Raw genomic sequence first — 144,179 nt, forward strand, 5'->3', positions numbered from 1 at the left:
TCTGTGTAAAATTAACATCTTAACAATCATAAAGCAAATGCATCTTTTATTTAGGAGTGACATGCACGTTTTTCAATTAAAGATACTTTGTTGGTGTGCTGAAGCACTAATAAAATCCAAAATATCTATTGATAAGGACACAAGCAATCAAATAGAATTTGTAACAAAGAGAAGAGCCTAGATGACTTTTTGAAACATGCCATAATCCAAAGTTAATTTCTTTGCTAGCTGCAGAAATTACTGTGTGATGCTCTTTGGTTTACATTGCTTACAAAGACACTCAGCAGTATATTTTAACCATAGAAATCTGAATTGCTAGAGATGAACTGGTAAACTTAGAGGCAAAGAAAGAAGCAATGAAAGAAATTCTTACTACATCAAAATACACTAAAACTGAGTCTTTCCAATTGTTTTTTACAATACTTTTGGTAAAATCAGGAAAGCAGCCATTTTTTAAGGTGTTTCTTTTTTTTTTTTTTTAGCTGATCTTATACAGGCATTTGTTAAGAGCCTTTTGTGCTGATTTCAAGATAAAAACACTCTTATTTGAATCTTAGTCATGTGAGCTACAAAAATGCTGTACATTTAGGAAAACCCAAAGCAAATTTTAATTTTCTTTGCCTTTCATTGAGATAATTGCTTTATTAAATCCCAGATAAAAGACTCTACATGTTATAAGTAAGCTTTTATCACTTATGATGATTAAGCTGGGGTGGGGGGGGGATGAGGAATAATGTTCCTATAATATCCTGTTGAGTTTTTCAGTATTGGCAAATTATCAGTGTTCTCTTGTAACAAGCCTTTCCTCCCTTCTCTGTAGCACTCCTGTTATAAAACATGCTCAGTTTAGTGTGAGATAAATAGAGATGCTTGCTCCGTTTCACAGCATTTCCTTAGAGTAGACATTTCTTCAATAGCTCCTTATATGAGGAAGATAAGCAGATGACATTCTACAGAAAACCTGCTGCTGGGTGTTGGCCAAATCTCCACCTATCTTCAAGAAAATGAGAGTCTTATTGGCTGTAGCACGAGCAAACTTCTTTGTCTGGAGGTGAAAGAATGAGCATCCCAGTAATAGAAAACAAAGATCACATCATTGCATATTGAATTTTCTCTGTTGAGGTGCTTGAAATTATAGACTAAAGGGCTTTATCTGAAATTTTAGTCTTACTCATTAATGGGGGAGGATTTGTTTGCAATACAATAAGAAGAATATCCAAAGTTTAAAGTAAGCACTGTGCATAAATCCTCCCCTTTTTAGAGAAATAATATGTCCTATATATGTTAAGCCTTTGTCTAGTTTATTTTTGATGGTCAGGGAGATCATCTGAAGCATCATTAGCCAAAGAGCTAACTAACTCTGCTCTTCAGCTGATTAAAGATACCATGTCTTTTTTCTGGAGAGGAGAAAAATTTGGCTGTTATTTCCTCTAAGCAAAAAACCCTTCTGTTTAACTCCTCATAGGTACAAGATAAATTATTGCCTTGAATAACTCTTCAAAGCCTCAGGCTTTATAAGGCAAAGATGCTGACCTTATGGCTGCTTCTGTCTCTATTCAAAAATCAAGTGGACATATTTAAGACTTACAGGTCACCATGCCTTAGGGTCTAGCTCTATTTCATCCCCAAGCATACAACACATGGGATTCTTGAATCTCTGTAAACCGGAGTAGACATACATCAGATATTTCAGACATTCTGATTGCTTCTGCTACATGCAGTAATATCAAGATTTTTTCCTTTTTCAGTAAGAGCAGGAGTCTCCTTAAGAATAACGATTTAACAAATCCCACCTGCTAAGGCCTGTTACCTCCCTTACCCAGCTCTTACTGCCCATTATCTATTGCTGCTCCTCCAAGGGGCATGTCAACATTGTGTTTACTTCCCTGCCTCTGCTCAGAAGGCTAAGAAGGGCATTTGCAGTCACTGATGTTTAAGGATTAACAGTCAGGAGATTTATGTGGAATAAAGCTAGAACTCATTCAAACTTAATTCCCTTTGCTTCAGAAGCTTTCTCAGAAAACATACTTCCCTCAGAACAGCTTCTTCCTTCCCTCCTACTCTGTGCCTTTTCTAAAAAGCATGCCATAGCAGATGCCAGGCTTTCTGCTAAAGAGTGGAAACTTCATTGTCATGAATCTCTTGCTGCCAGGCATCAAGATTCAGGGTGCAATGGGTAAAGTATGTTGATTACTGAGTAGGAAAGGGAAAACTTTCTGCCCCAGACCATACGGCAGCTTCATTTGCATCCTATACCCTCTTCTTTTGCTGAGGCAGTCCACCTGCCTTCCCCACAGGAAAGGAGGCACATAGCCCAGATTCAGCCCTGGGACTTGTGTTAGATGTAGAGATCCCAAGGCCCCTGTCCTTAGAGGAGTGCTGCCACAGACAAGGGGTTCAAACAGGTGCAAATGTTGCAGTTGGAAAAGGGTTTAGGGGAAGGAAGCCCAGGCACTACACTGTAAGGCTCCTGGCTGCCATGTCCCCAGGTGGGGTGTGAGGAGCTCTGTCCTTTTTGTAGCTCCATCAGCTGATCTCTGAGGATCAGTTCTGACTGGGTAAGGCTGTAGTGCCTGGGAAATGAGATCCCAGGAAGGATGCTGTGTTTGTAGAGACACTTGTCCTCTGCACGGCACTGAAGGCACCCATAGATTGTCTGGAAGGGGCTGTGATGGTGACAACAGCCAAAGCTTTGCATGAACAGCTTGCTATCAGTGAAGCCTCCTTCCTCCAAGGCTGTCATCAGCATTGAGAGCCACTGCATGGTGTACATGGATCCAGCAGTTGAGGAAGAAAGGTGCTACATTTTGCAGTTCACAGGTAATTCCTGTATTGCATTTCACATCTGGGGCTCCACCACTGGCATTCAAAACCCCAAAGCTGCTCTGATAAATGCATAAACTGCAGCAGGTAGAAAGTAATGCCCTTTGCTGCTGCGTTAAGAGACCTCATTAACCAGCACTGGTATAGTCTTAACATACAGAGCCTTTATTTGGGAGAGATCTTACCAATGGAGCAACACTGAAGTGACAGCTTCCCAAGAGGGATGAGGTCACAGCCCTCCAGTGTTCACCCTTCTACACTATGATGGCAGAACACAAGGGTGTAAATGACAATTTTGGAAACTTAGTCTCTGCCCAGGTTACAGGCTCTTCAGGGAAGTGGTCACAGCACCAAACCTGACACCGTTCAAGAAGTGTGTGGACAATGCTCTCAGGCATATGGTGTGATTTTTGATATTGTTCTGTGCAGAGACAGGAGTTGGACTTGATGATACTTGTGAGTCCCTTCCAAGTCAGGATAGTCTGTGATTCTATGACAAACACAGAGAAGATTTTTGACTTAAACATATTTCTCAACTATTGCTTCTGGTTTTTAAGGTCTCCTTGACTTTCTCTTTCTTGTATGCTTGTTTTTTCACATTTAGGTTGTATTCTGTCCTGTGCTCCATTTTCTTTTCTGCAGTAACTCTAAGAATGGACTTTTAAGGTAGTATAATTAGACTGATTTCTGCCAACAAGGCTACCGGCACAACCAGCCTGCTGAAATCATTGGGATTTCATTATACACACCAAATTTAATTCTTTATAGGCCTCCCATAGTTCCTTAATTACATCTTGTTGTCTACAGGTCATTATTCCTTAACCGGCCCAAAATTAAAGACAGTTTAAAAAATATTTAATCACATTCCTTTCTTATTTGTAGTTATTAAACAAAAAATGCCTTAAAATAGCCTTGTATATTTGAGGTATGGAACTGAAAAATTTCTGCTAAGATAATAAAGTCAAATCCTGCTGTGTTCCTGGTCTTAATTTAGTAGAATAATGGCAATGCAAGCCTGGTAAGGACATCTCAGGATCTAATAGTCCTTTTTCCTTTCTGAAGGATTGGGCTATTATACCTAGACCACATCTAATAATTTGTCCAGCCTGATTTTAAAATCCTTCCATAAACACTCTCCTGTGTAGCCTACTTAGGCACTGCACCACAGATAAATTCCCAATACCGCACCATAAAATATCTGTGATGCAAATTCATTGAGTTTATAATGGTCTGTTTTGCAAGAGTCTTTGAGAAAAAATTACCATTAACAAATTTCTCTTTAACAGGCCTTGAATACAGGATTATTATTACATCTTATTTCTAGTCTTTTCTTTTCTATAGCAAACAAAGCAATTTCCTTCAATCTTTTCTCAAAAGTCACGACTTTGGCTCTTGTTTTCTGGCCATACTTTGTCTACCTCCTACCTTTTTCATTTCCCTCTTCTGGACTCCTCCCAGTTTGGCAACACTTGAGAAAGTGTAGTGTCCAAAACTGTTCCATGCCAGTGTCAGCATCCCAGGGTCAAGCAGGAAAGGATAATTACCTTGCATATGTTACCCACAACACTTCTGTCAGTGCCTCACAGCATGAGATTTGCCTAGTTTTGTAACAGTATCATATTATGGCAGTATCATTTGTCATGGCACCATTACACATCTCCATAAGAGCACCTTCGTTCCCTATTTCATAATTTGTGTTTTAATGTCCTTTTCCCAAGCTTAAGCATTTGTATTCAAATACTGAATTTTCCCTTGCTGATTTTGGGCCTTTTGTGTTATTTCTCAATATGGGTCTGAATTTTGATCGAGTGTCTCAAAGAGCTTGTAATCCCTCCTGGCTTCATGTTGTTTGGACACTTGTGTGTTTCATGATTCATGTTGTTGATGAAAATGCTGAGATGATTTCTACAGACCCCTGCATGTAATGCCTTCCCAGTTTAACCTCAAAGCATGAAAGTGTGTACTTGCAGTACTGTAACCCTGGGTGGGCATATGTTTGTTTTGTTTCCTTTAGAGCATATTAGATGGGACTGCACCAAAAGCCTCAGCAGAGTCAAGACATATCTACTACTTTTCCCTTACCATGAGAACAATTATCCTATCAGAGAAGGAAACCATTACTTAGACATGATTTATTCTTGACAAATCTACTCTGTTTTTATTAGCTTACTGTTCTCTACATACAGATCACATGTATCTTTCGGTACAACACAGATAGACTTGTTCTCTCCCTGAATCTTCTTCTTCCTCTTTTGAAGAATGGGTTCTGTGGATTTTCTTCTATTTCCTAGAGAACCTTCTCTTCTTTTGTTACCAATGGGTGTTACTAGTTCAGATATTGCTTCAATTTCTTAGATATTCCAGGGTCACTTTTATCAGGCCACTCTAACTTTAATATATGTAACACATTAAATATTTTCTAACCTCTTCTTTCCCTGCTCTGTGCTCTTGTAAACAACCTAAATGCTTTAGGCATTTGCTAACAATTTATGCCATGCCTGAAGCAAAGATGTCATTAAATATCTCAGCTTTCTCATAAAGGCCTATTATTTGTAATCCTTACCTAATAAGAAATGGGCCAGAAATTTACTTTGCCTTTTTCTGCTGTTTTAGTGTTCATACAATTTTTCCACATTAATTTGTTATCATCCTCAATAGTAGTAAGTCATTGTGTAGTTTATCTATCTGGGTTCCACCATACACTTTGGGTCAATTTTTTTTCTCCCCAACTTTAGCCAAATGTCTTTGTTCCTCGTTCTTAAATAAACAAATACCTTTTAAAACATTTAAGACTTTAAAGAGCTTCTGCTCCAGCTATTCTTTCTTACGCTGATTCCTTTCTCTTTCACAGCATAATAATTTGCTGTTGTGTCTTAAATACAGTTTCTTTCAGTAATTGCTATCTCTCCTGCATTTCTTTATCCTCAAATTATCCCTGCAAAAGAATCCTCTCACAAATTTTACCAACATCTTCTTTACTGAAGCCCATTATCTCTATTTTTTTTTCTCTTATGCTGTCCTTTTCTTAAAATAGTCAATATAATTAATAGTTTTGCAATCATTTCATCCCCCTTAATCCCTGGAATCTATAATTTTTACAGTAGTTGGCCCAGTGTGTTAAGGAGTCCCTGGGCCACAAAGATGCTGTAGGTTTTGGTCAAAAAAATAGATGTGAAAATATAAAGCACGACCTGCTTGATCCTGGATGCAACAATATTTGTATTACTTGAAAACGGCCAACATTACTCCAGAAATGTGCAGAGGTTATCTGTTTAATTCTGATGTGGTATGACAACTGAGTTGCAACACATATATGGAGAAGTAATGTTAATTTAACTACTTAAGTAATTAAGTAGTTAACTGCAGTAAATGCAGTTACCTCAGCAGAATTTAGATTTTCTCTCTCTCATTGTTCAAGCACACATTGTTCTGTATTCTGCAACTTCTTATTATCTTCATAACTGCAGAGGGATACTCAGCCTTATGGTGAAGTACATGCAGTACAACAGTGGTGGAGGGACTAAACAACAATCAAGTCATTCCTCTATTCTGTGACCCAAAATGCTCTTCAAAGCTAGAATATTTGAGGAAAAAAGGGGAGAACATCCCACATAAGTTCCTTATCTGTTCAGGTTAGGAAAAATCTAAATACAGCACTATGTACCCTCTTTTATGTCAGACTGATAGATTTTAAATGGCTTCCAAGATGGTCCTACTTTCATATTTCATCTGTCTTCTTGTTATTGTTAGACCTGGAAGCTCAGTAGCAGATGATGGAAATATTTGTACAGTTAAACAGCAGAAGAGAGCTGAGGAAATAAACACACATGTCAGGAAACTGTCTAAATGGGGAGTTCACTTCAGACAGAAATCTCCCTTCAAGCCATAAAACAGAAGACTGCCTAGATCCATCCTTTTCTAACTTTCTCTTATCTGTCAGACCAGTAATTTGGCTTGTCATTCCCCTGGCGGAATTTGAAACAGGCTTAGATGTCTGATCTCCATCCTCACATAAACACAACATGTGCAGAACTGTTAATGACAATTAGACTTTAAAAGCTTGCTGTGGGAAATCTCACACAGAAGCTTAGTGAATATTACAACCATCTCACTTGCCAATATCCCTCCCTCAGCAGGAATCTATGAAGAAAAAAAACCAACTTGGTTCGCATATTCACTGGCTCCTAGAAGCTGTCACTGTTCAGAAATAAGGAGAAGTTCTTTTGTGTCCCTTGAGACCACTGTACTTCCCCAAGTCACAGAAATATGAGAACCTTGGTTTACTGGCTCACAACAACCACACTATAGCATTTTTTACCCAAGAAGTTTATTGAAGTATTCCCAAAATGCCTCACTGATAGGTTGCTCCAAAATCTTCCTCTTCTGATAGTTAATCACTCGTTTTTTGTTGTTTTTTAGCTTGAATTTCATCATGGGCAACATATAATATTTTTTTCCATTCAAAGTATGGTTCTTAATAATTGTTCACCTCCCTAGTGTAGATACAGCTATATATTTATATATCTCTCTTATTTATGAACAGCAACTATACACCACTCCAGCCTTCATTCTGCTAGATAAGCCAGAATGCACTGAGCTTTCCTCATTAAACAAACTCTCCATTCCCATTTTCAGCATCTGCCTAAATTTTATTGGATTTTTTTTTCTTTTCCGATTACAGCTGACCAGCTCCCCTGCAGGCAGATTGCTATGACCTTGGACTCTGGTCAATACACTGTTACCCCTATTAAAGCTACCAGCCCTTCATTCACAACTGCCCATTTCACTGAGGTCTTATAGTACAGCATTCTAATCATCTGCAAAATTCACTGGGCTTTTTCCTTATTTGCTGTACAAACATTGTTAATACAAATCTGTTAAAAGTACTCCCAAATCCACTCCTTTATTACCTTACTACCAACACTATTACCTTTTCTCTAGCCCCATGCATTCCCTTTGACAATAGCACATTGTTGCCTCCCTTTCATCTAGATCCTCACTTACTTTAAGATAATTGTATTAACCTGCTACGGGGCTACATAGGAAATGGGAAAACACCAGTTACTGCAAATGTACAAAGAGTGACAGCTACAGAATTGCTTTTCTTGCCGAAGAACAGTAGTGAGTTTCTCCACTGTAAATGATATATTACAAACCCACATAATATTTTTTCCATTTATCTCCATCTTTCCTATTAATCTTTTCTTCAACGTCTGTAGTAAACCTTTGCATCCTGCCAAGGTCAACTAATGGCTGGTAATGGAAGGCTTCATGATTCCTCTGTTGGTTAAAGGTCTTATATGTGCTATTTTCCAGCCACACAATACTGGCTAATTTGCTCACTGCATGGATAAACATTACAAGGGGAATTACAGTTTCATTTGCCAACATTTATAATCCCAGTTAAACTGAGTAATAAATAATCTAAGTTTAGTTCTCACCCAAACCCAGAATGTGGTAATTATTTCTCCTTCACTTATTCCCATTACCCTGTTTCACAGCCACATTCTGTAATCTCTCTGGTACTAAATACTGAACAAAAATATTAATTTTGCTTTTCACTAGATTTAGATTACCTTTAGTATTCTTAGCGGTTTTTAGCCTTATCCTTCCCTTAAATAAAACCTCACAGCTCTTTCTTTGCTTTTTGTTACTTAAATAGCTAAAGGGGTTTTACCATTGTTACAGCAGTAGTTGGTTTCTTTTGTAAGATGCTAGTCATCTACATTTTGGAAATTTGACCTTTTTCCTCATGCTCTCTGAAAAAAACATGAGTTTTTTTAAAGATGCAAATCGGAACTTGAAGACCAAGAAGAATTCAAAAGACAAAATCGTCCAGGCACAGGTTTTTGGCCAACACAAACCATTTCAATAACTAATGGAAAAAGTGGGTCTGTTCCTCTTTTTGTCTTTCCTTCCTCCTAGCCTCAAAATTTAGAAATCACGGGAAGAGCAATGCTAATGGTGCCAATGTACACCTCACAGGGGCAGATGAAGCCCTGCACCGACTGGGAGGAGCTGGGATGGATGTGCTGCACAACCTTGTACCCATGGCTCCAGCTTAGAATGTGTGAAAAAGATTGCATTCGGCAATGGTAATAAGTGACTCCCTTGGTCACCACTGTTCTTCGGTAAAAATACACCAGCTCCCCATGCTGTTTCCACAAGGATTAAAATGGGATCTATTATACCTAAAATACAAAAGAGGGAGGGTGGGAAGGAAGCAAAGGGAAAGAGAAGAGTGTTGTTCAGACATGGAGCTCATTTCATACACCTTTCACTATGATCCACATACCAATTCTGTGCTGAGGGCAGCTGCACCTGTGCTAGTTTTGATTCCTTAGCAAGGCAACAGAGGCATGAATAACAGTGTGAACACTTCTCTACGTGGTCTGAAACTGAAGCAGAGGACTTTCAAGTTTGCCACTGGAAATAATTTGATCAAGGGAACAACAGCAGAGATGGCTGCCTGTGGAGGAAACCCTTCTTAGTGGTGTTTTTTAAAACCTGTCAAGCAAACATGTCAGGAACAGCCCTGACCTCTTGCAGCTGAAAGATGGGTGAAAAGCTTGGTGCTGTATTGCTGATAGGCTCCATTAAAAAGCCCTGAAGAAACAGGACTGAGATCACTCAGTGTATCACAGCAACACGTCCATAATTTCTGGTGAATCCTAGGCCTGAGTCTTTCACCTATACTAATCTCAGTGTAGTGACTAGGGCTGCTTTTTAAGCCCCTGACATTGAATCATTCAAAGAATATTAGAAGAAATAAGATGTCCAGCTTGCAACAGCTTCTTTAGGCAAAAGGAATCCTCTTGTCCAACACTTGTTTTGTTGCTCCTTTTTATTGATACTTCCTACTCTGTGTAAAGTCCTTCTGTCTTCATTGGGGCTTTAGGCAAGCAAAGACATTTATCTGATGGAATAGGACCCGTTGAACGCAAAAATAATATACTAAAACATAAACTGAAAATCACAAACAACAACAAGCTGTGGCCAGCCACAGCTATTCTAACAGTACTCATAGTTCATCTCTGTTCCTCACGCTTCAGGAGGATTACATTTGCTTTCTACAAATTGAACTTTTCCCAGACTTACAAACCTGTCAGGGTTGGAAATAACTCCTTTTAGAATTGAACATTAAGCAAATGATTATAAAGGGTACATTTTAATAGCAGTGTGCAGTCTCCATTTTCATCACAGATGGTAAGGGCCTCTAAGAACATTTAGAGGCATCTTTGCATGATTTCAACATTAGTTGTATTGCCCAGGATGTGTAAATCAAAAACCACTGGCAATAAGGGGATAAGGAACATAAACGTTTGATTATAACAAAATCCATTCTTTAAAAACAAGCCAAAGTGCAAGAACTGCTGTTCAGGTTTATCATTTATTAGCAGGCAGTCATCAGAACAGAAATGCAACAGACTTCATGACCCTGTTTCTTCTGCTACAAGACCTAAGACAAGAACAGAAAATAAGAAGACAACTATATTAGAGAAACATTTATTTTGTGGTTGAATAGCAAAGTGTCTTCTCAGATTCACAGGAATCTCTGAGATCTTAAATAGCAAAATTATACAATAATAGAGATCAGTTATTTACAGCAGTCAGAGAAATTTGTTGCTACTGATAACAGTATGATAATAACATCTCACACAGACTAGTTAGCTTTTTTGCTACATTACTGAACATGGGACTGAACTTGGTCCAAAGCCTGCAAGTCCTTTGCAATTAAAATGCAAAACCTGATCCTGTAGATTTTATTTTATAATATCATGCTTATTACAAGCAGCAATCCCCTCCCCCCCACACACCCAATTTATTACACCTAAACAGCTTTAAATAATATATTCTTATACAATGGTGGAGGTAAAAAAGAAACTAGGAAGTGCAGATAAAGGGAGGTGAAGAGGGAATTAGAAAGTCCTTTCTTATAGGCTACTATAGGCCTATGGTAGTGATCAAGGGGTAAAAGGTTTGCTGCAGAGCACAAAGGATATGCCATAGACAGAGTGCAGCCTGAAAAGACAACCAGAGAAAAAGCAAAAGTTTTGCATGAAAATATGAAAGACTTTATTTATGGTCAATAAAAGTATGACCCCTGATTTGGAGCAGGTATAAAATACCCCATCTCCACTGATCTCCTGTACTACTTGACACTACCTGAGAAATTGCCATTTCTTTTTTTCCACACTAAATAAAGCAGTGCACGGCCTTGTTCTCCATTATGCATCACATTAGCAGGGTCCATTCCTGAAGCTCTTGCTTCTCTCAGTTAATTTCATCTGGATCTCTACAATCAGAAATAAAATGAGATTAATGCCAGCTGCCACAATGGCTTCCCAGAATTTAAAAAGCACTTTAGCATGCATGCTGAAGTCATATACTCATCATCCTGTCTCCATGGAGCAAAACATGGATGGGGCTGTTGCTTGCACATATGTTGAGCCACTGTGCATGAAAACAAATGAGAACTATTATACTGTAATAAGAATGATGGCAGATTCTGAAAGAACCATTGAACATGTCACAGCTAGAGCTATGGAGATTCCTGATGGTTGCTCACACTTGCTCCATAAGCCACATCACATTGCTTCATGGTGTAGCTCCCACAGGGTGTAGTAGAAAGGGTAGCTGTGTGCTAGTCCCCAGAGGGTTGACTTTTTCCCACCTTGTTAGTTAGGTTAATTTACAATGCATGCTGAGAATCAAGCAGCAAAATGCATAGGAAAGCACAGCGTCATTAATGGGCTATCTATGGATTCTGATTATTTAGTCCTGACTGAATATGTAACAGATATATTTTATTTTACTATGAAAAAAATTGGCACTAGTCTTGCTAATTGTTCACTAGTTGTGAGCAGAGTATCAGACACTGCAGGATGTGAAGAGCATTGGAGAGAAGGAAAGGCCATAAGAGAAGGGTTTATTCCTCTTGTGTAAAGAATGAATAGCCCAGTGATCTGATAAGAAAAACTTCCATGATTTACATTAAGAAAATGATTTCTAAGTAAGAATCAGGCTTTGTTTAGACATTAGTTGGATTTTACCTACATCACAGAAAGGAAAAGGACAGCTTTCGGGGCTGCACATCTGCCGATGCTGCAGAAGGCAGGTTACAGGAGTGCTTAGCAGGAGTGGTGAAGTAAGGGTGAGAGCTCAGTGCTTTCGGGAGCATTTAGACATTTTCTGAATGAAAGCACAAATGAAATCATGATTTCAGTAGGCAAAGCCTCCTGCTTCATACTGATGGAGATGAGAGATGTGAATTTATTATTGCTTAAAACGTATGTTACAGGTTGACATCTCACTCAGCCTAACATTTTTCCTCCTCCTTCATCCATGATTCTCATTTGGGCTGCGGGAGCTCTGCATGCATCAAGGGTAAAGGAGCAGAAGGAAAAAACACTCCCTGAAAAGAAGCCTGAAAGTCTTTTGAAATCTATCCCACCTGCTAAGAACAAAAGAAGGCCTTGTACGCTCAAAACTAAACATACCCCATTGCAACAAATGTGACGAACAATGAACATGAAAGAAGTGCTCCAGAAAACAGGGTGTTAAACGCAGCAGCATGCAGATAATCAAACAGCGCAATGATGCAAAAGGAAAGAGATGCCAACCCAGCAACTCACAAACCCACAGCCCCAGAAGAAGGGAAGAATCGGTTCTTGCAAGGTGCCAGGGAGCACCTTCTCTCCTGATCTGTTGGCCTTGAGCAGGTACCAATAGTATGATCCTGCTTTTACATTTCCATCATTTTGATTCAAGAAGAGTAGAAGGTGTAAGAAAACAGAAACCACACACACTCATATTAAAGGCTTAACTCTGATCTTCATTATGGGAATGCAGTTACTTGCACTAATGCAGCTGGTCTCCACTAAAGGTAGGAAACTATCCTAGATGAAAACAGGTTATTTGAAATATTTGTTCAGAGAGAAGAGATGTCTTAAAAAGGTTACGCATTTACCTTTTCAGGTACTGCAATACAGGACAAAAGACTTGCCCATGAAAGAATATGTGATGCATAAAGTGATTTTTTAATTATCACAAAAGAGGATATTTTGCAGATTAGTCTAATTTTTAAGTGACTGGTTATATTCACTTCCAGAGCAAATACAAGGTACTTCTTGTCAGACAGGTTGTTTGGAATTTCTGCTTTGTCATCAGTTCAATTTATTAAAAAAAATAAATTAATAAAGTATTAATTCAAACTCATATCCTGTGACAAGGTGACAGACATGTCCCATTTATTCACATGTATATTACTACAAACAACTGTAAACTGAAGCCAGTGCCAGGACAGATGTCATCTTTATTTAATCTTATGCACTGAATACGTATTTTGATAGCAATAAAGTTACCCAAAGCATAAAACTAAAGATCAATAAGTCTGCACAAAGCCCAGTTATTGAATTAATGCTTTATGGTCCGTCTGACTTACAATTACTGGCGAAAAGGAATGGCATAGTTGGGAGTAAATATTTCATGGCATAATGAGGTCTCCTGTGCCTGTATTTTTACACAAAACTGTGAGCAGCGTTTGTGCAGGCTTTGTGCCGGCTGCTCTACAGAACGATATTTCAGTGTGCAGTATCCCTTCCTGAAGGCTGTGACTATACCGACATTTATTTGTGAGTAGAAAAGATTTATCCCCGATGACTGTACAGTGCCCTCTCATCTGGAGCTCTTCTAGCTTAAAGCGGGGGTGTCATTAGACGACGGGCCAAATTTACGGTGACACAGTGCCCTTGTACACAGCCCCCCGCCCCAGGACTGATCCCAGGCACGATCGGGATCCACAGGGGATGCAGAGGCTGCTCCTCCCCAGGCGGGATGCGATCCCTCCCTCCCGTCCAGCCGCCGCCCGCTGAGGGCCTTCCCCACCCATCGCCGCCGGTCCCCTCCGGGGCTGCGAGGCTTCCTGATCTCTTTTAGGGGGGCTCGGGGGTGTGTTTTCTAGTATGTTTTGGCTTGTCGGAGCGGGCTGCCCGTCAGCGCGTCCAGACCCACGTTACAGCCCGGGGGCGGGCCGAGGGCAGGAGACAGCCCCTTCTCCCCGGAGCGGCCTCCTCTCGCCGGCCCAGGGGCGGGAGCCGACACCGCGTCCTCCCTCCCTCCCGCCGGGGCCGGTCCGGGGGCTGCCAGCGGATGAGCGCGGCCGGGCTGGGGCTGCGGATGAGCCGGGCGAAGGGGCTGGTGGCGTACTGCCTGCTGCTGGGGCTGTCGGTGCCCCTCCTGCTGCTGCTGCCGCTCCTCTGAGATGCGCCGGGCGGCGACTCGCCCCCGCCGCGGGGGGACGGGCGGGAGGAGCCGGCGGCAGCCCCGCTCCCCTGCCCGCCGTGCGGCCGGCGGCAGCAGCGGCAGCGGCCCGAGGCACTGACGCCCCGGCGGGGGAGGATGAGGCGGCGGAACGAGCTCTGCGGCGGAGCCACCCAGCCTGCCGGGCCGCCTCTTCCCGCGGGGGGGCCCGGCCGCGGCCCCGGCCGCGCTCTGCCCCTGCCCGGGCTGTGATGTCGCCGCGCTCGCCGCTCCCCCGCCCCGGCTGACGGGGACGCCCAGCACGGCCGCGGCGCCTCGGCTTTCCCTTTCGCCTTCCAAAGTTGGGCTTCGGTGGCTCGGGGTCGGGGCGGCGGCGCTCCTGCCCTGGGGGGGCCCGATGGGCCCGCGGGCTCTGTCACTGCAGCCGCCCTCCTGACCGGCCCAGCCGTAGCCGGGGGCTGCTGTAGCCGGGGGCTGCTCTGCCCGGGGGGCTGCTCTGCCCGGGGGGCTGCTCTGCCCGGGGGCTGCTCTGCCCGGGGCGGCCGCGGCGCTCGCAAAGGTTGCAGCAAAGGCGCCGCTCCGCGGGGCGGAGTGTGTCCCCGCCGGCTCGCCGTGCGGGGAGGCGGGCCGGGGGCCGGCTGAGATGGGAGAGAGCATGTCCAAGAGGCTGAAGCTGCAGCTGGGCGGCGAGGCGGAGATGGAGGAGCGGGCTTTCGCCAACCCCTACCCCGACTACCAGCCCCAGGGAGCCGCGGCAGCGCCCAGCGGGGCGGACGCCCACCGGGACAGGGCGCTGCAGCCGCCGGCCGAGGAGGAGTCGCTCCCCTTCGGCGCCGACGGGAAGGTGAGTCCCGGAGCCCGGGCCCGGCCTCACTCGCGGGTCGCTGCCGGCCGTGGGTTCCGCCCCGGGAGGCTCCGGCGGGGCCTGTGCCCGGCCCTGCTCGGGGCGGCCGCCGCGGCCTCGGGGCGCCCGGGAGAGGGAGAGGGAGGGCGGGGTGAACTGAGGGAAGGAGCGGGAGCTCGGCCCGGCCCCACGGCTCGGAGCCGGCAGCGGCCGCGCTGAATTCGGGCTGTTTGTTTTGCTTCCGTACGGGAGAGAGCGCGGTGCCCCAGGGGGAGGTAATAGAACGCTGTGTAGCAGAACAGCTGTAGCTGCTCTTACCGCGGTGGCTCTGTGTCTCAGAAGACATTGTCAGCACAAGTTGCCCGAGTTTCACCAGAGGAGTGCATAAAGGAATGGAAAAGATGAGCGCCCGTCTAGAAAAGGAGTTTATTCTCAGGTAACAGCAATGCTCAGTCACTAGGCGAAGCCAGACTGTTCTCACGTGTTTATTTACTGACATACCCGCATTTATAGGTTCAGGTGCACATGAGAGGCACCTGGCAGTCGGCTCATGCCCACAGAAGGTCTGCCTGGTAGGACTGCTCACACAAGGTGTGCAGTCCTCCTGCTCTGCTTATCTCCTTCATCCCACGTGCTGCTCTTTGGTATACTATCAGTGTCTTAGGTTTCCAGTAGAGAAGCTGCTCTGGCCTGGCCTGTTACCATGCCGGCTGGATTAGGCTGCAGAAGGAATGCCAGAATATGGACTTCGTGTCATTTAGCCCCTGTGCAGCCTCATCCTTCAATACCGTACAGCTTTGTCATCTTCTGCCTGGAAAACACTGCATGGTGACACTGCTACAAGCACAAATGCATTGAGGGTGGAAAGTTAGCTTCCTAACTCTCTTGATTGTGTGCTGGGCGAGTAAAGGGTGAATAAAGGAAAGCTTTGATATCAGCTCTGTATTTTTTCTTTTTGTGGCAATGTGAAATTACCTTGACTTACTGATAGAGTGAGACAAGGGTGGTGATGCCCAACAGTGGGAGGGACATTCTCTCTGACCATTGTAAGTACCAGCAGGACACCATCAGCTCACCGTCAGTCCAAAGTAATGAAAGGTTTCACTAAGTTGTTTATGACTGAGGTTTATGAAGTTGTATGTGGCTAAGCAGAGTGCACAAAAGAGAATACTTTGAGGCTTCAGTGTCTAACTGCTGCAGTTGATTGCAGCTGTCAAAAGCAGAGCATTTGAGAAGGGTAGGTTCAGAAGTGAAATCTGCTTTATTTTGTGCACAACTCCTTGGTAGTTTGCTGAGTGTTGGTAAAACTATTTTTTTTTACCTTGTGGAAGAGAACTGTTTTTTTCTTTGTTCTTTTGTATGTGGCTTAGTTTGTAAAAATCATCCAAGTTCAAGCATGAGTTCAAGTATAAAGGCAGAGAGGAAATGGCAGAATTGCTGTAGCTATATATTGTTGTTAAATTGGTAAAAAACATACCAAGTCCTTTGTAGGCCACTCATCTTTCTTGTGTGCCTGCTTTAAATGCCACACTTCATGTCCATTTTTTAAAAGAGAAAATAGTCCTTCATTTACTGCTGATCTAGATGGACTAAAGCTTTCTCAAGTGAGATAACCAGAAGAACAGTGAGATATCAAAAGAAGATGAACATCTATAAAAATTACATTTTAGATTATACTAGCTCTATTGCAGAATAGTTCAACTCTAATTTACTTTGGATTTGATTCTCGAGGGAATCTAAATTCAGAGACATTGTTCTGTGGCAGAGCTGAAATTAATTACTCAAGATTTTCTAGCCCTGTGTTTACATTAGGAATGCTTGTTATGGTCTCCTGTGCATGAAAATGGTGTTTTACAGTGGTGTGTTTTTTCCTAGCATCAATGGTGGATGACATTCCTTGTTACGGAGTGGCAGCCAGAAGCTGTTTGTGCAGGTGTGTTCAGGAAATATGTTAGGGCACCTGAGTAGTCATGTATTTGATAAAAGGTGGTATCTGGACTTTGTTCAGGAGGATGAAGTGCCTCTGGAAAAAAACCCATCTGTACTTCCTTAAAACCATGTAGCTACAGCAATTCTGTGCATTTCATAGAAGGCAGAAGCAAGTGTACATGGTCTTCTGGCTTTGCATCTGCAAAATCTCAGGAGTCATCTTACGTATTTCTGGGCTAGAAATATAAATATACTGTGAGTATATTTATATTTATGTCTGTTTATATTCTTTGAAGTATATGCATACTGTCACTCCTAGTATTATCTTTCTGTGAGGTTTTATGATGGGTACTTTTGGGGTGCTTTTATTGTTTGTGATTTTCAGTTTATGTTTTAGTATTTTTTTTGCATTTAATGGCTCCCATTCCATCAGAGAATTATCTTTGCTTGCCTAAAGCCCCAGTGAAGACAGAAGGACTTCACACAGGGTAAGAAGTCTGTTCTGTAAACTTCAGTACACAGCACACAGGTTTCCTAAGAATGAGAGCATCTTTCAGAAGGCCTCAGTGCAGTGCATAATTCCTTCCTCCCATCTGCTGCTGAGCGGAGCGAGGAGCGCTGAGTGACTCACGTCATGACAGCCTGAGGTGTGCAGGGCTCTGCTGTTGTCATGGAAGGCAATGCATTATTAATCCATTTGATTTCTTAGTCTGTCACGATTGCCATCTAAAATTCACCTTGGTTGATAAAAGGACAAGAAGCTATTCAAGGCATTGTCTGAAATGTGAGACAATCAGGATAAAATTCTGCGTATGGAAATGTGTGTGGGTAAAATATTGTTCAGAAATCTTGAAGGTATGGGAATATGAAAAGCAGAATTTGAGGTTGCTGATTTCCTTTCTTATAAATAGTCACAGTAAACACTGCAGCTGTCTGTGTGGGCTCTGCTCATGTAGTTGAAATTCACTGTTTTCATTACTAGATTTCTTCACCATTAAAGTATCATGAATTTAAATTGCTTCTGTAACTTGTCTGAGAAAGCCAGGGTAATAATTCATCAGATAGCATTAATTCTAGATTAATAAGAAACATGATTTTAAATGTAAACTTTTGTTTAATAAGTGATGAATCTTTCAATTAAATATATATCCTGTAACCTTTTTCCTTTTCATGTGGACTCCATAGAGATACTTTAGCCTAAAAAGGTACCTATAGATAGTATCTCAAAGTGGTTGGTCCAAAAGTTTTCAAATGGAAATGTAGATGGTCAGGGGAAACAGAGAAGTGAATAGACTCATAGCAAAGAACACTCCCCAATTCTTAGTTCCCTAGTGTGGTAGAAAGTTACCAAGATCTAAAAGATTTCCTGAGAAGGAAAAGGGTAAGGAGAGCTTGCTGCTGAGGGGTGGTGATAGCTTGGGACCTACAGCCCACTGTCCTCAGAGCTGCCACAGCCCTGTGGCTATATTTATAGTATAGTCAGGTGTGATTTGGGATTCTCCTTCACACTGACTGCAGGCCAGTGATGTGGGAAAAAAAGGCAATCTGATATTATCTGCTCAGCCAGGGAACATGGAAGCCTAGACAAAGATATGAATTTGTTGTGGAATCACAAGATAGAAACAAAATTAGATTCAAACTTCATGGATTGGTCACTAGAATCCCCAAACTTAAACTTCTCTTTTAGGCAAATTCTTTCTTTCTAAGTTTTTTTCTGACTTGCCATGGTGTTCTAAGAATATTAGAAAAAGGTGGTGTGTTCTGAGAAGTGTATGCCATGCTTTATTAGGCTTTGCAGGGAACTCCTTCCAGGGAGCCTGTTTCAAAGATAATGGTCATTGACAAATACAAATTAATGGTGATACAGAATATTTACTCAGATTTATCATTTGGGTGATTTAGTAGTGTTTAGTTTCCTAATGCTTTCTCAATCGCCTCTTACTTCTGATAATTCCTTTACATGGCTTTCAGTCTTCTCCTGTAAAATATATTCTAAAATATATGTATATGGGTTTTTGTCATAGCCCCACTTGTCTTCTCCTTTTGGGTTTTTGTTTTTGTCTGTTTGTTAGGTTGGTTTTTTGTTTGGTGTGCTTGTTGTTTGGTTTTTGTTTGGTTGGGTTTTTGTTTTTTTGTTTGTTTTTTCCTGTTTGGTTTTTTGTTTTGTTTTAAAATTTTTCGGGGGGTTGTCTCACTGGGCACTTTAGTTATCTCACTGGGAGCAGCAAGTTCTTTGTGTTCTGGGACTGACTCAGCAACAACTTATACTAGTGGAATTATACAATTTATTGCACTGGAGGCAAAATGCAATCTCCAAAGCCAGTAAATAATTCTTCCCACTTTCGTCTAGAGATGTGGGATGAAGTAGCTGCATTTCTTGAGCTTGTTACTTTTTTGACTGTTTCCTGGTTCCCCAGCTCATGTACATGCTGTCTTCATAGGAGACCGTGAAACAAACCAGTTTTGCAGTATTCTATGTGATTCTTCAGAGGGAAAGTTTGTTTTGCTTTTTGAGAGTCTTGGTCAAAAGTGGGCCTGAAGATCCGTTTGTTGTACTTCATTCTCTGTCACGGACTCCTGGCAGTTGTATGCAGCCCAAAAGGAAGAACTGCTGCTTCTTTCCTCCAGCACAGATCAGCACTGAACTAAGGTTCCCTGAAAAAAGCTGCTTAGGGTTTTTCTGATGCTTTTGTGGGGAAAGCCTCTCCAGCTATTCAGGAGGTGACCAGAGAGTTAAGCCTGTTTGGTTTAGGCAACCAGTTCTGAATGAAAATACTTTGTAAAATCAAACCCCCAAGTTCTGATTAAATTGTCTCACATCCATCAGTTTCTAGTTTTATATTGCAAACTTGCATGTTAATGAGTTGTTACTCCAGCTCATTGTGTGGGCAAGTGCAATAACATGTACTTGCTTCCTGGTGAAAATAAATTTTATTTGGGTCTAACTGCACTGATCTGCTGTCAACCTCAATATGTGGAATATGTCTGCTCTCTGTGCATTGGAGTAATTTAGACAGAATTGGTAGAGGTTTTAGGCTTTTTTTTGCAACTTGAGGACCACCTAAAAATGTCACAGCTGAGCCAGAGACTTCTGTGTAGTGAGTGACTTTAAATCATTCTGGCAACAGATTTTTATTTTCTCAGCTTTCAAGAAATAGTATGCCAGTGTTAGGCTACCTGGAGGGCCAGCAATTTTCGGTATGGCTCTTTTGCTTTATCAGTCTCTATTTCCCAAAACACAGGATGTCTGCTAATCATGTTTATTTTTGGTACCAATAATCGGGAGCTTTTTGATGATTCTTTGTGATGATCTAGATCTTTAAGCTTTGGGTTTTTGCTGTCTTATAACCAATGAGACATATAACTTCTTTCACAGACAAATGCATTAGAGAGACAGAATTCTTATTTCTCACATGCTTTAGGTAGTTCTTTGAATAACTTGAATGTTTGTCTTTTAATGATGTTTTTCACGCCTTGAGAGAGGGTGATGATTATGTTTAAAGCCTATTCTTAAACTGGCATTTGTAGCAGTGTAGGAATTTGCCTACAGCTATTGATTTCTCTATCTCTTCCTTCCTTCTCCCTTTTTAAACTTTTTTTCCCCGTTATCACATGTATGGCACTAAGTGACAGATCACTGAAAAACTGTGCAATGTGTTCTACAGACAGCAGTGTTTCAAAGCATTTATTAAGCGTGTGGTTTTGCAGAACTGGCATTTTTTTCCCCTGAGGACCTGTCTGAGAAGTATCAGAGAACTGTGAGTGTTTCAGAGGCTGTGTGATGAGCTTCCACAGTATCTGGTATTTTCAGAGAGGAAAGTCTGCTCTTGTGCTGTAGGAGTCTTTTGACTTAGGTAAAAATAAAGTAGAACTTGTTCTTCTCTACAAAAAAGCTGGTCACCTCCTAGCAGACCTTGCTAGATTCTGCTTATGGGATCCTACTGCCATCCCTTCTGGCCTGCTTTTGCGGGAACTTGTGGAGGTGAGCATGAGTGCTCATCCTGCTTCAATAGACCCGTGCTCCAATGCATGGGTGTGAAACCTGGCTCTCTTACAGTCGGTGGCAAAGTTCCCAATGACTTCAGTACAGCCAGGATTCCTCATTTCAGCAGAACTGTGAGTTTTTCCCTATGACATTCTTCCTTGCCAGTGTCTGTCATGTCCTTTCTGTGATCTTCTATGCAAGTTTGGTTTTTGAATGAGTTCTTGCTGCAGTACCAACTTGAGCTGTATTTTCTTCTCTTTGAAACATACTTTGGCTGAAAGACAGCACAGCACCATGTTACGTGTCCTGTTCTACACATCACCAACAGCAAACCAAGGTGAAATACAAGTGTATTCTTTGTTTGGTAGGTAGCAGCACTGTGTGTTTAGGTCATCTCCTTTCTACTTCTGCAGAATCAGTTGCTTACGTCTGCAGTCTGCTTTTGCACGTAGTATCAGTCCCCTGATGAATTAAAATAGGGTTAAGAGCAAGATGGTTGTTTTGGGAGCTGGTGGTGGCAAGAAAGATTGGTACATTGGCAATTTGTGAGAAAGCTGTGAGCTTAGGTCTCCATTGCCCTGCTGTGACTCTGCACAAGTTCTTAGCATAGATGTCATGAGCAAGTAAATGCCAAGAGGTGTTTTTGAACAACACAAGTATCTAAATGTCTTTGACAAATGCAAATGAGATTACTCATCCCGTGTCTGTCAAACCAGAGTGTTACTTTCAGTGACAAAAGGAATGCCATGAGGCCTCAGGATTGCATTGTCAGACTTACATCAGCACTGTGATATTTGGCCCAAATGCGCATGCAAGACTCAAGTTACAGACTTCTCCTACCTAGCAGAAGTCATGATATACAGTACACACATAGCAACTGCTTATTGCTTCCTCTGCTGTTGGTTCTGGTCTGTTTTAACACCATGGCTGTAAAGCTGGATACGGCTGCAATGGTCAGTAAGAATCAATATGTTATTGTAATATTGACTACAAGTGAAATGTTTAGGGGTTTTAGGAGATTTTTATTTGTATCTTGATGTATTTTTTATAATAACAGAATCACACAATATTCTGTGTTGGAATGGACCTATCACAACCATTGAGTCCAATTCTTAAGGGAATGGCCCATATGGAGATCAAACCCATGACCTTGGTGTTATCAGCACTGTGCTCTATTGTAGCTGTGTAGCTCTAGTGCTGAATTTATAGAAGAGTTAAATTCTCTTTAGAAACCCTACAAATGAAAGAAAGCAGAAAAGTGTATTCATTTAAAGCATCATTTAGATATGTTTGTTTAGTGCCAAAAGCAAGTGATGTTACATAAGTATTTATGTTCTTTACATTTTTGTTGGCTTTGGAAGACTTTGTTTCGGGATGGAGCTTTTGCCTGCTGTCTCACTGCAATGGAAAAAGTGATATGGTTCAAATAAATAACAAAACTATTGATTTCCACATCAACAAATTTAGTTTTATCTGCATTACTTTTGTGCTGATAATGAGCCTTTTTAGTTACCATAACCAATATGGCACAAGGCTCTATTTGGTATAATGATGAATGAGCTCTCGTTTTTTGTATTTTGACAATATAAAACTTTAACAGTGTTTGGGATTATAGTGGTTCTTTCCACAGCAGCAGAGGAGTAATGCAGCAGTTGATTCCTGTAGAGAGCCTTTTATAATTAAAGATACTCTTCAGCTCCTGCTGTCACCCAGTGTTTTGTGAACCAAGAGTAAATGTGCTACTGGGTATCAGAGATCAGGCTTCCTGGTTTTTGTTTGTCCCTACAGGAATAACAAGTCACCTGCAGAAAAGGCTGAATGCCAGCTGGAAACATCCTCATGAGATGAATGTGCTTCTGATGAAAATCAGTCTGTGCTCCACACAAGTGTGCCTCTTATGCTCAGTCGTAGTGCTGCCCTAAAATTCCTTGAAGGAAGTTTTAAAATCTTCTAAAGCTACCTTTCAACATTCATTTCTTCATGTAATTAATTTATTCTAGTGCATGTAAGCATCTGTTACAAGCTTATAAGGGAATCCTTTAAAGTGATCAGTGGCAGTGCTTGGTTGTGAAAGCTTCAGAGCAACAGAAGAAAAAGAGAGGCAGTGGTGGAGGAGTAGATAGCTGGGGAAAACTTAGTTGCCCCTTATAACCTATTCACACTGAGATAAGCTTGGGAGTAGCTTTGTTTGGGTTTGCAGATAATTACAAAAATAGTAATAAAACTATCCTTTAATCTGGGCTTTTCCAAGCACTGAACCAAGACAAGTAAATTACAATTCAGATTCTAGAGAGAGGGATTTCCAACCAGAGCTAAATTATTTGTATGGGACTGAACTTCCAATGCAGAACCCAGGCATCCTGGTGTCCTAGTATTCCCTTCCTACCTCTAAGTAATTTAATCTGGTGTTTGATATAAAATACCCTGATTTGGTAACAGCAGGTGTATTGTCAGAACAAAAAGATAACCAGCATGCTTGTGATGTGCAGTAGGTAAATAAATGGGGAGTCTGAAGCCTTAGTTCACTCTTGTCAGATAAGCTGAGCTCTATGCCTGGATGCATCCACGTGAATATCCTCATGCTGTTTCACCATATGCCTTAGCATTGGCATAACTGTCTTTTGAAGGAGAGAAGCCCTGCCCTTGGGGAGGGTTTTCCTTTGTGTTGAGACCTCACTGAACTAGTCAGAAAAGGGAGAGTGGTGGGATGGTGGTAATGTGGATGCATAGTACAGTTCTCTAACAGAAAGGTGCTTAAAACAGCATGTTAAGGCTGAAGAGTAACAGGTTTCAGATGCCTACTGTGTTTGGTTCCTATTTCTAGAGCTATTGGAGGAGGTTAAGATATCTCTAGCTTGTTTCTAGATGATACGTGTTCAGTGTGAGATATAATGGCACAATTTCCTTCTTCCTTCCTATCCTACCACTGATATCCTTAAATGAATTTCAGCTATTGACCCTGGTGATTTCTGGTCTGTCAGAAGCCTTGTGCAATTCTTACAACCTTTCTGATTTCTGAACCTGTTGGGTGGATGTTTGAAATCACTGATTTTTATTTGAAATTCCACTCTAAACAATAGTAAAAATGTGGAAAGTCTTGAGTAATCGGTTGTGTGGTGGCATCCAGGACCTGTAATTTTTCCAAATGCCGCACTTTTGGGATGTGCTGTAGTCAAGTAAGAATTTACCTTACTGCTGTGCTAATCTCCATGTTTCATAGACTTTAAGGAATAATCAGTAACATATCTTCCCTAAAAGTGTGCATGATGGGAGAGAAATGTTGGCAAGAGTAAAATATCCTCTGTTATATTTCATATATTTCATCTATATTAACATTTTTTTGTCAAAAGTGAAAGCAAGCAATGTGTAGAATCCAAGACTTGTTTCTTTGCCTTTATGCCTGAGCTGAAGATGCTGAGCTGCTCCTGCTCATCTTCTTTGGCTTCATTGTCTGGAGTATGCGCATTTCTTTTCCTATAGTGCTACAAAGGCTGTGCAGGGACCTTGTGATGAGAGCAAGTACCTATAACACAAAGTTTGTGCTGTTTGTCCATAACATGGTCTTGGTACCAGGATCCTGATTAGAATTACATGCTGTCACAGTGTCCATAGTTGCTCTTTGTGTGACTTTAAAGAATGCAGAGACAATTTTTGTCTAATGTAGAAACTTGTAGCTTATAAATGTAGTCAGAATGCATTTACATGAGACACACTTAAGATGAACCACCTTGATGCTGCTGGTTGCTGTATGTGCTGTTTATTTCCTAGTTATTTTTTGTTTGATTGGTTTTGTTTTGGTTTGATTTTCTTCTCTTCCCAAACAAGAAAATGGAGCAGGCCCTTCACATTTCTTTTCTGGCTCATTCCCTGTCTCCTGCTTTCAGGTCAATGCTCGGTTCTCAAAACGGATCCAGGCAAAAATCAAGGACCTTCTGCAACAGATGGAGGAGGGGCTGAAGACAGCAGATCCACATGACTGCTCTGCCTATACTGGCTGGACTGGTGAGAAAGCTAGAATTTGAATGAAATGTATTTGTTAAATGATGTAATTGGATTTATTCACAGACGATTCTGATACTTTCATAGGAGTGACAGAAATACTCTGTTACGAGCATTTTTGTGAGTTGGTTTTTCTTTTAACTCTGGAGCTTTGGTCACTACTGTCTGCACCTTGCATTAGCTTCAGCAAAGATACAGAGTGATGATTGACTTTTGTATATTGAGATTGTTGTTTTGCAAAAGGAGTGGCTTTTCTAAGGCTGCTCTTTTTACCTTAACTCTTGTTTCTTTAAAATGCTTTTAAAATTGAGTTATTTTTCACCTTTTTCTGTTCAACAGGCTATTAGTTAGCAGTTTCCTAATGGTAACAGCATCTTCTAATTAGATGGGGGGAATATGTTCTGTGGTCAGGATTTTGGAGCCTTCAAATTGGGAATTTGGCTGTTCCTGGTAGGTCTGGAAAAAAAATGGTAAAATGATTGTGTAAGGAGGGGGAGTGTAGAGAGATGGTTGCAAGACTGTGAAGATCATGAAGAAAATTAGGTGTGTGCAGGTGGTGGTTATTGCTAGGGACCATTTTTCATTTAGCATTGCATCGTTGATGCTGTCCAGATATAAATAAGCCCTTCTAATTGCTGTGATTTAACCCCACCTGACAACTAAGTATCACACAGCCAAGGACTCATACCCTGCCCATCCCACATCCCTCTGCCATAGTTGCAAAAAACTATAAAACCCATGGGCTAAGATAAGAACAGTTTAATAATTGAAATAAAGTAAAGTAAAATAAAATAATAATAATAATAATAGAACCAACAATAATAATTACAATTGTAATGAAAAGGGTAGAGGGATAAAAGGCAAGAGAAATGAGTGATGCAGAATGCCTTTGCTCACCACCTGCTCACCAAAGCCCAGGCTTGCCTGAGCAGTGATTGGTGGCTTCCAGCCAGCTCCTCCCAGTTTATGTGCCCAGCATGATGCCCTGTGGTAGGGGATATCCCTTTGGCCAGTTCCTGTCAGTTGTCCTGGCCATGCTCCCTCCCAGCATCTTGTGGACTTGCTCCCTGGCAGAGCATGGGAAATTGAAAAGTCCTTGACTTAGGGTAAGCACTGCTCAGCAACAACTAAACCGTCAGTGTTCTATCAGTGTTATTCTCTCACTAAACCTGAACCACAGCTCTGTAGCTACAGAGAAGGAAATTAACTATATCCCAGCTGAAACCAGGACACTGATCCTGGAGGCAGAGCCTACCATTTTCATGTCTGATGTAGCCACTGTTCTTCAAGTTGCCAGAACATGTCCATCTAGGCCTGTTAAATGTGACTTTGTTGGATAGAATGGCATATTCTGTTCCTGCTCTTCTAGCTCAAGCTTCAGGCTTAAATTTTTAGCACCATGTGTTTGAAATGTGCCTTGAGGAGATCTGTTATTTTATCTCTGTGTCGTGAGAGGAGAGTAGCTTGGAAAAGCTCTCCAGCCTTCATCCATCCTTAGGTTTAAATCTGGCAATTAAAGGGTAAAATTTCTTGGCTTTCTTCTTGATGTTTCTGTACAGATGGTGCTGTGGGTGGATGGGTGGGGAACTTTTAGACAACTCAGGCTCAAAAGACAGACATGTTTCAGGGTCTGAAAGTGACTGGCTGTTGAGTGCGTGCAGATCTCCAGTGGTGGGCTTTCTCATGCTGACAGTACAGGATGGCTCCCGGGGAGCTGTTCTGACACAGGGACTGACAACTGAAATTATGGCTGATAAACCAGAGCATGCTGAAAATGAGTCATAAGGTAAAAGTAACACAGCCGTCATTAGCTGAAACAGGAATATAGATGAACAAGTGACGTTGTCTAATGAGTGTGGGATTTTTCCATCCTGTAGAAGGATTGCCATCTACATCTATTCCAAGCTGTTAACTTCTTTCAAGGCTCCTGTGGACATGGTTCTGAATAAAAACATTTAAATGATCTGGTTTTTAAAATACTTAATGCAGATACTTTTTCCTCAAACTTTGCTCTTTGCTGCATTTTGCTGGTGTGCAAATCAGAAGGTAAAAGTAGTGCTGTAAACAACTGCCCTGCTTTTTATGTACCAAGTCTAGACAAATCTTACTGACTATGCAATCATGAGCATTGGCTTGTATTTTGTGAAACATCTTTAAAATCTTGGATGTTGGCATGTAGCAATCGTAGGACACACGTAAGAGTCCATCTTACTTAAAAAAGTACCAAATACTTTTTTAACATGCCAGACCTCTTGGAGGAGCCATTTTAAGGGCGTTGCACTAGGAAGGATTAGATGAACTGGACTTCGTGGCTACATTTCTAATCATGCTTTGATCAAGCCAAGATATTTACACATTTGTTGCAGAATAAAAAACGGTTCCACAAATTCTTGTAAATAGCCCACAAGTTCCCATGATGTTCGCTGGGCTACCCAAGATCTGCAGCTTTCTTCATAGATTCACCTAGAGAGGCTTGTTCAGAGCCTGCCCAGGGAACATGTGAGGGTGTAGCAGCATTCTTGTGGTGCTGTTGTTCTTGTACTACTGAGGAAGCCTCTCTGTGAGCTAAGTGGGCCTTGTGTGTTCCTTGTGTGGGCCTTTGGATGAGGCTCAGGAGAGTGCTCTCTCCATTCAGAAATGGGTTTGAGTTACAGTGTGGTCTAGAGATAAGTGATTTGCTTCTGCATGTGTATGCTTGCAATTGGCCAATAGACATCCACTTAGATGGATTTGTTTTACTTCCTTCAGCTTACATTGTTGTTATTTCTAAGGTTTTGGTTTGTATTAATGGAAAGCTATGTAATGAGTTTAATGGAGTGAAGCTTGATAGTACCTCCTGGCATTCTCTGGGCCCTGGTTTGACTTCTGGCTTTTACAAACCAGCTTGACTTGTACTAGCTTGTAATCTTGTTGTGAAATACTTTCAGAGGTTATGAAAAACTAGGCAATTTGAATCCAAAAACTCATTGAAAGATTATTTAACAAATCAAAGAGGAAGTCACTTCTTGCATATTGAGTATTGTACAGTTAGTGTACTCAGTCACACATGTGCTTGTTAGCTCAAATTTTTGAATCTTCAGTGATTTCTTTGTGTAATAGGTTGATGTTGGCTGAATGCAGAGCACCCACAAAGCCTCTCTCTCACTCACAGGGAAGAGAAAAATATAATGAAGGTGTCATGGGTTGAAATAAGGACCAGGAGAAATCACTCACCAAATACCATCATGGGAAAACAGGCTATAATTAAAGATATTAATTGAATTTATTGCTAACAAAATCAGAGCAGGATGAGAAATAAGACCTTCAAAACACATTCCTCTCACAAGTCCCTTCTCCCCAGCTCTACTTCCCAGCTCTGCATCCTCCCTCAGTGGCACAGAGAGACAGGGAATGGTGGTTATGATCACTTCCTCACCTGTGGTTTGACCCGCTGCTCAGTGGGAAGAGTCATTCCCCTGCTCTGCCATGAAGTTCTTCCTACAGGAGACAGTTCTCCATGAATTTCTCCAGTGTGAGTCCATTTCATGAGCAAACGCTCTCTGCAAACTGCTGCAGCATGGGTCATTCCTCCATGGGGTGCAGTCCTTCAACCACAAGCTGTTCTAACGTGGGCTCCTTTCTCCTGAGGGTTTACAGCTTCCTTCCAATAGGTCACAGCTTCCTCTTAGCCATCTACCTGCTTTGGCGTGCTCCATGAGTCTTCTCCATAGGCTGCAGATGGATCTTTGCGTCCCCATGGGCTGCAGGGGCACCATTGACTCATCATGATCTGCACCATGGCCTGCAGAGGAATCTCAACTCCAGTGCCTGGAGCACCTCCTCCCTCTCCTTCTTCACTGACCCTGGTGTCTGCAGATTGTTCCTCTCACATGTTCTCACTCCGCTCGTCTCTGGCTGCAATTACAACTGTAAAATAATGTTTTTGACTCTTCTTCCTAAATCTGTTATCACAGTGGCATTACCACTATTTCTAGTGGGCCCAGCCTTGACCAGTGGCACATTAGCCTTTGGAGCCACCAGGGATTGGCTCTGCCAGACATGGAGGAAGCTTCCAGCAGTTTCTCACAGAAGCCACCCCTGCTACAAAAGCTTGGCTATGCAACCCAATACAGTTTGCCAAGTGTTGAGGCCTGTGTCACAAGTTTTCTTCTTTTGTTTGGAAATTGAGACTCTACCATGGGGCTTCAGTGTAATAATTTTTATTTTTGCCACAATCCAATTGAAATGTCATCTAAATAGTGGCTCAGTGCCTTCACACTGCGTAAGCTAGCACCCTTGACTGACATGTTTTTATTGCAAAAATGCCTGTTCACATTTGAGTTACTGGTTCAGAGGCACCAAAGAGGGGAGTGTGATACACTTAGAAAGAAAAGTAAGTTGAACTCCCTGTTTTTCATGTGTTCGTTTCAGGTATTGCCCTCTTATATCTGCAACTGTACCGCGTCACGAAAAACCAGAGCCATTTGCAGCGATCTCTTGATTACGTGAAGAGAATCCTTCGCAATCTGAATGGCAGAAGAGTTACTTTCCTCTGTGGTGATGCTGGGCCATTGGCAGTGGGTGCAGTGGTTTACCACAAACTGAAAAACAACAGTGAATCTAAGGAATGTGTTGCCAAGTAAGTGGTTGATGGTGGAAAATTGTAGCACCGCGTGGCTACAGTGATCGTGGTGTCCAAGAAGGTACAGGTGCCAGCAGGGAAATGGACAAAACAAGTCTCTGTTTTGTTAAGCATGAGAGTCCATTTTATTTCCGCCCCCCTCCAAGCTGGGGAGGGAGGAGAAGGCGAAAAGGTCCGCAGGGACAGGGTGGTGGGGTTTTATCAGGTATTCCAGGGCAGGAGTCAAGGGTTTGGGTCAAGGGAGGAGATAACATAAGGAGAGTAAGATCAGATTTCAGCTTCTTCAAAATGGGAGGATTCCACAACTCCTCCGTTTATAAATTGGTTAAAAGGTGTGTTGAATAACTTATAATAAGGGGATTCTCAGGAATAGGAAATGTCATGCCCTTCATTTGTAGAAAGCATTGGTTCAGTAACTTTTGCAAGTGAAATTTTAGAGGATAGGATTAAAGAATGGACACTTTCTCCCTGATACGTTTTCAGTACAAGAATACAAAATAGGCTTTATCTTTATTAAAGCTGGCTTGCACTTGATTCGTATTTAGTGGGTTATCTTGAGTCCTCTGTCACTGTTAGGACAGGATGTCCTGGGCATATCTGTAGTGCATGCACATTTTGATTTTGTCACATTGAAGTGACATTTAACAAAAGCCACAGGCTTCTCATCAGCAATATGTCGTGCTTGTGCAGTGTGTGATACTTTCTGTAAAGAGTGGGTCTTAATTGTAGATTCATTACAAAACATGTGCACGGCAGGATCTGGAAGCAGCCAGATGAGATTGTGTATCGGATTGATATGCAACAAAAACTTAATATAACAAAGAGGAATTATTTGCAGGACCAAATTTATAAAGGCAAGGGATTTAATTAGGTCAGAGCATATGAAGAGTGGCCTGAAAAAATTCAAGCCCCTTTTCTAAGTAATCTAAATGGAACAAATGTCTCAAGAAATGCTATTTAGATGTAGCTTCATTAGAGAGCTGACTGTGCCTTTGCTGGTACAGAGTTGATTGCTGTCCCAGCGAGGGCTGGAAACCCTGGAACTCTGTGGGGTTTGCATTCAGCACCACAGTCCACCTTACTAGCTGTCCAGCAGCCTACCTCAGGCTGGCAGAATTTGCAACGAGGCTTATGTCCTCATCTCCATTCTGGTTTGTGTTTGGAAGTGTAATTGGTCTGTTTCTAGTCTAGAATCCTAGTGTGATTAATCTCTGCTGCTGTTCCTGAATAAATATTTCAGATTTGAAGTGAGTGTTAGGTTTGGGGTTTTTTGCTTTTACAACTGGCAGTAAACTTGGGCATGTCATTTTGAATGCAGCCCAGAAAGTAGTGTTGCTGTAAGGCAAGAAGCATGAGTATAGCAAAATAAGATTAGCAGTAAATCTTTTAGTGTTGCCTCTCCTTAGAAAGTCATTTATGTGAGGAGTAGTGAAAAGGAATTTAGTTTGATTATTTGTTTATTTTATAACTTTTTTTGTTTACATATATGTACATGACATCAGCTGAGTGGTACATTATAGATGTCAAAATGTAATCTGTGATTTCACTTCTAACTTTTTACTTTGTCTCGTTGTATGAGTTCAACAATAAAACTTAATAGCGGACAGTTTAGAAGAAAATCATTTAATTCTAAACCCAAAGTGTAGTTCTGAGAAAGGAGATATAAAGCTGTTTTTTGTGAGTAGCTTTTCCCTAGTATTAAGCAGGGACAACATAAACACATGATTGAGGTCAGTGGTTTTGCTATGGCATGATATTAATGCTAACGTTTCTCCTGAGAAATAACAGCTGGGAGAATCTGGGAATTGAATTTTGTCTTAATCCAGATTGTTGTTGCCCCTCCCCCAATTTAAAATGTGATCATCACCATGGTTTCATCTAATCAATGTAATCAAAAAGGATGGGAAGAGACAGGGAGGGAGTGGCCAGAAAACAGATCTCTGGTCCACCTCAGGGCTAATATGGACTGGTAGAGTATTAGCAGAGAGTCATTCTGGAGAAAATGAGTTACCAATTGCCAGCACTTCTTGTTTCTTGTTATTTCATTGCTAAAGGCAAGCAAAACACTTGTGCATTATAGCAGTGTCCTTGTCAAAACTGAGGTGCTAAATGTTTGAGACAATGTGTTTTCTTAGGAGAGGGAATGACTAATGGTGGTATTGGGGTTTTTTGTGTGTTTGTTTTTTTCCCTCTTAAACATGTGCTATTAAGTGTTCCTCACTTTGGTGAAATTTCCAGAGGCTCCAGGAGGTTTCTGTCTTTGCTGGAGTAGCTCTTTGGGCTTCTCCATCTCCTACCCTGCACAAAATCTGTTTCTGTCTGCACAAAAGCCTGACAGTTGTGCTGATAGTGGCCTGGCTCTGGCTTCAGAGTTTCCCATCTCTGAGATGGCAGGTGTGCAGAGCTCCTGTGTGTAAATCCAGCATCCAACTGGACTGGGCTGATAGAAGGGGGCAGGTGAGATTTCACCATTTGTTCTCTTCTAGCTGGATTGATGGCTTGCAGAATGCACAATCCAGTGTGCATTGTACAAGCCATCTTCTACAGAAAATATTCTTCTCTCCCCACCTTCCTTGTCTGATGCAGGTTGTTACAACTCCAAAGGACAGTCATCAGCACGGATTCTGAACTTCCAGATGAGCTGCTGTATGGCAGAGCAGGTTACCTGTATGCCTTGCTGTACCTGAATACTGAAATTGGTCCAGACACTGTCCCACAGTCTGTTATCAAAGAGGTAAGACACTTCTCTCTCTCCAGTATCAGTATCAGTGAGGTTGAACTGGGATCACTCTCATGCATATTTCAAGCAATTTAAGAGAGGGATGTTGGAGAGAAGAGGGACCTAGAGCTGAGAAACAAATCTCATCTGTCCATTCAGCCTCTTCCCGCCTCTCCTGGCTGCTCCGCTGAGGCTGGGACAGGCCAGTCTGGGTGGGTCTGTGTGGAGCCAAGGAAATAGGTCAATATGTAACTAGTTTTGACAATTTGAAATATGGTTACAAAAAACCTTAAGACAGAAGTGTGGAAGTATTTTAACTGAAAAGAAAGGGAATTCAGTGTGCTGAACATGCATGACTGTTTTGCAGATACTAGAACCAGAGAAGCCGGGGAGGGGGGAAAAAGTAATTAGAAATATTGATAGATTAAGTTTCTACTTTTAACATGTAAGTGATTTCATCATTAACGAAAATAACTTTCCTCCCTCAACACTCAAATCCAAATGAATTGAATATTGTTGTTCCTCACTATATTGTGGCTTATTGTTTGTTGTGGGTTTTGTCATGCAGAAGCAAATTTTCTGAATCAAAGTAAGCAGCATACGTGATCAGGGTGTGTTCTTTTTCTTAGGTCATAGATGCTATTATTGAGTCGGGGAAAAACTTTTCAAAGGAGGAGCGGAAAACAGACCGTTGTCCTTTGTTGTACCAGTGGCACAGGAAGCAGTATGTTGGAGCAGCCCATGGAGTGGCTGGGATCTATTACATGCTCATGCAGGTAAAGAGCATCTTCTGTTGGCTGGGGTGAAGTCGCAGTGATTTTTTTGTTTTGCATCAGAGGATCTTATCTTCAGCTTTCATGCATGTGCAGTGTTGTGCTGGATCAGGTCTCACAGTTTGGAGTTAAACTGCAGCACAGAGCTGTGCAGAGGTGCTACCTAGGGCCTTTGATAGCAAAAGAAAACTGTGACTAGGATATCATCACATTAGAATGAATTAACTCTTTAGTTGTGGTTCAGAGCATCAGCTTTTCAGGATCTAGTTTCTTGTCCTCAGCAAAGACAGTGAAGTGCTTTCTCTCATCTTCATACTTACCTCCTCTTGTGCCTGCAGTTAGAACAGCTAAAAACTCACTTACTTGCTATCCATCATTCTTCAGTTTTTGCTATTTTTAAATGATTGCACCGCTAATTCCTCCTGTCCTCAGTGCCCTTCCTCTCTTCTCTAGAGATTTTTTCTCCCCCCTGTCTTGGGGCTTTTGTAAGACTATCCTTAATCACATAGTATACCTCAGTATGCTTTTATTATTTAGGTGTTTTTCTTCTTTGTTAGCTCCCCTATTTCTCACACAAAAGTCTGATATTCTTTAGTGTATTTAAGACCTCTGCTTTCCTCTTTGTATTTTCCTTAGTGAGATTCCTCTCTTCTGTAAACCTCCTCTTTTCCACACTGAAATCAACTCCCCTCTGCCCTGAGATTTGCAATAGGATTATGATGTTTTTTCCAAATAGATCTGTATATTTTATTTCTCTTCTACTGTCTGGGAAAAGAGCCTTAAGATTCATTATAGAAGATTGTCATAGAGCTGCAAAACTTTATTGCACTCTTTCTGGTTTTTGAAGATGCCACTGCCAGTCTGTACGTCTTTGTAAATATCAATTTCCTTGGCAGCTTGTGCAGAATGAATTTTCTTCAGGTAAATGGAAGGACTGTACGTGCTCCCAGTCTGCAGCTGCATACGAATGTTCACTGCAGAAGTGATTGAGCTGGTATTTGGTGCTGCCACTGCTCAGCCATCCCTTGCTTAGAAAAAATGCTGTGTTTCAGATTACCTTACACCACTTCCACCAGCAGTTCTGGTTCAACCAGCTGACTTTGCTATAGAAGTAGCTACTGCTCTACTACCCGGAGCATGTCTTAACCTCACTACACCCATTTTCTGTAGTGACCATCCCACTGAGGCCTCAGGCTGCTCTGACTTACCATGCTTCTGTCTTTACCTACTGCTTTCTTCAACGAGGTTGTCCACCTCCTTCTACTTCCTTCAACCTTCTGGCTTCCATTTTTCTTTCCCTGGTGGTGCTAGATTTTCAGAGAAACATCTAGTCTTCTAAAGAAGGGTCTTTAAAGGCTCTATCCTTCATTTACTATTTAAGGCTCATAGCAGAAATCATTGCACAGTACATTTTGGTTTGAGCAGAAGCTACTCTGTTGACATGTTAACATCCTAGTTATTTTTCCTTTGCATGTAATTGCTGCTTTTAAGAATTACCAGAAAACCATTGTTTATGCAGCATTAGATTACCATCTTTTCACTATATGTTAAATATTGTGAGTCATGCAAAGTTGAGTCATCCACTGCAGAAGATGGCATAGCAGAGTTCCATCCTTTCCTCATCCCTCCCACGCCAAATGGGGTGAATTTTGCTGTATTTTCATCATAGAATTTAAAAGATGATTTCTTGAGTGGTTATTTGATAACAAAAAAAAAGTGTTTAACATCGCACCTGAGATGTGCAGGTTACTGAGGGCAATTCCTGTACAGCACTTACATCATAGAATCACAGAATATGCTGAGTTGGAAAGGACACATCAAGATCATAAAGTCCAACTCCTGGCCCTGCACAGAACACCCCAAGAATTACACCATGTGCCCAGACCATTGTCCAAACACTTCTTAAGCTGGAGGAAATATATTGCTGGAGTTATTTACAGGCTACTGGAAGAATAAGAGCTTAGCCATGTTAAATAACTCATCCAGGAGGCAGAGGGAGAATTCTGAAGTGCTAGTTAGGAAGTCTCTACTCCAAGATCCTTTCACTAACCCTGAAGCAGAAGTGTCTGTTTGCATACTTGCTCTTGGCCAGAAAGTCAGGGTGGCACACCTGTAGGTTACTCTTTAGCTGTTTGAAGTAAGTGCTGGGAACCTCAGCAGCTTGGGCAAAAAACTCACTTGTACTCAAATCTTCTTGGAAGCACAAGGTAAGGAGGTTTGTAAAGAGCTCTGCTCTTCTTGGATTTACCTCCTAGGGATTTCTGAGCTGGGCTGGGCTTGCCTTGCAGAGCTCAAGACTAAAGGCATTTATTGCTGGTGCCCATCCTCTTTGCCTTCTTCTGCAGGAGTGCCATGTGAAATCAAGAGCATCAAGACAAACATTCTTATGAAAGCCTCCCTACCTCACAGGGAGGTTTCTGAGTGAGGGCTGATAAACTTTGGGGTTTTCATGACAAGCTACTCTGTGTTCAGGTGTACTTCTGATAAGCAGCATGAACATTTCTGCTCCACTCAGAAAAGTGCAGAGCTGGAGTCTGCTTGAGGGACCTGGTAGATTAGAAGAAGTCTGGCAGAGGTTTTCTGGCTGAGGAGAAATAGAGGCTTCTGGTTTCTTCAGGCTACTCAAAATATAGCTGTTGAAAGCTTTCCTTTATTTGGCTGTCAGACTTTGAATTGTAGGAATGTGCTCACCTGTTGAATACAAATGGAGCTGGTGCTGGTGGGAAACAGTGGAATTTTATGACATTGAATCAGTAATAAAGACAAGTTATTTTAAAAAATAAGCTCAGTTATTAGGCTGCTATAGGCTCCAGTGCCTGTGGTTGTTCCCACAGCTTGCAGAAATGCCAGAAATCATATAGATTGTGTAAAAAATAAAGAGCTCCACTGTTAAAATGGTGGAAAATGGGCTGGTAGTGGAGGAAATGCCAACCAAGAGCAACTGCAGACACAACAGTTACTTGGCTTCTAAACCTTTAGTTACAAGGAACATGCAGGAGAATTCTCCATTTGACAAGGATGTAAATTAAACAAAAAAATCTAGGAAGAAAATTCCTAAGAGCAATTGAAGGATGAGTTTGTAACACAAAGATGTTTAGATATTTGGTAAGGTAGCTATTGCTTCTGAAATTAGAAATGTAGATTTGTAGCCCATAGTTTCAGGGAGTTTTGTTTATGATGGCAAACTTCAACCTTCATGAATCTCTTGCCAGGTATGCTGCTATATACACTTTCCTTCATTTTTTAGGAAATAGTTCTTTTTAAAACAAAATGTGTATGTTGGAAGTGTGTATTATGAGCACCATATGTACAAAACTGTCTTTCTCCTGTAAGTGTTCTCCCTATTTTAAGTTGCAAAGAGAGATCTGGGAGCCTTCATACTCTGTTCTCAGTTCTTCCATAGTCTTACTGTGTCACCTCCTTTAAGACAGGTAACAATTTGATGCCCCAATTTCTTTGTCTCTGTAATGACTATAAAAATGCTCTTTGCAAGGGTGTAATAAGCAGGCATTAATTAAATCTGTAGGATGTGATTCACAGTATTTAGATCAAGGGCACGTATGTAGGATACTTGAAAACAGATTGTAGAATTAAGTGTTGATACACAATTTGTTACTACTTCTGTTGATGTGTTTAGTGATGTTTATTTTAATGTTTTCTTCAGCCAATTGCAAATGTGGACCAGGAGACCTTGACAGAGCTGGTGAAGCCAAGCATTGACTACGTGCGTCATAAAAAATTCCGATCTGGGAATTACCCATCATCGCTGAGCAATGAGACTGACAGACTGGTTCACTGGTGCCATGGTGCCCCTGGAGTCATCCACATGCTCATGCAAGCTTATAAGGTGAATGATTCTGTGTTCATAGATTTCACAGATCCACAGAATATTCTGGGTTGGAGCGGACCCACAAGAATCATCAAGTCCCACCCTTAAGTGAGTGGGCCATAAGCCTGCTGTTGGCCTTTCTCCATTCTTAACTAGGTTTGCTACCTGTCTTCCTGTGTGCTTCTGATTTACATGACATTTGAAAGTATGCCATTTAATTAAATTTATGCAAATCGATTCTTCCTTTTGACAGCCCTCCTTGGCAGATTCCCTGGTTGGCATCTGGGTGGGCTGATGAAAAGCAGGCTTGGTTTATGGAATAATTACTCATGCTTCTACCTGAAATGTGAATGTAAATTTCTTACAACATTGCTGCATGTAACAACAGTCACAGTTGCTTTTTCTTTGGACTGTGGTAGGAGATTGACTTAACACTTCTCCGCTCTCTCCTCGTCAATGTGATACTTGCCCAAGAACAAAATGTTTTGCAAGAGGTGAGGGGGATAGGAACAAGTTCTGATTAGCAGTGTCCTTTTTGTCCTTTTTGGCCTCTTTCTGTGTTTAAGGTGATGAGACACATGATGCTTTTCTATTATTCTTTATATTCTGCTTTTTGAAGCGCTGAAAGAAAAAACTTGGCCTGTGTTTTGCTGGCTATGCTTTCATGCCAGGCACAGGACTTGTGATAACAGACAGCAGGGTTTGTCCTGGAAATCAAGTGCTGTTGCCAGGCCTTAATTCAAAGTGTTACAGCCGATTAGCTGGCAAACCCTGATTGGAGAGAAGCACTTCCTTTATCAAGCATGTGAATTTTAAGAATCTTGCATGTTAGTTGCTTCTATTATCTCATTAAATAGTTTGACAGGGGATATAATCTCCAAAAGACTAAGTCTACAGTAGTGCATCACATTTGTTTTGTTGGGGTTATTTTGGTAGGGGTTGTTGTTGTTGGTTTGGGGTTTTGCGTGTTTGTTGATCTGTTAAGTGACTTAGGCAAAGGTGAGAAACCAAGTGCCTTTATAAAGGTGGAATTCTGGTGTTAATCAGCTAAACTACTTGCTTTTGTTTGCTTCTTTCTGGGTGAGACCTCTACATTTAAAGTGCATTTCAGTTGCAATAAACTTTGCAGAAGTGTTCCTTTGCTCAAACTGACTACTGCTTCTGAGTATATATGATATAAATATACTAATACAAGTACTCATAAAGGAAATGTAGGGTTCCTGCTTGTATTTGTGACAGAGAAAAGAGTCCTGCGCTATGTAAAGAGATGTTCTTGTGCATTTTTGACATGGAATTGAAGGCAGGTAGTGAGTTATCAGGAAGAATTAGTCATGAAGACCATACCAGCAATTTAGGACCAGATTTGATATCCAGTATTCTGTTTTACATTTCTTGGAGGCAGCATCATATTTCTGTATTTTCAAATTCTGGTTTGAGAATAGAAAATGAAGAAAAAAGGACCACATACTCTTCAAATAAATTATAGGTTTTAGAACCAGAGGCCTTCAACTTGTGGTTTTTCTTTGGGGTCCTAATTTCGGAAACAAAAACCTGAAAAGTTTTTTTGTTTTTTTTTACCATGTGAGGAAAGGAGGAACAACTTAGAGGAGAAAGGCAAGTCTAGGAAGAATGGATTATTGAAATTCAAAATAATTTTTATATGGAAAACCCCCATACAAACAGTAAAACATCTCTCAGGGGCAGCTTCCTTTTGTTTTCATTAGTACTTCAATTGATGTGTGTTTATTCTCTGTTTTATTCCACAGACTTTTAAAGAGGATAAATACTTGAAAGATGCTATGGATTGCAGTGATGTCATCTGGCAGAGAGGTTTATTGAGAAAAGGGTATGGGATCTGCCATGGTACTGCTGGCAATGGCTACTCCTTCTTGTCTCTCTATAACCTAACTCAGGACAGAAAGTACCTCTATCGAGCTTGCAAGGTGAGCTCTGCAGCATGCCAGCAAAATCGCTGTTCCCTTTCACATCCTAGTGCCAATGCAAGGGTAAACTGGAGTGGGAGTGGGCTGATGTGTACTGGGGCTGGCTGGGACATGGTGGGATAACAGGGCCCATCACTTGCTCCACTTTACTCACACTTTGACTGGACGACTTCAACTGTCGGGGCAAGCACTGTCTTAATAAGCAGAGTGAAACACAAAAATGTTCTGTAGAAGGAGAGGGAGTAAATGTATTCAGAAGAAAATAAGAGCCTGAAAATTAGCCTGCCTGAACAATAACAGACTGATGTTATGTGGTGCTAATTATTCCACTGAGAGATCCACTGTCCTCCTCAGGTCCTCAAGCAATACTGTTTGTAGTCTTTTGTAATTATTTGTTTTCAGACTAGTGCCTGTTTGGGGCTTTTAGAGCTCTGAATTGCAGTTATTAAATTGTTAATTCGGAGGTTTTTTTACTAATACAATTGCAGAGAAACACATTCAGAATTTTTCCACAGGAATTGTCTAAGTTCTGTGTAGCTCTTGACTATGCTAGCAGTTACTGAAGGAAAAGGCTTTCTCTGCCTGTTTCCTTACCTTATAAGACTTTGGTTTTGTTTGTTGGAATTTTTTTCCTGTTTAATTCACTGACATGAGGTTTTATATTATGTACACAGCTTTTTAGCTGAGGCCTTTTACAAACCATTGCAAATGAAATTTGATGAGTTGGTTCCTAGGTGCTTTTTTGTGAATATTGGCCATATATAAAATTATTGTATTCATCTCTACAGTTAGCCTGTACTCTGTCAGCACAGCTTTAAAAAGCTGTTGCTTGTCTCACATTTACCAAAGCATCATGCTATGAGAACACCTGTAGTCATACCTGCATCCTAGAGATTGAAATAAAACCCCACTACTCCCACAGCACATATGTGACTTAATTATACATGGAGTCAGCTACTGCTGATGTGTGAGCCACAACACCATGCAGGCATTGCTGGCAGCACTGCTGTCCACTCTCCCTGTCCATCCCCCATGCTAGCACACCTTCTGCAGCATTGGCACCTCCTGTTGGTGCTGCATTACTGGCCCAAGAAAGCCCTGTTGTTCATCCATGCCTAGGCAGAGAAAAGCAAATGTATCTGTCTCAGAGCCAGAAGAAGGAAGACTCAGTTATTTACCTGAAATCCCTTTAAAAAGGAAGTTGTAATGCAGTGGCCACAGACTGCTGGAGGTGCCCACCCTAGTCAGACAGCCACTCTGCCACTCAGCATCTTTGGCATTCCTTTGCAGGGGAAATCTTGAAACAGGCAGAGGAATTTGCTTTTCTGGCATTCTTGAAATCTTTTCTTTCTGAGCCAGAGCATGCAGGGAAGCAGACATGTTATGTTGATACCTAGAGGCATGTAACTGAGAGAATGAGATGGCTCCCCTCCCCGGGGTGCTTCTTCACACAAAAACATCAGGCCCAGGGGAAGGAGTCTTGCCTGTAATCCCTGGTTACCTCATGAAAGCCATGAAACTGTTTCACAAATGAACCACAAGAACTTGAATAGAGGAGACCCCTGTTTTGTGCTTCACACTTTCATCTTCACAGCTTTGCTCTCAGATTATCAGGCAGGCTCCCAGGAGGCTGAAGCTCTCCTAGCTGGCCTGTCTGTAGGAGGAGAGAGGGGCTGTGGCATCCTGGGCTCCAGGTAACAGTGCACTGAGCCCTGTGCTGTTCAGACTTGTGATTGCCACTGTTGGTGGCAGGCATGCCCAGTCTAGGTGACAAATAATGTCAGATGTCTTCCTAAGAGATTTTTTCTTCCCCCCTTGCCCCCCTGTCAGTTAAACAAAGATGCTGTGGCTTACTGGATCTGGGTTGCGCTGAAGCTGTGAACTTGCAAATGATGGTTGTATTTCAGTAGCCTAGGGTGCATTTTTTAAATTTCTGTTGCAGTTCCCAGGCTGGAAGTAATAATAAAGGCTAGCGTGCAATCAGATGTGGATGTTGCAAGAATTGATTGTAGCTTAGAAACATGCCATGAACATGTTTGGTCCTCACATTTAAGACAGGATTACATGGGATAATTAAACCATAGTTTGGAGATTTATACCCAGAGGGTGCCCAGAAATGTTTAATCAGTTCTTAATAATAGTGTTAATCACAATGTTCGTGTTTGTGGTTTTTCCTTGTGTTTCCTAAAGACACACATGCACATACCTCTAGCAAGAGAAGAAAAATTCCTTCTCTGCTAAATATTTAAACAGAACAGAGTGGGGAGGGGAGGAAGAGAGAAGATACCACCCATTTCCTTCTAATGAACAGACCAATGGCTCTGGGATCATGCTTACACCCTGTGGAGCCCCAGCCGTAGAGCTGGGGCACCCTCTAGTTAGGCTGCTGTGTTTGCTAGCAGGTAGGCCAGATGGCAGGGGAAACAGGGAGAGACCTCGTAGTTGTTTGCTTTGCAGGAGTCTGTGCCTGCATTTTGAACAAGCAGTGGTTTGCATCCAAGCACAGAGGGGAACTTGTGCCCCCTAAAGCTCTGGGGAGCTACAAAGGACAAGTAGCTGGTTGTTACAGGTGTGGTTCATAAGTCTTGGGTGTCTAATGTAGCTACTGCAGCAGTGCTGATCAAACATGAGAAAGACACTGTTAATTCTTTCTAATGATAATCCATCTCCTGCAACAAAATATTGATGACCATAATTGTCTAATTGTATTTATAATGATTTTTCATAAGGCTTGGGGAGAACAAATAAATAAAACTAATTAATGACAGCTGAAGATTTAATACTCTAAATTGGTGCACAGAAACGAAAGAAAACCAAAAATGCAATTAAGAGCTATAAGGATTGATTTACAAAGAGCAGATGTCTATCCCACCTATTATTACATTGTTATGAAACTGAAACTCACTCTATGCAAATACATATTTTAAAACCTGATTGTGGTCTTGTCATGGTTGAAGGAGGACAAATTGATCTCAGTGATTGGTGTTGTGTGTCTGCTTACACTGCTTCACATTTTGTACCTATTAATGATATTCAGATGCTCAAGCTTGCATTTAAGAGTCTTGAATAAAAATACATTTTTTAATGTGTTCCCCAGTTTGCTGAATGGTGTTTGGAGTATGGTGCACATGGATGTCGTATTCCTGACCGACCTTATTCCCTCTTTGAAGGTAAGGTGGTGGTGTTACAAATGGTTTTGTACTACAGGAAAGAGGGGCGTCCTTGAAATTTTGGCACGTGTAGGAGTTGGGAAGTCTTTGGTGGTTCCTCCGCTACTAAATCCCCCCCTATACCAACACCTCTGCCTAAAAGAAGAGAGGCTGGCAGGGGGTAGAAAAGAACAAAGAAAAGTCGTTCACTATCACAACTTTCCCTCTGCTTTCATTTCAGCAGTTTGAATGTAAAAGCAGTGCCAGTGTTACTCCAGAATAAAATTCTGCTGTGCTGATGCAGCTTGGTTTAAAGCAAGCAGAAGTTCAGGCAACAGTTTCGTCACAGGTGGTTTTTCAGATGGACTGGGCAGAGGAGCAGCTGTGGGTAGGAGGTCTCAAACTAGTTGCTATCTGTCAGATCTAGGCTTTCTCTGGGTGCCATACTCAACCCAGAAAAAGGTGATTTTAATATGAACCCAAAAAACTTGAACAGGAAAGCAATGTAAGTTCCAAATCTGTAAGTCCTAAGATGTTACCAGAAACTTTCCTAGAGCTTTGTGTATTTTTTTAAATGTAGCTTATTTTCTACTCTCTGTATCATCCTCACGTTACAGAATCAGTAGCAAGGAATTACAGATCCAAGTAGGATTTAAGGTAGCACCTGGCTGCTCCGTCAACAACGAACCTCGTGTGCCACCTGCTGCAGATATTTGAAATTACAACAGCTGAGCAGGGAGATTTGCAAATTAACAACCCAGGGCGTGAGTGAACACAAGAGAGCAGGAGTTTATATGCAGCCCTTCTAAATACAGAGTTCATGTCTTAATGCTTGAAGGAGAAAAGCATAAGTATTCCTATTCCTGAGAGCACCCTTCCATGCTCTTGTAGGAAGGAAAAAAAGCATGTATACAATCTGTTGTATAAAAACACTGAAATTTGTTGAGAAGGTGAAACAGTGCAAACAGCAGGATGATTTGTGCTTTAATGCTGACATACAGGTTTTGTTTTAGTTTTTAATTGTCTGGATTTTTTTAGAAAAATATAGAAATCTCATATTTGAGATGAAAAAAACCTCCTAACTTGGGCCTTTGTTTGTTTTTGTAGCCAAAATAGTGCTTGCAGTCATTCAATTCTGCCTGGACATGCATGCTTTGAACAGAAGTTGCATGTGCATCTTATGGAAATGTCCTAAGTGTTTTGTTTCCATCAGATACTGTAATTCAGAAAGGTTCCTTTATATGTGCATAGCTGTTTGTAAAACAGAATTTTAGCTTGATCATGAAACTGAAATTGTATTTGTATGATTTCCTTGTTGTGCCTCTCTTGTCTGTCACCCTGTTCTGTTGGGTGATGCACTTTGGGCTCTGGATGACCTCTTCATGAATAGTGAGGAAATTAATCTGTACTTCACAAGTTCAATAAAGCTTGGACTTTTTCTTTTAATCAGTGAAATGGCAAGCAAGAGTGGCTCAAACTATGAAGGACAGTCCAAGCTTGGATTAACTTTTTCTTAATTTGAAATAGCATTGAGGTTGCTCAGTTGAGGGGATGTTAGCAGAGACATCTTCGTTCTTGCCTTTGATTTTTTCAAATAAAATTTGGTTTCCTGGGTGAAGTACAGACGAACTTGCCTTTTCATAGGGCCTAAGTTCACCTCTTTAAAAAAATATAGTAGTGAGGGAGGTGTTCAGACAGGTGCTGTTGCCTTTGCTGTCAGCTGTGCTATTTTGATGTGCACAAAGATCTTCTTCTCATTATATTTTAGGCATGGCTGGAGCTATTCACTTCCTCTCAGACATTTCAGTACCGGAGACGTCCCAGTTTCCAGCGTTTGAACTTAGACCTCAAAGGAGAGAAAACAAAGTGGAACAGGACGGCTAAAACCATAATTTTGAAAGGAAACTGATGCCAAAAGAGATGAGACTGTGTAGTGCCTCTGATAGTGAACCAACTTGACGCTGAACCGACAGATGGATAAAGCCCTTTTCTCACCCCTCCTGCCCCAAAGGACCACGAATTCATTACAGCATGGACAGGAGAAGCCACACTTAAGTTCTGTTAAACTGACACCTTCAGATGTAGGAGAGAAGTCAAGTTTTGAACTTTCTCTTTTCTGTTGTATTTGTCTTCTTCAGGTCTTTGCCATGCTCTGCACGTTTATTGGTGTTGTGTGTTGATCCAAGTCTTTTGTTGTTAGCCAAAAGCTGGTCTCCGTGTGAATATCCGTTCTGTACCTTTGTGCATGACTCACAAGAGCAATGGTGCTTTCTGAAGTGTGGTTACCCACAGAGAGAGTTTACTGCAGGACAGTGCCCAGCTTCACTGGTCTGCTGGCAGCTCTAAAAAGAGATGAAAAACGTTTCTGTGTTCACTTCTTTTCTGCCTTTTTTTCCACAGTCCTTACAAGCTAAGCTGGTGTAGATCAGCCTGTTTTGATGAAGAGGCATGAGGCCATTTCCGTTTTCAGAAACTTAGCAGATTGGAAGGGATCTGACTTGTCTCTTGCTGCTGTTGTGGGAGGCTTCTTTGAAAGTCTGAATGAGAAGTTCCCTTTGATACCTGCAGCTGGTTAGTGTGTTAGGTGCTTGTAGAAGGGTGGAGATGCTTCTCCCTACCACTGCAAAGCCCCATCCCTTGCCATGAGCTTAAAATGTAGGTGGAGTCATTCAGACTAACCTTCCTCTGCCACCAGCAGCAGAGCCTGGACAGCATAACTGCTTCTCCTTTCCTAGACCTCGATTTGGAATAAACCTGTCCTGCAGCAGCTCATACAGATGAGCAAGGCAGGGTACCAGGGCAAGCTTCTCATACAGGTAGCTCAGGATCGTTGTTACTTTGGAACCAAAGTGTGATTTGTTCTGGGCCTTCCCCTCCCAGCTAGTAGTACAGAAGTGATAAATACCAGCTGCTTTTGGAGGCGGCAGAGGATTATTGAGCAGGATGAAGCCATTGCTAGTGGCTGTAATTGAAGTATATTTCGTCTTCAGATCCACACAGAAAAAGCTCTCTTCCTGTAGTCTTAACTGCTGCTACTGCTTTGCTTCCCCCTGTGGTGTGGTGGGGTTGTGAAGACCTGACTCCAGGTGCTCCTGAGTATCAGGCCATTGCTTTGGGAGAAGTGGGACATATTCAGAGTACTCATAGAGCAGGCTTTTGTGTCCAGGTAGGACCTAAAGTGTAGCACACTCCAAGTCACTCACACTCTGTGGTCATCCTCCCCCAGGTCTCCTTGTGCTCTGTCATTCCAGGTGCTGATTTTAATTGGTATATTTTGTCAGGTGTGAGTGTGACAGATGGCATAGTTTGACCTTTTGGGCATGCATAGGGATATCTGTGACCTATGGGCCATCTGCTGAGTGCCAGTGTCTGTGGTTGGGCTTGGAGATGCTTTGTTGCTTCTGCATAAATCTGTCTTGATTTGTCACCTTGCAGGTGACTTCCTTGAGCGTGTTCTAGTGTCTATTGCCAAATCTCTTGGGATGTTAATTTCCCCATTCAGTTCTGCTGGACAACAGCAGCAGTGTCGGTGCACAAGCAGCTTAACATCACAGTGTAGCTGCTCCTCTGCTGGTTTGTCAGGTAGGATTAAAACACTGGAGCAGCAGAAGAGACTTTCCTATGCCTCTAGCAAAGGCAGAAGGTGAGGTGGGAGCAACAAAGCCAGCTGCATCTCTACAGCCAGGAATGGGATAAAGTGCTGGAAGGCAGTGGGAGTGGGGAATGCTGCATGGCAAGCAGCTGGATGAAGCAAACAGGAGCAGAGCAGCAGAGTTATTAATGTGAGGGATCAATGAGGAACAGGAAGAGCTGGTCATGGAGGCAATGCACCAGCAGAGACCATCTCAATGAGAGATTCCTCCATGCCACGAATGCCAGGAGCTAACTCTGTTTATTTCTTCAGCCTGTGGATCCCTGATCTCACCCATAGAAAAGTCAGAAAGGAAACTTGCCCAGAAAGTCTCAAAGAAATACTAAAACAGAGGTAGATTCCAGCTCTGATGCTGTTCCACATCACCTCCCACCTCTTTGTTTCTTCCCCTCCACTGTGGCTGCAGAGCATATTAGATGTGTTAATAGAGAAAGGGCTCACCACATTTACAGGAATTGCCTGCAAACACTGGCCACCCTGGCAAATCCCAAGCCTCTGTTGTATGGACTGTTTAACTAGGGGGTCAGCTGGCAAGTTTTTAATTCAATGACTATATGCATATTGGCCTTGGCTACTGTGCTTGCAATGGCTCCTGTGGGAGGTGAGCTTGGCTGGCTGGAGCCTAAAGGGAATTAAAACCTGCTAGTTTTAAAACCATGAAGATATATACACACTCAGAAGAGCTGAATGCTGAGCAGATGCCCAAGATGCTGGTGTGTACCTGTCAAGATAATGAGCAAGTCAGCTACCTGCTCTTGTGTACTACAGCCAGACCTGCCATGGTGGGGCCTGGCACCATCGTTCTCTTCAGAATCTTCTTGGAATTGAGTAAGACTGGAAATGTATCGAGCTGGGAAGTGTCTTGACAGTGCATCTGCCTCATCTTCCTGCCATGACTTTCCCCGTGGCTCCTCCTGTTTGTCACAGCGTTGTGCTATCTAGGTGGCCCCTTAAGGAAAGATACAGTATGAAGGTGAAAAAGTGCATTTCACCAAGGCATTGTCTTCAGAAATGACATCAAACTACAAATGTAGAAAATGTCTTAATATTCCCTGGTTTGCTTTGTCTGTGTGTAATAGTCCACCTGTTGCAAAAAACAGTAGTGTTAAAAAAGGAAATGCTCTTTGGGCAGAAAAAGAGGAAAAAAATGCTGATGTTTTGTTCTTTGGCTTTATTAGTAAAGATTAAGCTATGTGGTGGTTATTTGTGTGAGTCTGTTTTTTTTCTTCCTTGTGGTTGTCCTTCCTTCCCTCCAGCACTGTGGTGATAGCCATCCCACTGATCTGACTGCTGAGCTGCTTCCCTATCTCATAGTCCTGCAGGATGAAACACATGCCATAAAGAGGGCAGATTGCTTTTTTGTAACCTTCACATTTTCCTAGCACTGCAGGTGCCCTTTGTGCTGCTGCTCCCAGGTGATTTTTAGTGTACATTGCTTAGTGCAAAGCTCTGCTTTTCTTTGTGGCCACACAGATCCTGTTGAAGATTTTGCAGCTAAAGCCAGGCTAGGGATGAACTGGTTTTTAAAACGCATGAAATCTCTGTCCCGCTGACTAACAGCCATTTCCCAGTTTTGAGGAAGTTTGAAATGTTCCTCTAGCTAGGCTTTAACAGAAGGAAACATCAAGTATGCTGCAGGCAAGGGGCAGTATCTCTGTTTCACAAAGTCCCTTGTGTCACTCATGGCCATCTTGGCCACCAAGAGAAATTGCTGCTTTTTTTGGATGGAGAGGATCAGTTCTGGTCTGTAGATAATCTGTACTAATTCAGGTCTAGGTGGATGACTCAGTTGGGGCTTTTCTAGCACAGCAGCTCTCTAACATGTAAATAGCACATGAGAGATGCATGGGAAGAAGTATGTGTGCTGTGTGTCACCTCACAACTAGGCACCACTGTGCTGCCTGAGCCCTGCCCAGCAGGGTGTTTGATGCAGCAGCCTTTCCTAGTGAAACTTCACTTTTTCCCTCATATGTTTTCATGTCAATTCACAGTTGTCAGGGCCAGTGTGATTTGTGCACAGGGACCTGACTTTAAACCACTGCTTCTCCTTGACCTCTACAACTGGATTGTGGCTTGTAGCTATTAGGTAAGATAGGGCTAGGCAGCAGGAGAGAAGGAAAGTGGGACAGGTAAAGAGACATCCATCCTTGTGACTTCTGTCACTGCATAAAGCTAAAATAACAGATTTGTGCAGGAATACAGGGCTGCTTAACTTGTCACTGTTCCCTCTGCCTTCTCTGCTGTCCCTTTCACCTTGCAGCACATGGCAGCTTGGAACAGTGGCTGCCAGTTGCACCTCTCATCTTTAATTGCCTTATTATCTAGCAGTTGCTTTGTAAAAGCTGTCTCATGCTGGATCTTGCCCTGCATGGTGTCTCTGTAGTCATTTCCCTGCCAAATGGTACAGACTGTAAGGCAGCTCAGCTCCTGGTGACAGGGCATCATCAGAGGGGAGGGCTTCCACAGCCACAGGGCCTACAAAGGCATCCTGGCTCACCTACTCAATTAGCAACTTTAGATCAGAAAAAGAAGATAGGCATCACCATCTGAAAAAGTGTTGCGGCTTCTTGGCTGACCTGTGCGCCAAAAAGTGATGTTTTGGATATGTGTATATGAAGCTAACCTTTCTGAGGTTTTGGAGTTGGGTTTTTTTAAGCAGAGAAGAAAGAAAACCTCCTTTGCTTCTTCACATGGTCTGAGTACCTTTTTGGAAAATACAGTCCCAACTGTTTGTTGTTACAGCAGTGTAAGCCGTCACAGAGACTCCAAGGGGAAAAAACAAACAAACACCACCCACAAACCATAGCGTTGTCACTACATTATTACTTCCCAAAGTTACGAAACACAGTCCCTCCCTACCAGAGCTACAGGCAAGGTGAACCAAGAGTCCCTGGTGGTGCCTCTTCTCATAAAGCAGTGTAGTTGGAGATTTCAGCAGGACACTGACCCCTTCTCATTCTTCCTGCTGCCATCTCATGGGCAGAGACCTCAAAGGTGTCCTTCCCTGCCTGGTCCCTGCCTCCTCAGAGCTACACACTGGTCCAGTGCCCCTGGGAAGGGGCAGTGGAATGCTCCACATCCCCAGGGCTCTCAGCCATGACAACCAACCTTGTTTTGCAGTCAAAACACCATCCTGCCTCATCACCTCTCTTGTGTTTGAGAGAGGACACAGTAGCTGCACCCAGAGAATCCCAGCAGATAAAGCACCAAACCCCCATGGGGAAGTTCACATTAGCAAAGCTGCAGCAGCTGGCAGCTCCTAGGCCATCACCACTGCCAAGTAAAATCCTGTTGGAATTGCTGAGGCAACTAGAGGAAAGGCATGTAAACAATTTGCAATTAATGCATATGGATGCCCACGCAGGTGGTGTGTTCCCAAGAAAAGACCAAGCAAGCTTGCTACCAGAGAATTCCCTGTGTTGTATGAGGTAGTGTCATCCATCAACACCAGGAAATAAATGAGCCAGACTTCAGGAAAAGTTCACCTGAAGTTGAATTTCACCATACAAAGGCTTCTATACAACGTGTCCAAGACAATGCCAGCTGTCATAGATACATTTCATAATATAAAAGGACTTAACAACATCTATCTATTAACATGAGGTCTGTTGCCTTTTCTATTGCCAGGAAAAGGTGGGAATTGCTTTTAAAAAATTATGTTCTGTAAACACAACCATACTCGGTGACATACATAGCTTTTACACTTCAAGTGCAAGCTAATTTAGAAAATATATACAGTTGTGATATGCAGATAGACCTTGTATTCATCTATAAAATGTACTTTTTTGTTATCTTTAGTGTCCCTCAAGCCTACAACTGCACACACAGAAGTATTTTGCTTTGTCCCTTATTATGATGCACAGTAAGGGAAAGCCTTGGTTGCAATTTCACCAAAGTCTGGTATGCAGGAATGAACTCCTCAAGTGCTAGCTCTGCTCAACTTGGCTACTGACTCCACCAGCAGAAACAGTGCCCCTTACAAGTTTTTCTGTTAGACACTCATATTCACAGCAAAAGGGATGTTTTACAAATCCACCTGGACACTTAGAAACAAATTCTCAGAAGCCACTAGCACAGAACAACAGCACAATAAAGCTTGCGCTCCCTGTGCAACAACAGGTCTACTCCTAACCCTCAGCTATGTTATTTTTGCAGGTCCTTCAGCAGCAGGAGGCAATGGCAGCTTCTTTTTGTCACTGCTCAGTGACATGACTGAATATGCACAAAGGGAGAATTTTTGCTAGACGTGGATGGGTATGAGAGCTCTAACAGGCAAAGAGGCTCTGTGCTTATTTGAAGATGTTCATTTGTTGGTCAGTCAGAGGGTTGGCCATGAGCACTCACGACAAAATGCATGAAGAGTTGAGATATTGAAAGCCAAACCACCTGTGCATCAGGTCAAAGAATACCATTAAGAACCTGTCCCAAAAATTTATTATTTTTCTGACCTAGAGAGGAGAGAAGATTTACAGATCTGTCAATTAAGATGACAGTTTTACTTGGTACTCTTTGTGGCAGCAGTAAGACTACAATGAAAGATACTATTTCTCAGGGATTAAACTCCCATCAATGTCAAAGGGAGTAAATTTGTACCTATGCTCCCATCCCTTCTTACTGTAAATATTTTCCAATTTAGGAGAAAAACTTTATGTATTTCAGCGTTTCTAACTGTTCTGTCAAGAGGCACAAGTAGCTTTGAGGTTGTAATACCTTCCTCTTGTGCCAACATCTTCTGGTCATTGTCTGTTTCACACAATCTCAGTGCTGATGAAACAAGGGGAGTCAAGATGCCAATCACACAGGCAAAGTCCAGGTGATGGACAAGAAACACTCAAGTCCCAGTCCTTAATTTTGGATGCATCATTTAAAGTAACAACTCCCTCTTTCCTAGGGCACTTTTCGGAGCCCCTGCCACAACTCAGCCAATACTGGTAGTCTAGCCACAGTGACTAGAGCATCTAGAGGATCATTTTATCAGTGCATCTTTCTGTTATACATCAGAACTAAACTGTAAAAGAAAATAGTAAAAGCAGAAGATGGTAGTCATAATTTCTGTTAAAATCATTGCCCTGCTGCTTCTACCTTTATCCTCTTTCTCTGTTGTTTCCCTTAGCTGAGGGAATTTCTGCTGTGGGGTCTTAGGAGGCTGCACATCACTCTGGGGTTGCAAGAACTGCTATCAGTAACCTGCCACGACACAATTAAAACCTTGAGTGAAACGAACAATAAATAAAGAGAAAGACATACAGGTTTTAAATATAGGTTTCCATTAAAAGCATTACAAAGACAACTTCTCTCATTTTGAAGACAAAGAAAAAATCCACTTCTACTAAAAAAAAAAAAAAGAAAATAAGAAAAAAATTTTAAAATCACCCCTTTGCAAGTAACTTTAATGAGGAAGGGTGCAGGGAAGGGAAGGAGAGAGGACTTGGAAAACTAGCAAGTGTTCAGAAGGGCAGGTGCCCTCCATCTTGGTCATTTTGCAATTGCACCTTCTTCTCACACAGTCAGGTCAAGAGAGCCAGAGTCCTCACGTGGAGGATTTCACCACCTGCTCATAGGGGGGAGGTGGTGTGTTGCAGTAGGAAGGTGGGGGTGGGTAAACTGGGTTTCCTTGTGGGGAATTGGGCTGGACATGGAAAGCCATAGCCATGGGATTCATCACAGGTCCACCTGGATCTGTGTAATACGGCACTCCAGACTGTTGTGACCCTGAAAGAAAGAAAAGGAGAGAAAAGGTATCAGCAACAGCAGAGGCACCAGGTTATCCCCTCCCAGGGCCTGTGCTCTGCACACTCGGAAAAGGCTTTTCAAAGTGTTCATCAGAGCAAAGACAAGGAGTATTTTTCTCTCTTCCAGAAAAAACCCAGGCTGGCAAGACTGCATTCATCTCTTCAGATACTACTAAAAAGTTTCAGTTTTGCATCCAATGCAAATCACTTAGTGAAACAAAGTGAACAAAGGGCATCACTGCCTCAAGCATCTACCATTTGAACAGGAAAACAGTGAGCCCTGTCCAGTTGCTCTGGCAGAAAAGCTTTTCTGTCTTCAGAGAGGTGTGGGATCCCAGATGGACAAAGGAGTCTCTACCATGGCCCTGACTCAGGTGTCAAGTCTTATAAAAGGACTTCAGAGATTAGTTTGTGGTGTCCTGGATGTGCTGATAAGCCAAAGTGAAGCTCAGATGAATAATTTCCCTCCTAGGCACAATACAGTTTAGAGGCAAACCTGCATGAAGCAAAGAGCCAAGCTGTAGTCAGTTACTGCTGTCTAATACAATGGGATAAGATTGCTCTGCATAGATTAATTTAGGAAGTGACATCAGAGCCTGCGGGGACAAGGAAAGGAAGTGTACAGCCAAACACAAAATTCCTTGGCTATGACACATAAGGAGTAACAGAGATTGGTGCCATAAGAACAAAGCTGGTGTGTAACCCTCCTCAGGCATCACAGTGGGTGGTGGAAGATGACTTGATGCAACTAAAATCACAGACTATCTCAAGATATAACTTAAGTCTTTTCTCTTTCTCTCTGTCTCTTTAAATGAAGATGGACTGGGAAAAAAGTCATGGCTGAGCAACAGGTTTGCTTCTTTTGGTGCCAGTCTGTGTTTCCTATAATGACACAGCTTCTAAGGGATCTTCTCCCTCCATTCTCCCAGTCAGGCTGCCAGGAAAGCATTCCAGATGCTGCTGGAATGGCAGATGATGTTGCTGCTATCTCCACAGGGAAGGAGGGACACAGGCAATGAGCCACATTTTGAGGGCTCCATCTCAACAGTGAATTTGCTACTGGTACCAAACCTAGAAGAGTAACTTGCTTGACTACTTATTCTCATTGCTTTTGCTGTTAAATATTTCTAGAACAGTAGAAAAACTAAAAATATAAAATAAATGGTGGGGTTAGCTCAAAGCTTTTAAGTAACAGTAATGACAGTCTGGAAGCAGGTGCCATAATCAGGTCATCAAAGAGCTTGTGCTTATTTTATATTTGCCCATATTTTATGTTCCACGAAGCATCATGAAAGTGCAAAGCTGTGCTCTAAATTTAAATCTGGTGTTTATCAATCTAGACAAAGACACTCCCTGTTTACATAAATTCAAGGCTATTTTTCAGGCTTAAAAATATTAATCTACTTGGATTGGCTCCTCCCACAGCTGAAAAATACTCTCTGCTCAGTCAAGGAGAAAAACAGACACAGAATGGACAACATTCCTGCAGAATCCTAACAAAAACCTTAGGATTTAAATGAGGAAGGTGAGTAAAGTGTCAGTTTGTGTCTCTAACATCTTTTTAACCATTTAGGCCTCGGAGAATTCCCAACTGGAACTAGCTACCAGAGGGGAAGAAATTACAAACTTAGAAAGCAATTTTGCCAGAGGAGCCCTCACTAGGTAGGTAGGTCCTCCTGATGCTCACAGTTATTAGTTACTAGAGAAACAGCAACCAGACTAACAAGGGGAAAAAGATCACTTTGTCACAGAAAGACTGCAGCATGGAATATTGAATGCAAATCAAAAAAACTTGCAAGATGGCTAGATTGTGGAAGAAAATTCTAGGCTTTCCTTCACCTTTGCCAGATGTTATCAATTGTATTTAAAACTCTTTCTTCCTGTGACTGCTGAATTTGGACACCTATCATTTTGTCTACACTGCAAAGGGAGAGCTTGCGAGCCTCTTCCATGCATGGACACACACCTGTAAAGGTATTAGGACCTAAAATAGAACTGAAAGTTCTGTCAACCTCTGTGTTTCAAAACCACTTCCGTACACTGCAGCTGAATTATGCTGTTGGAAAGGCTGAAGACATCACTCACTGCAGGAGGTGGCTGCATGTTTTAGTGCTGTGCTATCCCTTGTACAAATCGCAGTTTCCAAAAACCAATGAAACAAAAGCTCAAAACCCACCATTTTTTAGTGCTTTGGCCAAAGTAAGAAAGCAGTGAAACTTGTATGAGCAGTCTCTGACCTGATGCAGTGCTGACTGGTTGTCGGGTGTAAGACACGTTAAAAGTAGGTTCTTCTACTAATGGAGGAGGATACATCCGCCTTCGGATAAAGAAACCAGCTCCACAACAGAACAAAACTCCCATCATCAAAAGGAACCTAGGCAAAAAGAAGAGGGAAGTCAAAACATGCACATGCAGGCAGCATTTAAATCAAGACTGTTCACTGACAATATATCAGCCTACAATTTCTAGCAAGGTTTCTTCAATAGGTTGAGAGAAGGTCTGCCATTTGGGATAGCATGCATGGAGCACTTATGGATATATTATGGACATCTTCACTGATTAGTACTATTGTCAATGTTCTCTGGCATGTAACCCAAAAGTAAAACACACTTGAACTTTTCAAAATTCAGGTTCACACCTGAGCTTGGCCACTGGGATGCTAAACTGAAATTCCAGGTCAGTACAGTTTCAAACTGCACATCTTGGATGCATCCTGGATGCAGGCCCCAGTCTTACAGCATCTAGGCTGCTCAGAATGTTGGTGAAGTAGAGAGAGGAATACTATTCTGCATTTGCCATTAAAAGAAGAATCTTAGATATTCTTAAATTAACTCAACATTTTAATTTCATCTCCTATGGGAAATACAGTAGCTGGCACTTAAGCTCAAGCCAGAAGACTAAAGCATTCAGTACTGATGGCAACAAACTTTGCTTTGTGCTTCCTACATGGGATATTACATTCTCCATGAAAAAGACATAATTTATTTACCTACCATTATCCTCCTCTCAGCATCTTTTCCAACCTAACTAAACTATCCTCATCATTTCTTTGCCCTGGTGTGGCAGAAACAGGAACATGCAGCAAGGGCACATCAGATTTTGTTCTTCAGACAGCAGCTTTCACTGCGTTTCCTTGATCAGTTATCAGACACTCCAGTGACTCATGCAAGCTCTTGTAAATAGTAATGGTTCTTCTGCCTGTAATTCCCATCTTGTTTCATGGCCTTTTACTGGAAGATAATGACAACTGTGCTTTTTTGGAAGGGAAAGAAGTTGGCCAGAGGCAAACCTATACACCATGCTTATCTCCTCTGGAGAATTCCCGGGTGGCTGAGAGGAGGAGTGTGGCACAGCATGGCAGAGTTATTTCATGCAAAGGCTCAAAGTCTGTTCTTGTTTCTACATTAGAAATGAGAGCAGAAGGAGGCTCTTTTTCCCTGAGCCAATATTAATACATTCCCCTTTGGCAGTGTTCCTGCAGAGGATTTTTTTTCTGAACAGAAAAACGGAGATTTACGACGTCACCCCAGGGATTGAGATAGAGAGCTCTTCACTTATATCAGTAAGGATTGTACACTGAAATCCCACAGTCAGCTTTGGGAAATCTCTGCATTATAATATACATCAGGCTTCTGTTTTTCACTGTTTATTTGTTTCAGTTTTGAAGGCTTTTTTTTTAATCAGTCTTCAAATTCCACATTAAAATGCCTGAAATCAGGTTTTCTAGGAGAGTCTACTTTCTCTCAACTGAAATGATACGGTTTGATTCAGGTGCTTTCTTAAATTCCACTCCAAAAGGAATTTACCTTATTTTTTCATTTTGCATGTAACAGTGATTAGTTTAAGCTTTATCCAGATTACTGAGCTACTGGTTTCACAAGCTCAATCTTTCTGCCTTCTTTTCCTTTGCTGTCATCTCCAGTGAAATCCTCATAGTCATAAATGTATTTCTCTTCATTTTTAATTGAAGCCTAAATTCATCTGGCAAGAAGAATATATTAAACCCTGCCTAAAAGCACAATCCTGCTTATATGATTCACTTTTAAAACTGAGTGCCCAAAAAAAAAGGAAGAATGTTGCTGCTTGGTAGTAGCTGGGGCAGGCATAAAGAATTCAGCAATTCTGGATAAAAGTGGAACTGCTGCTTGTACAAAGCAGCAGGATGCAGAAGAGGAAAGGTCAGCCTGACATGATTAACCTCCTTTTTCACTGTTTTCTTACTACATCAGGAGAATTTTATAGAAAAAACCCAAATCCATGCATTTCGATGTACACAACATACCTTCCATACATATATGGAATATATATATATGTACCATATATACATATATACCATATATGTATTGGCACCTAGTGTACTTTAAAATACCATGGCTGGCAATATCCTGATTTAAGTCCAACCAACAAGATGAGGACAAACACAAAATGCTCTGGACCTACCAAAAATACCATAGTCGCTGGATAGAGAGAGCTCTTACACAGCATCTTGAGCCACAGCAATCCTCATAGGAGCGACATCTGCAGGGAAATAAAGAGACAGGGCTGTTAGAGGAGTGGTTGTCACTCAGATTAAAATGGCATCCCCAACCCTGACACCATTCACACCCCCATCAAAGAATTATTTTAAGAACAGACTACCCTTAGCTGGGTAAAGCTGTCAATCATATACATGGCACAGCTCTATCCCTATTCAGGAACTTTTTCCATGTTATTGAAACCACCTTCCTATATAGTTAATCTCAAACCACCTCCAAAAGATCAAATATGGTGTTCAATTCTATATATGAAAGGACAAGTTATAAAGAAAAGCAGTATCACTGTGTTTTTCTTTCACAGTAAATGAACACTGCAGACCCCCCAGAGATGTTTGGAGTTTTATTCACTGGAACAGAAAAGAATTGCCAGAACAAAACTGCCAGATCATCCTTTCTTTGAAATCAGCAGCTTCCAAGCAGAGAAACCACTGAGTGCAGAGAAAATTCCAACTGTACCATTATTTGCAAATTTTATGCCCTTTTTTTCTTCTCAGAAGTTGCACTGGACTGCAACTGCCAACAACTCCCATTATTAAAGCAGCCTTTCCTCTAAAAAAACCCACACTTCAAATTAATATTTTGTATGCACAGAACATTTTTAAAGGTATTACAACACCAATCATTGTGAGCACGAGGTACTACTTCATGAAAAGCAAGCACATACATTAAGGGCAACCTCTGAACAATTCCTATGGTAACTCCTATTCCCACACCAATGAAGCCTATTTAGTAAGGAAAACGACCAAGTTAACACAGAATCTATGGTATGTTACAGACTTGGATGAAAATAAGCAGATTAGCATATCCACATACAAAAAGAAAAGAGGAAGTGACCACAACTGGATTGATCTTTTTAAGGCATTCACATCTTCCTGCAGAATGCTCATATTTATTTAAGCATCTGATCTTGGCTAGTTTGCTCAACTGCATGACTGTGCTCTCATATTTGTATGCAGACTAAACCCATGTCAATTGAATAACTGTACAGACAATTACACATTTACATGCTCAATTAACAAGGCTTCACTCAGAAAATACATTGTCACATAGGCTTCAGCCTCTAACTGGGGCCAGAGGAGGCTGCTCTACGGATACATAATCAGTTGTTTTGCAAGTGAAAACAGTTACATGCACTTCTGATGACAAATAAGTAGAATTTATTCAGGCAAGCCAGAGCATCTCACATGATCATTACAGCAAGGTTAATTAACAGACTCAGGCACCCAGTTTGAGACCTAGGCTAAGGGAGTTGCTCATGCCAAAAGAGAAAACAACCACTTTGCTGTCACTGAACCTGAAAGTGACCCATCTGCAATTTTTCTTCTTTTAAAGCTTCCCAAGACCCTGACAACTGCTCATACTCAAAGCTATCAAACCTCACATAACTACTAACAAGACTTAGCAAATCGGCATTAACTTCAGTCCCCTTGGGACCAAGAGATTAATTATTCCTCCATGTTTCCACAGTGGTTCAACCCAACAGGAACGTTCAAGACACATGTTGAAGTCAAGGACATATTCAGGTTCCATCACAATGGGCTGGAAGCTGCTGCCTTCTGTTACACCAGTGCTCATGGTACTTCCCTTCGCTCTTCAACATGCTTTGGTTGGAGCACTTCAACCATGGTGATGGATACTTGCCCCCTTGGCTGATGCTGCACAGCAAGGATTTTGTTAGGCCAGAAAAGCAGAGAAGAAACAGAGCCCATAAATCTAGAAGCCTTTCTTGAGTCCATTAGGACAAAAATAAAAAGAAGGATTTTAGGAATGTAAGCAGTCTATCTCTGCCTCTACACACAGGCTCTGTCAGTCCAGCCACCTGCATCTGACCAGACACAGGATGGGAGTAGAGGCACCATTTCCCAGAGCCTCAAGAGCTTCACCTGTAATAAAACTTAAACAGAGGGGTCACAGAGACTGCACACACACCTCCCACATGCCCACCCTTGCCTTGCTTATTTTGCATCTGTTTTCTCCAATGCCAGAAAAGATGGGAAATGGCTATTTTAAAATATAAAATTATGGTCACTCAATCCAAAATTAAAGGAGCAGCTGTAGAGGAATATAGTACCTCAATCTATTTTTTATCTTCAAGTTACCCCGTCAGCACCATTTTTAAAGTCTCAATGGCTTAGTTTTTACTCCTGCAAAAGAAGGCTACAGCATCAGCTGGAAGGCAGAAAGGCTACACTGCTGAATATTTATGAAGCTCCTGAGACCACTGACTGACAAACAAACAGGCCACCAAAGAGAAGTTTCAGGTGACTGAACTTTCAAATGGTTGAAAACAATGATGCAAAGGATGGAGGAGTCTCATCCTGGCTCCAATTCCTGGCAGCCAGTGAGCTTTCTGATCCAGCTCATCCCAGGCTGAGCACCACATTTGCTGGGTGGATCTGTGAAAGTAAACCAGCATCACAACCCTCACAACCTTTTGAGATCTCAGACTGGTCACTTGTCATTTGGTCACTGGTCATTTGTCACTTTTTATCATAAAACCAAACAGGTGTTTTATTCTGTTTTCTGCCTGTGAGAATGGACACATGCACCCATATGGAGGAGCCTGGAATCAAGGATGATGCCAACCTGCTGTTTGTACTCCCCACCACTTGATAGCAGCACCAAAAAGGACTGGAAGAATGAACATTCCATTTGCTGGTACTGCCATCAGGCTACAGAAAAAGCTCTGCTGATCTCTTGTTCTTGATCAAATGCACTATGGAAAAACAACTCAACTCCTGACAATATCGATCCCAATTACATGACAATTAACTGACTTACAAAAGCCGTATTTATTAGCTGGCAAAAGCCAACAACAAAATTGGCTTATTAATGGAGAAACATGCAAGCTTAAGTATAATCAGTCTTTGATGTACTATCTCTCACTGCCTGACAGCAAATCACAGCAGAATTAAGACCCTGATTCATTAAAAAAAAAAAAAAACATAAATAAGCACAGGCACATATATTTATTGAATTGGTAGGCATTTTCTTTAAATTGAACCCATGCTTTGGCTTTGCTTTACAAGGAAGCACCAGTGTGCCCAATGCCAGCTGAAGCAGAACGAGCCTTACTATCAATTAGAACTGGACTGAATGCATCTCCAGAAGGTTTTTCTAAAGTCAATTTCCCTCTTTCACAGACCAGTGACAATCCCAAGAACTACATTTCCCTAGGGCAATATTCATTTCATTGATCAAAAGTTAACCTATGACACAGGATTAGTTGCTTTGCTAATCTGCAACTTCACCAAGAATACTGTCTCTCTTTCAAAAACTGTCTGCAATGGGATTCCTGATTTAGAAGGTACATTTTTTCATTCATAATTCATTGGAATGAAAGGACTGTATGTGCATGTCCAATGTCTTGAACAGCTGGCACACCAAGGAACTGCTGTGTCACAGATCAAAGTTACACAGCGTGTCAGGTCACAGGGACAAAGTTTTTCTCTGGGTTCACACTTAAATCATGGCACTGAACTTCCTTCCTTTATGGACAAGCAAAGAACAGAGTATTATGTAAAGATACATGGTATGACCCAAACCTTACAAACCAACTCTTTAGTTGCCTGTGTTCTGTGGATAATAGCTGCTCAATGAAATGGTCCAATAGCTCTTCTCCAGCTACCTGCATCTACATAGTTGAACAACTCCCTTCCTAGTAGAGGTGCTGCAGCAAAGAGCTGCATTCCCTACTACCACCACATCTTTGAAATGGAAGCTGTATTATTCTTAGTTTTTTTCTCTAGATGTTTTGCATCATATGGGCCAAAACATGGTTTAATGTTTAAGATGTTTGTAGTAATGTATTTTGGAAGAGTGAAACAAAACATAAATTGTCAACCCACACATAGTGACAAAAACCCTACTGTAGACACAGAGACAGAGGATGAGAGGGTGAAATAAAACCACAACCCCACATCAACAACCAGACAGAGTAAACTGCATCATCTCTAACCTCATCTTGTTGTGAAGACAAGCCTGACATGAATTCCAAAAAAAGGCTGCATACCCATCATAGGTTAAATGATTGCTGCACGTACCTGTAAATTCTATGATACAAATTGGGATTAATTGAAACACAGGAAGCACTGCCAGTCTTGGAGTGGGGGGCAAGAAAACTAAAGGGAGTCAGGGGACTGTGTAAATGAAAATACAGCACCAGACCAAAGCTAAGAACACAAAGGAAAGATTTTGGGGGTTCATGGTAGCATTAGATGAAGCTAAGGAAGTGCCAGATGCAGCCCTAATATTGGCATAGGCATAAGACCAGAAGGAGTCCTCATAAGAACTGTAAGGGATGAACTGCTGAGGCTGTGTCATCTCCAGGTAGATTCAATGCTGAGCCCTCAAGGTCAAAAGGTTCAGGTCTGGTCCCATGGAACAGATTACAGCAGACAGCCAAAGTGTGCATACACATTTACTTGTTATAGGACAAAAAAAGTTTTAAAAATTAAATAATCTCATCTGCTTGCAATGCAGCTGCCAGGATACAATGATGCTGAACAGAGAAAAAACAAATGAGCCTTGAAACAAAAAGTAAAAGCAGCCAATCACCACAAAGTAACTAGCAGAAACAATGCTGATGAAGCTTGGAGTCGTGGCTGTGCTATCAATGAGGAGTGATATCACTGAGATACACTGCCAGAAGACTTGGACCTGACAGACAAGAAATGGGAAAGATCAACTGAAGATGTACCATATAATTGAGAAAGAATTATTTTTTTACCAAGTTTACTTAAACTTTTATGCATTTCAGACATTCTGTAAGTGCATTTCCATCCTTCCATAAAAAGCAGTCTTCAAAGCAAACCCATTGCCTGTACTGCTGTCTAAGGAAAGACACAGACTATTGGCTGCAGATATGGTGCAGCACAATGGAGGGATTATGCCAAGGAATCTGTTTTGTTACAGGTGCCCACAGAACATGGACAAACAAAACAGAAAGTCCAACTCTGCACTCAGGAGTCCCACCTAAGAAACTATTTTTGAGTCCCAAAGCAGTTTAATCTTTCTCCAGAAAGACACTGCAACACAAAGGCCACATCCTTCCACTGGCATTCACTCAAGTGCTTGAGGAGCAGTAAGACAGGCAAAGTCTTTGACTGGTGGAGCAGTCATAGGGAACATGTGCATTACAGCCTTGGTCTTAGGGTTGTTTGCATCTCCTTGGCCTAATTTTCATCAGACATGATTCCACCACAGTCACCTGCAGTTACAGGTTCTCAGCACCCAAAAGCATTTATCTTCTTATAAATAGCTACAGTGATCTCTCAGCATATGCAGTAACAGTACCTTGTAAAACATAGGCCTGATAAGTATGAATAGATAAGTTTATTATAATAAATACAGCTGCTTCATAGATGAATGGAACTGTGACCTCAGTGCACATCTGTACTTGAGAGTAAAACACTGCTACTGGTACCGAGAAGAGCACTAAGAGAGATAGTTATCCAGGTGCTTGGTAAATCACACAGCCCTTAACTACATAAGAAAATGTATGATAAAAGAAAAAGAAAAAGGGCTGTCAGGTATTTTTTTTTCTACAGAGTAGAAACAACTGAGACAGAAACAATATTTGCTCAGATTAGAGTCCTGTCTGTTTTGACACAATAAAATCTCCTACAAGACAAGATACTTGGCTCCTGTCCTTCACACAGACGTGAAAAACAAGAGCAGGCAACAGCTGAAAAGGGGCTTATTTCTCAATTACCCTTTAGGTGAAGAGCCTATAAGCACCATCTCTGTGCAAGAACTCAGCAGAATACAGCAAATCTGCCCCTGCTTCTGATGGGATGAGAAGTATTTGCTCAGGTGCTCCTATCAAAACAATCCTTCTCACCATCTTCTCTTCCCAAAGGTTTACCATAACCCTAGACCTCTCTTCCCAAGAAGAAAGCCACGCTACAGAGGAATATCTTTATTGTCTGTAAAGTACCACTACATGGCTTTCTGGCCATCACATATTCATCTAGAAATTTTCTCTGTTCCCCTTGTGGCAGAACCTAGCAGTGGCTTGGGCTTTAGCAGTATATGGAGCCTTAAACAGCCATTTTTCAACCCAGGCTGCAGGCTTTTCTTTCACAGAACAAAGTAGAGAAACAGCATTGCTTAAGGCTCTGACAGAAGTAAGCCATCGATAATGTGTATGACAAGTTTGAATTTTCTGGAGGTGGAATTGTAAATTTCTAGTATCAACGCGAACAAGGACTTCTAGTTAATCATCAGACCCCTTATTAAATAGATGATTAGTTCTTTGAATCTCAAGTTGCTGTCAGTGGGCAGATCTCATCCCTGTTTTGGGAAATAATACTCAGTTTGCTGGCAGGGGGCGATGGGTATCCAGGAATTTGCTGTCTGCCTCAATTTAAGATACTAATGCATAGTAAACCTTTTTTTTCCTGCACCAAGCCACTGCACAATCAACTGCAGAGAAGGATTGGGCAGTAATGGCCAATTGTGAAGTGCCATCAAGTCTTTCAAAACTTTAATTTAGGATCTCCCTACTTAGAAAGGGTTAGAAATTCAAGATTATTTAGGTGTCAGATGCACTTTGACACTGTCCACTGAAGCTCAAATCAGGTGCAAACCTTCCTGTCCCAATGACAGGAGGCCAGAAAAAAAATGATTCTCAGACTTGCATTAGGGTTCTTGCCTGGGACATGGAATAATTAAGAACTGATGAGTGTTTCAAATCAAACACCCTCCACAGGACAGAATGAGGCTCACTCACAGTAAGTCACAACTGTGGTTATTACATCCTCTGAAAATGACAAGGGGATGGATTCTCTGCTCCACCTCAGCCATGGGTCTGGTCTCAGAGCAGTACCCCACTAGAAGACAGGGGATGCCATCTTTTCATCTTTCCTCACCATTCTCAGAATTAGCTGCCTATACCTGGTCAGCTTCCAACTCCAAAATCATTCAGAGCTTTAAATCTGAAATTAGGTCCATCACCTGTTTGATGGCCTGTGAAGGTTTAAGTATTAAACCCCTCTCCAGGACCCACTCCTAGCAAGTTGAGCTGGGTGTTAATTTGGCAGCCTAACTGATGCCAGATTGCTTTAGATAACTGAGCCATTGAAGGAAATTCCAGTTTGTGGCAAGGCACCTACCTGCTGGGTTACTCTAGTCTCTAATTTGGAGCAAGGAGTAAGACACCTCAACGGCACTGAATTGTGAAGCTGGTTGTGACATATGGCGTTGTTACTGTCTAAGGCCACCCAGGACTGAGCAATGGTGGTGGGTTTCTGTTGCCTTTTATACAGATGGTCTGATAATTACCGCTGTCTTCCTTCACAACACAAACCATGCACTTACGTTCTTGAATTGAACTACATCTGCAACCAGGCCCTCCCTGTGGCTGCTCACTGCAGAAGTGGTGGCCCTGGAGTGAATACAGGTCTCCATTTCTGTACAGTGCCAGCTATTCAAGATGCCTGGAAGTGTGCAAAACTATTGCACTGCCTCCCCTCTCCCTCCTCCCTGCTGGCTTCAATCAAATGGAAGGACAAATCAGCAGCTATATTACTGCCCTAAGCACACACCTGCTGACACTTCATGCAGCTGTAATTGCAATGGAAAGCTAAGTGTACCTTCAGGAAAGCCAACTTAATTAACAGCAGTAAACATAACAGGATGTGGAGCACAGACAATAGCCACCATCATGCAACACACCCAGTGTCTGGTTTGGGGTGGTTTCCCAGCCTCTTGTACACACGTTGATGGAAGAAGTGCCCTCTGAGCTATCTGAGTAACAGCAAGAGAAAACAGCTTTTTTTAATGTTTTCATCTGGGACATTTTGCAGGTTCTTGATAATGCACAGAATTATAATGGACTGATCACAAAGAATATAAGGATTCACATTCAAAACCCAGATGAATATGGCTGTGTGATAAATACAATAAAACTTGATTGGCAAAGAGAAGCATGTGGAAATGAGCAAAAAATTTATTTTAAAGCCCACGAAAACCCACAAACTTAATATAGTCCTCATTCTTCTCTACAATAAAAAAAAAAAAAATAATTATTCTTACCATGCAGGGCAGGAATGTGAAGAATATTAGCAAATATTCAATTTTTTAGGTTTCCATTAGTGTTCTTATACTAATTCTAAATGAAAAATTGAACAGATTATATCAACACAAATGTGTACATGTGCAGTTGTCTGCTGTATGCAGTAAACTGGTTTCTTTGGCTGTATCATATTAGCCTAAAAATACCAGCACTTCCACCTGCTTTCATTAATCCAGGTCCTGCTTTGGATAAGAATTAGAAGACACTACAAGGTGCCAGTCCTCTCTGTTCTGTTCTTCATGTAATTACCAACAGCAATGGTTAACACTTTCTTCCAGAGAAAATATCCATGTTTCTTTCTGGAGGTCTTTCACCTAGTAGCACACCATTGAGAAGTCAAGACCTACTTAAGACAAGGGCAGAATTCAGATGCAAATAGTCAGAATTTAGGAGATAGAAGAAGATACATTTTACCAAGGAGGCATTTAGAAATCATCACATATACAAGTAGGTGTGATGTTAGAAAAGCCAAACCTCACCTACAACTAGTAGCTGGAAGGGACACCAAGCCCAGCAAGAAGAGCCTCTAGCACTACATTGGCAGTGGAAGCCATTTGTGGACAAACCAGAGAGTGGGAGATGTCATTTACCCCAACTTCAGCACAGCTTTCCACAGTCTCCCTCAATATTCTCATAACCAAGTGCAGACCTTACACTCTAGGCAGGCAGGCAGCTAAATGGGTTAAAAAACCCATAAAAACACAAACAGGAACACCATGGTGAGGGCTTGGAGGGTAGGGGATAATGGGACCCCTCCCTGTATGGGTGAGTCCTTCACTGGTGGCCGAGTGACATCAGCCATGGTGTACCTATTGCTGTGGACACATGCCTACCACTGATACTCAAACATTCCAGCTATTTTTTAAATATGCCATGAAGCCTGGCAAGGAGAGGATTAGAAACATGCATCTGGAATTTATCACCTCAGTAAAAGCCCTGGTATGATGGTAGCTAACAACTGAAGCAAAAATAAACAGAAAAGACCTACAGGATTGATCAATCATATCAGGAAATATAATTCACCCTGCACTGAGGGGGACGTTCACAATCATTCCAATCAAATTACTACTCATCAGCAAAACATAAGACAGCCTTTCCTCTCCTATTCATGCCCAATTTAGAAGTGGAAAAACAACTGAAGTATCTTAAGTGCTGCTGGCATCTGCCTACAAGGAAGGTGGTTTTGCAATCTAATGCATTCTCTATGTTACTATTCACATTATTGCCATGGAAGAGAAGTATCTTGACTGTTTCTTCTGCCAACCATCAGCACATCTAAGATAAGGCTGAGCTGGCTTACTTAAGTGAGAGTGGGATGAGGATCCTTGCAGAGCATCAGTTGAGTCTCTTGAGATAGCTTTAAATTATGAATCACTATCTGTGCATCCACACAAGGAGACGTATGATTTAATTCTTTAAGCAAAGTCAGGAACAACTTAGCTCCCTGCTTTTCCAAAAGATAAGAAATAGACTCCAATGACTAATTCCATTCTCTGCTTTATTTTTGCTTACTTATTTTTCTAGGTCATATTAAAAAAAACATTTTGCTGAAGTAGGAGGAAAGTATCTAACTAGCAACAGTCTCTGGTGACTTAGGCAACAAGGACGTGAAGAAACGGTTGGATGGGTTGGGGAAGTAAGTTAAGAGCAGTCTTGGAAGTTGTCTGTATTAATGACAGAAGACCAGCATGCGTCTCTTAAATTCTTGGTAATTCTTGGAATTCCATGTTCATTTCTGGTGTGAAACAAGCTGTACCTTACGCATACAGGAGAGGGAAAAATTTTTGGGAAATTATCAATTCCTCAGTCTAGCCTTAAGAAATGGATTACATTTGGCAGAAACATGCTTGAATTAAACTAAAGCTTACTGATGATATATGAAGGATAGAATAATTATGTTGATTGGTAAAATTATTTTTAAAAATACTAATAGCATTAAATAATTGGCCAGAAAGATGTATCATTAGTTCTGGAACAGCGACCTCCAATCTTTGCCCTATCTGTTAAGACAGAAAGCATAACAGACAAGTTTTAAGAAACTTTTGAACAATATCTCTAACAGATTCTTCCTTTTGAAATTTAATATACTGGAAGGCAGATTGAATTAAAAAAACTAAAAAAACCCTTAAGCTCCAAAAGAGGAATTGCAAGTTTTACCTGCCCAAATCTAGCTGAATTTCCAGAACACTTCTTTTGGCACACTGTTCCTCTGGCTTAGCAGACACATTCTTATCTGTCTTTGGCTGAAGTAGAGCCTTTACAGACAAGAATAACTCAGCTATCTTCCCTTTAAACTTCCGATAAAAGCAAACCACCACTTTATATGACAGTCCACCAGATTTCTATTACTCTGGGTAATTTAAAGAGAGGCAGGCACCTTCTAGGAGGATGTGCCTACCCAGAAGGGGTAAAGCGTGTAGATGGACCAGTTCAGGGATACCTCTGTCCCAGCATGCCACACTGCATTTGTGAATTGACACAGCACTTGGCATTTCTGAGCTGACAAGCCAACCTTTTCATTATAATACCAACTGTCTCCATGAGAGATGTGACATAGTGCCAGCATGGGACTGAAATCACAGGGAAATCATTAAAAGGGATTGCATTGCTGGGTTTCATAAGTCTCCAAAGACAGTCTCGAGACCAAAGGAGAGACTATGTATGTTAACTGGGTAGAAAAACGTTTTTTTTCAGAAAACCAGGGATAGAAACAAATTGATTCTACTGCAAACTCCTTTAAATATAAATCTAAATATATCTGCTTCGTATGGACTGTTGCTACAGAAATTGTAAGATAAAATAAAACTGTTTCACTACAGCCCATCCCAGATCTAGATTTGTACAGAGGAGGCACTCTCAGGACAAAGTTATATATTATGCCTTTAGATGATTTAACATGTAACCATATGCTGATGGAGACGATGCTATTCATGCCTCCTCCCCCACAATATGCAGAATACTCCCTTCCTCCCATTTCACCAGCATTTGCCAAAAACTATACCAAGCTGATTCAACACAGACTCGAATGTGCTAAAATGAACAACTTTCTGTGGGATTAGCAAATTGAATTAACTCAGTGAAGGGTCAAACAAGTGCTGAAGCAATGGGAGTTCTCCCTAAGATATTGAGATTGGAGTTGTGCCTCTCCTCCACCATACAGGTGGGAAAAGACAGCACAGGTAGGAAGCAGCTGAAGACCCTAGACAAATTGCAGAAGTAACAAAGTAGAACAGCCCAGGCACTGCAGACATGCATGACCTTCCTATTGCTTTGATATATTCCCCCTTTAACCCTACTGGGCTCCTGTGCACTCAAATAGCCTCTCCCCACTCCTTTCCCTATTCCTTCACTTGTCACTCATCGCTGTCACACATGTCACTCACATCCTCTGAGCTCTACCATCCCCAAATCCTCCTTATCGTCTGTCCCTGGTGTTTCTTCTTACCCACTTAAACTCATAATCACAACAACCCCATTAGTATTAACATGACACTCATCACCATCAGGAAAATCGCTGAGCACACACAACCCACCCCTTCCCCCTTCCTTTTTCCATTTACTTGCTCTTTTCAGGAGAGTGGCAACCACAACACTTTCATGCAATGACTTGGATAACAGCTGCTGCAGTAACTACTACAAAACACATGATGACTAGTGACAGTCTTCTGATTGACCTGACAGTGTCAATATACAACAGGATTTTTTTGGTAACCCTTGCTTTTGCAGGACTCTGTATGTACACAAAGGTCTGAACCAATACCCAATCTCCAAGCAGCCACTCCTTTGTATTGCCAAGGGAGACAAACACTATCTGTGAAAGCACATGGGCAGAAACGTAAGTAAAACACGAAGGTGATGATGAATTACACACTCTCGAATGCCAAGGTACAGTGAGATTTTCATAATTTTGTAACATCCCAGCTTCCTTCCCACATTGCAGAAAAGCAAAATAAAATGTAGGTGGAACCAAAGTCCTGTTGTTATCAGCATTCAAAGAAAATGACCTTATTTAAATTCCCCCATCTGTTCTGGCCAAAAGAAAACTGAGAATTTAATGAAAAATTCTCAACATTTCAGTCACTTGAAAAAAAGACAGTGAGTCCTAGGCACACACACTCCCTGAATGGTTAATATCTGGGATCACAGATGATTAAATCATGGTGTTCCATTCTTTCTGTAGGCTTTGTTTTGCAACTGGCTTCCTGGCTGCTTTTTGTCTCTAGCATTTCTCTCCTGCTTCTGGCAGATGAAGTGGAGGTGGAAAAGAAAAGGGAGGGAAGTTCTTGGGTAGCATAAGGGTTACAGTAACTTTGAATCCTTCAGCAAGAAAGCTTGCTCAGGGAATAGATAACCTAATGCTCTTCTATCCCACTTTATTTTTTTTTTTTTAACTTATGTTTACAGTTGTTTACAACGATAAAGTTATACAACCCAGGTACAAAGTTTACTACATTTATCTCCTTTCTGCCCAAAAATCCACATGGAATGTACCTCCCATCTACATATTTCCTCCACTTTTTTTCATTGCTGTGGGCAGTATGAAACAGAAAACTGAAATTAGGGAGAAATTTCAGTGTATGACTGAAATGACTCCTCGGTCATACCCTTACAGGTCACTGACATTTGGTTCATACCCAAGCCTGATGTGAATGTAGATGCCACTCATCAAAAGGACAGTTATGCCATGGATAACAAATCACCTCAACTCTCTAACTTAAACATCAGTATTAGCACAGGGACAAAGTTACTTTCAAAGCATTCTTGCTATTCTGTCTGATTACCTGTCCTTGTTCAAAACAAAGGGAGAACTGTCTTCACACTGCTCTACTTATGTTTCCTTTCAGTGCTCTGAAATAAGAGCTGTTCAAGTACTTGAGTTTTGTTTTCATTTGAGAAGGTCATCTGGGGTGTGTGGCAAAATGAATCTGTACAGTTTTTTTAATAAGGAAAAAGGGAAACGGGTTAAAGGGAAGAGGGAAATGAAAGTTTACTCCATCTTCATTTTCAAATTTGCTAAAGTCTCAGAGAAGTTAGAGAAAAAGTATATTTAGTAGAAGAGTAACAGTCAAAGAGCCTACAGAATCTAATTCTCTTTTGAAAAAGAAAAGCAATGACTACTTACATATAATATGTAGGATATAATCCTTCAAAATACCAGCAATGCTTTTTGGCCTCTGTACACTACAAAGAAAGAAAAATATGGTATTAATATTTACATAGGATGATGTACAGTTATAAACACAAGCTCAGAGTATTTATAAATACTGTGACTCCACACAGTTAGGAAACGTTTATATTCCCCAAGATTTCCCAATCCAGATACACACAGCAAGTGGGAAGTCAGTTCACGTAAATGGCAGTGTGTCCTGCCAGGATTCGGACCCCTCACGCAGGGCTTTGTCTGCAGGGCCCCACCAGCTTCCCACAGTTCCCGAACAAAGTCAGCACATTTGGCGCAGACCCAGGATCCAGCTGCATGTGCTCTCTGGAAGAACTGCTGCCTTAAAAGACCATGGAGAACTCAAGAGCCCATGCGTGGTTATAACCCTTTATGTGACTCTCCAAGGCACAAGCAATTTGATGATACTACGCATATGACTACACAGTAAATTCAACAGTTATAGGGAATTATTAATATTTCTGGAAGTGCGTGACATGCAAAGCCAGGCTCAGGAAGGAGCAGAATGGAGAACCATCTATCCCATCTCCTCTTCCTACAGAGCTTGGAAATATCTCAAGTGTTCATTAAAGTAGTGGGGAAAGGAAAACTGCTTTCTGCAGCTCAGGAGTATTGTTCTCTTTTGCACGTTGCTGGTGTATCCCTGTGAAAGGATGGAGACAGGCATTTTCTCAGCCTGTGTGTGCCAGCGATGTGAGAAGTGCTCATCATTACGGGCACAGGCAGCAGCTCAGAACAATAGCAGCCCTAATAAAGAAAACCAGATGTCAAGCTCAAACTCTACACAATGCACAAAATATTTTTGTGTATCCCGCTGACATCACTAGCACAAAATGCCATCTTTGCTGCAGACACGGCTCCAGCAGCTCCCCTGCAAGCTGTATTATCCCATCACACATGGGCAGGGCATTGTGGGACTGTGCAGGGCAGTGAGGAATATCTGGGGTTTTAGCAACAATTCCCTCTGCTGCTCACACCTGACATCGGAAAACCCTTGGCACGCTGCCAGTGTTTGGATCATTCTTCATGTTCACTTGGCAGCTCACCTTTAAATAATAGCGTGTTTAAGTTTATTAGCCCTCCCAAATCCCAGAATACTAAATGAATCCAGTTAAGGCAAAGACAAAGTGGTTTTAGATCCTTGACTCTCACTCTTCATGAATAAAATAGGCTGCAAACTCTTTAATGAGTGTCTGATGAGCTAAATCACAGACAGATCAATTACAGCCTGTGAAGACAAACTGCTATGGATTAAATTGTTAAGAGTGGTACAGGAGATTGGGGGGGGAGGAGGAGATGCTTTTGATGCATGTGATCAGGTCTTCTTCCAGTAACAAAACAGGCTCACACCAGTCTTCGAGATGCACAAACTTTAGCTTATGCTGGAAGGACCAGTCCTCTTTTCCTAGGATAAACACAGCAGAAACCTTGTTCCCCTCTCAAATTGATGCCACAGTCCAGGCAGTATATTCAGGAAGCTTCTGCTGAAGCAAGTGATGTTCAAAGATCCATCTCTGCATTTGCCCTATTCCCTTTCTTCCCCCTCCTTCAAAGCTTCCAACTTTTTAACCCTTCCTTCCAAATATTTTCACCAGCTGGCTGTTTCCTCTTACTCTAAAATTAGAAATATGTCAAGTTTCTCTCCATAACACCATGCAAACCTACATGCATTGAAAAACCCAGCAGGCATGCTGCCAAGCCACGAAAAAAAACATTTTGGCTCTTCACCTTTGAAGGCTGTAGATCAGCAGACATTGGCTAAAATCCCAGTGCCTGCAGGTCAGGCCCCTGGGAAGCTTCATTTCAGAGTACAGCTTGGGGTGTGCACTGCCATTAAATGTTTTTCCTTTCTGCTTCTCAGCCAGTATGAGTCACCATTTACCTCAACAGCCTTGAAGCCTTTTGTCAGTCTCAAGCATTTTAATTGATGTTTTCCCAGAAATGTTTCTGAGCACGTGGAGCCTGCATACCCTTTGTTTGTGCATTTATATTCAGCAGTCACCCCCCATATTTTAATCTGCTTTACAAGTTCTAAAATGAATTGGGAAGATTCCACCTTTCAACATCTCCCTATATGTAGGATTTCTTTTTCTGCCTCTAAATAATTCTCTTTTTCAGGCAGCCAATATGCTTATTGCTGTCACTGTCACAAGAAAGGCTCCAGCCTGGGAAAGTTCCTTCCAGCTTACAGGACTTAAGATACCTGCACTAAACATTCTTTGCTGCCCAGATTTAGTTTTAAATTGGCCCTGGAAAAGCAGGCACCAATCCCAGTTCTGCCTTTTTTAAAATATCATAGTGCTATGAATACTGCATGGCAGTTGTTCAGCTCTCCTACATGGGAATCGGGCAAAAAAAAGCAAGTGGACCTCAACTGTGAGAGCAGAGCCAAATCTGATCAACATGACACGTCAGACAGATTTACACACACAAGGGCAAACCGCCGAGCTCCCTGCTCAGTTAACCTCCCACCCATCTCCATGGCAACTTTACTCCAGTAAAGCCTGACACAAAGCAGGCAGCTACTAACCACCCTCTCTACTGCTGGTTAGCAGACTTTGCAGGAATTTGCTGCTGAGAATAAGTCGAGAATGTCACTGCCTCTAAGGATTTGAGTGCCTTTAGCACTCAGGCACCAGAGAGATGAACGGGGGTCAGGGTACAGATCAGCTTTTCCCACCCCACATACATCCTCTGAAGAAGGCTATGATAATCTGCTGCTTGTCAAGATCCAAATTATTCTTCTGAGTGTACTGGCCTCAATAGCTAAACTGGTGGAGAGCCCATACCAGAGTAAGAGGAGACATATGCCATCACCATCAAGCTCTCAGCCTTTGGAGAGCATTGTCCTTGTAGTTGTTTGAGACTATTAAACCCTCAAGAAACCACAGCTGGCAGGAACTCGCTGCAGCCCACAACCAGATGCAAAGGGAAGATTAGTCATATTGCTGCAATACAATAGGACCTCACACATCAGGATGGGTGCCCACTCTGCCAGCTCCCATACGAAGGCAGGCTGTATCTCAGACTTTCTAACAAGTATTCATTCATGTATTTAAAAAGCCATTTACCCATTCACTAATAGCCAAAACAGTGTGTCTATGGTTTTAAAACTAAGATTAGGTACAGCCTAACTGATACTTCCAGCTTTTCTAGGGAAAGGATTCTGCACATTTCTCTTATAAAATTTCTCCCTTCTGTGCCCTTCAAGAATTTGGCACAGTTATAAAATATAAATATGAGAGTACATTCATTTTTAAAATAAATTATGCAGGTCTAATTGGGTGTGCATATGTAATCTTTAGAGAATTAATGGTATGTGAATTAGCCAGATGCTTGAATACATTCCTTAAGTTTGCAAAGAAAAGGCAAGAAAGAGAAAAAACCACAAGACTTGGTTTTTTGTTTGTCTGATTTTAAATAAATCAGCATTTGTCTTGTAGCCTGTTTTCTCTGCAAGACTGCAGCAATATGAATTGCAAGATGTCCTTTTCTATGGCCTCTAAATTATTTCAGATTTCCTTTAAAAAAGGAAACCTGCTTCCTGCCACAGATTGATATTGCAAATGTTATGGCTGCTAGTAAGAACAATGAGAAATAGGAGTTACTGAAACATTAGCCAAAGACTGGTTTTGATCACACTATAAAAGAGAGAACACAAAATGTACGTGTACACACGTGGTGGGGGTGATGTTAAAGCAGGCAGCCTGCTCACTGAATGTTGCATGGTGCTCCACAGATAGTCTTCGCAGGATTTGCAGAAATACTGTCTCTAGCAGGAATATCCTCCACATTGCACATCATTATCTCTCAGTCCACAGGACAACAAAAAAGAAAACAGATTTGATCAATTAATTACTCTTTGTAATCAAGGGATTCACAGCCAGTGCCTTCAGTGGAGGTTTGGAATTTAATACTCAAAAAGTTAAAGCAAATAAAGCCCCATACGCATATTCCAGTATGAGTATAGTCCATTTTTGTTATGGATACTAATGAAAAAAGCAACTAGCTGTGGACAGCCGTGACTGTGGAGGGCAGATGGAGGGCAATTGCTATCTGTATGCTGAAGGGACATCCAGAATGAGCTTGAGAATCTGCTCAAAACCTGATTCTGTAGGAGGCATGGGGCTGCTATCAGTCACAAGGCCAATGAACACCTATCAGTTACCAGCAACTGAGGGTGAGCCTGTCTTTTCCATTACATATTACAGTAGTAAAGATCCAAGGTAGATTCAGAAAAACAAAAACAGGTATTTAACAGTGACCTGCCATATCGATATGATGGAAATGGCTCCTGGTATTCTGGGATGACCTGTTTAGCAGCTGTAACCTCCCACTTAGCTGGGTATATGCTATATATTAGTAGGGTTCAAGATGATCCACATGCCAGTCTTGTGGCTACAGCCTCTGAGGCTCTGCTCAGATTAATACACAGATGAGCAGGAAGAAAGACCTGAAAGTATCTTTGACATCTTAAACATCTTATTGTTTCTCAGCATCACACAATCTTATTCCAACACAGAGCTAGAACTCTGTCTTCCATACCACTGGATCAAACTAGAAACTGAGAAAATGGGAAGGACAACACCTTTCTCACCATATGGCTCTATAGCATCAGAGAAACCATACCTGCTGCCTCTCTTATAGAAGGCCAATTGCAAAATTCAGCTCTTTCTTGGTTTTATTGGTCACTGCAGCTGGCAAATACTTGATGAAGCCCAGACAAAATGAAGATAAAGTCTACAGTGCAACTCCAGATTAAAAAAGCAGTTCCAGAAGGCACATTATTGGCTACGAATCACAATGTTTTATGGGATCTGACCTTTAAAACTGCATCAGTTTTCAGAACACTATCTCTTTCAGTGACTAGACAAGAGTTGGAAACATTATGAGATAAAAGCTGGGCTGTATCAGAAGGACTTCTGTGTGCTCAAAGTTTGAAAGACTGTAATGCAGACACAGGAATACGAGACATCCTGTTCTTCCATTGCCAACAAAAGGGCAAACTATCCATTGAAGTAAGAGACAACACATCCTGAATCTGGAAAGTCCAGCCTAAGGGTGAAAACAGTTTGCTACAGAAAACACATTTTGTTTTAGCCTTGCCTGAATCCATCAAAATTCATCCCTACTTCTTCCCTGGTGATGCTAACAGCTGAGGGTGGAAGTAGCCCATCTGCAAAGCTATTCTAAGACACTGAGCTCGCAAGCCATGCTACCAGTGATTTCAACATATATCCTTGTTGCAAAAGACAGGAGCAACTTTTACTAAAACTCAGGATTATGTTAAGGTGTTTTTATTGAACGAAGCAATGAGAACACAGCCGGAAGTTCTTGCATAAAAGGATGCCAATCCTTTATCAAGCTTTCCCTCCATTTCACAGTAAACAGAACAAATACTATTTTGTCTATGCAACTCTTTCACTGACACCAAAATGACAAAGTCACATAACTCACAGTATAAATAATGATTTAAACATATTTCACAAGGAAATTAAATGGGTTTGGTTAAAACTTTTTGGTTAATACAATTGGATTTGGTTAGACTTTTTGTCTGTTCTCTAAGAAAGAATGGAATATTTCTGATAATAGGATTCATAAAAGAAACAACTTTTCCACCTTGAATTAATCAGTGTATGTTTTGCAACAGTAAAAAATTTCAGCACAAGCATCTAATTCTTATTACTTTTTGTGCTGTTCAGAGCACACATATTAATTATAATATTTTTATTTAGAATTAATGTGGGTTTAGCATTAGATAGCTTCCCATCACAAAGAATTATATTATATTTAGATATATTAACCTTTCCCACAGAGGAAATACAAATATCCCTTGTGTGCCATTTCACTTCAGGAACCTGACTCATTTATTTGCCTAATTTTTTTTTTTTTCCATTATGCAGCAAATTGCAAATGCACTTCAGTCCGAGAACAATACAATTTCAATTGAATATAATTCCTTCATCCATATCCAAGGGAGGAAAAAAGGAAGGAAAAAAAAGGCAAAGGAAGGCACCCTTATTTTCAGAGCCCACGACAAGGAGGGCGTGGGGCCGGCGCTCAGCACCGCGGACAGCGCCCTCCCTCCCCGCGGTGCCCTGGGGCTGCTACTAGACACACTTACTAATTATCTCTTCACATGTGTGAGCACTAATACGAGAAATTAATAAGCACAACTGCCACAGAATCACAGAATATCACAACTTGGAAGGGCCCCATAAAAATCATTCAGTCCAGGTTCCTGTTCCTCACAGGATTACATCACATTAAACCATATAGCTAAGAGCATCATCCAGATGTTCCTTGAACTCCAGGGAAGTGCCACAACTACTTCCCTGGACAGGCTGTTCCAGTGATCTTCTCAGTGAAGAATCTTTTCCTGATGTCCAATCTGAACTTTGGCCAATGTAGCTTCATTCCATCCTCTTACATGTCTTACTGCTGGTAACCCAAGAGAGATCAGCACCTCTCCATCCATTACCCCTCTTGAGGAAGTTATGGGGTCAATGAGATCACCCCTCAGCCTTCCTTTCTCCACACTCCACAAAATGAGTGATCCCAGTTGCCTCTCATTAAGTCTTGTCCTCAAGATCTTTCACCACCTCAGTCACCCTCCTCCAATTGATTTTATGTTCTTCTAATATTGTGGCACCCAAAACTGCACACAGGACTCCAGGAGGAGCCATACCAATGCAGTGTAGAGCAGGACATTGGACCAGCTGTCAATGTGGTGCTTGATGCATCCAGGATAAAGTTGACCCTTTTGGCTTCTAGGGTATACTGTTGACTCATATCCAACTTCACATCAACTCAAACCACCATCAGACTGCCCTGGAAGGAACAACTGCACTTAATCTTTTTCAGGCTGTTTGGAAAGCATAGTTATGATAGTTGTCATAGTTATGTGAAATAGCCAGTTTAGTTCTACATCAGAATGTCAAACCAGATGCTTACAAAACTGCCAAGAGCTTCAGAGAAGTTTAGGACTCATTTTACCTTGTTTCTTTCCTTTCTACACCCATGAATGTCAATAACTGCACAAGCATAAAAGCTGGGGAGTGGGGGCGTTTAAACCTTCCTGGTGGAATTGACCTTACACTGAAAGTTCAAGTTAGACCTGCAAGAAAGCATGAGCCATGCCACATACTGAAGGCATTTACACCCAAGAAAAGCTAAACAGACTCAACATTCCACTGGAGTCTCTGCAGCTTCAAGGGGGTAATGGCAGACTTTTTTGTTCCAACTGCAAGGAAACAGATGTAACATTTTCCTTATTCCACTTGCAGAGGTTGATCAGTTCCAAATGGTACTGGGCAGGTTCCACAGCTCCAGAACTGAATTTAGCTTCTGCAATTACTCTGTTTCCTTTTATATGTGCACGAGAAATAAAACCAAGGGTAGTATTATTTGCATTCTTTAACTACAGAACAAGTCACATCATAGAACAAGCCATAAAGTTGGGGTCAAGAATTGAAAGGAAGACCATGCTAAGAGTGAGGACATCACTATTTCCACCCTCAGTCTCTTCAAAAATGAAACAAACCTAAATGAAATGTTTCATATAAAATGATTTGGTGATATAATGTTTTTATTTTTATGCCTAATGAACACAGACACTAAACCAGCTTTCCTTTGACTAATTACTGGAAGCTTGGTTCATCCCCAGCCTCGACCCTGAGCAGGCACTTTCTGCTGGCAGGAACTGAGGCTATTTAGGGTACTATTAGGGGCAAAGTCTAGTCTTAGGCTTACCCAGTTTTTATCTAAAACTATGCCAGTCCATGTTGAACTGGCAAATTTGCCTGTTTCCTATATGCACTTCATTATTCCACTTTACCATCCCAAGAATGGAAACAGCCTTTAAATTACCTAGCACTTCAATACTCAGGGGTTGTCTGTCATCTACCAAACTAATAAAACCAAACCAAAGAAAGACTGAGCAAAATATGATGAATTCAGACTCAATTTTCTTAGTCATCTGCAGTGCAGACAAGATTGAGGCACTCAAAAGCACAGCACTATAGATGCTGGTTAGTTAAGTTATGACAGCCCTTCAAAGGCTGCAGGAAAATAGATTTCTTGGATGGTCCCTAGGACATAGGGCAGCTGCTTTGGGAGTTCCCAGGCTCTGTTCTGTTGATGTTATATACCCCCCACGTGCTCATTTGTTCCACAGAGAGAAACAGCGCTAGTTGAGAGGAGAGAGCACAGCTGCATAATCATGGCAACTCTTGCTCCCCTCCCTAATACCCTTATTTTTCATTCTTGACATTTAATCCAGGGATGCACACCGTCTTCAGATCCCTCTTATGAGGAGTTATTGGAAAACAAAACATTTTTTTTTATTGAACTAAGACTCTTATCTTTTCACTTTTCTAAGGTATTTATTCCAAACCTGCAAATACTGGATCAAAATGCTTTGTGCTTAAAAGTCCTGGAAACATCTGTAACACTGAAGATATCAAATCCTCAGTCTCAAAAAAAAAAAAAAAAAAAAGATGCAGAGTCCATGACCAATCACACACCCAGTGGTGCAGGGAACAAAAGAAATCAATAATAATGAAATATTATCTAAGTGCTGTTCCTGTTACCTGGAAGGTAAGAAATGCCGAGATAAGTTCTCACCTTGAAAAGGTTATTCTAGAATCCCATCACGTTTAGTGTTAGATTGTTTTTAGGAGCATCTGTTAATTTTAAATCAGATTACACACGTTGTCTGTCTATTAAATTAGTAAGCATTTGAACACAGTGGAGATCAAAGAGGTTACCTTGGAAACATTCTGATATTTGAAAAGCAGTTTCTAAAAAACCCTGGCAAGTGAGAATCCAGGTATTTCTTTGAGGAGAAGCATCTACTTGAATGGTTTGCTGGGGGAAGCTTCATACTTGGTCAACTCCCACCTGGTTAAGAGTGAAGTCAATTATTACCTACCCACATTAACAGCCATCATTACCGTGTCCTTCACATCCTCACAAGGCCACTCAGTCTCTCAAGGGAAAAGCGCTGATGTATAACTGATGGTCCAGGTCCAATCTGGTTTAATGACCATACTGGGACTGGAGAAAAACTTCTACAGCAAACTTAAGTTCATTCATTCCAGCTACATTAGACTAACCACCTTGAAGTAAATGCTGAAACTCTGAAAGCAAAACAACAAAGGCAGGCATCTTCTGGTCTGCAAGGCTGGCTCACCGAACAGGGCTGTCATACAATCATCTCCATGTCACAGTCCAGAAACCCATTTGCTCTGGGACTCAGTTACTGGAACACTGGGAGGAGTTTACAGGCTTGGGTTTATCCAGGCTAAAACTCACATCTTTCTATTCTTGCACACTCTATTAAAGTTTCTACTAATCCACAGCAAACACATCTCTGTCTCAAGAAAAACTCTCCTCACAGGAAGAAATAGCAGAAGAGTTGACTGAATGTAATTTATATTTGTTTAACAAGTCAATTCAAGCTTTTAGGGAGATGCTGTGTTGTGGCTTTTAGGCAGACACTCACCAGGTAGACTGAAACATCAATGCCTTTTAATTTAAAATAAGAACCTAAAAGGACTCCTATTCAGACAGTCCAATGTACTGCCATAGAAATAGCATATGATTATTAAATTCCAGTGAAACAAATATAACAGCTGTATCTTGGAACTACTTATTTGATCAGGAAGAAATATTAAGCATTTATCCTTGGAGTATTTCCTGTTAAAGGACTAGAATAGCAAATAAATAGACAACCCTTTCAGGCAAGTAACAATACCTACTGATGGCAAAGCATTTTTCCAAATGAAGTAACTTCTACATAAGACCTTAGTATTTGCTTTTCTTTTATTAGGAGCCTGAATGTACCTAAACAATAATCTACAATGTCCTAGACTGTCCAGTTTCAACATAAACCCTCAAGAATGAGACAAATCTCTTCATTTAGACCAAAAGAACACAAGTTTAGGCACTTTTCTAAATGGATCATTTCCTTGCTTTGAGTTATCACCTGAGTTTTATCACACTTAAAATAGCTTTCTGGAAGAAGAAGAAATATATATATATTCCTAAGATGCCTGTTTAGAAAGAGATACTGGATACACATAACCAGACAAATTCACACAACCTCTCTGGTTATGTATAGAAGACACAACTCAGCTAACACTTCCTTTCACCCCTCAAACCACTCACTTCTTAACTTGCTGAAGGACATGCAGGATGTGGGTAGCTTTTTACATGCCTCCTCTCACTGTTAATCAGTGCATGCCCCTTGTTCAAACATCTGTCCATATATACGGATTTTTATGGGACACCATGAAGCTTTCAGCTTCCATTAATAACAGTTAAAATGCAAATGTCCTAGTTATCACTGCTGGACCTCTTGCTACCACCCTTGTGGTCTATGGTTCATGTGATATTTTTCTTTTTTCCAGCTTGCAGATGGTAGATCATATTTGTGTGTTGGGAAGTTACCTGAAAAGACATAAAAAACTTTCAGGACACTGCAGTGAACTCTGCTCTTTCCCTTGACACAGACATCAAAAATCTTCTTACTAAGGTTATTTCCTCCAAGAAATATCTGAGGTTACCTCAGGGATGTTCTGCAACTGAGAAGTGCAAGAGTAAGATGAGGCATAAATGAAACATTCGCTCTTTTTAACACATGGTCTACACGCCAAAAAAGCTCAGGATCCTTGCCTGGAGGTATTGCTATGGATGGATAACAGCATGAAATATGGCCATAAATGCTTAATTTATAAACCTAGCAGCTAGAAAATTATTCAACTAGACTGAAAGTGCTGAGGATTTTAATAGTGCCTGCCCACACTAAGAGATGGAAATAGCACCAAGAGCTCAGAGACGAGCATAGACACACTTACTTGCATATTTTGGTCAGTGTTGATAATGTTGCATAAACTGAACTTTCGGAGAAAATTTAATCCCTGTACATGTAGTGGGAAATTCCAGAGATTTCAAGGGCATTACTTCTGCTTTCATAGGATATAGCTTGGCTTGCTGCCCCTCTCTTCACAGGCCTGCCAGCTGCTCTTCCAAGTGCTGGGTTCATCTCAGAGGGGAAACAGCACTGCAGTACAAAGGCACTAATGCTCCTACATTTCTCCAGGGCAATTCTGCTCAGGCAAAGGACCCTTTATACTGTAACTACAAATGCAAACTCGTGGATGAGAGAAAGAAAAAAAGAATAGGAGCAGCAGGGCAGAGAAGCAAGGAAGACAATGACATGCCCAAGAAAACCAAAAAAATATGCAGTGGAATAAAATCTAGGGCTAACTGGAAAAAATGGCACTGACTCTGAGTCACAGCCAAGCCTTCTTCCCAGCATGTTTCCCGGTAGGGTTCAGAGGATAGAAACCAACAGGATGGCAGCCAAAGAAATCACAGAGGTCATCTCTGAATTACTGGCCACTACAGAGGAACGACAACCTCTTGCAAAGCTACAAAGGTACTGATGAAGGGACAACTCCACTGGCTTTGTCATATTTATATTACAGATATTTGGTGCACCTCTCCTCCGTGCAAGGCAGCAGCTCCAATTTTTCACCTACAACCAAGTTTTGTATCTTGAGCCCTTTCTGACACAAAAGCATAACACCATGAATCAGCTACAGCTCCTCGTGCGAGCCCAGGGCAGAAATCTTTTTATCATCTTCCCACAGTGCAAGGCAAAAAAATAAATCCTTTTCTGTGGTAGTGTGCTTAGCCTCTAATTTGGGAAAGGAAAAGCCTGGCACCTCACCATTGAGAGGCTGCCTGCCTTTGGCTCATGCTTACTATCATTCTTTTTCAATGAGAAGATGAAAACTTCTAATAGCTTAAATGCAAGGATGCTAACCCATGCCAGTAAAGCCATATTCACCTAAAGTAGCAGAAATTTTCACCAGTTTGGAGACTCCCAAGTTGGACACCAGATACTGAATAAAGGCTCAGTCCCTCAAATATGTCAATAGGGCTCCACATACAAAGAAGACTTACTATTCACAGTGCACCCATGTTAGGGGGAACACGTTTAGCTCTCCCTTAAAATTTTAAGTTACTGAATATAAACAGCAAACCATCACCTTTATTCATTTCCACTCAAATCCAGAAATATACCAACACATATTCAACACTTTTAAAGGAATGCCTATAAACTCCCAGTCATATGCAGTTTTCTAAAATGATGTCTAGCCTAATGAAAAGATCTCTGGCCATGAGTTAGGTCACATAACCAGACAAAAGAACTGGACCACCTCTCTCTTCAGTTAAAGGGAAAAAATACATTCTTGCTAAATTGCTTTTCAAATAAAGAAACAATGCACTTATGCCTGGTTCCCACAACTGCTCTAAGGAGAGTCTTCTTGAACTTTCAGAAAGGATAAGGCTCTGCCTTGTCATTCCTGACAAATGATCATGAGACTTACGGGAAGAAATTCAAGCCACTGGACTCTTGAAGGATACTTAAGAAATCCTGTTTAACAATCATCCTCTAAAGCTTTCTTAGCTTGACTTCAGGGCCTCATGCAAAAGACCACCAAAGAGAGTGGCTGTTGGGGATTGAGGCTTATATCTCTGACTAGCAGCATAAAACATAAATAAAATGGAAAATTGTTTGCTGCCAGCAATCTTTACAAAAGGCTAAGACAGATGCTATTAGTAGCAGGGCTTTTAAAGGAGAGGGCTGACTGTGGAAAGTCAATTACCTCACTATGCACTAAGGTGCCACTAAAGTCCTCAGAAATTCATACCAGCAACCACACTAAGGGACCCACACAACACCATGTAAACTCCTAGGCAACCCTTGGTACTATTTGTTTTACAGATGCTTTTGTTAGGCAGGGCCTTTTTTTAATTAAAAACAAAAAATCAGCCTCTTGGGAGATCTATTTTCCTTTCCTCTTCTGACTTCAGCACAAACACACTAGAAAAATTAGAGCCACAGTACAAATAAAAATAGCTGAAAAACTTGCAGCTGTTGTTAATTTCCAAAGTATTCAACATTGCCCGTTTAATGATGGAACAATATGCTCCAGTTTCAGCCCTGGCACAAGGCTATCTGAGCAGCAGGCAGATATTTTAGCTCATGTGAATGCCAAAGGCAAGTCAATGACTACAGCAACTAGAGAAATGGAAAGAGGACAACATGATGTAAGCCACTGGATGTCCACACCAAGCATTTTCTCCAGGTTTTTGCTTCTCATTCAATGCTATTAGTTGACTCCCCAGCTGGAGAGACCAGGCTTGCAGACGTACTAGCATGCTTAGCAGGAAAAAAATATGCCTAATAAAAATTCATGAAGTGGAGAACATTTTTACAGCTGAAGAGCTGATTTTTCTATTTTAAGTATAGGGTGTTTCTGGTGCGAAATGATTTACACAGGGAAGTTTTGCTCACTTATCTCCCTGAATAAACCAACTTGCCTATAGTCTGGATGAGTGGATTTCCCAAATTTCATACAGAACAAAGTAATAAAGTACTTGGTATTTGTAGAAAAAAAAAGAAATGAAACAAAACACACCTCTTAAGCTTGGCAAGGAGAATCTAAATACTAAAACCACTTTTGAAACACTGAAGTCAGATGCAGCAGAAATGCTTTCTTAGTTACACCTCTTGAAGCTCTGCCTTCAGTTGCTAAGCATCTTCTCATGCATACCCACTCACAACCCAGACTGAGCAAAATTAGCAAGGATCCAATGCCTATAAATTCACACACAACAGATATAAGGAGCAATGAAGTACAAAAGAAAAATTAAGACTTTATGTATAGGAGTAAAATTCAAAGGCTCAGAAGTGAGAGGGAAATTGGGAAATGGCTGATTATTCCTGGAAATACAGAGTTTCTGTCTTTGTTGGGCTTCATTTGCCTCATTCCCATGCATAAAGGCACAGTTAGAGATCATCAAGTCAGAGCGTTTAGGAGTTAACATCTAGTGAAAAAAAATTATTCTCCTCTTGTTAAGGAGACACTGACAGAGCAAAACTTAAAATGTGGTAAGTAACAGTTTTAAAGAGGGGGGAAAAAAGAAATTTTAAAGTAAGTCAAAGCTTGTAACATTGCCAAGAGCCCTCTATTATGCTCAGATATGGTTTTAATTTACTCAAGGGAGGGAAAAAAGGCCCCAACAATCCAGCCTTGGCCCAACAATCGCAAAAGCAAAGGCTCAATCCAACACTCAACAGATCAGAGGAGTGCAGAAAGCCCTATATAAATAAACTGCCCAACAAATATGTCTGAAGTAGGACAGAAAATGGCTGGGTTGTGTTGAAAAGCAGACATAAATAACAGTTTCACACATAGTCCCATGCCTTCCTGCAGGTAAAGAATGGGATTAGCTTAAATCCCATTTAAAAAGGCAATTGACAGCACAGACGTGGTAAAGCCATCACTGCTGAGTGCCTAAAGACAGGCAGAACAGGCACCCAGGGCCAACAGCTCTGTGCTCCTGCCCTCAACCCAAGGCTGGAGAAGAGTAACCAGCTGGATTTGGTGGAGTCTTCTGCAAAGGGACAAAGCAACAGTGGGAGCTGTGGAGATCCTGTTGGAGAGAGCTTGGTGTCCAGCTGTCCCTCAGGCTTTTGGGCTCTCCCAGACTTCATCCTGCACATAGAAGGAGTCCTTCCTGATCCCTTCCCCCTGCTGTCTAACAGAGCAAAGCTATATCCCTCTGGTGTCCACAGAGACAGTAGTAACAGGGTTGAACTTGTTATTCATGTTAGATACTTGTTCTGGCTGTCCACAGCTCAGTCCCTGCACGTATGGCTGCTCCTGTGACAGATGACATTTGCACATAATAGGTCACATCACTGGACAGTAAATGTGCCAAAGCATTTAGGCACCTATCCAGCCAGGTACAGACCTGCCAGGATATAGACTCCAGTCATAAAAGACAGAGCCTTCATTGTTTGAAGCAGGACTGGCTGCTACTCAGAGGTCCCTGATAGGGATCATTCACTGTATATTCTCTGAGAAGGTATCAGCTTCCTGACACATTTCATTTTCTGTAAAGAAAGAAACTAGATCACAGAACTGATTTTATTCAGCTTTTAAATCTAGTCTTAAAGCTACCAACAGAGTAAGCAACTACCTGGCCACAGAAGAGTTGCAAAACTCGATAAAATTAGAGAAACAAGGGAAACTGAGGAAACCTCCAGAAACAGAGAATCATACACCTGGCACCGCAGCAATGCTCATGCACACACTGCAACATGAAGGTGAAGTGTGGAATGGGTAAAAAAAGACTGGTTTATCACTGAGCCTCAACAAATCACTTAATAAAGAGGGTTTGGAAGGAGAATTTAGCTGGCATTACACCAATATGAATATGCACAAGTAGTGCTTTTATGGCAGTTTGGAAGCTTAGGGACCAGAGGATGTTCTTCACACTTCAAGCCTAGTCCAGCCAGAAGTTTTCAGTGAGATTTCAGGGCTTGCAATTACATCACCAGGTAACTACTAAAGAGCCAACTGTGTTTTCTTTTGAGTAGCAGGAAAAGTGGCAGAAAAAAAAAAAAAAAAAAAAAAAAAAAAAAAAAAAAAAAAAAAAAAAAACCAGGAAAAAAAATATGCCTCACTCTGTATTTTGCAGGTAAAAAGCCAAAATCAAACCCTACATCCAGAATGACTAGATCTGTGAGATGACTCGATGACTTATTCCAGGCACATCCACATGGACTGCTCTTAGAACAGTACAATGCCCATTTAAACAAAAAGAAAGAAAACATCATTAGGAGAAATCCTTCACTTTGAAACTGAAATCAGCAGGGCTATGCAGTGATATACTGTTGAAATTCTTTACATGTTTTTGTGTTGACTTTCTATAACTCTGTTCAAAGAGAATGAAATATCAAACTTTTTTGTCTGCAACCATCAGACTACAAAGCTCCCTGCTCACTTGTTAAGGCAATCATAACCCCTTGACTCTAGCAGCTGATCTCAGCAGTGGAAAGGAAGATCACCAATGTGAGACTGACAACTAAGTGGCAAAATTTACTAAAAATAACAAACCCACAATGCAACAAGAGACTAAGGATGATCATTTGGAAATTCTTGTTCTATTTCAGATCAGTTCTGCAAATGTAAGTCTAGGTATCACAGTAAAGGAATTCTTAATGGGTTAGAAACATCTGCTTTAAGCCAGAACAGGTATCAGGAGACTAGAAACAACAGGACAAAACATTCTTCAAAGGATAATAGCTTTGAAGAAAGACAAAGATCTGCCAAAAGAAGCAAGAAGAGAAGCACATGAGGCCAGCACAGCAGATTGTCAACTCTCAGATTGCCACAAACGACACTGACGAACACAACTGAATCAAAAAATAATCAATTTTTTTAAAAAATACACATGCAACCACATCCATCTAGATGATTGGGAGATGTGGTGCAGGGACAGTAAAAAAAATCCTAAGAGAGAAACAAGATCTGGACAAGCAGAAAAGCTGATGATGCTTGCGCTGTTCACCCACTTCTGCAAAAGAGAAGAGGTGGAAGGGAGAAGTCCTTACAAACTTATTAAATGCTCCTCCAGGTTACAGGGACACAGAAAGAAGCCTCAGTTCCCTTATTAGACTTAATGTCCATTAAGTCTAACTACCAGATCATAGCACATAACAGAGAGATATTAATCTTTTCCAAGCTCTGTTTTAGGAAAATTTAATCCTCTCTTCTATCCTCTCACTGTCCCTGAGGTCATCTACATACCTCTTACAGCATCTGTCTTGTTCTAGCTGATACTACATTTAAAAATTGCTTCAGTTGACCCAACATTCTGGGGAGCACTCATACTCAGTGTAGATCTTAGGAAAGTTTGAAGTGCTGAGAGCTTTTCTTGGAAAAGAATGATCATGACATCTTTAAATTCAGCAAGTAAAATTAAAAAGAGGGTGTCTTGTTTTCAGCTTCAAAGAAGAAAAACAAAGAGGCAAGAGGGGACCAAAGCTCTCAAAATCTTGTATTGCATTTGCAGAGGTCTCAGGCAAAGCCTAAACATAAAGCACCCAGAAAAAGGGTGTCAGCAGAGCAGAGGTCTTCTGACCTGCCCATCTGTGAGGTTTACTGTTCAACAGAAAGTACCAGGGTGCAGCCACTCTCACAGGCAGCTGTGTCTGAAACCAGACCACTGTCTGTTCATGCAGGTACCCAAACGTGAGCAGTGCTTTTGTTAATCTGACAGAGCAAAACACAAGAGGATAATAGATAAGCAGATGGTACTAGTTTATATCTGTTGAGGTAGGTATGAGTTTCTGCATACTCTGAAATACACAGTACAACAACTGTACAGGCATCCTTCACACTTAACAAACCTTAGGTAAATAAAAGGCTCACAGGATTTTATTGTTGCTGAGTACAGAAGGCTCCACATGTTGGTCCCATGAGATGCTCCTTTCCCCACCCCCCACAACCAGTGAGGTAACCACAGGCATTCTAGCTCAGACATCTTGAGGCTCCTTTGGACGCTGTGGGGAGACTCCTGCTCCTCAAAGCCAACACAGTGTACCTGCCCCATGAGCTACAGTGCTGCAAACACATAATCTGCTGGCATTGCAGAGTGAGAGCAGAGGAGGCGACCAGATGAGCCAGTCTCAGGCATAAAATGCAAAACTCGTCAGATCTCTGTGCATTTAAGCTAACTGGGAAAGCTCCTCTGGTGCCTAGGCAGCTGCCAGCATTGCTGGAAACACTGCAAAGGATATTTACAGAAGACAAAGCCAGAATGTAAAACAAATTATGAGAAAGTGCTGACTTCTCAACCTCAAACAAAGAGCTCACAGCAGCCACTGCGCATATGAGTGAGTCTCTGGATTCACTGGCACTTGGTTGACTTCTTTTCAGAGCAAATTCTTGGATTTGTCACTGCCATTTTCCTTTGTCCAGAGCCAGTAATATTGTTTTGCTAATGGTTTATGCAGGAGTACTGGAGCCAGCAGCTTGCACACTGGTTGCTTTTATTGGTCTATTAAAACGAAATGAAGCTGATACTAAAGCTTTTATAATCATTTAGGTTACTTCATTATGAGTTCAGGGCAGAAAAGCAACCAATGGTGTGTTATACAATTGAGCAGGCAAAGTACATCTGCCCCTCACTCTAAAGGAGAAATCCATGTGGACTGAAGGAAAAATCAACAGTGGGAAGGTTGGTTCTCCAGAGTTTCTGCTGGTAGACAGCTGCTTGCTGTACTTAGCACCACAGCAAAAAAACCCAATAAAAGCGAAGTAAATTCCCCAGAAGTAGAGTTTGACAGAAAGTATGCCAAGATGACTGCTATTGCACATTTGTCATTGGCTGCATCCAGAAGCCTGTATCAGGAACCAGGACATGGCTGCACAATCACCGCACAAAAAAAGAATAGAGACTACCAAAGTATAAAACAAAAGACACAACAGAAAGCAAGATGCCAAGAGAGGGTAAAAGCAAACAACGAAGCAATATTTCTTGTCCTGACAGCAACTGGTCTCAATACAGCCACTTAACTGCTACCACGTTTTGCATTCATGGCATAGAGTCCATGGCAGGACCTGCAGATAAACAAGGGAGGAAACTGCTGGTGTTTACTGAAAGCCTTTCCTAATGTTTGGGACAAAGGTAGGACGAAGGAGGTTTATTAAGAATTTCACAGATTTATTTGAAGGCTAGGTTGGATTTAGGAAGAAAACACAAGGAGGAGGTCAATAGTACGTGGATGCAAAAAGTCTTATTCTGACTACCTATTTATGTTTTCATCCAAGCAGGAGCAAAGCAAGACCATCTTGCAGCATCACAAACATCAAGGAAACCATCAGATGTATCATGGAAACTCATAGCAGTTTCTTTTGCAAACAACCAAACTAAACATTACTGTTCATGTCCCTGTGTTTCTGCAAGTCTTCCTTGGAGCATGGAGTCAAGAAACACCATGTAGGCACATTAATTGCATTAGCTTTGCAAGCCTACAAATATTTTTATTTGGGATTTCGTTCTCAACAAGCCACTGCTCACATTCCTACAAGAACAGCAAATTTTACTTTTAAAATTTTTAGATTTTTTTTTTTTAGCATTCCATCTACACAAGTTTGCTACTTGATTTTCTGGCCCCACATAAACAGAACTTTATTTTAGCATTAGGCTGTCAAATAATAATTTCTCATCTTTTTTTTAAAGCTCTATCAAGTGATATTCTTGAATTTGTAGAAGAATTTTGAAGAGACCTAGGAACTAAGAAGAGGGTTGGTTGTATACTACTATTTTTGATTCACAAGAAAACATAGAGTAAGTGTACCCATGGTTCAAATTCTCAGAAGAATTCAGATCTGTGACTGAACCAAGATTACTATGCTTGACTTTCACATGCCATTCATTCAACTAGCTCAAGTCTAAGGAAAAGCATTAAACCACTCTTCATTTACACGACATAGAAAGCACAGATCACTGACTAAGTATCAGATGTGCTTAAAACTGCCCTTCTCAAAATAACAAAACAAAACAAATAAATAAATAAATAAATAATACAAAGACCTATGTGAACAAAGCTGCATGCAATTGACTTGAAAAAGAATGGACAAATCAGAGAAGAACATGTCTCTGAGAAAGCAGAACCCAAAGTCCTTGTGGTTTTCCATGAGGAACATTAAAATCACGGGCATATGATTTATCAAAAAACCTCTATGTTGATGAACAAACTTACAGTTACTATAGGCCTGCACCTGGAGCTCACCTGAAAAAAAAAGCAACCAAACCACCAGGTAAGAGGTAAGATCTCTAGCAGCTGAACTTTATTTGTAATATTTAATGTAAGCATATTCAAGCATTAGTTGTCAACAGCCCAACAATGTAATCTGACTGCTACAACACAGAGCAAAGCATACAATCCAGTTCCTTCACCAGCAGTTTGAGTCCAGACAACCAAATTGATGTCCAAAAAGATCCATTTTCTTTATATACAGCCATACTGAAATGGACAAAAATGACATGGATATGAATGCTAACAATCTGCAGACAATTTTCAGTTCCCCTGCATCTCACCACAGTGACCACAGTGACACTACTGTGATGACAGGTTTAGATAAGAAAGGCAAAATGCAGAGCAGAATGTGCTTTGAGGACTTTCCATTAATCTCTGACTCACCACATACATCCACAAGTGGTCAAATTTGGCTACCATTTCAAGGGCAGAGCACAATTAAGAGACCCCCAACAGCCTGGAAGTTCCAGCTTCATCTCATGGCCTATGTCTTGGCATGGGTGCCTTTTCTCATCTCTCAGTCCAGCAGTGGCACTAATAGATGTTTGTGATATCCCATAATGGTATCAGTGGCTCAGAAAATCCAACAGGCAGCAAGTATCAAACTGCACTCCCTCATCAACACAGGATAAAAGATAGAAAAGAAGACCAACACCCCATCCTGACTCCCCCCAACTCCCCCCTCCAAACATAATGAAACAAATTTTACTTTTTCTCCTTTGTCTACAACAAAGTTTCACAGGATATGAAACTGAGCCTCTTATATGAAAAACTACTCAGCTCACCAGAATAGGACCCAGAATAGATACGCTGTTTGGTACACAACTGGAAGACACCAGCACAGCAGTGGCAGGACAGCTATATGAAACAAAACTTAATCCTAAATAATAGCTACAAACCATGTAATAAAACTTCCATTATGTAATTGAGCTCTAAAGAGCCAGTTGTGATGATGAGCAGCCTTTATGCTCATGCTGCAGAAGGGAGCTGAGCGTTGGCTGCAGAAGCAGGACGTGTATTCAAACTGTCTTCTGACAGCTGCACTTATCCACACTCCTTCAGGCTAAAATCTGTCCATCTCCTCCTACAGGTGGGCTCCAGCAAGCCTCTGAGCACTGAATTTTGAAAATTCAACTAGACTGGTTTCTCTCAGAGGAGGTGAGCACATCATAATTTCGCCCTTAGCCAGCCCCATCAAAAGCAGTGAAGCTTCAGGAGGCACCAGTCGATAGGTGCTTTTCTGGTAGGTTTCATGTGCTTTAGCTCTCTGTGTTGAAAAGTCCCTTACTCCACTAATAACCCCTTGCAGAAAAAGGGCAACTAAAAGTCAGTAGCACTACCGGAATCCAACTCAAACCAATAAGTTACTTTATTACAGTTCTTTAAAGGCTTAGAAATTAGAATTAGCTGTATTTTAAAGATCAGTTTGAGCTCTTTTTCCATACAGGAGGTGAATCCCAAATTTTCAGCAGATGCTAGTGACCATTTTCTCCCCTATTTTAAAGTCCACCTCTAAGTCCTTATTACTGCTTTCCAAGAAGTGCTCGTAGCTAGAAATCAGACGGGCAGGGAGGGAAAACTACAGTGAATAATCAGATGAGGCAGCTGTCTTTCAAGAAGACTTTAAAAGGTTTGGGAACCTTCAACTTGGGAAACAGATGCCTCGGTAAAGAGGAAGAGAAAGGTTGAATGCACATCTGAATGAGGCCAAGTACAGAACTATTATATGCCAAGCCCTATAACAATAGTTTCAATGAGTGTCCCTTTTCCTAGTAGGAAATTCATTTAAGAAGTACCTTTTTTACACATACACAGAGAAAATCTGAAATCTGTTATCACAGAAAACTGCAGAAGACGGCAGATTCAAAAAGGACTAGACAAATCCATGGAAGACAAATCCAAACCAGTAATTAAACCAAATAAAAAAGGAGCTACACCCTAATATCTCTGATCCAAGTACTTCATGTGTTGGGGAGGCACAAAAAGAATGGATCTCAGGCAGCAGGCAGTCTTGTGGCCCTTTGTGGCACAGCACCTGCCACCATCCGAGACAGAGTAGACACAGACAGACACTTGTCTCACCCATCTGATTTCTTTCAGTCTTACAGATGCTCGTATTTCTGAATATAAAATTACCAAGAGCTCAACTAATAAATGGTGTGAACAGAACAGTATTTTGGTCTGTAACTGAAGGTGAACAAGGCAAAAGCTTTTATAAAGGTGCAAGAAGAAATGTCCTTATAAAGGAGGACAACAGAACCCAGTCTTCAAAGAAATACTTGCATTCTTTCAGCAGGATAAATTCAGGACACTAAGGAGGTTTTCAATCTTGCTAATCTTGACCAAGTTTTTAAAAACACAAAAAAACCAGCATGGCAGCAATATTTTTTCTCCTATTTCATATTAAATAAATGAAATATTCATCATTCTGTATAATCACCACTTAATTGAGTTTTAACCACTACCACATATCTGGGGGCAAGCATGAAATATTAATTACTTAAAACCTACACAAGATGTATAAAACATTTCAGACACATGATCTCTGACCCTACAGAGTTTAAGAAGGAAACCAACCAATCCATCAAAACACCTTCTCTAAGTTCATACATGGGAAAGTTACACAGTATTCAATACTCCATTAAATATTCAGAGTTCCTCTGTATAGCTGCAGCCAAAGAATACAAACCCCATCATTCTAAAGACTTATAAAACCATAAACAACCACAAAGATCATCTTATGCCTGCAAGACGCAGACCATACAATTAAACATAAACCCCAACAAGTAGGAAGAGCATCTCCTCTTACCTCTGCAAATGTCTCACTTAACTTGGGAACTGGCTAGATGAGGATTTAGCAAGGTATTCCATTTTGACCAACACCTCTCAAAGAGCAACATGACACACAGGTGGGTCTGTATGGTAGCTTACTGAGGGTGTTTTTCATGAAAGCATGATGAAATGTGCTGAGTTTGGCTGGGGTAGAGTTAATTTTCTTCACAGTAGCTAGTTTAGATTTGTGTTGGCAACAGTGTTGATAACATAGGGATGTTTTAGTTATTGCTGAGCTGTGCTTACACAGCCTCAAGGCTTTTTCAGCTTCTTGTACCACCATGCCAGTGAAGATGGCTGGGGGTGAATAAAAAGTTAGAAAGACACAGTCAGGACAGCTGATTCTAACTGTCCAAAGGGATATTCCATACCATACAGCGTTATGATGAGCATATAAAGCTGAGGAAACAAGGAAAGGTGGATGTTCAGAGTGACAACAGTTGTCTTCCCAAGTAACTGCTATATGTGATGGAGCCCTGACTTCATGGGGATGGCTGAAATCTGCCAGCCCACGGGAAGTGGTGAATGTATCCCCCATTTTGCTCTGTTTGTGTGCGCAATCTTTGGTTCAAACTGATTTTATGTCAACCCATGCTTTTTTCTGACTTCTACCACTCCGATTCCCTTCCCCATTCCACTGGGTGAGAGTGAGGAAGAGGCTGTGTGGTGCCTTGCTGCTGGATGAAGTTAAACCACAGCCATCATTTCTGGGTGCCAGCCTGGGGTTTGAACATTTGGAGATAACAACAAGGTAGATCGGAAGGGGCTAGATGGAATTTATAGCTATTATTGCTGTTTGGCTATTAACCAGCAGGCCCCTGCAACTGCAAGGCTTGCTTGCTTTACTCTATGTCAGAGTCTGGTGCCCATTACTGGCTGCTTTTTGCTTTCACTGCTTCCTGTACTGCTGTACTGCTTATCATCTTACTCCGCTGTGCCTGGGAACATTTTGATAACAGCCGTGGCAATGCGCCTGGGCTGGCAGATGACCAGAGCATCACTGCTGTGCTGGACAGGCTGGAATTGCAGTGTGAACTCAAGTCAAAGGGACTGTCACCTGTGGATGAGTCCACACTAGAGCAGAACACACCATAGTGCTTGTGGCTGCAGATAAGCCCATGCCAGAGCAGGTACTGTGCCCATGCTTATGTCTGTGCTGCAGCAGGTGTACCTCCAAAGGGATTGTGGCCAATGGATAAAAGGCCATGCTGGAACAGGTGCATCTCAAAGCAGCTCTGCCCATGGGTAAGTCAATGCCACAGCAGGTATACTCCTGAAAAAACTGCAGCTCATAGATAAGGCTTCACTTGGAGCAAGTACAACCCTAAAGAATTGCAGTACGTGGATTAATCCAAGCAGCAGCAAGGTCAAGTTCACTGCACTATTAAACCCTAAGGTCTGGTCCAAAGAGACAAGGGGTGGAGATTGTAATGGAAATACCTTTAGATGGCTGTGACACAGGATTTGAGTTGCATGTTATGGGAATTACTACAGCAGAAACCACCTGAACCAACAGAGGACAAGCCTTACAAGAAGCAGTGCAAGTGCAGCAGTGACCTGACCTGAGCTGGTTGTGGTGCCCAGTAACTCCACGCAAGTAACTCCATACCATCTCTCCTGTCCTGAGTGCTCCCTAGAAGAGATGGAACCCCTAAGACATGGACTAAATGAACCCAATGTTCATTGACTAAGGGAATGATATCTACATATTATACCAAAGGGTGTGAGTGAAGGAGGGTGGTGGGGGTTAATGAGGATGTATTGGATAGTGTGGGACCTGGGCGTGATGTAAATAGAGGGAATCAGCAGTACAGAATGTGCTGGTTTTGGCTGGGGTAGTGTTAATTCAATTCACAATAGCTGGGATGGGGCTATGTTTGGGATTTGGGCTGAAAACACTATTGATAACATGGGAACATTTTAGTTTGCTGAGCAGTGCTTGCATGGAGCCAAGGCCTTGTCTGTGCCTCACAACTGCCTCACCAGGAATGACGCTGGGGTTGCATAAGAAGCTGGGAGGGAACAGAGCCAGAACAGCTGTCTTCAAGTGACCAAAGGTATATTCCATAGTATATAGTGAATATACTATTATATATTATAATAACAGGTGTGGGAAGAAGGAGGAAGGGAAGATATTCAGAGTGATGGCATTTGTCTTCCCAAGTAACTGTTATGCATGATGAAGCCTGGGGATGGCTAAACACCTGCCTGTCCAGGGGAAGCAGTGAATAAATTCCTCACTTTGCTTTCTCTATTAAGCTGTCCTTATCTCAGCCCATGTGTTTACTAGCTTTTACCTTTCTGGTTCTCTTCCCCATCCCACCAGGAGAGGGTGAGCAAGCAGCTGTGTGGTGCTTAGTTGCCAGCTAGGCTTGAACCATGGAATGAAACACAAAATACTTTTTGTGGCTTTCAGACAAATAAAAAAAAAAAAAAACCTCTGGAAAGCATTTCTCACTTAAAACATTTTCTGACAAACTTTTGGCAATCTGGAAAATCATGGTAAATCCATAATTTCTAGATAACATTGTGAATGAACTTTGCTTGGAGTTACAATTCATTTGAAGACAAATCTCAGATCAAAGTTGCATAGATTTAAACAGAACTTACTTTTTTCTTGCCAAATTATGTACCCAGGTTCCAGAATCAAGGTGCAGGAGGAACAGAATAGCCCAGCTCTGGCAAATTACGGGAGAGAGTTTAACACTATGCAATGGCAATGCCTGTGGCTCCTTAAGGTACAATATCAACTGTATCACAGGTCAAGCACTGCCTAGAGCTTTTCAGGCCAAGAGGAAAGTAGATGTGATCTAGGCCATTAAACAAAGAGGAAAAAAGAATCTCAGAAGTTAATCTTTCTCAACAGAGGGAATGAAACTGATATCCAGATCTTTCTACCTTTTTAAAAACAAGGTTTTATTAAAGGCCATAGGTTTATTAGCTAAAAAAACCCTCCTAACTATGAAACAGTACAGACTGAAAGAGGACCCCCAGTCCATAGTCAGAGTGAGCATCGTCTGATGTGAGAACTGACATGTTACATGGCAAGAGAGAATTCTGTGGTACTTGGTCATGACCCTTAGTACTCAGTAAAAGGATATCAGAGATCCCTCTTCCTCACTTCTGGTAATGGTAGGATCTGCTCAATTCAATCTATTGAAACCTATCTGTCTTTCCTATGGCTTTTAATCCATGGCTTTAATCCACAGCCTCCAAGACTAGCTATGAATAGAAGTTATAATTTCTTAAACTAGAAGAAGAATATGGGATAAAAATCACAAAGAAACGTGCCTGTGCCTGACAGCAGAGCCAACAGCAGAACCCCACTTTCCTAAGTGACACTGCCTTTATAACATGAGGCCATACTTTTCTACTGCTTCCCATAGAGTATAATAGACTACACAAAGAACTGGATGGAAGAATATCTTCAAATATATGAAGACATGAATGACGAAACTGATTATTTGTAACATAAGGCAAGCTCTAAAGAAGTAACTTTTTTTTCTCCACACAACAGTTAAAACTGGGTTCTTTTGCAGCAAACAAAAAGTCATCCCATCACCAGGATTCATTATCAACTTTGCCAGCTGCCTCATCTGGGGGGCAGAGCTCTGAGGAGGTGGGGAGCTTGGGCTGTGGATCCACCCACAGATGTATTCCCTCCAGGTCAGGTTTGAGGCTTATTTGGAAGGCACACATGTAGGCAGCTTGTTTTGAGACTGCCTGATATCAGAACAGAGAATTCTTGGGGGACATTGTAAAATCCAGCACTATTTATGTGCATAAAATTGTGATCAGAGGCTCAAAGATGGAGGGTTTCCTCCAAGCTTAAATCCAGTGTGCAACAAGAAACCCAGAGTGCTAATTCTACATATTGGTGCAAGGAACTGTAGGATAGATGCTGCTGATACGCATGCTTTTTATTTGAAAACTCTTTATCTCCTTTCTTTTGGTTTCATTCCATAGAGCACTTCAATGGTCTCTCTTACCAACAGAGGTGGTGAGTGTTAAATCAATCCTGATTTACCAGCCCTGTCACCAGCCACAGAAACATGAGAATGGAAAACTGGACTCTCCAGAAAAAATGCAAATCATTGGATTATTTAAAAATATTCAGGAAAAATGACCCAAATAAAACAAATTAGAGCTGTAGACATAAGACAGACAGGGATGTATAAACTCACCACTTAATGTAGCAAACATGCAGTTCCATGGACATTTCATCAGTTCATATAAATAAAATTTGAAATAAGTATCTAAGACTACTTTAAGATGTTCATTAATGGAAAAGGACAGCACCAAAACCAGCCTCAGCATGAATTCCCTAGCCTAGTTCCTATCAAACCAGAAGGAGCTGAGGAAGGTCTCATGAACCAGCACAGCAATGTCAGGAATATAACAGCCCTGCAAAAATTCTGGTGCTTAGAGAAGATACTACCAATACTCTCAGCCTAAATGTTATATGGATCTGTTTTAGAACAGCCTGTAAGGCTGGAAAAGGTATAGTATGCATTGCCCTCCCTGCATCCTCCACTGTATCACCTTCCCATCTCCCTAGTTACTGGAGATGAATGGTGATTATTTGAAATACATCTGTCCAGTATTGCCACAGTTCTTGCCTGGATGTGCAACATTCACGACATTGCCATGAGATTCTCTCAATACAAAAAGGAGGGAAGACTAATTTTGATGAGCTATTTATTAAATGTAAGTATTTCATGTCATCATATGAATTAAATATGCAGCAGCAGGTGAACTCCAGAAAGTGCCAGCTTGATATGAAACTTTAAGACAAATCCTCTGAGGAACCCTCTCATATTAGGGAGTTTAGCACACAACTGTATTTTTCAGATCCTGAAACTGTGCTTCCTGCATTCCTAAAGCAAAAACAAAACAAAAATGTTCCTTTAGGGTTTTTTGCATCTGTTAGGTGTCTGAAAGGACATATCTGCAGAACAGAGGTATAATGAGAAGGGTGCAGTAGCAATTGCAGTCAAGATCCACCCAACCCAGCTAATGTGCTCTGCCAGGATAGGGCCAGTCTTTTTATCCTATCTCCCACCCAGAAGGACTCAAGCCTCTCTCACTCTTCCAGACGTTAACAAAATTTAACTTCAGGCAGTCGGAGGAGACAGAACCTCAAACTTTGGTGCTGGCAATGTTTCTTTTCAATATTATGCATATATTTATGCATTCTAGGCATTTCCATGAAATGTGTAAGTATAGGTGCAAAGGCCTATTTTCAGCAGCATCCTATCTCTATCAGGAGATAGTAGCAAAATTTTCGGGACATTGTGTAAAAAAGCAGCAAGGACAGAATTATCTCTTTCTCCAACATACACAAACAGATTCCTCAAATTCCCCACATAAGCACTTCCCAAGACAAGCCATGCTGTTTTATTGCAACCAATAGACCTAATGTCTCACCCTTTTCTGTCTTTCAGTTTCTATGTTCAGTCTCTGAAGGGGTATAATTAGAATAAACACTGCAAACACAAGTGTCTCTCTTCAAAGGGCACCTAAACCACTGAGTGATGGTGAAGCTTTCCACCTAGCTTAGCACATATTTCCTTTATAAGTGGAAAAGAGGAATAATGTCAACAATTGACATAAATCAATTCTAGTATACCTAGGGTAGGAACTCTTTCAAGGACTCATCCAGAGGACACAAAGGAGACAAAACTGGCCTCCCACATCCTGAGCAAATGCCAAGCTTTTCACAGAAGTTCCACTCTCATACACATGTAAACCTGGACTTTCAATCCCCTAGCTTTTGGAAGTGCTTAAACAAAAACACCCTTTGAAAGTTTGAAACTGCTTTGATGTGCTGTTATTTCTATTTTGACCTAATCTACTCAGCAGCATTGATCCAGCTTGCAAAATCTTAGACTGTCTTAGGACTGCATATTCAATCAATGATTAAAAGAAAAAAAAAAAAAAAAAAAAAAAAAGAAAAAAAAAATAAAAAAAGGCAAAACAAAAAACCTCACACAAGTGGTAGCTCCTGTGGTATTTCAGAGTGTAGCACTATGAAGACAACAATAAGTTAAACAGATTTAGTCAGCTATCCAAAGAGGTGAGAGGCAAGTGGACACTTCTATTAATTCATATTCTACACAAATAAATACTGGCATCACTACCAAGCTGAGGTTAATTAGATCATCAGAAAGTCATTAAGTCTAGAATACAATCCCAATACAAGTACAGTTGAGTGGTAAATGTGCAAATGCATAAATCAAAAGACTAAGGGTAAGAATCGGGAGGTACCTATTGATCTCAAATTCACTACTAACAGGACACACTGAATAAATATTACGGTTACAATTTGATAATTCCACATGGAAAAGAGTCCAATCCAGGAAATTTTCCTCCAGACTACTCAGATGCCTGTAGAGATTCATGCCATTGACAAGATGCCTTGCTTGGAACTTCCTAAAAAATGCCCACGTTTATAACTTCATGAAAAAGGGCTTGTTGCAAAGTGTTTATAGTAAAGTCAAAGCAGTTGCCTTATATTGAACCGGAGTAGGAAACCAGGAATCAGAAATCTTAAGTTTCTAATTCTGCTACAAACACACTGCATGACATATTCAATGCTTTCTGCCCACTTACCCATCTGTACAAGGCTACACGTCTGGACTGGATGTGACTGGAACATGCTACGACGTAAAGTACTATGAAATCCTTCTGTGAGAGATGGCAGACAAGCATACTTTTTGTCATTACAATCAACTGCAAAATTCTGGTTTCCCATAAAAATGTAAGTACTGGCAAGGACCTCTGAAGCATAACAGCATGAATTGTTCTTTATTTGATTACTTGTGTTTGAATAAAGCATGAAGAAATACCATAAATGTACAAATAGATTTAATCTAATTTGGAAGCTGGATAGTTGGAGAAGTTGTTACCATGAATACAGAACACATATCAAAGTCTAGGACATCATTAAAAAAACTTCTCCAGAACAACATAAAGCACTGAAAGAGAAAAGAACGGTGATTTTTTTTTCAGCATCCAAAGCGCCAGGTATTAAAGTCAGGCACATGATGTAGTTTTGCCACCTTCACCCCATATTCTAGGAACAGGCATCCAAGCGTGAGCACCTCTGTCCCTGCAGGTGCAGGCAGAGAGGGCAGGAGCCGTACCTGGCCCAGCAGAAGGATGCCAGCTCTGCCAGCTGTCACCATCATGTCAGTGCCACAGACACAAAGGTGACACAGCCCTGCCATCAAATGGCTGCAAAGACACCTGTCAGACTGAGGGAGAGTCAGGTCCAGACACATCTGGCAAGCCTGCACAGACATGAGATCAATCCCTTTGGAAGAGCCACTTGTTCCTGCAGATGGTTTCAGAGTCAGACCTCAGTCCTCCCTCACACATGAGGCAGTCGTGTTTACAACCCTCATACATGAGGCATTCACCTTCAGGGAGATGTCCAGAGAGTCACCAGCAGGGCTAGAGTAACACTTGGCAAATATTGATACTGAGATTACAAGTGCCATCCCTACTACAGTGAAAAAGGCTGCCAAGCTTTTTCTAGGCAGTATCAGGAAACCCAGTACTAATTATCCCTTCATAACCTTGCTTCACATCATGTCTAAATGTTCTTGCTTGAAGGAAAGACTTTTTACAAAGGGTTCCTGCTTTCAAGCCTCTATAGATATTTTTTTAAAGCTTGCTGCAGGAACATTTCAAAAGGGAACTTCTTAAAAGTTAGTAATTTGGCTCCATCAGGCACTTCCAGACAGCAGGATATTTGCAGACACTGCTCATTTTTTTTCCTCCATTGGACTTTCTTTTGGAAATCACTTTAACTGAATCTATTTAACTGAACTCGAACCGTCATAAGAAACTTAATACCTTTACAGTCTATTTTCTTCAAAAGGAAGAGATGACCAATTAGGACTGGAGTTCAAACTCCAAAACATGGAGCCCATTCTGCTCCTTCCTACCAAGTGAGAGTTCTGCCATGACATCCAACACAACTGGTATGCTCCAGATAAACCCCAGGGTTTCTGTTACAGACTAGCAACACACATGGTCAAAGCCTGCCTCTGGAGGTTTCAGAACAAGGAAGGTAACATCACTACTAAACTCAATCAAATTACACATTCTGCACATGACATTTTGTATGCACAAGGCAGACAAAAGTAAAGCAGAATCTTGTATGGTGTCTGCACCAAATGTAAAAATTGCCTTCATACCTTTTTATACAAGGTTTACACACCTTGAACTGTCTTATCCACATGAAACTAAGAATTAATGTTTTTCTTTGATCCTAGGCAGGAGTTTACATATATACCTTTCATTAAAATTGATGCAATGAGATACCATTTCAGTTTCACTGGTTTTAAAAAGTTAACATAGTACCTGAATTTTGGCTTCCTTCTCTTTTCACTACTTCACACTTGCCTATCAGTCCAGATAGGGTTATTCTTAATGTATCTGTACAGCTGCAAATTAAACAGTTTTCACATTACAGAAGTGCCCGTAACAGCTCTAACACATCCTTACATGCTTTCGCATAAAAACTCTCAACTTTAGTCACATCTTTTTCCAGATGTGTAATTTGAGACTGAAAAATTAAGTCCGTTAAGCATCTGAGAATTTACGTGGCATCAAAATAATTTCATATTATCCACGGCCTGTGCCTGCCTTTGTCCTCTACAGTTCACGGTGAACAGTCTCTTCTGCCTACTTTCCATCTGCATTATGCAACAATCATATGTTTATTAAAAACATTCTCCTAACACTCTTTTGCCCTGAAAGCAACAGCAGCATATTCCAGGGTTGATACTCTACCAAAAAGAGAAGGCATAAACATCAAGGAGAAAGGGTCTGTACACAAGGCAGCCAACTGCATCGAGGAATCACCCATTCCACAAAGGGAATTCTTGGCTGAACCTGCAAGCTGAACTCTCAAATCTCTAATATAACATACAAAACCAAGAAAAAACATACTAGGAAACAGATATTCAGGCAAAAGGGACAGGATGGAAATCTGTATTTCTTTCAAGGAAAAAGGATTTTTTTTTTTTAATAATCTGCATCCAGCACCCAACTGCAATACATGGGAAATGGATTTATAAGGCACTTTTAAGGGCAGATGGTACAGCCTTTCCTTCTGCAAGTAGGGAAAACTAAAGAAATTATGGGAGAGGCAAAATCCACGTGGGAAGTGGTTGTGCCAGGGCTGAATCATAGATAGAACTGAAGGAAGCCTAGAAAAGAAATAAAAAAGGAAAGCACAGGGGAAAAAGAGCAGGGATGGGGATGCAGCAGCCAGAGAAGTGGAAACTATTGCAAATCATTAAATCAATAACAGAGAAAAGAGAGAAGAAAGCCATCCTAAGCCAAGAAGGGTGGAACAACAGTCCAGAGCAAGGCTGGGAGGAGGAGGAGGAAACCAGGTCAGAGCTGTAGGTGAAGAGAGGATTATATGGCAGCTTGAAGATAAGGTTAAAGAGCTTGAGCTTCAGGCAGCAAGAGATGAGGAGCTGAAAAAGCAATTCAACGTAGAAAAGACATAGCTGTAGCAATGAGAAAAGGTGGCAAAGTATGCCTTCAGGACAGTGAATGGGAAGGCAAATTAAAACCACACAAAAGAAAAATTAAAAATAACCCTAAACCCACAACAAAAAATCCAGCAGCCACCTAGACTCCAGAAGCTGACCTGAAAAGTACAGGAACATTTTCAGAGCCAGGACCGACGATTCCAAATGAACCACTGGCACGCAGAGAGTTTCTTTGGCTCACTTCCTCCCCTGCCACAGCCTTTCATCCAGCTTCCTGCCTTCTCCCAAGCTATCCCGAGTTCACCCCTGCACAGCCGTCTCAGGACTAAGAGACTAAAAGGAACAGCACCCACCTCCTCCGCAGTTTCTCCCCTGACTTCAATTAGCTCCAGAGAGCTCTCGCTGGCTTTGGCAGCATCTGATTTTTATGAGTCACTTTGCCTTCTGCAAGAGAGGAATAAACCCATGAACAGAGATGCAAGTAAGAGTGGGGCTGAAGCACACATGGTCTTCTCAGTTGTCTCAAAGCAGGCAATGAGCCTTCTTTCTCCTCATCAGGATCCTGGAAATTGTCCAGCACCTCCCAGACACTTCTCAGTGTGGGGTGGGGGAAGAGGTACTGGCAACTTCAGCGTGAAAAAACAGATAGCTATGGGAAGCAAGAGAAAGCAAAAATGGCCCAAATTCATGGAGAAGAAACATGTGTTGCCTCCTCCATAATCTGCTCTGCCTATGCATTGCACATCCTCATAAGGATGCCACAGACAGGTGGCACAGACTTATCAAGAGCAGTTGGACACCTTCACTGCAGCTGTGGAGCAGATACAGCACAATGTGGGGCAGGGGGAACAGCAGCTGATGTGTCTCACCACAGCAGCACTGGAGTGACAGAGCTGTGAAGTCTCTGCAAACACACACAGCAGGCACAAGTATTTCACCCTGTGCCACTGCCCAGCACCCACTTTTTCCAGCACTTCATCCCTGTGGATGGCTATCACAGAAATAAATGCATATTCACAAGCTATTCTTAGCGTTCACCAGAGAGGCGATTACCAAATTACCCAGTTACATAATCTCTTTTATATAATCACTACGATGCTTTTCTCCTTATGCAATGTGGACAGTGACCGGCTGAAGTAGCTGCTTCCCAAGGAAAGATACACCAGCAGCTCCATGGGTGGATGTGCTGCATAGTGCAGGTGCACAGAGGAGTGACAGCAAGAGCTGCTTCAAGGCAACCAGACTTTTCAGTGCACGTGCCTCCAGCCCAGGGAAGACCCCACCATCCCTGCCCACAGGGCTCCAGAAGCTGCACAGAGCAAAGGTCACCTGCACCTCAAGCTGGTTGAGACAGCAAAACCAAAGGCACCCAGCACTGTCTAGACATTCTGTCCCAGCACCCACTTGGAAGCAAGTGGGACGGCTCCATTGACTTTTAATGGCCTTTGGACGGAGCCCAGGTTTAGGGTTTTGATAAAAATAGGAAGTCAAGATTACTACAGAATTAAAACAAACTTAATCCAAATCCCCCTGGCTTTGTGCCACAGCTGTGCCCATGGTTTTTATCCACCCAGCCTTAGTGTAGCACTATAACACTTTACACACGGACACATGCACACAAGTTTAGGAACAGAGACCCCTATCGTTTCAGCTACAGAAAAAAAATAAAAAATAAAGCAGCCTAATGTTACCTTACACTATCTCAAATGACAGGATGACCCAGTTCTGAAGAGTTTTAACCCAATCCCATTTACTATTAGTATTTCTGTATCACAGCCAGGAGATGTGAATTGCTTTAGTCAAGAAGCAGATCAGAGCAGAACTGGGATCCCTACACAAACCCCACAGGACACAGTGGGGCCCATCATGACAGCACTGCTTGATAGTTCAGGATCAACAGGCATCCTCTGCACCACTGCTGCTCAAAACATTGAAAATCATGGTTATCATTACTGATATATGTTTGGGATAGGCAAGACAGCACTTAAGATAGGAGTATCTTATGTCAGCCCAAAAAAGAAAAGCAGATCGTGAAAAAGTAGATTTAAAACTTCTTACACACCCATCCTCCCCCCTTTTCTTTTTTAGGCTAGACAATTTTCTGACCATTTGAAAGCAGCGTGTTCAGAGATCCTCTCTTTTGCACTGAGATTCTGCCAAACTTAATGGCACTTGAACAAATGAAGGTGGACTTTTATACCCACTACCCTTCCTGTAATCGGTTAAACCCCTGGTTCCAATTGCAGCAGGGAAATAAGGCCCTGAGCTGGGAACTCATACTGTAAGAGAGCCAGCAGTGAATTCCTGGATCTCACTTACACCAGTATTGAGAGAATTATCTGTAGTGATGAGCAATGTATTTTTCCCCCCTGAGGAACAGAAATGAAAGAAAACACTTGCTTGACTCATCCTTGCCTGGTTTTTGCATCAAAAGCTGAAGCACTTACAGTCATCCACCAACCAGACTGAGAAGCATCTGCTTCCATGTTTACAGATATCATGAGGAAAGCAGAAAAGAATTCACTGAGTTAACAGGTTTCTATCCACTTTAATGGAGAGATTTAACAAAATTGGGAGCAACAAAACACTGAGCAACACCTGAGCAATTCCCCAAGTACTGACCCTTACACTGTCTGTTGTCATATCACCATATCTAAACAGTGCTGCACAGTTGGATATCAGTCTCCTGTGTTGACACTAAAGGGACTATGCCAAAACTAGCAAGGTATAAACACCTGGCCTTTTCTGGTTAGACAAGGAGCACCTCCTGTCCAGAAAGGGAGAAATACAGACTGCGACCAGGATACACAGAAGAATTTTGCTGGTCTATCTACAGCCAACAGACACACATACAGAAAGACACAACTGTGCCAGCCAAAAAACCCCAAGTTTGCAGCAATTTAAAAGAAGCCCATCTTTGCTAACACAGTCACTGATTTTTTTTTCTTTGCTAGTATATGTTCCCTGACAGAATTCCTCATTTATTGACAATCACAGGCACACTACCTGCTCTTAACCCCACAGCAGCACAAGCCTGTCACTGTACTACACTGCTGGCAAGATGAAGCTAAGCAGAGTAGGTTGCCCTACAGAAGCATTACGCTCCCTTGGGTGTTAGTGCCACGGACTGAGGCCCAAAAAGATGAACATGCACAATAAAACGCTCCTCTCACGTCAAGTATAACAAGTGCTACCCATCATCTTCAGTCTGCTGTCAGTGAGATCCCCACCACCTTCCCACATTCCTCTCATGCTAATTTTATTTCAGGGTTCTCCACTTCTTCATACTCCCAGGGAAGATCCAAACAGACTGGAATGCATATATAACTAGAAAGGCATAAGAAAACATTAAATGTAATTACCTTAGAAGGACAAATCTTTAGAGGTATTGGCTACATTCCTGGAGTCCACAGCCCTTACATCTTATTCCAGCAGCACAAGACCTGGGAAGGAAGGATCCATCCTCAAAACTATTGCCAGCTCTTTAGTTGCCTGATGCCTATCAATGTCAGAGGTGGGAGACCAAACCAGCTGGCAGAGCATCTTTCCAACTCCAGCTGGAAACAGTGAGCTGCTTCCAGAGGACTTGTCTGCAGCCAGGACTGGAGTCTAGGTACACTCCCATCACCCTTCACAAGTGGCCACTTTCCACTGCCTCTGAACTTTGAAACTAAGGCCCAGATCACTTCACAGTCACTTTCAATGAAAGACCAAGGTTCTGGGGGTTTTTTTAGACCTCCAAGTGAGAGAGGCGGAGTGAAGGGTGCAGCAGAGGAGTGCTGTGTTTGTAGTTACCCTTGGCTGGGTTCAAGGCCAACAGTCCTTCCTATGCTGCAACTGATGCTGGACCTTCCCCAGAAGTACAGTCTCCATCCATGACCCTTTCCTGACCCATAGATGGGAAAGGCTGGGGAGGCCATCAGCTCCTGGTTGAGGACTTCTGCTCTAAGAGACACTTGGCAGGTTATTTGGGAAAATGATAAGACCAGTGTTTCCTGAATAGTATCTAATGACATCTTTCAGGCAAGGGAAAAAAAAAATCAGAAAAAGTCTCCATGATTGCCTTCCACTCCAGCACAAAAGTAGCATCATCTAGGGATACAGTTTAGCAGTGGATGTAGCTCTGTTAAGTTTACCATTGAACTCAATGACCTTAAAGGACATGTCCAACCAAAAGGGTTTTATGATTCCCATTAGGAGATACCTAATGTACTGAAACAAGAAGTGTGCTACCAAAACGAGCAGTCCTGCTCCAAGTCATACATTCTCTCTCCTCCCCTGCAGAAAGTTTTCTGATGCTATACCACAGCACAAACATCTGCTGAACCAATGGAAAACTATTCCCTCTCATTTTTTCCCCAGACGCTTTTTTGTGGTTTAGTCATTCATGGCATCAGTGGGTTGATATGATCCTTTTGTGGTCCCAGGGTCACTAGAGCTGCAGGAGCTGGCAAAAGCAGGGATTAGAGACCACCCTTGCCAGCAACAACCCACAACTGCATTGCATGAGATACAGATAAGAAACCATTTTCTGCCAGCACTTTTCCTTTAAAAAAATTACCAGACTGAAAACTGAGTCATTGAGAAAGAAGGAAGAGATTTTTAGTTGAGCTATTTAAAACACAGGTGTAGCTAACACCTATTTAGCACAAAGTTGAAGACACACTTCTGAAGAAAGATGTTTTTAACTCAGCAGTGATAACTCTACCATTTAATATGTGAGAAACCTGTCAAGATACATTGTTCTCAAAAAGGAAAAAAAGAAAAAAGCCTTCAGTAAACCCAGATTCTCCTCTCGTGCCTTTCTGAAACACCAGGCATGGCATTTTATCTCATATCTTACTGTTCTGATATCAGGAAAGTGATAATATCCAATATTAAAGACCTTAGCTTTCCCTTGTATTGAGACTGCTATTTAATGCCCAAGATCCCAGGCTATGCTCCCAGGCTTCAGACAGACCTAAGATTCATTTTCCAAAAAATTATTCAAGCAAAGAAACAAACAACACACACACACACAAAAAAAAAAAAAAAAAAAAAAAAAAAAAAAAAAAAAAAAAAAAAAAAAAAAGTTTTTAGAAATCTTTGCCTCTTGCTAGTCCAAAGAGAGTTTATATTTGCCATAACAAACTCTAAGGGGATTTCAACAAAACTTTCAGCAAAACAAACCCAGCTGCATTGCTGAGGATACAAAGCAACAGTGTTCTCAAAAAATAGACACAAAAAGTAAAATATACTAGAGTTATGTAATGGGTTTTCATATGGATTTTACTTTAGATCACAACAAAATTGAAGAAAATTGGTAGCCACCTTACCCCAGCAAGATGTATTTTTTTTTCATTTTTTTTAAATTTTGTAGCATAAATTTAAGCATTAATCTGTTTCTGCCCGTAAACTCAGCCCACAGTGATGACCAAAGCAAGCTCTTTATATGGGCATACTCATTGCAGTTTTTCTAAGCCTTTCTTTTCTTTCTCCTCTTCTTGGTGGAGAAAACCAAAACGAATTTGTATTAAACCAAAGAGTTTCAACTGACCCCCTTTTTTTTACTGATTTTAGCTAAATCTATTTTAAAAGAGCAACTGAAGTCTAAGGGCTTGCTTTGGCCAAGTTTAACCTTCCAGCCACCTGCACTAGCTGAGTGAAAAGTACCAAGAGGAAAGAGAGTCAGACAACTTCCCTTTTACAAAGAAAGCATAACAGAAAGTGCTAAGTATTTTTGACTGCCATAAGAAAATACAGATTTTACAGGTGCTTTTTCTAATTTAAACAAAAAAAACCCCCAAACCAACCAAGTCAAAAAACCCCCATTTCACCTCCTCTTAGAGGATGCAAATGGCAGTCAGCCACCCATTCCCTACCCACAACCAAGACGAATCTATCTCCTCAGCAGGAGCAAAGTGAGAAAAGTGTGCGTGCTCAGTCCTCCCGCCTGGGAATCACAGCCCATCTCACTGCTGTCAAGAGCCAGGGAAGGCTTGCCAGCACCAGTTGGATCTCCAAACTAGACATCATAAGAAACCTCCTTCCTGCCTTCACTCAGCAATGCAATAGCTGCTTTGCAACCAGCTGCAGGAGGACAAGGAAAAAACCCACCAGAAATTGTTTAAGCTGCTAAGTCCATTATGTAACCAGAACTAAAAAGCAGGAGAGGGTTAGTGGACACATCTACACTAACAACACTCTAGCAGAAATTAGGGGTAGTATTTTCCCCTTATTCCCCCACATCCCCACTGAAAGAACAAGAGTTGAAATATCAAAAGGGCAGTATCTGTATTCCACAGAGAGAGACATCACAGAGACAAAAGCACTGGTGTGCATGCACATTCATACAGTCAAGGATACATACTCTCTTACAGTACTTTATATAAAAGAAACCACCAACAGATGGAAAAAAATACCAGAAACAGGGAGGAGGGGAGGATGGAGTGGTCCCCATAATCTCCACAAATTCGTGAACTCCACCTGTGCCTACCATGATTAAAATGTGTAGGCTTTTTCTTTAAGACTGGTGGGTTTCCTCATCTTAACGCTCTTGTTCCTACAGGGATTAAAAAAACCAAACCCACAAACAATTAAAGAAAAACCACAAACAAACCTCTTCTGGAAGGACAGAAATTTTTGGTTTCTCTGATTTGATAAAATCTCTCCTGTTGAAGTCCACTTACAAAAATAATACTAAAAAACTCAGCACAGCAGTTAACAAACTGAGGAGCACCAGCCAACTTTGCTTTTACTTAAATCTTGTGTGACAGACTGTCGGGAGTATTTGAATTTTCTTTCAAGATAACACATTCTGCCGTTCCTATGACATGTCCATTTTCTTGTTCTTTTTACAAAAAGCATTTGACTCTTGCATACTATCTTTCATGTGACAAATTAACAAGAGGACCATACTGATCACTTTCTTCAACTATCCAATTATCAGTGTTTCTGTCAGCATCCACATTATAATTCCTAAGAACTATAAAGAATTATAATGAGAAATTGTGTGTGGAAATATCAATGCTAGTACTTCCAGAAGTAAGATTCTTATTTTTTTTACAGCCAGATGGAAACCTTTGTAGAGGGATTCTCACAAACACCTCACAACACCTATAGCAACTACTGCAGGCCTCGCTCACCTCAAGAAGCTTAACCTAAATATTCAGCAGACATGTGCGTTAGCTCCTAGATTCTCCTGGATACAACATAGGGGCCAATCAGAGGTTTAGGCACCTAAAATTATTTGACAGTTTTCAAAGTTGAGGCTACTCAGCAAGCTTCTCTGCAGCAGTAACAATAAAACACCTTTATTACCACTGCAGCACAGACAGGGTCCTCTATCGGCCTGAAACAGCTCTGTTCAGCTTCCCCATCCTTGAGCTGAGCTTCAGCTGCTGAGCTCTCCTCCATCCATCACTTCTACAGCTTGTGAGAGAGAAAGCAAGCACTCAGTCTGAGAAGTAAGTCTCACAGAGACATGGTGCCCTCAGTCAGGCTGAAAATAAGCTTGCTTCATCAGAGGAGTGGGGGGACTGCCTGTTTAGTTTTATTTTTTCCCCATTCCAAAGACATCACTATTCATTAAAGTCACATATAAGCTCAGACAACCAAAGCTCTTGGGATCACTGCTAAAAGAGAAGCAGAAAATCTTGAGATATATGCCCCAAACAGTCATCACTTCAAGGACCGCCTCAAATCTTTCCATGAAACTGAGAGACAACTGAGACAAACTACAGTCCTGTTGACACAACCACAAGCCAAGCTAGCAAGCAAGACTACTGGTTAGTTTTGAGGGCAGAAATCACATACCCCAGTACTGTGGGTATGCCAGACATCCAGGCTCCTGGTGAAAAAGGGCATTTCAAGCAACTGCAGTTAATAACACACTGCTATCTCCAAGTAGCCAAATTAATTTGAAAAAGACAGATAAAGATTCAACACTCTTCATTTCTTCCTGCAAGAACCAAAATTACCTGTCAAATTGTCCACCTCATTTCACCTTACTTGTTGAACTGTTCAACTGCAATTAAGTCGTGAGGAAAACACATGGCATCTTTGGCTTTTCTCCCCTATTAATAAGGTCTTCTCAGAGCAGAGCTTTCTGGCTCCTGGGGTTGGAAATTTTTCTTCCACCATGGTCTTTGTGGTTGCAGTGAAAAAACCCTTGTCACACAAGAAAACTCAAAATTAATTCCCCTCTCCCAACATCATACTGCTCTGGGTGTTTCTGTAATTAGTGCATCTCAAGCTTGTCTAGAACAAGGAGTGGCATTTTAGCATCAAGAGCCAACAATTTCTTACGTGCAAATCCTGCTTCGACAGTGATGTCTTTCGTCACCTTCATGAAACCACCCACCAGCACATGGAAGCTCCTGCCCCTCAGACACTCATCAGCATCTTCTGCCTTTACAACAGGAACAGCCAACCATCATTTCCTCGTGGGAGACTGCCACAGCCAGCTACTGACCAGGCTCCTGCCTGAAAGCCAGAGACACACACGCTCCCCGCATCCAAGCTGACACCCACCATGAGCTTGATGTACACTTAATTGTGCAGGAGCTCGTTCCTTTCATCAATATAACCAGAAATAGTGGGTTAGCAAGACACAAACATTTTGCAACAAGTATTTTGGGTAACCTAACCAAGGAAAACTTGGTTAGAATCAGTAAACTACTGTACTGTGCTCTGACAGACTAAATGGGTTCCTCTCCACAGTACCTGGTAACAGTCAGAGCCTTCTGCACCATGATGAATGAAAACTGTATCTCTCAGCTCTTGCTCTGTTCAATAATAGCTAAGATCATGTTGAAGCTGCAAACAGGTTTAAAACAATTGCAGCAATGTTATTTCAGATAATATCCACTACAGAACTTTCTCAGAAGACAGCAGAAGTTTCATGTACCAAAAACCTTCAAAACAACCAGATGTCTCCTATTAAGTTATTTAAAAACCCCAGCACTCTGTTTCTGGGCCTGTAGAATACAGCCTTATTTACACACCATCTCATTTTAATAAGCAACCTAAGAATTTCCAAGAAAGAAAAAAAATCCACAAAACCAGATGGCAAAACAAAAAGATTAACATTAAAAGAAATAAGGGGAAAACCCCCACCAATTAAACCAGTACAAAAGCCTAGATAACAGCAACAGTGGCTAGATCCAATGAGAATTTATGCAAATTACTTTTTTCAGGCACGAATGATCTTTTTCAGCAGAATACACGTTAAGAGAGCAGAGACATCTAATCCAAAGAGATCCTGGAGGGGCGAAACCTTTCACAGTCTGGGATGAACATAATCCCCCAGGAAATGGTGGTGTTTGTTTCATTTAATCGACATTTTGCTTATTCCTGCTTTCTGAAGAGCTGCTGCAGAGTCAAGAGCAATTGAGGGCCAGGATCAGGGCCAGGTTTACAGCCAGGGTAAGGAGATGCAAATCAATTAACTTGTAAAGAGTTACACTTATTTACATTAAGCAACGATTTTGATCTGAGTGTTTTAATGGGACGATGCTTGATGGCACGGTGGGCAACACACCAGAAATCATTCATCTACGTAGGTGGCATAAACATGCAGTAAACATCACTTTCATGAATTACATCCACTACCAAAAGCAGTAATTACACAGCCAGCACTTCGGTTTCCATGTATGGGTTTGGTGGCATGCAATTTAAAAAAAAATAATAAAATAAATAAATTCATTTTCTGTCTAAACTGCTCCATCACGGAGGCAACGCTGCTCTTTCACCTCCCTGACACTTTCAGCTCCATTGCCTCTGGCTTTATGACTGTAGGGATGTGCCTAAGACAAGCCCGTGGGTGTTTCCAGAGTCCCCCCGGCTCGCTGTCCCCGTGTCCCGGCGGTGACTCCAGCGCTGGAAAACCCGCCCCGGGAGCGGCACCTGGCAAACCCGCACCCCTCTGTCCCGGGGGATACTGGTGTCCCCTGCCCGCCCCCGGCCCCAGGGTAAACCACACACCAGGAGACAGCTCGCCCCCAAGAAAAACATCTCCCGCTGATAAAACAGAGCTGCTCTCCCTGACCCAGTGCCATCCCAGCCCAGGGAGGGAGGGAGGCTGAAACCAGACGATCTTTAAGGTGCCTCCCAATCCGAACTGCTCTGATTCTAGACCTGCGTGGCACAAATCTCCGCTTCAATTAATGGGAACTCCCAATCCACCGTTTGTTGGGTTGTTTTAAGCAGGAAAGCTGCGCTAGCCGGGCTTTCCCAGAAGTTTGCCCGCGCTGCTCGGAGCCGCCCCGGCTCCTGGGGAGCTGAAGAGCCGCACCTCTGCCCGCCCCTGCCCACCAAAGGCCACCCCAAATGAAAAACAAGAGATGCACCTTCCCTTTAACCCTCACTGACAGGCGCAGGCTTTGCGTCCCCTGGCCGGTCTGCTGGGGATGGGCAGCTCGCAGCAGCTGGTACAGGTCCCGTGTGGCTCTGCCCTGCTCTGTTCTGCTCTGCCCCACCACAGGCGGACAATCCTCCCCCGCCCCGGCCCCGGCACCGCCGGGCACCCGGCGAGACCCGCACCCCGCCCGGCCCCGCGCTCCTCACCGCGCTCTGCCCTGGAGCCGAGCCCGCTCCGACACGGGCATTAACCCACAATAAATCACTCCCCGCCCGCCGCGCAGCCCCAGGTCGCGACAGACGGCGGATCCCGGCGGGGTGACCCCGCAGGGCAGCGCTGCCCCCGGCCCTCCTCACCTCCCACAGCAGCGACAGCAGCAGCGCGACCCCGGGCTGGAAGCGCTTCATCTCTCCTCCTCCTCCTCCTTTTTCCTCCTCCTCCTCCTCCTCCCGCGGCGGGGGCGGGCTGGGCTGGCCCCTCAGGCGCTCCCGGGCGCTGCCGGCCGCGCCATCCCCGACGGCGGGAGCTGCGGGCCCGCGCTCGGCGGGGTCGGGCTGAGGGCTCCGGGCAATAGCACCGGGGCAGAGCGGCAGCGGGGCACAGGGGAGGGAGGGAGGGAGGGAGGCGGGCAAACCCCGCGGCAGGGCGGGGGCGGCTGACCCGCCGGTCCCTCAGCGGCAGCACCGGTGCCGGAGCCGAGCGCAGCGGGGTCGGGGCGAGGCGGGGGACGGCGGGGCCGGGGCGGGCGGCACAAAGAGGCCCCGCCGCCGCTGCTGCTGCTGCTGCTGAGGGCGGGCAGAGGAGCGGCCCGCCCCGGCCCCGCCCGCGCCGCTGCCCGGCCGGGAGGGGGCGGTGGCGGCGGATGAGCGAGCGGGATTGCTTCTGCATCTGCCGCTGCCCCCTATCTGCCCCTGCTCCGCATCGGCCCCTGCCCCGCATCTGCCCCCGCTCCGCATCTCCTTCTGCCCCGCATCTGCCCCCGCATCTGCCCCTGCCCCTGCCCCACATCTCCCCCTGCCCCGCATCTCCCCCTGCCCTTCATCTGCCCCCGCCCCGCATCTGCCCCTGCACCCGCCCCGGCCCGAGGGGACAGTATCCGGCTCCTCCCTGGGGCCGCGCGGTCCGCAGGTCGCCCGGCACTCCTCGCCCCTTCCCTGGAAGAGCGATCTTCTGGAGTGGATCCAGAGAAGGCCACAAAGATGCCCCGAGGGCTGGAGAATCTCTCCTACGAATACAAAAAGAGTTGGAGCTCTTCAGCCTGGGGAAGAGAAAGTTCTGGGGACACTTTAAGGCAGCCTTCTAGTAACTAAAGGGGAGTAACAAGAAAAATGAGGAAGAATTTTTTTACGCGTAGCAGTAGACCAACGGGCAATGATTTGAAACTGAAAGAGAGTCGATTTAGGCTGGACATGGAAGAAATATTTTACAGTGAGTTTGGTGAGATGCTGTAACCAGGTTGCCCGGGAAGTTGTGGATGCCCTATCCCTGAAAGGCTTCAAGGCTGGGTTGGATGAGGCTTTGAGTAACCTGGTCTTGTGGAAGGTGTCCCTGCCCATGGAATAATCTTCAAGAGTCCTTTCCAACTCAAATAATTCTGTGGTTCTGTGATTCTGTAAGATGTTCCCTCTACCAGCCTGGTGGGTGGGAACAGGAGCTTTGGCTCCTTTGGTAACCTTTGGCATTTCAGAGAAGAGGTCTGGTCCTTCCTTTCCTCAAACATGCTTGGTAACAGCCCTGGGACATCTTTACCACCTGTAAAGGTCTCATGACAAATCCTAAACTAGAGTGGAGGTACTCTCCAACTCCAGTACTGATCTCTGCAGCTCCAGGTGGCTGATGTAGTTATACTTTGGGTGTTTCCTTCACCATGACCATCTTGTCCTGGTGCTTTGAGCCTTCTTTTCCAAGCCCATTGCACCCTTACCACAGCCGGACACTGTGCAGTTGGAGGCACAGCTCTTCTCTGAGTTTAGGAGGGTTAGAGGTCTCTTGCTCTTGCTTTGTAGGTGAGCTACCAACTTGTTCCTCAGGGGAAAATCAAAATAGATAAGGGGGAGAACTGCCCCAGTTCCCTCTGAATGGCAGACCTTTCCCAGTAGCATTTCTGAAGGAGATATGCCTCCCATTGTCTTTTTGTGGGCTAGCTATTTAAAAACTACTAGCACATCCTCACAACTCACAACTCCTTCGTTCACCACTTCCCTGACGTCCTAGTATTCAAACAGGGAACTTACCATCTCCTGATGCCACATTGCAACAAAACGTCATCAGGTGGTTATTTTTTCCATACAGTGAACTTTGGGTGAGTTTACGAGCGTCTTCCAGCTGGCACCATTAATCACATGTGCTCTCAGGCCCAGGTCATATGCTTTAAGTAAGAAGTAACAGTATACAGGTTCCTGCGTGCTGTATGACATTGCATACTCAGGGGCAGCCTGCACAGGTCCTTCTTGAGGGCCACTCATTTTGATACTTATTTTGTCTCTGTTTGATGCCAACCAATCGGAAGCTGTGAGAACACTTTTTCAGATGAACGCTTACATCTCTAGCTGGATTTGCTGGAAGGTGCCTAAGGAAATGTCATGGCCATTGCTTTATCCAACAGTGCAGTCTGAGTAAGGCAATGGTACACAGAGGCGTCTGTGTAATCTGAGTTGAAAAGTTATGCTTTCTTACATCTGGCATATTGAGAAAGACACGTTCTACACTGGATATCACCGAAGAGGGATCAGCTTATATTGTCTCAATATAACTATTCAAAGTCAGGCATCACTCCAAAAAGGCTCCAATTTATAGAAATTTGAAAAGGATGATTTTCAGAGCTCCGTCCTGCTGTATAGCTAACCCTAAACTCACTTCCCATTCCTAATTTCTGTGTTGCATGACCTAGGAGACAGCATTTTGAAGACACAATGACTCTTCATAGAGAAGATGAAGAAAAGCATAGAAGATGTTTAGAGATATCAAATGAATCTGAATGTCAGTGCTGAGCAAAAGTGCTCTGTGCTGCTGCTGTGTTTCCCAGAAAGGGTGCTCTGGCAGCCCAGAGACAGGCAGAAATCCTGACATCACAGATTCTGGGACAACTGAGAAAGTACTAAAGCATAATTAAAAGTTAGGAAAGAACTCTGGGGTCTTGCAGCCTAAGACACTACCACTCTTGAAGGCCGACCCTGCCAAAATGTCCAGCTGATGGCCCACTATCAAATGTGCTCGGGCGAGAGCAAGCTCTAAAATACATTTTAGTTAATCATTAACACATACATCACTACTGACTTTAGCTTGAGAACTAATAAAGCGTTAGATTTTTTTTTCTCAAAAAAAAAAAAAAAAAAAAAAAGATTTCAGCTAAGGCAAGAAGGCTAAAATAATTAAATGGTTTTAATCAGTAGACAGATTAACAAGAGTGAAATTGAAGCAGCAGTGGGCTGGAGGAAGAGGAAGCTGTCCAGTGTGGAAGCATGTGCTTCCCAGTGCATAGTTTATTATCCAGCCTAGATAAGGGTATGGATATCACATGCTATAAAATTCTTTCCAAGCTGACATAAGCTGTAAAAGGAAAAACATCTCCTGATGTAGGAATAAACAGTTTCATATTCTGTTTCAATCATAACTCAGCTCCCCTAAGTGATGTCTTCTTTCATTTCCACCTAGCTTCAAGAAACCATCCTCATCCCCAGGGAAAGCCCATTAGCTTTAATGGAGTTCAAATACAAATGAACTTGGCTCAGCATGTGGCATTTTCTCAGCAAAAGTGGGAGTTGCAGCAGAGCCCCTTAAAGCTTCTCTAGGCAAGAAATGAACACTTTTCCTCCACCCTGCTGCAGCTTGATGGCGAGGCAGCTTGACACAACAGAGAAACAAGATAAGGCTTTTGTGGGAGGCAAGGTCCCTAGCTAAAAAAAACAGCCCCTTCCATCACATCCTGATTCTACTCTCTCTTCATTTACTGTGTTCAAAAAGCTTAAAACTCCAGAGCTTCTAGAATCTGTGTATAGAAGCAAAAAAAAAAAAAAAATATATATATATATATAAATAAAATAAAATAGTTTCAGGAGCAGTAACAGTAACAAAGCTTTATTTTATCTGATTGAGGCTTGTACTGTACCTGAAACATTCATAATATGCTGCTTCTCTGTGGAATCTTAGGTGTTCCTCAATAATATTGCCATAATTGTCTCAGCAGAGGTTGCCAATATTAACATTTCTTTTACTCAGCTACCTCTCTTTCCTGAAATGTAAAAGCACATATTATTTTTGAGACTGTCACTCCTTTGTCATTTTTTTCTTTTTCAAACTGAGTAACACGTATAAAAATGCACTCACAGTGCATATAGACGCATATATTTTGTAGACTTTATTTATTTTGAACACTTGAACATTTTTAAATAAATAAAAAATAAACTGGTTGTATTGAATGCTTCCTTGTTTATGTTGAAACAGTTGTTGTTTCTAATACTACTGAGAAATACTCAATTCCACAAGGGCTATGTGTGAAGCAGGTAAGCACTTTATTATGAACAAACAAATACATTTTTATTTGCTTCCCTGCATGAACTGTAAATAATTATGTGCCTCGACAATTTTGTATTTAAAATATTTCACTACCTTCTTCACAGATTCTATTAAAAATTAGCCAAATCCTTAACTGTTTTGCAAATTCTCTATTTTAAGTGTAGGATCACCTCAAATATATTTTCAGGGTTTGGAGGGTTTTTTAATTATGTAAATGGCAATAGTCTTTATCAGTAAGTTAAAGAAAGCCCTTTTAAAGTGCATAAAATATTCAGTAAATGTCTAAAGCCTTAAAAATCATCACTGGTATCTGTTGAGAACCTACACTAGCATTATTCATTTTAAAAAAGGTAGGAAAAACATTCGTGAATGAAGCAATAGCCAGCCAAGACAAACACAGTGTTATATTTCTGCAGTTTTTGTATCTTGTTCAAGGCAATTTGTTTATCCAGGGTGTGTTTAAAGAAAAAAACAAACCCACTATTTTTTTCTAGCTGTCTAGCAGTTTACACAAAGGTGCAGTCTCTTGGCAGAATAATAGTTAAATTCTAGTTCCCATGTTTTTTTTTTCATCACTTGCACCAGTAAGTAATCATTGTGATTGACTTTAAATGAAACTTTAAAGGGAACATGACTCAGAACTTGTTGAAGTTTCGTTAACCTACTCCAAATTCAGTACGATATTGATACCAGTGCCTCTATCTTCAATAATTATATTTCAGTAAGAGTCTGTGGATGTTTAGAGAGATAATCCAGATGTAGTAGCCCTCTTTCCAATGCTAATGTAAGAGTTTATACCTCCTACAACTTATTTTTTGTGTGGAAGGATATTACTGAGCTACATGGCACTGATTTTAAAATGTGTGCCCAATTCATATTTTAGTATTCTAATACATCCATTGATCTTCATTAATATCTGAAAACTGTGTGAAGAAGTCACTTTTCTATAACTAATGACATTAAACACACCTCACTGAACTGAAACAGAGTGACTGCTTACTGGATTATACTTTGAGACCTCCAAATGAAAGTCCACTGTAGCCATAGTCACTACTACACTGGGAGTCTGTGTCCACTTGGAAGAAAATATAACCTATTTAACAGATATGCTAAGAAATGAAGGATGGAGTGGTTCTCTATGAGCTATTCTACCTGGGCTCCCAAAGAACAATCCCACTGTCGCACACTGCGACTTTCAGGTTTTCTTGATGGAGTTGAATATTTGTCCATCATATTAAACAAATAATTCTATAGCAAACAGTATTTTGAGAAGCAGCAACTACAAGATAAGCATTAGTATTCTGAAGGGCAAAGCTTATTGATTAAACATACTACCCGATTCAACCAGAATAGCTGTGTCAATCAGATCAAATGCATTTTTGTTCAGTTTTTTCAATAAAGAATGAAGTTTTATCCCCTCAGCAAAGATATTAATGCTTTGTGTTAGAGAACTCAGGAGCTGAGGGGGATTATGTTTTTCCTGGAAGATGGATCATTTGTAAATGCAAACTCTTTGTTTGCAGTCCACAGTGAAAGGACAAACGTGTGCTTGCTGGAAGGATTAAGGAAGGTTAAGTTCATTCAGAGTATCCTTACAACACCAAAGCTCATCGCCAATGAAACATTTAGGCTTTGAATTCCTATTTGGGCTCCTGTTATTGATTTCAGTGGATAGTTGGAAGTCTAAACACATGCCGTTGAATCTAGGTGTAGTGTGCACTGCCTCAGACCTGAGCATGGTGAGTACCAAACGCTCTCAAATTAGAGCAATAACTTTCCAACCTGCCTTCAGATGATTTGTAAGGAGACTGAGGAAAAAGATCTTCTGGGCAGGTGATCAAATATGCCAGGAGAGGAGGACAGGGCTGAATTGCACATATAGGAGACAGGGAGATCAGATGAAGAAACTTGTCTTTGGCCAGGCAGAATCAGAGACAGAAAATAAGTAAGATTTTGTCAGGAGGATCTGAAAGCCACAAGGGGATGAGACAGAGCAGGGAGGGACTCTGTAATTTATATATAAATATGTAATATACCAAGATGCTTTTTGTTCCAGAGTCTTTATTAGACTGCACAGTAAACTGCAAATGGAAGAAATGGTCTGGCTGAATGTCTATGTGTCCCCATCAGTGCTTGCTTGCCTCCTGCATTGCTCACCACTAATTTTTTTCCGCAGAGGAGCCACTTGATTTAAAAACATTGTTATTCTCTCTGAGTGTTAAAATAAAAGGGATGAGGAGAGGAAAGGGATGTTGGCAGAGACTAAGAACAAGAACTGATCACTATCAGGAGTATGTTGTGCATCTGGACACTGTCAGTGAGCTCTCTTAGCACTCTGGAGAGAATGCCTGGGAAATGCAATTTCAAGAACACAGTGGCTTAATGGAAATGTAAAGCCATCCCCTGTGGCCTGTGTGGACAAGCCCCCTGGAACGAGATGAGATAGTCTGAAGCACTTTATTTTTGCTTTGTCTTATCTCATCTTCCTGTCTGTGCAACCAATAACCTCTCAACTCTTCCAGCACTCCCCTAGCTAGAAAATTAAAAGCTCTACCAGGTGGTTGGTTACAGTCTGGAATAATGAAACCTCAACAATCCAATTTTTCTCATACCAGTGTAAATTAGAATTAATTCCACTGAAGTCAATGAGACAAATATAAAACCAGTGCAAGTGAAGAATCAGGTTTTAGATTTCAGCTTTAAGTCAAACAAGAAGATGAAGTTGCCTAATAAGGGTTTTATTTCTTCATTTAAAATAGTAACCATTTCCTGTTGGATTTTTTCCCCTTCAGTGTGAATTTATCTGTAGCATTTCTTCACTGCTAGAGCCTGGATATTTCAATGTGAAAAATAGCATCCCATTAAATAAAGATGGAAAAATGCATCAATGCTCTGGGAATTACAGGCAATGGGTTTATTAACTAATGTCCCCCAAGCAATCTCAATTTTCTCATATTGTATGAGATAGCAAGAGGATTAAGCTGTTGCTGTACTGAAAAAAACACCAACACTAAATATATTCTAGAAATCACAAAGTATAAAATGCAATTGATGTCAGAATGACAAGAAATCCTAACAACACTAATAGGGCATCTGACCTGTAAAACAAATAATTTTCAATGATGGAAAATACAAGGGCTATTAAAAGAACTGTGCAATGATGTTGTTCATTTAGTCTGTTGTAGTAACCTTAGAGAGCCCCATGAGGACCATTATTAAAAGAAAGATTATTTAACCTTTCATCAACCTTCTTGGAGATGTGCTGTCTCCATCTATAGTCACACACACACTTATCATGGCTAGGCAAGAAAAATTTGTCTTACTGGTACCCCCAGTGTCATCTCCATCCCCTTATTCTCCCAGTTTTACTACTGCTAATTCTATCAGCTCCAGTACCATGGTTGCATACCATACCAAAAGAGGGGATCGAGAATATCTCCTGTCTTCCCAAAAATTCCTCAGGGACTAAAACAGAAAGTTGCTGGTGGTAGATGGGTAACCTTTCCTTCTCACTTGAGTGATGGTCTGCAAGCGTACCCATGGGGTGACCCTGAGCCCTTCAATAATACAAAACCTAACTACCAGCCAAAGCTGTAAAGCAGTCTTGATAGCTTCAATAAAAATTTAAGGCACAGATCTGCAAAGCTGGCTGGCATAGACAGCATGAGGTATAGCAGAGTCATGACTCATGTTCTTTAAACTCTATACAGGGTTGTCCACCATATGTTCATGTGGAATAATAAACTGACAGGCAAGGAAATTTTCAGGAGAGATGATGAGTCAAGGAAGGCAAATGTGGAATACAGGAGGTTGAATGTAGGCTTTGTCCCTTGGGCAGGGTTTTCAAGCGCTTGCCTCAGAGTTAAGTTTCATAGTGCTAAACCATTCAAGCACAAAATGCAGTACTGATATGAGTGCTGGCATCTGAATAGGTCTTGCTGTCTAAATGGATCCTGAGAGGCTGTGGACAAGAAAGCTTTGGGTTTTCCTGGAATTTGAAGAGTGAGGTGATTTCTTTGTCAAGAGTGAGGAAAGACGCTCAAAGGATTATAGATTCAATAAGTGTAAGATCACTTCAGTGGAAATACTAGATAGTAGGATTTTTTCACCCGTAAAAGGAATAAATAACTTCAACCCATCTGCTATACCTTCATCCAGAAACTTGAGGACCAGAGCCAAGAATTCCTCCCTGGCGTGGAGCAGGAAGAAAAAGGGAGCGTGTGTGCGGGCACTGAATCTTGCAATGCCCTGCATGAGGAAACTACCTTGGTTTTCTTTAAGATGCATACTGATTGTCACATAAATCAAGATAATTCCTTCAGCTGAGGAACACCAACTCACTGTCTCAAGATGCACTCTGGCAGTCTGGTTCACTGTGTAAATCTAAATGTAAGGACTTAGTAAACAGTAGAGTCTGTTGATGTCGGTGATTTATTTTTCACTTGGCCTTAACAAGCTGCTAATGCTATTCAGCACGGACAAACATCTCACACCTACCTAAACTCCACTACAGCATTTATTATCTCAGACACTCCTTCCTGGCTGTTCTGAACCTCTGCAGTGTGCTCTGCATTGTTAAGTAACTTTCAAGCTGTTCTATTTTCACTTATGCTAGATTTTTCAACTGCACAACTTGCCTTGTGTTAGCACACATTTGCCTGACCCTCAGTCAATTTCAAGTCCTCTCATTAAAATCTGTATATGTGCTCCCATACCTATCTCTTGTAATGCTTCCTCTTCCAGCTAGCCCAGCTTGAGAAACCCCTCTATGAGCATGCTTCAGGGTGTCTTTATGTTTTAGGGAAGAAGACTTGGATTTTCTAGGCTTGCTGATATTGAAGAAAAGGAAATTTGGGTTCATCTCTAGATACTAAGCTCTTTCTGGAGCATATGGGAGACAACATGGTGGGGGTAAATAGCACTGCTAGGATATGGGGATGAAAACAAAAGGGTCCTTCCAAAAACCAAAGGAAGCTGATAATCTGACCAAGCACTCTGTGGCAACCACTCTTACACAATGCTGGATGCTAAGAGGGACAAGTGTCTCATTAGTTCTTTTCTCTGATAGTAAGAACTGCATGACATTCACACAGATTTCCCAGGAGCATAAATTCATGGGACACTTGAGACAGAAACCCAAGATGATACATACAAAAATGCATGAAGAAGCAGAAACTTTTTTCTGCAGCCACACAGAAATGGTACAAACACAAGATTGGTTCTGTCAGAAGAAAAACTGTTTTCCTGCTCATTGTCACAAGCCTTTCCATCCTCACTTATCCCATCCCTTTATCTCTACTCTCTTTTTAATACAGCAGCTGACCATGCACAAGGAAGGAAGAAAACAACAGACCTGAAGTGTCCCAATATACCTCTAAGATGACATCTATACTGCAGCCATAGCCTCCAAAATAACAAAACCATCCCACAATCAATGCAAAAAGCATTCTGAGGTACATTTTTGAGCAGTAGATTGAATTCTTAGTAACAAACAGCAAAGTATGCAAAAGAGCAGAAAATAGGTTTAAAACAATAGCAGTTTACACACTGAAAAATTGATCCAAAAGAGAGTCTCTTTGGGCTGCAGCTGTGTTAAAAATTGGCTTGATAAGAAAGAATTATGGTCTGATAGAGAGCTGTGGGGAATTGCTCCCACATATCAGAGAAGTGTTGGCATTCTGCAGCTCAGTATAACAATCACCACACACCCGTCCATTAGATATTGGAGTGACAGCTGGATATCAACAGGCCAAAGAGCAGTGCAGCTTTTACCGGAGGAACCAACCACTCAGCTTACCATGCACACAGCAGAGCCATACACAGCATCAAATGGCAATGTCAACATCAATTATCTACTAATTATTGTCTATGCATTATTGTTAATAGGCCTGGCTTTGGCATTTGCACGGATTCTGCCTGCAAAAAGTGATGCAGTTCCCAGGGTGAAGTGCTTCTGGGCTCCATTCAGGATGAATATCCATTATCCTCTTGTCGTTTTTTAGTAGTGATGAGAGGTATTTACAGGAACAATAGGACTGACAGGAGACAATATCCTTCTTAAGGAAACATTAGTCTGCTTTTCACTGTACAAAAAACCCCCCCCACAGGTTTAAGGGCAAGTATAAGAAGTCTGAGCCAGATGGTATTCCAGCAGTAGCTCAGCGTCAAAGTATTTGCACTGTGCCTAGGAAGAGTCAGACTTAAGATGGTTTTGGTAGATGAGACTGGTAACATTAATCACCCTTTGGATGTCTGCTGTATTCATAGCTCATTGACAGAGACCTTGGGCCTGTGCTAAGATATGGTGAGTGAGTTATCCACTTCTTGCAATCTCCAAAGCTTGGGATAAGATTTTTTTTTTATCTCAGGCTTGAGTTTCCAGTATAGACAGTCTTAAGAAGGCAGAAATATCCTTGCTGTCAGTAAGCACTATTACTTTATTAGACTAGATTCATATGCATTTCAAATGAATTGTGAAATCTGATAGCAAAAAGTAAAATGAAATTATTCTATTTCTAGTTGAAATAGCTGATAATTTGGTCTTGTTGCAACCTAATCGGATATCATCAGACCTGCAATTATAACAGTGTAAACCAAGTAGTTCTAATAACTATCTTTTCACCCAGCCATTCTTACTGAAGGAAACTAAGACAAGCACAGCATATTACAGCACTTTTTCAGACCACTAGACCATCCTAATCTAATGTATGATGGCAACCTTTAGTTTTAAATAGGTCAGTTCACTCTCTGAAACCATGCAGAAAAGTATCCTGACAATGCAAAATTATAAAGTATTGTAAACAATACAAATCTGAACTTGTAAGTAAGAGAGGAGCAGTGTTCAAATAAAGGTAACGACAATGGAAATATTGCGTGAAGCTGCCACAGGAAAAAGAAACTCACTTTAGAAAGAAAAAGGGCATTGGGCGAGATCCAGCAAGCTATTGAACTCAGCAGGGGATCTTTGTCTTGTTTTCACCGCGCTTTGGCTTGGAGCCATTGTTCAGAGAATCAATTTGGCTCTTTGACTCTTGAGACTGAATTGAACAAGTAATACTTATTTTGATAATCTGGAAAGCCTGCTTGACTGACTCGAGGATGTTTAGAACAACTGTGTGCAGCCCACCTCTAATGTTGGCTTCGCTGATCTTTATGGAGTTGGGATCCCCAAGGACTCCTGCTACTCCTTGCTCTCTAAGAGACACACGATGTATGGAGGGGTAAGGTACCTGATGCTACTTCTTCCAGAGACTCTCTGGAGCTAATACTTATTTCAATATTCCTAACTTTCAGATTTTAATTAAATCAAATGTCAGTGGAATCATATTATTTTCGGCTGGTTAGATTTTAATGATGTTTTAAACTGATCATTCACTTTAATGAAACAATTATATAATGAAGGGATGTGTGGTACTATTCATTTGAATTAATAACATGATCACTTTTTGTGCTGTCATTTGTTGCTGATGAGGGAGAATATCAAGCAGCTTTCTCAGTCTGCAGATAAATGAGACAAAATTCTCCCTGTTTGTGTTTACTGATATACACTCTCCCTTACAGACCATGTCTTACTTACCGTGACTATTCTGCTTCACACATCTTACACCAAAACTCATGTAGTCTGTTTTGTTTCTGGCTGAAGATGCCAAGTTAGCCTTGTCAGGGCAGATGACCATTGCCTGACTGCTTGAAGCAAAGCAAGCAGAGTACAGAAAGCTTACTCAGTTACAAGGAATGAAACATTAAAGCTTTCTGTTGCAGGCAGTCAACAAAAATGAATTTCAAGAAGCTTTGTGAATTAGGAGAGCTGGTTAGGATAAAAAGCTGTTTAAACGAAGTGGGCATATAATGCCGAGATGAAAGGACAGGTCAACAGGAAAAGAAGAGGCGATGGAGCAGTGTTTTACCTGGTGGCATTTTTCCAAGGGCCTCTGTACTTGATTTGGGCTTCCACCCTTCTTTTCTATAATTACTGTGTATGCAGTGAAGTAATTAGAAAGATGTTTGGTGCTCTGGTGAGGCTTCATAAGGTATTCAGCTCCTGCAATAGTACTGTCTCTCTGAGGGGGGATGCACTGTCCAGAGAAATTATGTAAAAACTACCTGAGGGGCACCCCAGGGAAAATTTCTCCCTGTCCTGGCAGGTGCACACAGTATGCGTCACACTTTTTAGATTTTCATCTCTAACAAAGAAAGAGTCATCAAAAACCAGACAGTTTTGCAGTCTGGGTACACATGGAAAGCACTGTTGCCTCATTTCACCTGAATGTGGTTAGCCACTCCATATTGATGTCACAGAGATATACGTGAAGGATCAGATTTCTACCTGACACCAAGCAGAAGTATTCACAGTCTAGTATTATTACAACACTGTATGCAAAGATTACTTTCCAGAGCAAAGCAGAAAAAGTTGTCTCCTCTAGTGTGCTTGGTCTCACAACTGATTATCACTTCATTAGTGCTGAGACCAAGAAATTCTCTCTACTCTCTCTCGAGGTCACACCTTCCTTGCCTTTTGTTCTCCATCACACTCACCTGCAGCCAGTCATCCTCAGCCCCAGGCAGCTTTGGTTAGCTCAGCTTTTAGCCAGTATTCTCCCAGCCCCTGCTGTTTTTACTTCAGAAAGCGACTTGTTTGGCCTGAAAGAGCAACCATTTGGCCTCTGGATCTAAGGTCTCCATTGCCACCTCTACATACAGCACCCCCACGTTAGCCCCAAATGAGGCAAATGAAGCTGCAGCTCCTACACTTTAAACATCGGCAGACCCACTGTCTGTCCTTACAGGTCTTCAGGGTGCATCATCCACCCAAACGAAGGATCTTTCAAGACAACTCACTGTCAGGTTTAGCATGGCTTCATATATCAACCAGAAGTCTTTTATCTATTTATATACCATGGTTTATCAATATGTATGGGCTACAACCATTAATCTAAAAGGGATGTCCTGAGTCATCAAACCTAATTTTTTGCTATTTCAAGAATCGCACTCAGTTGAACCATAAATTTACCAAAAGACATCTTTCCTCTAATCAAATTATGTTGAAAAACAGGGAAGAAATTGTAATTTTAAAACCTGATTCAAACTAATCAGCTGATGCTTGTCTGTTAGGAAAGTCACCTCAAATCTTAATTATCTTTCAAAACCAATATCCTGCAACTTTTTGCCATTTTACCATTCTGTGCTTCAGCCAAGGTGGGGGTGAGTGGGCTGTAGTCCACAGTCCAGCATATACCTGTATTAGCACTACCCAGTACGTTACAGCAGTTACATATAACCTTGCTTCAGATAATTGAGAGGAGATGCCTATCTGGGTTTTTCATCCATATCCACTATTTTCAGAGTTTCTTTCAAGATTGACTGAAAGAATTCCTTATTATCATGCCTACTTTCAACCTGAGCTGCCATCACTGCATTATCAGTTTTCATTTGCGGGAAGCTGAAGCATTTTCCATTCTCTGAAAATGTTTGAGGTCTTGCATTGAGATTTCCCACAGTTTGTTAAGTATTTTTTTTTCCCCTAAAATCTATACCCAGTAGTTTGACATGTAGGCAAGCTAAAATGAAAACTTTCTCAAGAGATTTTTTTTCACTGTGGTAAATTCTAAGTTCCCTATTTTTTTATAACCCATCACAACGTTTTTTTGCAATATTGGCAAAGGTCTTGTGAAAAGACATGAGCCCTGGGTGTATATGCTGTGAGTATCTGGGGAGTTGGTGCAATTTGTGTGTTTTTGCATTTTTTTCTAATGGTGGAAAGTCTCTCTTTACTGATCATGAATGACGTGCAACTTTTACTGTCCCAGCTCTCACATTTCTGATCTCATTTTCAGAAAAACTCCATTACTTTTTTTCACCATTTGTAAATACATCTATTCCTACTCCCAGCTGTAGCACATGCTAGGATATAGGTAGGAAGAAAGCATTTTGGTTCTGCTGTGGAGCTGTTGGCAATGTCCCCTTAAGGACCATTCTTGTATTTTTAGAAGCGTCTACAAGTGTTGAGTTTGGAAGGAAGAACCAAAAGCTTTTCTGGATGCTGGAAAGAAGCAGAAACCCAAGTGCAGTGTCAAAGCATGGGCAAATCAGGATATGGAAGAGAGAAGTAGAGGAACTTGTAAAAGTTTCCTAGGAGGATGAAGAAAAGTGGATGAGCAATAAAGCAGGAGGAGGCCATGTTCCAGAAAGCCAAGAGTAGCCCTTGTAAGTGTATTTTGAATGTACATATTTTGTGGTTCCAAGTGCATATAACCATCAAATTCTTGCAGTAGAGGATAGTAAGTGCCAAGAATTCACATTATCTTTATTTCAAATTCTTATTTGACAGTCATTTACTGTCTGCTTCTCATTTGTTCTTTCTCCCACATTTTTCTAGCAATGGTGTGAAAAGAAGAGCACCATCAGCCTAAGACATTTTTATGAACTGACTTGTTCAGACATTTTCCTTTGGCTAACCAACAAGAAATATTTGCAAATCCATCTGGTAAGAATCTGCAGCTGAACTGCATGACACCTGGGTGGGAATCTTAGAGGCTTAATAAAATACTTGGCAGTCACATACATTTCAATAAGTTCTAACATCAGTCAAACAAGTCTCTAAAATTAAATCCTATTCTTTCTCTTTCAGTTCCTGATGACCAGAACTGATGAGTAGCTACACAGATAATCCAGACATCTTTCTGACACACTTTTGACTGAGCAGCATTTTTGTTAATTCAGCAAGTTCATGCCCTTAGATTTGGGAAAAGGAGAAAGAGAGGAAAAAAGCATGATTTTAATGGTTCAGTAAGAACCAGTGATAGAACTGGTATGACAAATTTCTGTCCTCAGTTGAGCATTATGAAGTTCTATTCACTTCAATTTGTATTCCAGAGTTGGCCTAAAATGGCCTCTTGATGGGGACTTTCCCTCTTTTAAAGGCTGCAATATTCTTCTTCTTCCTAATGCCCTACATCTGGTTGCATGAAGAGAGGAATTCATCATGTGGACAACTGGATACTATTTCCCACGCGGTATAAAAAAATTAATTGTTTGAAGGTACTAGAGGGCTTTGCCTTGCTTGATTAATCTTTTGAGTCACCCCACAAGTTAGTTCTTAAGCAATTAAATGTCATTGTCCATCATCCCTGGGAGATAATCCATAGCTGATCTGGACAGAGGAGCAAAGGAGAAAGATCAAGAGTCATCTGTCTGTATCAAAATCATATCTTAACAACTTCCTTGTGTTTGAATTCATGGCAAATATCAACTATAATTCATCTGATACACCTCCAAGATACTTTTGTTTTCTATTGTTGTTGGAGAAGATGATTAATGAGTGTCAGCTTGTTATGTAAAAGTGAATAAAGCGTTTGTTTCCTGATTTGTGTAAGGACCAAGGGAGCTATCATAACTTGCCACAAACCATATGGTTCTCAAGTACATTTCTATCCTGTACATTTTTCACTTTTAATGAAATCCAGATCAACTATTTGTCAAATGTTCTTTCTCATTTGACACAGGCCTACAGTCCTAGTGCAATTTCCTTTTTACTAGCAGACTCAAAATCCCCACTCACTTTTTCTCCTTGCAGATAAATAGGTTGTTTGTTTCTAGTTCTCCTAGTATTGTTACATTAATCTATATGAATAATAAGACTCCAAAACTCCTGTACATTTCATGACTCCTAGTTCTAGCTAGGTTGCTATCAAGTTTGTTAGCTGCCTCAGCTTAAGCAAGACCTCACTTTCTGTCTCTGTCCCATTTTCCACATTATTTTGAAGGACTTTTCCTAAGTGCTTGTGATGCTTATTCCAGGATTACTTTATATTTCAAGCAATCCTCCTGACTGTGACTAATTTTGTCACAGTAGAAGCATTTACCTCAATTTCTTATTTCTGCTTTTTCTGAGTGCCAGCTTCCTGGTTTTAACCAATTTTAACACCTCTTTCTGCCGCCTCAGGCACCATTAAACAAATGAGAACCCCTCTTTTCCACCCAGTTTGGCACAGCCCTGTGCTTACAGCGTGGACTGTAATGGGATCCCACACTCCTTACTTTTGCAGGAGTTTCCTCATCTCTTGCCAGTGCAAATACTGTGATGAATATCCCAGGTTTCTAAAACCAAACTTGTCCTGGCTCCCATACTGAGCTCCACAGCCTGTCTCCAGCTACATTTGCCTTTTAAACTACATGCAATCCCTCTGTCACCCCCTAGGCCAATATACCTCAGGCTGGTCTGAAACTGCCCCGCTCACCCCTGTCCAGAAAAGAACCAGCCATGTCCCACTGTAAGATGTACTTCTAAAGGCATAGTCAAACACTCAAACAGGCCTCCTCAGGGGCCAAGCCCCCGGGGAATCTCTCCCTGACCATGTTCTTGGCACTCTTGGAGACATGAGCTGCTGCTCACTGAAGCCTTGCAAGCAGCATACACTGAACCTGAGCTGGCTCCTCATGGATCAGAAAAAATTTGCTGCTAATGCTCAAACCCAGCTGAGCATTTATTAGTTGGTCCAATCTGAGATGCCCAATATAGACTATGTGTATGCATGGGCACATGAAGGGTGCACAGCTGCTCACACCCCCTGTTGTTACCAGGGGGTCACTTCTCTCTGTTCTAGCACACTGAAGTTGTTCAGCATTGCAGGGACATAATCAACCTATCCCCCCTTAGATGTTCAGTCTGAACAGATGCAAATAAGAAAACATTTTCAAAGAATGAAAAAGAAGGGGCTTTGATTTTCTAATGAAGCATTGATTGCCTGATGTCGCTAACATTGAACGCAAGGGTGTTTTTTCAGCCTTAGAGTGTTCTTTCATTTTTCAAGCAGGCAGCTCTAGTCAAAAAAAGAACAAACAAGTAATGACAAGTTTTTATCAGGAACAAAATAAAAGACCATATCATGCATAGTCTGCTAAAAACTACTTTAATTTTTCCTCTATGAGTGGGAATTCTACTTGAAAAATATTTCAGAATTTGTTCCTGTATGAATTAGAATTTACTTATTTACCCACAGAGCCCTTTCCACACAGGGTCAAATAACTAACAACATAATTTGTCTTTGATTAAAGTTTGATTAAATAGTAACCATGGGGATGTGAGGATGTAAAGGCAGAAAAATCAAACACCATGAATAATACCTCTTAATAGAGGTTCAGCAACCATAAGAAAATAAATAGACTGTCACTGTTTCTAGGTTCCGTGATCCAAACAGAAGAAAACACAAGATTTTACTTTCATTGCTAATGTCACAAGATTGCAACTGGAAGAACACCTGGACATGTGACATTCTACAGTAATTATTATTCTTGTCTAATTGCTGTGTTTTTCTGGAAGACTGAAAGGTGATTTCCATTTTTTATTTCCTGCCCAAGGTCTGTCAAAAATAAATACAATCCTGTATTAGAGACAGAAAGGTTTGAGTTACACACTCAAAGGCCAAATCCTGCAGCCCTTATTCAAAGGAAAATATTTCCTTATTGCATTGGGAGCTGAATCTACTAAGTTGGTCGTACTTTTGCCACACGAACACATGTAGAAACACAGAAATCCTCAAGCTTTGTCCTGAAAACTGAACTGCAGACTCAGCAAACAAACAGCACATAATTATTTGCTCAATTACTCTCGGAGCACAACATCCCATTACCCTTGAGCTGGCAGGGGAAGGACAGTGTTCAGTTCTGATTTGTTAAAATCCTTTTTTCCATAGTTTTATAATATTACCAAATCTTGGCAGATCACCGTGGGACAGAAAATATTACCTTCCCATTTCAACAGAGTTTAAAATTTTAAATTGTAGCACAGACAAAGGAATGTATGTTCCCCAGGTAATGCCTCAAAAAAAAAAAAATTAAAAAAAAAAAAAAAAGGACAAAACCCCCATAAACCACAATGTCTTGGAAATATTCCAAACCTACTTGGTCTGAGCCAAGTATTTGGTGTGGAAAATTACAGTCCAAATGGTTAAGAATTGCTAGAAGCTATTGAAAACAGCTTTTCCCAAAGGAAAATGTTGGGCAACCTTACTGATAAGTGACCTTACAAGTTCTGCATGAAATAATAATAATAAAAAAGGAATATCGAGTAAATAATGCTTCTGTTTACATTGGTCCTATCTCCTCCTGAGATGATGAGTGTTAACTGTTTAATGGCCTGCTACAGCAACTCAAGTGATAAACAAGAACCAATGATTTTCCCTTAGAGTCAGTTGAGGGATTTCGTTGTCCACATGGATGCACCCACCCTCTCTCACTTCACCCTCCTCCAGCAGAGCAGGGGGGACAATGAGCAGCTCAATGTCATTAGTAGCCACATCCTGACAGCAATTTATACCCTGGCTTTTTGAGGCAGGGATGAGAGGATAAGAGAGTCAGGCAATTTACTTTAATTGCAGTAGGCATGCAGAGGAGCTGCACCCTCCTGCCCCTGCTCATCTTGCCCTGCTCCAGAAAGGGGCTGCTGCCCTGTGCCAGCCTGACACGCATCACCCCAGCCAGCTCTTTGCCTTTAATTCTGCTATTTATTAACTGATGCCCGCAGATAATTCCAATGTACTCTGGCCTCATTATGAGAAGGCAGACTCTCAGTTCAGTAATCTCACAGGATAAAAGGAAACAAAGGAAGAAGAGGAGAAAGTAATTTATGTATTTCAGGAGCTGCGGCAAGGCTTAAGAAACATGGGGTGCTTTCTCAGCTCCCACAAAAGACATCCATGGGCAGGAGGATGAGTGGCCTTAGTCAAGATGTGCCTCAGCCTGCCTTGGTTAATGCCTTTGTGGTAGCAAATCCATAGTTTTCATTGTTTCCTTCCAAGCTGGGCACTGTTTCTGTTGTGCTTGGTCATCCCACAGCTACAAAGAGATGGTTTAGCACAATGGTGACACCCTAAATTATGAAGAAATGGGATTATTATTGATTTCAAAGCCAGGATTTTACTTTTGCATGATCTTTCTGTTGCTCACCCTATAAGCCTTGAGCCCAGCCTACCCCAGGCAGCTGTCCAGAGGGTCAGAATGCAGACAGCCATTACTTTCTACTCCTACAATGGCCTCTCTTGGTGGAGGGAAGGTGGGAAGGCAGGCAGGCAGGAAGGAAGGAAGGAAGGAAGGAAGGAAGGAAGGAAGGAAGGAAGGAAGGAAGGAAGGAAGGAAGGAAGGAAGGGAATTTTACCTTTTCCCAACCTAAAAGTCTTAAAAAATAAAAGCAGGGTGTACTTTTCCTGAAAAAGCAGAAGTCTTAAATGGTTACCTTTTCCAGTTCAAATCCAAAACAATGAGTTGTAAAAATAAAATCCCTGGAGCAGAGTGAAATCTGCCATGTTTTCAGAAGCTGAGCTCACAGCAGAGGCTAAAACCCAGGCCACACAGCCCCACCTGAAGCAGCTGAGACCATACTCTGCTCTGCAGCTTGCTTCCTGCCTGCATGTGCCTTCTTCTCTCGGTAAAGCTCTCCTGTTAAGCATGAATAATGAACCGATTTGGGTTAAAAATAACTTTATTTTTCCCCTCAGCTATTTTTTTTTTAAACCAGATCATCCTCACAAATCCAGTCCACAAAGCTGCTCTGCAAATCATTCATCTAGCAGAAAGGCTGCTGCCAAAATGCAAGGGCAGAGCAAGCAGTCCTGGGCTTAACACAGCATTTGCTGGAGATTCTCTCTCAAGAAAACATTACTGCCTGCAAAACCCCACAGGTTAGCTGTACAGAACTACTGTGGGGCACTTGGTCAGAGGAGAAACTGCTCTTTCAACTGCTTATTATTACTTTTTTTTATTGAGGCCATTACTCTCAAGTATCTTTCTCTTCATCTAGTTCTGCATCTAAAATGAAAAATAGGCTCACAATATCCGTCTTCAAACTCTCTTTGCATCCATATTATGTGAACAGAGCTGCAGTTTTTGGGGAATGCCAGGTCCCACAGCCACCCTTAAGAAGGACCCATTCCTTTTTCTGCTTGGCACTGCCTGGCAGAGTGGCTGGCCATATTTCCCTTTTCAAAACACACACCTGCATCCCACCTGCATTTCCATACACTGTAAGGCCTTCTCTAGGAAGGCAGAGGGGATGTGCTCCCAACCAGAGCTCTGCCTGCCCAGTGTACCTGTGCTAAGCACAGAAATCTGTGGAGATGTGCTGGGAGATGTGATAAGCATGAGGCTGCTTTCTCTGGCTCCCATGATGATAACAAACATGCCTTCTCATCTCTTCATGCTTATTACTTCCCAGTGCCACATCCTCGTTCCCTCTTGCAGCTTAGGAAAGCTTGTGACCATTTTTCAATAATGTCAGTGTGCATATTCTGTAACTATCCTCTGGTTTTATCTGCAGGCAATTATTAAACTGCCTCTTTCTTATCTCTCCTTTCCTTCACTTCTAAATATGTCACCCATCCCAATATCTGCTCTACCATTCTGGCTTACTACCTCTCTCCCTCCTTTCAATCATGTATCAGCACTATCTGCTCTATGCAGCAAAACAAGGGGATATCCAGACTATGAGTCTTTTTTCTTCTTCTTTTCTATTTGCCATTTTCACCTTCAGTCCTTTGCTAAGTCTACTTGCAGGAAATCAAACTCTTTCCCACTGTATAAGCATGTCTTTGCTGGAATAGTCTCTGGGACTGATGGATTCCCGATTGCCTTTGTATAATGCCCTTCTCAGAGCCTGTACCAAGTACTTTGTTATCCAACGTGAGGCCAATTTAAATAGCCTGTGCTGTATAAATATCTGTCACACTTCAAAAGTATGTTGTAGACCTTCAAGCAAAAGCAACTGTGGTGGCAACTCATAACTGATACTGCTTAAGCTAATTTTACAGGAGAGCTTCCTTTATAATATGTGCCATTTCTGGCCAGAAAGAATATCCAATGTCCAGCACCTGGTACAATTGCTTATTCTTCCCTGCTACAGCACTGCTTCTTCAAGCACTGTATTTTCCTTTTCTATCCGTACACATTTTATATTTTCCTGAGGTGAGGCAAAATGCAGGACTTCCATCTCAATTTTACAAAACTCACTCTCCTTCTTTACTCCTATGCCATAAAACACTGAGCAGCAATGTTATACTGGAAGTCATGAATCCATTACTCTTAGATATGAGCAAATGCACTGACTATGCTATAGGGTAATTGCTCACACGGAAATAGTCTCTCATGTACATTCACTCTTAGAAATGTATTCAGTTCTAGTTCCAATCCTCACTCCAAAGACACACAATGTGAGCACAGTTTAGTAAGCTCTGCCCAGCCACCAAGTTCTGCAAATGAATGGATTTAGGGAGAAGATATTGGTTCATTTCAGCTGGGATTTACAGTGGCTTTATTGCACCCACAGCACCTTAAGCTGCCATCACTCTTTGGAGTACCTGCAATCAGTGCAGCCCTTTTCATAAACACCACAGATGAAATTATGCTCTGCTTTTACAATTTATCCAAATGCTTTTTGCCAGGCTTTTGCAGCACATATACCTCAAGCTCAGATTTGAGGAATTCAGAAATTAGTTTATCTGTATGTAGCTGCACTAAATACAGTTAGACATTTTTCTTTTCAATGTTTCTCATGTCCAGCATATTTGTTTGAATCCAAATTCTATCTCATTACCTTTACCTCTAAATACCCTTGGACAAGTTACCCTAACAGGAAGGCTGCTTAAGCTTTGCTTTTTATTTGTACTTTAGTCTTGATGTAGAGCCTTTGTCCACTGCCTTCCTGAAAGTCAAGAGCTTTGTTGCTCCAACATCTGCCTCCATTTTCAACACCATACTGTGAATTCTTGTGTTAATGGCACATAGGCATATTGTCCCTCTTTATACACAGATGCTCCAGGGAGCTATGCTGTACCTTTTTAGCCAAGAAACACTCTTCTGCCAAGCATCTCTATTTCTGTGTGTTGGCTGAGTAGTAAACAGGGTCAATCCCAAACTTGAGCCAGCTGCTCTACACTGCAGCTTTTCCTGAAAGTGCTATCAGAGCTCTTAAGTGTGAAGCTCCAACTCCTAAATAAGATGATTTTTCCCATTCTTCTGGAGCCATTAGAATATCCTGACCCATATCCTAGCCAACTTCTTTTTCTATTTGAAATCCTCTTGCAGAGTCCTTCGTGAAGCCTGTGACATTTCAGTGTTGAAGCCTTCTGCATGTAGCCTCAGTCAGAGCTGTCTCCCCACCTTCTGCCAGTGACAGCTTCCTTTTCTATACAGGACACTTAATAGTCTCTCAATTCTGAGTATTTTAGTCTAAATTCCAAATGTCATCTTCCTTTAAAAAAAACCCAAATAAAATAATTTTAAAAACCCCCACCTGACTGCTGGCAGGCACTTTGGTAAGCTTGTCAGAACTAATTCCAGTTCCATGTTGCTTGAGACATTAATCTTGGGTTGCTATGCTAAAACCTGTAGCAGGCACACCAAATATTATACTCCATTATTATACTTTGTTCCACTCCAAACTCACTGTTGTTGACAAAAACATGTCTATAGCTTGAGAAACCTTCATTTCCCAGTCCAAATAACAGCTCTTTCTTTGTCTGCATCTTCCGTAAGAGGGTTTTCCTCCATCTGCATGCCAGATCCACACTCACAGCTTTTAATCAATCAGTTATAATCACACCACATTCAATTGATAGATATCTGCCTCTCTCTAACCCCGAATATCGAATATTCCCACCTCACCTCCTATTCTTCCAGCTTCTCCCACTGCAAAACAAGTCCTACCTGCATTACATATATTTTTTTTCTTATCCTCTTCATTCTCATTGTCTTCTTATTGAAAATTTCATGAGTGTTTGTAAAAGAGGCTAAAAGAATTTGACAGGTGTTTTGCTTGTATTAAAAGAGAAAGTATTTCTGGTAACCAATCCTGTTATTACATTATGCCTAGTGGGATAATCGTGTAAGCATTTCAACATTTAAGCAATGGTTTTTTCCTTCTTTTTTTCTTTTAATCGTCTTTTTTACTCAATAAAAGCAGGTGAAGTAAAGTCCTCTGTTTCTATACTGACAATATGTGATGTCAGATGGCCTTTTCAAAATCCTGCTCCCTCCCCATCCTGCCAGATTTAACTTCAAAAGGAACAATGCCAATCAATCCAAATGCTTGGAAGATCTCTTCCCTAGGATTTCTGCCTACACTGTTTAATACAAAGTGTTGTATTTTCTTTTAGGATCCATAAGGAACAAACAACTTTAGATAAATAATTTCATAAATGGTGACACAAAGTTCCATATTTATTATGTAAGCAGTTTCTCAGGTTACATCTGTATTTACAACTAACATGTTTCCTTTGGCTGCCAGCATAACAAATGTACTCTGTAATGCAAGAGCAACGTGACTCTTGGTGATTCTTTTGTCAATAAGAAAGAAAAAAATGTAGCAGATCAGACTCTGCTTCCAAATGAATTTTTTCATGAGGGAGCTTGCTTTCATCCTGCAATTGGCTGTTAATTAGGTATGTTATACTAAGGAGACCATAAGGCTGAAAGAAAATCTTACAGAATTTTTGTAATTAATTAAAAAGTATATTTAAGTCCACAGTTGAATTAAAATATACGCAAGAGAAGAAAAACCTTTCTTTGATAAATTTCACACTATTAAGGTATTTGAATGATTAAGATCTGGGTTTACATTTGGGGGTGTAGATCCATCATTATTATAACCTTTGGTAGTTTCTAAATGGTTGAAAAATATTTTTGCTACTGTTACATAGTGCAACAAGAAGGACACAAAATTGTTTCAAAATAGCATGCTTCTACCAAGGGAGAATACTATAGAAAATAAAATATCTTCAGAGAACATGGCAAGTGTCTCCAGCAGAGTAACATAAGTTGGTTATGGGCTCTAAACAGTACCTTCCCTGTGGGTTTAGTAGCTTCTCATTGCTGCTTGCTACTGCAGGTCTCAAATGGGAACACTATGTGAAATATGATTTAATTTTTTACCCTCCAAAATAGAGAAAGGGAAAGGATACTGGTGAAATCTGTTCTGGAAGTTGTGAAAGACAGCACTCTAGAAAGAAGGTACCTGCAAAGAAAAGAGAGGCAAAAATAAAGCAAGAATTAAAGAAGATGGATAAGACAGAGAAGGAAGCAGCTTGGAGAGCCAAGATCCTTAAAATAAAAAGCATTCATATATTTTTAGTACATAAATGTGTTCAACTCGCAGCCACAATTTCGTTGTCGTTCCATTGTAAAATAGTGGAGCATTATGGTTTCTGTCAAGGTGTTCATGCTGCAAGCAGGGAGCCCTGTTTGTTTATATGTGCCAGCTGAGCAGAATGTCTGTGTCATTTCCTATGTCTTGCTCCCCACCAGTGCCCTCTGCCACTCTCATTGGCTTGAGTGTGCTTGCACAGAGGCACACATGATGCCAAAGCAACAGTAGATCTCACCTCTCCAGCACAAACTTACCCCTGGTCTGAACCACTATTTTCAAGGTTAGGATAAAATCTTTAGAGAGGGTTATTTCTGAGGAAAAAAAATCTTATTAGTGTAGTATCTAGGTATTCTACTATGTAGAAAGTAACTTCAATAGTCCAAAAGTTTCTACTTGTTAACATGATAGCCCCTCACCAAGACAACAAAATACTGCATAGAGTTCAATCTTCAGGATATTGATTACTGCACACATGGCTCCTTTCTTTGTGGTGGTCTTCAGAGCGCAATTTTCCAAGGTGGCACTGAAGATTGAGCTGGCATGCTTATGTGATATAAGCTTTACCTGTCATATGTGTGCCTCAGAGTTAACTATCCAAGCGAGAGCTTTAACGAAGTTTTTTTTCCTCCCACAGGGCTCTGATGCTTGGCCGAAGTCAGGCCTAACCTGGTGATTTTCTGGTCATGAACATTTTACATTGCTCACCCCTTCCAGCACTAGCAAAGCTCAGTGTCCATGTTTTATGTCTGCCTCTGCAGCCTCCTCACCCCTGGCAGTGGCTCCCCTGACTGCTGGGAAGACCTGGGATTTATTCCCAGACAGGAAAGCCAAGCTAGTGACTGCAGAATTAAGTATTTCCTTTTATTCTAACTTTAGGAGAAATGTTTGGATTTCTGCATCCTGTAAACTGATCATTCCTGTATGCCTAATATCTCTGCCTGTCTTTTATTTATCACCTGGTCATTCCACCTCAAAATTCTTCTTAGGTGGCCCTCAATACAACAAATTGTAGACATTGATCCTCAAAGTCGCAGGGGGATTACAAGCCCTCTTGTTTATAAAAGGCACTGTCATTTAAAAAATATATTTTCTGCTCCAGTCAAATCATATGAAAGCCACCATCTTCTGTCTCAGGCTCTTTAAGCAGAATTTCTCCTCTGGCTTTAAATCAGTTCACTGCATATCAGCAGCACATAAGTGATGTGGCCAAATTCCCTTTTCTTTTGCTGCAGCCAGTACCAGGCTGCTGGAGAAGCCAGGACTGCATCAGACTGCTATTTAAAACCTCAGCCCCTACTTTCACAGCTGGATCCTAAAACTCAACCTGAAGAAGCTGAGCACCACTGTGCTAACCCTCTGTGAGACAAGGCCTTCACTGTTCCCATCAGAGCAATGCAGTCCCTTTCTCCTGCTCCAAAATCTGCAGGGGTTCCTCATGCCTGAAGCCACAGAAGGAGCCAGCAGCCCTGTTGCTGGCCATGGCATTGGCAGCTGCACAATTTTTCAAAGTAACCCTTCAATATTCACAAATAGAAGAAATGAAAAGGCAACTGCTTGTGCTTTCTCAAATTAAGAGCTCCTGACAAGTCTTCTTATAAGCATCAAACCCCAGAAAAATAAATTCAAAACATGTTAAATCTTTCTAGCTTAAAAAACCCTAGACCCTAAATTATCCAGTAGATTCATTTTCCCTTCTTAATTTTGTTATTTCCAGTCAGCTAGTGTTTTTCCCAAATTAACATATTGTTCATGGTTTTAGAGTAATTTAAAACTCAGATCTTCTTAATACTGAAACCCATATCTGCTAAAATCATGAGAGCAGCTTTAACACTGCACATGGTTTTAATTCTGTATTAAGAAGAAAAAAATGTGAACCTGAGCTAACAAGATGTCGTCTTATGTCATCCTTGCTGACATAAATGAAAACACACATAGTTATTCAGGACATAAATAATTGGCCATCAGGCAAATATCAGGGCACACCCAGCCTGAGCAGAATACATCTCAGGTGGTACCAGGAGAGCACTTTGCACCAACAGTAGTGCTAATTTGACAAGGAACATACTGGTCTGGGCATGATGTCTGGGGATGAGCCTCTGCCTAGTGTTTCCTGGTGACTCCAATGCTTTTGTAGGCCATTGACCCATTTCACTCACATTTGAAAAGGAGAGGAAATCACTTCAGACCTATCTGGAGTCCTACAAGTTCTGGAGAAAAGCAGTGGGCTAAAGAAACTAAAGAACACAGCAGCACTCGGCCTCTCCTGTGGGAAGCATTTTACAATGAACTTTCCATGCATAAAAGGGAATTAAGGAACAAAAGGCACAAACGTTGTGGTAAAGCAGGCTTCATTAGCTCTGCTGCTCATGGAACAACTTGTATTTGACACTGGGAAATTATCCAGCCAATAATGACACCTTCAGCTCAAAAAAAGTCTAAGATGAAGACAGGGGAGGTTTAGAGGCTGTTCAGTTATATGTTATCTGACACGTAAAATTATGATCTACAACAATTTTGAATATTGGGATATTTTTATCTTGCTGTTACATAAAAGAATCCAAAAAATAGCTTAGGTAAGGAAATCAGCTGTGAAAGTGAAGAAAATAATTGCCTTTCAAAGGGGCTGAGAGAGAAAATTAGGGCAGTTTTAACAGTTTGTATTGATCAGGTGAGTTGGTACTTTATTTTCTCTCTTTTTTTCCTGCAAACAATACTCACAGAATATGCAATAAAATAAGTGCTATTTCTCACAACTTTCCTCATTTTAGACCTCAACACTATTTTGTTTGCTGACTTGTTTTTCAAATTGATGGAAATAATTAGGGAGGCTCTTAAAAGGTTTCCGTTGCTTTCGGTTGATTTCATCCTTAGGTTTGTGTTGATAGAAAACAAAACCGATACTTGTTAAAACCTAATAAAGGCATTAGGGTTTGGTTTGTTGGTGGTTTTTATTTTGTTGTTGGTTTTTTTTGTTGTTGTTGTTGTTTGTTTTTTGTTTGTTTGTTTTGTGGGGGTTTTTTGTTTTTGTTTTTGTTTTTGTTTTTTTGTTTTGTTTTGGTTTGGTTTGGGTTTTTTTGCTTTTTTTTTTTTTTTTTTTTTCCAAAAATATGATGTAAGAACACCTAGGGAACCATCTTTTGTGCTGGTTCTTGGAGGCCAGTGGAAATCTTGCAAGAGTGCTGCTACATGAATTGCCAAGCTGCTTTGCAGCATGGTCCTCATCTTGCTAAGGGCACACACTCCTCTTCTGGCAACACTCCTAACATAAAAAAGTGAAAATCCAGGTGCAACCAAGAGTAACTTTCACACATGAGCTCTGGCAGACACACTGTTTACAATGGATGTGTGTAGACTCTATATGGAGCCTGTCCCAATGCCCTGAAGCAAGAAATGTCATTTATATTCATATCCCAAAAAAGAAGAAAATTATTCTAAAAGAATTAAGGGCTGCTGAGCATGGAAAAATGCCAGGCTTTCTGACAAAATCTGCGTTGCTGAGCATAGGCATGAGACAGGTATTGTACCTGTTCTCAAAGCCACTTGTTTCTGCATGGATTCTCTTTGTCATCAATACCATCAGGTTTCTGGATGCTGCACATCCATAGTATTATAACATTATCCTGTAGGATAAGCAATTACAATGAGATGCTGCAGTGCATGAGAGGATGAAAGACAATTGGTATGCTACAGGCTTTTCCTCACTACATCCCTTAGCAATGGCCACTGTCCTCATGGATTGTTCTGGACCATCAGGTGTATTTCTTGTATGGTACATCCACCAGTTCTCCCCAGTTGCCTGCAGCTGTGGCAGAGTGTCCTGGAGAGATCTGATGCAGAGCTAGGTCAGGCCTCAGCAAACCTGGTGCTCTTTCAACATGCCTGTGGTCTCAACAGAGATCTTCTTATATGTTCCTCAAAGATTAACACACCACATCTGTTCTTTTGGCCTTATTATTTGCACTATGCGTGTCTCTCCCTCTTCTGAGTGATGCTGTTTTCCTGCAGAGCCCTGAATAACTGACAGTAAGGGCTACCCTGCTAATAGGGTCAAGAGTATTTTGTTTAAAACCTGCAGAAATATATTTCACCACTCCAAGGGGTCCAGGATCACCTTACCTGATACCAGGAAAGAGCACAGTTTGAGACAGACAGGAGCAAATCAGCTGCACAGACTAGTGAAGGCTTCACATGCTGATCTGAGATTGTCCCAACAACACTTTACTCAGCTGAGAGCTCAAAACTTGTGCTTTGGGTGTCTCACAGAGGAACACCAAGAGAGGCCATTGAGATCAGCACTACCCTGCCTGGCATCTTCGGAGGTGCAAAGAAAGCCATGGACCCTTACATGATTCTCTGGCATTTAGGATGTTGTTCTGATTCCCTCATCAGCCCTTGTAGCCTTGCAGACTTTCTAGACCACTGCAGATTTCCAAACACTTTGAAATACAACCTTACACAGGTGAAAGCAAGGAAATACCTCAGCATTTCTTTGCATACGGTTGGCTTTTCAAAAATGTTTTCTGATTTCTGATTCTGATTTCTGTACTTTGGAGACTACTGAACACATTGAGAGGAGAAAAAATGCGCCTGTGAAATGTTGCATGTGATAGGAAAGAGAAAAAGCTGCTGGTTTTCCTGCATTTTGCGGTTCCCCCGATTCTCCTTCCCTTCTGCCCAGAAAATAAAAGGAAAAGAACAATCAAACTGGGACAAGAGGGTCATTTAAGCAGCATGAAGTCAGCACCAATTCAAGGAGCAGTCTGCTCCATGTGTTCACACAATGTCTGGCTGAAACAACTAACAGAGCAGAACTGATCACCAGTTTTTAGTAGTAATGAAAAGATTTCCATTTATCTCAGTTATAAATTGCAGTGAGATGGAGCCAGCTGGGCTCCCACACTGCAGCACCTTTGTTTTCTACATGCCAATTCAATAAATGTCACCTGCCAACCCTAAAATTGGGGGGTTTATGGGTTTTTATGCATCAGGATCTGAACTCCCACAGGCTTAAGATGAGATTCAGGGCCATGTTGGCCCACAGTCTAAACTGAGGATGCAAAGCATAAGGCAGTGAGGGCTGTTCTGTGTCTGAAGCCTGCTAGTACACTTGGCCACAAATGCCAAAATTCTACCATTCTACAGGCCAAAAATTTTGGGGGCTGGTAGAATGGTTGTTGCTGATCTTTGCAAAGTCAAGTCACTGCTTTAGTCATTAGCCCAGGACTTGTGCTCCATGAGATCTGTTAGATACCATGCTCCTGATTAATCATTTTCTTTCTACAGTGGTACCAAGCTGGTAAATTAGGCCCCAAGGGAGAACAAAATATCAAAAATTTCCAGGTTTGCCTTTCATCTGATTTTACCCATAAATGCAGCCTCTGTGTTGTCCTTCTTTCCCTATCCCTGGCCCTTTCAGTGTCCCCTGACTCTGGGCCTTTACCCCTCTGGCTTATTTTAAACCTCAGTGATGCAGAATACCAGTCAGAAGGAGGAGGATTGGTTGCCTGGGGAAAAAAGAGCCAGAGGATATTTCCATCTTTTTCACAGGGACTGATGAGTAGAAGGGTGAGTTCACAGTGGCTCTTGCAGCAATGATCCTTTTTTCTGCCTCTCTTATAACAGACATTAAGAAATAAACATAATTTGAATCACTTGCCTATCTAAATCTTCCTCCTGCTACTTCAAACCCCTTCCTCACAGACAACAAATTTGCACCCATTGAGCAAAAAACTGCTCCTGATATTTTTTTTTCCTCTTCTGTGTTTTTCTGTATTTTCTGGATAGATAAACAAGAGCAGTAGTTTCTTGAGATCAAAAAAGAAACAGGACACTGACACAGAACAAAACCGCTGTTTTATTCAAAATGCTTTCTGTGGGAAAAAGAAACTGGCTACTGGAGCTACTTCTAAGCAACCAGATCGTCATGAGATTCAGAAATATATATCTGGGGAAAATATGTATCCCAAGCACAGCTGAATAGGAGAGGTCCAGATGTCATTCTTTTTCCATTCCAGGAAAGGGGAAAAGGTTTCCTACAAAAACATATTTTTTCCCTGTCTCAGGAAAAGCTGTATTAATAAATAAGCATCACAGTATGAATCTCTGCCCTGGCTCCATCTGTTAAACTAATACAAGACTCCAGAGAGAGTCTTCACACAAATAGCATTAAATAGAAATGAAAAGTGGCCTGAAATTTCTTTCTCAGAGCCATAAACCCAGGGAAAGAAGCTAAGTCCATGCTGCCAGGGTGAAAAACATACCCTGAATTGTTACATTTGCCTTGGTTTCTTTGCTGGTAGCTGCTAGTGTACAAACAGAAATTACTGAGCTTTAGTCAGATTTTTGACTGACCAGGTCATGTTTTTTTCATTTTTTTTTCCATTAAAGAGTGAACCACCAAGGAGTCACAAAGCAGTTTCTGCCTCTCCCAGAGGAGCAGAGAGGTTATCTTGAGGCACTCTTTCCCCTTGGAACACGTGAGAGAAGACAGCATGGAGGAGACCCAAGGCTCATAAAGCCTCTTTTTGCAAATTTCTCTCCAAACACTCTCCCAGCAGTGTTTTCTGCAACACCCCCCTGATGCACTAATGTGGGGATGTTGCACTTACAGGAGAGTGTTGAGGCATAATAAGTGGATATTACCCTGCTGAGCTTCTTTGGAGGTGAAACAGCCAGCTGCAACTGGAGGACAAACTTGGGTGAACTTGGCCTGTGAAAAGAAACTGTGCTTTGGCCAGCCTGCAGGTTGCTATTTCAAGAGCAGGAGGGACAGTTTTGGGAATAAAGTTCACTGCGAAAATGAGTTATGGGTAACATTTTTAATTGATTAGGTAAAGTAACCCAAAAGTAAAAGCTGACAGCAGGAGCATAGTCCTCTGGGATCAGTCCCAGGGATTCCCTCTGTAACTGATACCTCCTTAACATCCCAGCCCTTTTTTATACCTCCTTTAATTCCCTTATTTCCCTACTTCTTCTGTTCTTTTTTTTTTTAATTAAAAATCCTTGCTAGTTTGCATCAGTCTTCAGCTGATTTTCCCGGTGTTCCAACTAAAGTCTTCTATCCTTTCTTCATTCCCCACCTCTGTGATCCACTTTCTCTCTGTACATCAGTCTTCTGAATCCTTGCTAATATTCATTCCTGTTTCTTCATAACTGTCCAACAAGCTCTTGTAATAATGATTAGTGTTACTGAACTTCCAAATCCTTTCAGGGGATTCAAGATCTCTGGTTTCCGTACATTTATTCAAGTTTTCTTCTATGCCTTCAGCTTTGTCATGAAAATGACCAACAATATTATGATGTCATTTTATTAGAAAAAGCTCAGTAAATGACTGCACACAGTAGACACTCTGAGCATGTATGGAGTAGCTCTAACCAAGCAGAATTTCCTAGCAAATCTGCATCTCTATGGAGATGTCGACTCCTTAAGCTATCAACTGCTTTAGCTATCTGCTCATTAACTTGTCACATCCTACCAGAGCTGAGGGAGAACTCACTTCTGCTGACCTGCATCTTCCAGAGCAGCAATAGCAAAAGATCAGCAGCTGAATGCTGTGGGCTGTGTGTCCAAGCACTCTGTCTACCACCTGTGTTACTTGTGTGATTGCTAGACAAAACCCCCAGGAGCCATGTCAGCAGGCTAGTGCCACACACTGCACATACTCAGCACCCCAGTTACCTTGGTTACCTTCTTCTTGCTTTCTTCAGCCCTTGTAGCCCAGACATCACCCTGCCTCCAGCAGATGCCTTTGGGGCCTCTTCACCAAGGTAAATCATTTGCCAGCAATGCACTCTCCAACACCATGGAGTACCATGGCCAGGCACCACCTCTCTCCGAATACAAGGCATCCAGGGCTTCCCAAACTCCATGGTGCATTTCTGTTCTTACCTGTGGAGAACATAGCCTGTACAGCACAGCCTGGATACAATTCCACAGTGTCTGCAAACACGCAGAGTATCCAGCACCACCACGGGCATGGAGATGAGTCCTTGGGCCCACCTTCCTCCTGGGCAGGGTGCACCACTCAGCACTCCTTTTTCCTCCCTCAGTTCATGTTAATTATTTCGCCTGGTTTCAGCCTCTTGTGGTTTATGGACCCAAAT

General features: G+C 41.6%; 2 protein-coding genes across 2 annotated transcripts; one reads left to right on the top strand and one right to left on the bottom strand.

Moving 5' to 3' along the window:
- Positions 1 to 14,727: 14,727 nt before the first annotated feature.
- LANCL2 (LanC like glutathione S-transferase 2) lies at positions 14,728 to 46,731 on the top strand. The gene is made up of 9 exons (XM_083865546.1): positions 14,728 to 14,929; positions 24,728 to 24,845; positions 29,253 to 29,460; positions 32,050 to 32,197; positions 32,812 to 32,958; positions 36,620 to 36,802; positions 38,551 to 38,727; positions 41,825 to 41,897; positions 43,645 to 46,731. Exons 1-9 carry the CDS (start codon positions 14,729 to 14,731, stop codon positions 43,758 to 43,760), a joined length of 1,371 nt encoding a protein of 456 aa, XP_083721672.1. The 5' UTR covers position 14,728; the 3' UTR covers positions 43,761 to 46,731.
- A 4,158-nt stretch (positions 46,732 to 50,889) lies between these two features.
- VOPP1 (VOPP1 WW domain binding protein) lies at positions 50,890 to 111,899 on the bottom strand. The gene is made up of 5 exons (XM_083876383.1): positions 111,787 to 111,899; positions 68,995 to 69,053; positions 55,701 to 55,778; positions 53,498 to 53,634; positions 50,890 to 51,240 (listed from the first exon to the last, which is right to left on the bottom strand). The coding sequence occupies exons 1-5, from the start codon at positions 111,835 to 111,837 to the stop codon at positions 51,059 to 51,061; spliced, it is 507 nt and encodes a 168-aa protein (XP_083732509.1). The 5' UTR covers positions 111,838 to 111,899; the 3' UTR covers positions 50,890 to 51,058.
- Positions 111,900 to 144,179: the final 32,280 nt, after the last annotated feature.

The sequence above is a fragment of the Zosterops lateralis genome (genome assembly GCF_965231275.1).
Source record: "Zosterops lateralis genome assembly, chromosome: 1".
Taxonomy (NCBI): Eukaryota; Metazoa; Chordata; class Aves; order Passeriformes; family Zosteropidae; genus Zosterops; species Zosterops lateralis.

Excerpts from the sequence above, each read along its gene's own strand:
- LANCL2 (XM_083865546.1), top strand. The coding sequence starts at position 14,729 with ATGGGAGAGAGCATGTCCAAGAGGCTGAAGCTGCAGCTGGGCGGCGAG. Across the intron at positions 32,198-32,811 it reads CACAGTCTGTTATCAAAGAG|GTCATAGATGCTATTATTGA; the intron begins GTAAGACACTTC and ends TCTTTTTCTTAG. Across the intron at positions 32,959-36,619 it reads TCTATTACATGCTCATGCAG|CCAATTGCAAATGTGGACCA; the intron begins GTAAAGAGCATC and ends TGTTTTCTTCAG.
- VOPP1 (XM_083876383.1), bottom strand. The coding sequence starts at position 111,837 with ATGAAGCGCTTCCAGCCCGGGGTCGCGCTGCTGCTGTCGCTGCTGTGG. Across the intron at positions 69,054-111,786 it reads TGCTGTCGCTGCTGTGGGAG|TGTACAGAGGCCAAAAAGCA; the intron begins GTGAGGAGGGCC and ends CTTTCTTTGTAG. Across the intron at positions 51,241-53,497 it reads ACCAGTCAGCACTGCATCAG|GGTCACAACAGTCTGGAGTG; the intron begins GTCAGAGACTGC and ends TCTTTCTTTCAG.